At 40.6% G+C, this 144,179-nt stretch overlaps 2 protein-coding genes across 6 annotated transcripts in view; one reads left to right on the top strand and one right to left on the bottom strand.

The window, feature by feature from the left end:
* EML5 (EMAP like 5) overlaps window positions 1–19,924 on the bottom strand; it is a 170,979-nt gene extending 151,055 nt beyond the window's left edge. Inside the window, exon 1 of the mRNA XM_080807497.1 lies at window positions 19,596–19,924. Coding sequence (XP_080663623.1) covers window positions 19,596–19,792 — 197 coding nt within the window. The 5' untranslated portion in view covers window positions 19,793–19,924. The remainder of the gene's footprint in view (window positions 1–19,595) is intronic.
* Window positions 19,925–48,317: 28,393 nt separating this feature from the next.
* Window positions 48,318–106,314, top strand: TTC8 (tetratricopeptide repeat domain 8). Of its 5 annotated transcripts, XM_080809170.1 has the most exons (14): window positions 48,318–48,441; window positions 67,495–67,615; window positions 68,701–68,764; window positions 68,872–69,031; window positions 69,247–69,336; window positions 72,578–72,622; window positions 80,957–81,042; window positions 85,222–85,309; window positions 87,878–87,988; window positions 97,302–97,441; window positions 98,779–98,953; window positions 99,252–99,374; window positions 103,403–103,486; window positions 105,699–106,314. In XM_080809170.1, the coding sequence occupies exons 1-14, from the start codon at window positions 48,328–48,330 to the stop codon at window positions 105,813–105,815; spliced, it is 1,518 nt and encodes a 505-aa protein (XP_080665296.1). In that variant the 5' UTR covers window positions 48,318–48,327; the 3' UTR covers window positions 105,816–106,314. The 5 variants fall into 5 exon arrangements, with proteins under 5 accessions (XP_080665296.1, XP_080665299.1, XP_080665300.1 ...); XM_080809173.1 differs by lacking the exons at window positions 48,318–48,441; window positions 67,495–67,615; window positions 68,701–68,764; ... (1 more) ...; window positions 69,247–69,336; window positions 72,578–72,622 and adding exons at window positions 72,844–74,025; window positions 75,097–75,206; XM_080809174.1 differs by lacking the exons at window positions 48,318–48,441; window positions 67,495–67,615; window positions 68,701–68,764; ... (1 more) ...; window positions 69,247–69,336; window positions 72,578–72,622 and adding exons at window positions 72,844–74,025; window positions 75,094–75,206.
* Window positions 106,315–144,179: the final 37,865 nt, after the last annotated feature.

The following is a 144,179-nucleotide window of genomic DNA, read 5'->3' as shown; positions in this document are numbered from 1 at the left end:
CAGTTAAGTTCGGGGTACATGTTCCAATTCTCCCTCTGTGATTCCAATGTTAGAATTTTTAAAGCCTTTGTAGTAGTACCGTATGTACACACCACAGAGGCCAATCTGAAATCTGGATGATTATAATTTAGTTCTCAAAGCCTTTGGGATGCTGTTTTAAACCACATGCAGTGTAAGAGTGAGTCTGGGACATCAACTATAACTCTTTAAGATCCCCTTCTTGAACTCCCTGCTCTCTATAAACTCCTCTACTCTCCATCTCCCAGGGGCTCTTCTTCATTGAACTATGACTATAAGTCCAGAGTGTGAGCCTCTGTACATTGTCACGCACTTCCTGCAACTGGGTCTGACTCCAGGCAAAAAGCATTTGGCCTATGTTTTAATTAATCTGTTATCATATTCCTGCATTGTAAGAGTTATTGATATATTCTGGATACAATTCTTCTCTCAAATACATCTTTTGTAAATGTGTTTCCCAGTTTTTGGACTGTCTTTTCATTTTCTTAGTGGTATTTTTTAAAGAGCAAAAGATTTTAATTTTTTAAAAAAATTTTATTTTGGATGAATTTGATTTATTAAAGAAGTTGCAAAAATAGTACAAACAGTTCTCTTACATCCCTCGTCTCACTGTCCTAATATAAACATCTTACCTAACCTTGGTAGGATGACCAGAATGAGAAAATTAACATTAGTACTATACCACCCTCTAAACAACTTATTCATAAAAATTCACGTTTTCTCACTAAGGTTTTTTTCCAATTTCAAGATCCTATCTAGGATCCCAGGCTGCATTTAGTTGCTATTCCTCGTTAGCAACTTCAGTCTCTGTAACAGTTCAATTTTCCTTGTCTTTCATGATGGTCATTTTTTTTTTTTTAAGATTTTATTTATTTATTTGACAGACAGATCACAAGTAGGCAGAGAGGCAGGCAGAGAGAGAAGGGAGGAAGCAGGCTCCCTGCTGAGCAGAGAGCCCAATGCGGGGCTCGATCCCAGGACACTGGGATCATGACCTGAGCCGAAGGCAGTGGCTTTAACCCACTGAGCCACCCAGGCGCCCCTCATGATGGTCACTTTTGAAAAATACTAATCAATTATTTTGTAAACTACCCCCAGTTTGGACTTGTAACATGTTTTCCCACGATTGGAGTGAAATTATGCATTTTTGGCAATTATACCACAAAATTTTTATTTGTTCTTCTTAGTGCATCATATGAAGGAGTTCATCAATTAAGGAGGTCAATATGTATTATTATTGATGATATTTACCTCAATTCCTTGGATAAGTTGGTGTTTGCAGGGTTTCTTCACTACAAAGTCACTACAAAGTTTTTCTTTGCAGTCAATATGTATTTTAGGAGAGATGCTTTGAGCTTATGCAAATTCTGTTTCTCCTCAAGCTTTCATTAATTTTAGCATCTATTACCAGACCTTGCCTGAAACAGTTGCTACTGTACGATTCGACTTACGTCGTCCTCTTCTTTCACTCTTTTTTTCTACATTTATTAATTGGAATTCTACCATAAGGAAGAAATATCTTTTTAATTTTTTAAAAGATTTTATCTGAGAGAGAGAACAAGCAAGGGAAGGGGAAGAGTTGAGGAGAAATAGAAGAAATAGACTCAACGCTGAGCACAGAGGCCGACAAGGGGCTCGAACCCTTGACCCCAGGATCATGACCTGAGCCAAAGGCAGACACCTAACCAAGTGAGCCACCCAGGCACCCCCATCTTTTTAAGTTTTTTTTTTTTTGAGTATACTTGACACATAATGTTACATTAGTTTCAAGTGTACAACATAGTTTTTCAACTTCTCTATGTTATGCTTTCAAGTATAGCTACCATTTGTCACCATACAACACTACTACAGTATCATTAACTATATGTCCTATGCTGTGTCTTTTATTCCCGTGACTTAGTCGATAACTGGAAACCTCCATCCCTCCTTCCCCCTCACCCATTTTGTCCATCCCTCTACCTCTTTTCCCTCTGCAAACATCAGTTTGTTTTTGTATTTTTAGGTTTGATTCTGTTTTTTGTTTGTTCATTTGTTTTTTAGATTCCACATATAAATGAAGTCATACGGTATTTGTTTTATTTTGCCCCCTCGGTCAACTTGGTCCATCCAAGTTGTTGCAAATGGCAAGATCCTTTCTTGCGGATGTGTGATATTCCATTTTGTGTATGTGAGTGTGTGTGTGCGTGCGCGCAAATATACCACATCTTCCCTATTCATTCATCTATCAATGGACACTTAGGTTGCTTCTATACTGGCTATTGTAAATAATGTTGCAATAAATATAGGGTTTCATATATCTTTTAGAATTAGTGTTTTTGTTTTCTTTGCTAGGAATTAATAATATGGTATTTCTATTTTTAATTTTTTGAGGAACTTCTATATTGTTTCCACAGTGGCTGTACATTTCCACCAACAGTGTACAAGTGTTCCTTTTTCTCCACATCCTCACCATTTGTTATTTCTTATCTTTTTTATTTTAGCCATAGGAAGAACTATCTTTTCCCTCTTATTTAGTTAATCTATTGTTTTTATCAGTTGAATTCAAAGATATTTTAATTCAAAGGTCAATAATAAACTTTTCCTGTAAAGTGACAGTAAATATTTTGGGTTTTGCATGCCATACAGCCTCTATTACACCTACTCAATTCTGCTGTTAAGTCAAATCAGCCACTGACAATATGTAAACCATGCATTCTACTTGGGAGTAGTATCACTTTCACCGGGTTTTGAAAAAACTGGTCCTTGTGTGAAGCTCTTACTATTTTTATGAATAAAGCATAGATACATATAAGGTACATAAACTGATACACAGTATATCTGTGGTAATAGAATTCTGTGGTGAGTTGGGGCAATTAAGAAAAAGAAAATTCCTAAAAGGGCTTCTTAGAGAAACTATTAAAAAAAGATTACAAAAACAGTGGCACACCTAGGTAGCTCTGTTGGTTAGGTGTCCGACTCTTGATTTTGGCTCAGGGTGTGATCTCAGGGTTGTGGGATCAAGCCCAAATCAGGCTCCATACTCAGTGGGGAGTTTGCCTAAGATTCTCCCTCCCTCTTCCTCTGCCCCTTCCTGCTTGCTCTCTTTCTCTCTCTAATAAATCAATCTTTAAAAAAAAAGTTGTGGAAATATATAGTCATGTTAGTTTTCCATTAAAATTTTATTTTTAAAAATAGGTGGCAGGCCATAATTGGCCCACAGTCTGGTTTTTGACAATTCCTGTTTTATTCTATGGGTTAAAATTCAAAAAGTATCATTATTTATTTTATAGCTCAAATTGTTCCATTTTTGACCTTCAGGAGATCCTTCAGGTTGGCTCCCTTATTTTTTCAACAAGCCACCATCTCTTTTGCATTTGTCTACTTTTTTTTAAGATTTTATTTGTTTATTTGACAGAGAGAGAGATCACGAGTAGACAGAGAGGCAGGCAGAAAGAGGGAGAAGCAGGCTCCCCGCTGAGCAGAGAGTTCGATGCAGGTCTCGAGCCCAGGACCCTGAGATCGTGACCTGAGCCGAAGGCAGAGGCTTAACCCACTGAGCCACCCAGGCACCCCTGCATTTGTCTACTTTGAGGCACCACAATATATTCAAGGCTCATCTAGCATTTTTCCTGCTCCATCCTATAATTAGCTACTTCTCTAGGAAGCCCTAGTTCCTTTTATTAGAGAATAGTATTTAGAGAACAAGATTGGAGCAATCAATGTGGTCACTGTTACAGAGTATTATTCCTTCTAGGCTATAGACAGAACTCGGAAATAAATTATATATATTATATGTATATATATATAATATGTATATTATATATAATTTATTACTATTTATTTATTACTAATTATATACTAAATTTAGTATAATTTATTACTCAGAAATAAATTATATATATTATATGTATATATAATTATATATAATATGTATTATATAATTATATATAACATGTATATATTATATAATAATATAAATTATATATATTATATGTATATATATAATATGTATATAATATATATAATTTATTTCCGAGTTCTGTCTATAATTATATAATTTATTTATATTTATTTAATTTATTTATTATACACACACACACTAATCCAGGTATATACATATATCTATATTCTGTATCTATGTGTGTATACATCTAAAAACCATGAATTCATATTGATACCTGTGATTCCAATCCAAAACCACAAGTTTTATTGAGAATTTCTCCCTTTATGTATAACTTCTTCCTCAAAGAGTGAGAAATTAGTTTTCCATAAACTAAAGTCTATTTACTTACTTAAGTGTAATACATCCAAAGTTGTTTCAGAATCACTAGCCCTGTGAGAAACAATTTTACTAACTAGATTATACTGTTATCTATAGTTCTTTTTGTCTTTACCCTTACAGTATTCAGTCAAGATACTGTTTTCACAGTTCTTTTAGGTTAAGTTGCTCCCTGCAAAGCTCAGTGGTAGAGAGGAAAGAGTTTGCAAAACTGTAAGTAGAGTTTCTCTTTCTCTTTTTTACTTACAGTTATTTTACAGTCTTGGTATTCTCTATTTATGTAATGGTAAGGCTATAGCTTTGCATAGAAATTTCATACTTGTGAAATGATTATGCATTGTTTGGGGAAGAAATTTTGGAAGGCTACTTACTATACATCCACCACTACCTTTGGTTACCTGGAAGTTTGAAAAGTTTTAATTTTATTCCAATTCAATTTATAATTTTCTTTTTCATAAGTCATCCATTTTATGCCCTATTGCCTATACTTTTTGGTAAAAATTTTATAGTGTTATCTTTGATGTTTAAGACATATGACCCAATGAGTTAAATTTTGCATATGGTAAGATATAATTGAGTTCATTCCTCCCTGCCTCAAGGATATTAGGTTATTTTTAACATCATTTCTTGAAAAGCCTTTTCAAGATTCATATAGAAGTCTTTTCAAGATTCATCTTTTCGGGGTGCCTGGGTGGCTCAGTGGGTTAAGCCTCTGCCTTCGGCTCGGGTCATGATCCCGGGGTCCTGGGATCGAGCCCCACATCGGGCTCTCTGCTCAGCAGGGAGCCTGCTTCCTCCTCTCTCTCTCTGCCTGCCTCTCCACCTACTTGTGATCTCTATCAAATAAATAAATAAAATCTTAAAAAAAAAAATTCATCTTTTCAAGATTCATCTAGAAGTATCATCAAAAATACTGATATAGGTGAATGAGGAGAATCGCTGGAGCAGGCAAAAAAGGGCAAGATCTCACGCACACGTTGGAGGATTAATATGAGATAGGAGCTGGATGTATTGCTGAAATCTGAAAGTTCTGATGCCTCCAATATTCTTTTTTTAAGTGACATGTAGATTTATTCTGGATTATCTACCATAGTCACAACTCCTATTTCTACCAACTAACACTTCCATAAGTAGTTAAACCTTAGGCTAATATTTAAAAATGGTGCATCCTTAATTCACCATTTATATACAGACTTCCTAGTAATCAAATTCATCAGCATTACTAAGCAACTAACTAAAATTTCCCTTCTTCACAAAGATTTATTGCCTGGAGTATAGCATTAAGGAATAAAGACTCTGTAAATGACAAAATGCTCAAATTCTATTTCTATTCATGACTGTAGGCACTTTCATCTCAGACCAAATAATACAGGAACTGATAGAAGTTTCACCTGCCTTCTTTGTTACTAGAAGCCTATATCGAGATAAAGCCACCCCAATGAGTAAGTCTATTTACCAGGGCCAGCTGGGCTTAGAGCTGAGCTGGGCACAGGAGGTAAGCAGATGAAAACACATGACTCTACTGTGCAAATGTTCTTTGACCCAAGCTGCACAAAGGCCAACAAATAGTGTAAACTCATAGCAAGTTCTCCAACTTCAATATCTTCTGGTTAATGTTTCCCCTCTAGTTCATCACAGTCAGGATTGGAACCCAGGCTGTCTGACTCCCAATTTGGTGTTCCTTCTCTTTTAGGATATCCTTGTCATGGCTCTGAAAAGGGTTATTGGAAATATATAGTTGCATGTTTCCATGGTGGAAACATCTGAATGCAAGAGCTGTAACTAATTAGGCCTTGTAACTTATTTTGCTGCTACATTACACCCTGGGCATCTGGATTCTGAGTCCAGGATGGTTCCAGTTTTCTTAATGAGAAAGAAAGCATGAGTATTTTTCTAGTTGTTCTTGGAGTCAATATTACAGTTAAGCTGTATTCCACATATTAACTAGTATATTGCTCAACAAAAGTGGAACTCAACAACACTTACAGATGAGAGAGCTCAGAAATAGACCCCCATAAATATAGTCAACTGATATTTAACAAAGGAGGAAAAGCAATACAAAGATCGTCTCCCTCTTCAACAGTGCTAGAACCAGACAACAACATGCAAAAAGTGAATCTAAACACAGACCTTAGCATCCTTCACAAAATTTAACTCAAAATGGATAATAGACCTAAAGATAAAACATAAAACTATAAAATTCCTAAAAGATAACACAGAAAAATATCTAGGTATGGTGGTGCCTTTTTAGGTACAACACCAAATACATGATACATTAAAGAAATAACTGATAAACCGACTTCATTAAAAAATTTCTGCTCTGTGAAAGACAAGATCAAGAACATTTGAAGACAAGCCATAGTATGGGAGAAAACATTTGCAAAAGACACATCTGATAAAGAACTGTTATCCAAAACATACAAAGCCCTCTTAAATCTCAACAATAAGAAAACAACCCAATTACAAATTAGGCCAAAGACCTTAACAGACCCCCTCATCAAAGAAGATATACAGATGGCAAATAAGCATATGAAAAGATTCTTCACATCATATGACATCAGGGAAATGCAAATCACAACAAGATACCACTACATGCCTATTATTAGAACTACATGCCTATTAGAACATGCCTATTAAAATTCAGAACACTGACAATGCCAAATGCTGATGCGGATGAGCAAGAGACTTTCATACATTGCTCGTGGGAATGCAAAATGGTACAGCCGTTTTAGAAGACAGTTTGGTGGTTTCTTACAAAACTAAACATACTGTTACCATACAATCCAGCAATTGTGTTCCTTTATACCCAAAGGAGTTAAAAACTTCTATCTACCCAAAACCTGCACATAGATGTTTACAGGAGCCTTATTCATTATTGCCAAAACTTGGAAGCAACCAAGATGTCCTTCAGTAGGTGAAGGGATAAATGAACTTGGTACATCCAGACAAGGGAATATTATTTAGCATTAAAAGGAAATGAGCTATCAAGCCGAGAAAACACAGGTGGAACCTTAAATGCATATTACTAAGTGAAAGAAGTCCATATGAAAAGATTACATACTGTATTATTCCAACTATATGACCTTCTGGAAAAGGCAAAACTATAGAGACAGTAGGAACATCAACTGGTTGGAATGGGGGAGCTAGGGACTATACAGGTAGAGCATAGAGGATTTTTAGGTCAGCGAAAATACTGTATAATGATAGACATATGTCACTGCACATTTGTCCAAACCCAAAGAATGTTTAACACCACGAGTGAACCCTAATGTAAACTGTGGATTTTGAGCAATTATGATGTGTTAATGCAGGTTCATCCTTTGTAAAAAGTATACTATTCTGGTGAATGATATTGATAATGGGGAAGCTATGCATGTGTGAGGCAAGAGGTATATGGGAAATCTGTACCTTCCTCTCAGTTTTGGTGTATAAGCCTAAAATTGCTCTTTGAAAAAAAAAAAAAAAGGCTTTAAGGGAGGGGATCCTGGCTGGGTCAGTCAGTAGAGCATGTGACTCTTGATCTCAGGGTCATGAGTTTAAGCCCCACATTGAGCACAGAGCTTACTTAAAAAAAAAAAAAAGACTTAAAAGGAAATCTCTAAAACACAGTAGTATTATTTCCAGATTGCAAGACCACAGGTAAATATTTTTCTACAACTTTCAATTTTCTATAATTGTATTTGATAGTATATTATTGCTAATTTAAAAAATTTAACAACTACCCTTTGAGGGGGAGGTCCATGAAGCCTCTCACATTCCATATGATGTCAACTTCAGACTCTATGTAGTCTCTTTATGGTTGCAAAAATTGCCCTTTGCAAGTGCATGTCATCTGAATCTAACATCCAGGTTACAGGTAACATTCCTTATCATGCTAGTAGAGCCACCTTCTGTAGAGTTTTATGTGTTAAATACATTGTCCACAGATTAACTAATGATTAGAAAGGTCACACTGCAACTACATAATGGATGACCAGTCTGTGGGCTCTATGGCCTTTCATTTTCCATTCCTGGTTGGGAATTATGCCCCGCTCCCTGATCAACCATCTATAAAGGTAGGGATTCTGAGGTGGGTAGACTTGGTTATATCATCACCCTGTGGCTAATTTAAATAATACCATGAGCAAAATCATACCAAGTTAAAACTGCAAATTCTTTAGAATAGCTGCTTGTGGTGACTGTAATTACGTTGCATAGACTAAAATGAGTAACATAATGAGAGCTTTTCACACCAGCAGCAGTAGTGTCTAGTACTGTATCTCCTGACCAAGAAAGTCAGTCCTCCCATAGTGACAAAAAGAGATTCCAATGGATTGGGGGCAAAGAATAGATGTCTTCTACCTTGGGAGGTGAAGTAGATACATGATTCACAGGAAGAGTGGCAGGATTTCCTTGACAAGGTGATTGTCCCTCTCAGTTCATCTAACTGTTTTGGGGACTGACTGGGCTATGTTCACTTCTCTTGCCATCAATTTATTTCTGGGTCTCTAACTTCAATTAAGTGCTCCCTGTTATGCCACATCCCATGCTTCTAGCATCCATGACAAAGACTTCTCACTTTCTTGGGCTCCATCAAGAGGCTGACACCGTCCATAACATGGCAATGATACTCCAGAATTCTCACTTCACATCCAATCTGTCTCTCTGTTTTATCCCTATACTCCCCAGCTTCTTACTAAAGTAAAGTCAGGTATTCTCCCCTCAATTGTGAAGAACAAGGTAGTTTTTTTAGTAAAAACTGAGTTAACACCACCTACAATCACAACCTCATTTGCCAATCCAGCATTATAAGCTGCCCATCCCAGAAGAAAAAAAAAAAAAAACTAAGAATTTTGTGGTGTTATGAATTGAGCCTGACTACAGACTCCAAAAAAGCTAGATCCAGGATGCAAGGTCCATCTTTGGTCCCATGCTTATTCCCTCATGCTAGCAATCAACCAACACCAAGGAGTTAGTTTCCCCCCCCAATGCTTTCTACTTTTAGATACACATGCCAGTATAAGATATATAAGCACTATATTTCACGTGACCATTTAGAATCCAATCCTCCTTTAAATTACATTGGCCAACAGAAGGTAATACTTTAGGTAGGAAATCCAGGTACTATTAAGGCCTTTGTACTAGTTCTTGGTGTCTTTGACCAATATGGTGATGCCATGTGCCACTTAGAATGGATACTACTGTAGCCTAAGCAGCGTGTTTACGCTGATTAGATGTAACTCCTTGCCAGTGCTATGCTGTCTCTGAATACTGATCCATATTGAGACACAAATTCTCCAGCAAGGAGAATTTGCTGGCCTTTAGGACTGAAGTCCATCTGCCTGCTGTTAGTGGTGGTTTATGCTTGGGTAGTGGGCGCTTTATGCTTGGGTAGTGGCAACATGTAGTCTGAAGCCCTACAAAACACATCATTCTCTGACTGGACATGAACCTAGCATCCTATTTGAACTGTCTATGGAAGTACATCCACTTTAGAATTTCATAGGGTGGAGAGGATCTGTCCTTTTGATATACTTATGTTCCTTATCAAACACTAACATATTTGGTCTGAGTGCAGACTCTGGCTCCAAAATGGAATTTATTAATGGACAACCGGGATCTCCATGGTCCAAATTACTCAGACAAACCCACTGCAACCATTTGAGTCTGTTGAAATCATCACCCAGAGCACCGAGTTACACCTCACTTGATACCATCCAGGACGCACATTAATTTTGCACATTAAGTGAACTGTCCAGGTGCCCAGTGAGTGAGCACTTTTCTGGACTGATGATGCATGATATCTATTAGTGTTTTAAGTCCCTGGTGATACTGAGCAAATCCATCAACAGAAAACTATACTGAGGACATACTGAGGATTGCTTTTTTTTTTTTGGTAATAAATCTCCAAACATGGAGATTTATGCTATCTAGCATGGGGGGACCTTAGGCAAGAGGTCTGAAGTTTTTAAAGGGATTTCAATACTTAGAAAATTATCCACATCATTATATAATGCATAAGAGTAAGTGAATAAATTTGACCAGGCTCTGAATTTTTTTCAGGTTGACTTCCTAGCCCACCAGCTAAACATGGATTACTACCATATTTACAGCAGTGGTTTTCAATCTTGGATGCCTTAGAACCATCTAGGAGGCTTAAAATTTTAAAACAGAAGTAAACAACAACAAAGAAACTATACTCAAGACCTACCCTAAACAAATTAAATCAGAATTTTCAGGGATGAGATTCAGCCATTAGTGGTTTTATTATGTTTGCTTTGTTTTTATCTGCTAAGTGATTCTAATATATAGCCAGGGTTGAGAATCAGGAATCTAGAGCAGTGGTTTTCAAACGGTAGACTATATCAATATTACCTGAAAGTGAATAAAAGGGATTGCTGGGTCTTACCTGTATCTACAGTTCCTGATTAGTTCTGGGGGGAAGCCTAAGAATTAGTAGTTCTAACAGTTTCCAGATGATACTATGCTGCCGGTTCAAAGACCACACTTTGAAAAAACCACTGATCTAGAGCATGTTTTTCAAATAATGTTTACAAATTATCTGAGAATATTAAAATATAGTCTCATTCAGTAGGTCTGCAGTGGAGTTAGAGATCTGTTTTTTGTTGTTGTTTTTAAGATTTGAGAGAGAGCACTCACTCGCGCACATGCGCACTCATGTGCACAAGTGTGTAGGAGAGAGGGGCCAGAAGAGAGAAGGAGACTCCCCGCTGAGCGTGGAGCCCCAACACAGGGTTCAATTCCACGACTCCGAGATTATAACCTGAGCCAAAGTCAAGAGTTGGACACTTAACTGACTGAGCCACTCAGGCACCTTGAGATCTGCATTTCTAAAGAGCTCCCAGGTGATACCGAACCTCCTCTGAGGCCCATATCTTTGAGTAGCAGGGAGCTAGGGCTAACAGTCATGTGCCTTCTAGCACACAAATTAGAAGCTGCTGGAAACATCCTGAAGAAGGCCAGTTTTGTATACTAATAATGAAGCGACTAATTTTGACTTCCTGCTCATCCCTGTTCCAGCAATCACCTGGACATACACAGTCTCCTGGAAAGTCTTGTGATTAGAATGTAATTATTGTAAAATAGCTAACATCTCCACTAAGGTGCTGCATTCCTCACATCTTACTTGATATAGCTAATCACTTCTTTCTCTTGAAATACTCCCTTCATTTGACTTCCATGACCCCACACCCTCTTGGTTTTTCTCCTGCCTCTCTGGTCACATTTTTTTCATCAGTTCTTTTTCAAGTTATACATTTAAATGTTGGAGTGCCACAGGAATCCATTTTTTTTAGATCTTCTCTCCATCTATACTTAATCCCTCAGTGATCTCATCCAGGTTCACGGCTTTATTAAATATTATCTACATACCAATAACACGTAAATTTATAGCAGCCTAGACTGCTCCCCTGAATCACAGACACATATGTTCAACAGCCTAATTCACAACTCCATTTGACTGTCTATTAGTATCTCATATTTAACACTTCTAAAACAGAGTTCATGGTCTTTTCTCCCAAAACATAAAATTTTCCCTTCCCACAGTCTTTCCCAGTTCAGTAATTAGCAATTCCATGCTTTCAGTTGTTTCAACCAAAAACGTGATTATCATTGACTATCACAAGTTATATCTGATCCATAAGCAAATCATGTTGTTTCTATCTTTGAAATATAGCTGACCTTTTCTTACTACCTGCACTGTTAGCATTCTGGCACAAGTCACCCATATCTCTTCACTAGATTATTCCAGCAGTCTTTTTCCATCTTGCCCCTCTCCCTGTCTGTTCTGAACCTTGGAGTCAGAGTGATCTTGATAAACCATTAAGTCAAATTATGTCATTAACTTGATTAAAGTGTTCCAGTAACTTCCAATCTCAAATGGGAAGACTAAAATAAAATCCTCTCAGCCCAGGAAGTCCTATGCAATCTGCCCCACAACCATTGCTTCAGCAGACCTCATTTCTTACTAATATCACTCAAATTCACTGCACTCCAACCACACTAACTTTCTGACTTTGCCTCACACATGAGCATTCCACTTCAGGGCTTTTGCACATGATAGTTCCTTTGTTTGAAATGTCCTTCCTTTAAAATACCCACACAGCAACACATTTCCTTATCTCCAAGTCTCTACTCAAGTGCTATACTTTACAGTGAGGCCCTCTTGACTACCCTATCTAAACTCTTTCCAATAGTTTCTAGTCTCTACCTCACTTTCCTTTTTTTTTTTAAAGCCCTTATACATAATATATACAGTTGGCCCTTGATCCACTTATATGGAGATTTTTTTTTCAGTGAGTATATTACAAGACTGTAAGTGTATTTTCTCTTCCTTAGGATTTTTTTTAAATACACTTTTTTAAGATTTTATCTATTTACCTGAGAGAGAGATAGAAGTGGGGGCCCAATCCCAGGACCCTGAGATCATGACCTGAGCCAAAGGCAGACACTTAACTGACTGATCCACCCAGGCACCCCTTCCTTAGGATTTTAAAAATCTTTTCTCTTACCTTACTTTATTGTAATTATATAGTATAAAATACATACCACATACAAAATATGTATTAATCAACTGTTTATGGTATTGCTAAGACTTCTGTTCAATAGCAGGCTATTAGTTAATTTTTGAGGAAGTCAAGTTATATGCAGTTTTTTTAAAAAATATTTTTATTTATTTATTTGAGAGGTAGAGAGAGACAATGAAAGAGAGAGTATGAGAGTAGAGAGGTCAGCGGGAGAAGCAGACTTCCTACTGAGCAGGGAGCCTGTTGTGGGACTCGATCCCAGGACCCTGGGATCATGACCTGAGCCGAAGGCAGTCGCTTAACCAACTGAGCTACCCAGGCGCCCCCTATACTCAGGTTTTCAACTGCATGGGGCAGTCAGTGCCCCTAAGTCCTGCACTATTCAAACACATTATAATTATATATAATACCATCTAATATATATACTATATACTATACATACTATACATATGTATATAACATATGGATATAGTACATATATAGTATTTACCATATATATATTGTATATAATATATATATACCAGATAATATATTTCTTGTTTATTCTATATCTTCCCCCAGTAGACATAAATTCCAAGAGGGTAAAGAATTTCATCTGTTTGGTTCACTGCTGTATCTCTAATGCTAAGATTAGTCCCTGAAAAATAATAGGTACTCAATAAATACTTGCTGAAAGAATAAGAAATACCCATTTCTATGCTAAGATGTGTCCCAAATGCCACCGAAGAAAGTGTCTGAAGAAAGTGAGAGTGACAGACTGTGGCAAGTAAATAAAAGATAAAAACAGAGTTGATCAACGGATGTGGCAATGTGGAGATCATTGGTGACCTTGATAAGAGCTGCTATGGTAAAACAGAAAGACTGAAGGGACAGAAACAGAAAGGACTGAATGGAAGAAAAAGAACTGAAGGGGCATCTGGGTGGCCCAGTCAGGTGATCATCTGCCTCCTGGTTTCAGCTCAGGTCGTGATCTTGGCATCGTGAGACTGAACCCCGCATTGGGCTCTACATTCAGCGTGGAGTCTGCTTGAGATTCTCTCTCCCTATCCCTCCATCCCTCCCACTCACACTCTCTATAAAATGGATAAATCCTTAAAAACAAAACAAAACTGAAGATAGTGAGTACAAATAACTCTTCCAAATATTCTCTCTTAACATGAGACCACTGCATATGATGCTATACCTTCCCAGGATGCTATACCTTCATTCATTTCTTTTGATGACATGTCCTCCAGTTTTCCTTAAAGACCCAGTTAAAGTACTATATTCACTAAGAAACATCGTTGTGAACTGTTATGTCCCTTGCACATACCAGATTACAGGTATACCAGCGCTATCCCTAGTATACACAGTATCCTAAGTAATTCTTCACTGGACTGATTGTATCTTTATACTCATAATATTTTCAGGCAGGACCCTTACACAAAGTTAATGCTCAATAAATACAGGTATCTCCCATTTTGGGTTTTTTTTTTGAAAGTTCATTACGCCACCCTGCTTTACTAAAGACCTACTTTAGAACCTGTTTTCACTAACTGAAAGGAATCTTAAAAGGAACTTATCTTTCACCGAAAAAAGGTAAAAAACAGAAATAGCATTTCTTTTACTTCAAGCTGTCACAGAGCATATACCCCAAGCAGGGAGAGTGGCCCCCCAAAGCTCCTTGCTTGGAACTACATTCAGCATCCCAGCATCAAGCCGTCATATTTTTGAAGTGTGTCTGTGACCATGTGTGCTTTATATTTCAATTTAATTTGTGCATCCATTAGCAATATGTAACTAAGGTATCAGAAAAGCTAAGAGAAGTTATTTTTTGGGTCTAGGAATGTACAAAGTATTTTCCATATGATTAATGGTAATTGTTTCTTTGCTTTACACCATTTTGGCTTAAAAAAGTTTCACAAGAACATGCTACTCTCAACAAGGAAACCTGTATTTCCTTGAGGTGTGAAAAGGCCTTGAACAGTAAGTTCTTAATGGTTCTAAGAACTTATTATTCTACATTTTCCTTCATTTATATCTAAAATATATTTCATTAGTTCCCTGCATATTCAATGAGACATTATAAAACAATAGTAGTTATTATAATGGAAATCTAAAAACCTGACATTTCCCTTAATAAAGATATATTTAGGGGCTCCTGGGTGGCTCAATGGGTTAAGTCTCTGCCTTCGCCTCGGGTCGTGATCTCAGGGTGCTGAGATCAAGCCCTGCATTGGGCTCTCTGCTCGGTGGGGAGCCTGCCTCCCCCTCGCTCTCTGCCTGCCTCTCTGCCTACTTGTGATGTCTCACTCTCTGTCAAATAAATAAATAAATTTTTTTTTAAAAAAGATACATTTAATTTACACTTATGACAACTTGAACTATTATTCCAGATAATTCCTACCTCTCCCTGAAAACATCTTTTAATTTTATCCCTTAAACTATGCAGTATTTATAAAACAAATAATAAATGTTTTGATATCCAAACACAAAAGATGAAATCTTACAGAATACAATCATTATATAGTTTGTGAAAGTTAAGCTCACCAAATTCTAGTAACTTAAACATAGGGACATTTTACTAAATCTGTATATATGCTAATATTTTTGGAAGTACTGCTTCTAGATATTACACAGTGCTTAAGAAAATTATGGTATTAGGTTTCAAGGGAGGTTTACATCCATTTCTCAAACTGCTTATGTAAAGAATTCTACGCATGCATGTTTTGGAATACAGATTGACAGTGAGCTTCCCAAACAGAATCATCTAGAGCAATTGAAAAAAAAAAAAAAGATTTCTGGACTTCAATTCTAGAGGATTCTGACTTAGTGCACCTGAGAAAAAGTCTAAAAAATTGGCAAGAAGCTCTTTAAATGATTCTGATGATCGGCCAGTTATGGGAAACACTGGCCATATAACTGAAAACATAAGTAGGCAACAAGTAGATCTGCAGTAATTCCTTCCAGACTTTAAAAAGTTGCACCTTGAACCCATACAAACACAAAAAAATATTGACCGACCAATATTGACCGACCATAAAATCAACATTCTGAATTGCTTTTCCAACTATAATTTGACTCATATAACTCAATTCCTATACCATAAATAGAGCTGTTGAAAACCACTTTTACTAGATTGCAGTGAAGCTTCATCTTTTTTTTTTTGTTTTCTTTCCTGTTTTTTTTTTTTTTTTTAACCCCCCTCTGAATCCATCAGAGTTCCCAACTCAGCCATGGCTGGGGAGGAAAAGCCACAAGGTCAGGCTTCTCCTCACTCACCAGGTTCTCTCTGGTCAGATGATCAGTTTTCTTTCTTAAGAACACTACCTACCACAATTGAAGAAAAAAGCTACTATAATTCCATTTTGTCTAAGAAAAAAAGTCCCATCCAGAAGAATGATTATCATCATTCTAACCTGCAACCATTTAATATGGTATGCTTCCCAAAGTATCTCAGAGGCATTATATAATTTAGGCTCATCACTAACTTGTGAGATACCTTCACCATGTTTAGAAAAAAAAGGAGGGGTGGGCACCTGAGTGGCTCAGTTGTTTAGGATAAGCATCTGCCTCTTGATTTCAGGGTCCTGGGATGGAGTGCCCCTCGGGTTCTGTGTTCAGCAGGGAGTCTGCTTGTCCCTCTGTCTCTGTGCCCCCAACACGTGCGAGTGCTCTCTCTCAAATAAATAAAATCTTAAAACAACAACAACAACTTAAACTCTATACCTAGAAAATACAGAAACAATGGGCACAGGCAGTTGAATATGGAGGTTCACTTGCATAAGAAAACCAGAGTCAGGTACCAAAATGTACCAAGCTAACTATAGCTTGACCACCATCAGTGGTCCTCACGAGTGATAAATGATTTGAAAATGGCCAATCATATTCACCACTTCAAGAATGAGCTTGACAAAAAAGTGTTGGGACATAACAAGGAAAATAAATTTTAGGGGTGCCTGGGTGGCTCAGCTGGTCAAGTGTCTGACTCTTGATCTCAGCTCAGGTCCTGATCTCAGGGTTTTGAGTTCAAGCCCACCACTGGCCTCCACACTGGGCATGGAGCCTACTTTTTAAAAAGAAAAATAAAAAGTTAAGTTATTGCACCCTTTGGGAAGACAACTGAGAAAAGTTTCAAAATACAGACCAAGCTATAGATGGCATCTTGTACTAAAACCAGTAGTCTAGACTTTCATAATTTATAATTTAAACCTGTAATAAACACTTAAAAGCTGGAGAATTTTATCAGTAACTTGAGACACAGAAAAAAAAAGAAAGAAAAACTGACCCTAAAATTCCTCTATTATTTCTGACAGTAGAATGAATTTCTACATGATTCTGTAGTACTGAAATAAATAAAACTAAAGGATAAATTACTAGAGAAGTATATGTAGATAGATGGCAAAAATAAGACAACCACAAGCAACACAAAATGGTAAGACAAGTCAGGTGGCACCACTATTGTCCATACGAGATGCAGTAAGATGACAGAACTGGTAAGCAAATGACAGTCTTTAGATTCAATATAGCACCTATATTTTCAAAACCTAAGGCCAACAATCTGCTCATTCTGGAATAATCTTAGCCCCAGACTAAGTCATATTTGACCAATAAATTCTACGTAAGTTTCAACAAAATATGGAAACAAAACATGATAAAAATAGGATTGACTTTTTATTACTAAAGCTAACATTACAATAACATTGTTTTCCAGCATGTATTACAGTAACATTGTTTTCCAGCATGTATCACATTTATGAGTATTACATTTTTTGTTGTGACATAATTGAAAAGTTACTGGAGTAGTTTCTATACTTACATTTCAAACACTAAATTGACAAAAATTGAAAGGTTTAAAAATTTAATCAGTTTCACAAACAAGAATGATCTGTGTCATTATTGTTTGAAATAAAATTTCCAGAGCTCTTTCACTGATTTTTAAGTTACAATCTCAGCACTGTATCCAATACATGCCACTAATTTCAAGATGCTAAATGATACAGATTTCACTACCCCAATGCAATGTTTTGAGAAATCTTTTTGTTATCGATTACTTTAAGGATGAACTTTTGCATAAAATCATAACCATGTATCCAATTATGGCAAAAATTAGTTTGTCATTTTGAGATATATGTTTGGGCTGCACAACTCTATATACCAAAAAAGACAAAAGCATTACCTTCCTTAGTTTACTAAAATAACATAGCTTTAATTGCTTCTGGAAGAATAAACAAAACATATTTTATCCCATCAAATACATCATATTTGATACATAAAACCTCAGTACTACACTGCTCTCCACTACCAAGGAATAAAACACAATAGAAGTGCACCATGAGAAGACTTCGAAATCGTTCACACATACCCCGCCTACTGAATTCAACCTAACAGCTAGTATCTGGAAGAGGGCTTCAGTCACCGTGGCTTCAACTAAGTAATACTACTCTCCCCTGTACTGTGGGAGACCTAACAAAAGGAAAAGGAGAGAAGAACTGTAAATGACTCGGGAAAAAGACAAAGAATTGGGGTAAATTCTACTCTTGGGGTGAATGAATGGGTGAATGAATAAAAACCAACCAACAAAAACACCATAATCTCAGTTTTTGCTCTCCTTATCTTTACTCATTTTGCTCTACCTTTAGGTTTCCTTCTCCCTTTTAAAGACCAGAGTTCTATAGAGATCCCACAAACTAGAACTATGTTATTTACAGAATGTAAATACCAGAGCATCTTGCCTACAAGATAGCAAATGAAGATACTGGACTTGAAATGCCCAATTTAAATCCTGTGGAACATAAATAAAGAAGACTGAGCAACCAAGTCAAATCATGGTATCTCTGTTAAAAACCCAGAAGCAGCACACAAACACGTTCTCAAAATGTTTTTAAATATATTCTCCTGTCAAGGACAAAAATGTTGTGCTTGAAACATAATCAATGACCTAGAATCATTTCTGCAGCTTTTAACTTTATTTGTCAAAAAAGTTCCACTGAGACACTGATTGGAAATTAAATTTCGAATATACCGCTCACTAAAATGTAAACAAGCACTGACACCAATTTTAAGATAATGCCCAAAGACTAATTAAAATGGGGGGGGGGTGTTAAATAAAAAGCACAAAACTGAACTTATTAGGAGTGCTTTAAGGAAAAACAAAAACAAGAGAATTAGAAATCAGAGGTAATCACTTTCAGCTGCTTCTTCAGATTAAACCCTCCACACCAAAGTGCCCTCAGGTGTGCAAATTGTTCATTTCCAATGAATCACCTGAAGGCTGCCGGGGTTTCTTTTCTGTCTGCTGATAACAGTAGGCAGTGAAATCTGAACTCATTATTATGGCCACGAGGTGAGTGCCCTCCAGGCTGCCACCTGCGCGCGCTTCCCAAGACCTAGTATTTTAGAGCCTACAGCTCGCGGTGTTTTTGTCAGTTTCCTATTAGGTAAAGGATTTCCACCTTGGTACTTTAAGAACTCGTTTAATAAGAAATCTCCGGCGGGATTTAAAGGAATAAACTGCTACCAAAATAACCTTTTTGCAGTTTTCATAAATTTGAAGGAGGAAGTGGGCACAAAGCCATAAAACCGAACGCCCAGGTGTCACCGCACCGACCCGACGGAGAGACTCTAGAACACGGAGACGGGGAAAGGCGTTTGTCGGGTGTCACCAGGGTGGATCCGGGACAAGACACTGGCGGGTTTCTGCCTGGGGCGATGCTCCCCGCAGGAGCGGGTCACGGCAGGCACCCAGAAGGACGCGCAAGTGCCAACTCCGCGAGCGGTTCGCGGGGCTGACGGCCGCCCCCGCCCCCCCGTACCTGATGATGTCGTCGCTGTGGCCCCGGTAGAACTTCTGTCGATGCTCCCGCGGGCTGTACACCACGCCGACGCCCGCCACGAAGTACACGATCTCCTTGGCCGCCGTGTAGTAGAGGTTGTTGCGGCACTGGTGGCCCCGGTAGCCGTACACCCACTCGAGCCGCAGGTGGCAGTTCGGGGCGCTCCGGGCCGCCATGTCGGGGCGCCCACCCCGCCGCTCCAGCTCGGGCCCGCGGCGGCGACAGGCGGCCGCGGCCCGGCGAAGAAAGCCCTCCCGCTGGCGGCCGGGACTTCCCGCCTGCCGCGTCCTCTAAGCCGCGCCGGGCAGGTGCATGTCGCCTCTTCTGGCCGCCGCCGCCGCCTCAGCCCACGGGCGGGAGGAGAACCCTCGCCTCGCGGAACATGCTGAGGGCCGCGGACGCCGCCGGCCGTCAAGTGAGATGCCGCGCGCCCTGCGTCCGCCTAGGCTCGTCTCCGCGGCCCGCAGCGCCCAGGCTTTGAGCCGAGCCGAGCGAGGTCCCGCCCCCCGCCTCCACTCCTCAGCCACCGCCCGCGCAGCCGACTCCCCGCCCGGGTCACCTGCGGCGTTCGCGTCCGGCCGCGGCCTCGTCCCAGTCCCTCAAGCCCCGCGCGCTCGCGCCGCGCGTCCCCGGACCGAAAAAAGCGGCGGCGCGGCCTCGCGTGGCCCCGCCCCCAGCCGCCGTCGCCGCCCACGCCGCCCGCGCCCGTTTCGCCCCGCCCTTCTCAGCTGGAGACAGTGAGGGCATGCGGAGCGGCAGGCGACCACTGCTGCGCGGCTCTCCTCCAGCGACGGAGCCCTTACACACCCGCACCCTCCACCCCCGACCGCGGCCTTGGCGCTGAGTCCCCAGCTGCTCACAGGCGCTGAGCCCTCACTGAGACCCCAAGACGAGACCCCTGGCGGACCGTGGGCGACCCCCAGCTTCCTGCTGCTTGGAAACGGTGAAGCGCCTGTCTGTCTGGAAAGGCCTCTCTCCCGACCAGGACTACGTTTGCGCCTGGGAGAATCAACACTAGGATGCCAATCTCATTTTTTCCCTGATACTTCGTGTGTGTGTTTTTCTTGGTGCTTCATACTGCTCACTATACCAGCCATTGGGGTAAAGCCTGACTTTTTAAGTGTAGGTTTTCTTATTTGTGCAGGTGACCTTAAAACGGACAGGAGGATATAGATCATGCAACAACACCCTACGTCGGATTTCTTAATAAATAGCTATGGCACCTGAATTTATTTTTAATTAATATTTCAAATACCAATAAACTGTTGATATGTCTTGCATCGTAGTATTGGTGAAGTAAGATGGCTTGAGTATTGTGATCCTGGAGAATATCCCCGAAACAAAATTATTGGGAGCAGTGAATTCCTCACTACGCCAGTTCAGCTCCTTTTCAGTTTTCTAAGTGCCCCCTTTTCTCACAGGATTACGCAAAGATTTACCAGTACCTATAAAAATAATAAAAAATCCATATTTTTATTTTTTTTTATATAGGCTGCACGCCCAGCGTGGAGCCCAATGCGGGATCTCAAGACCTGTAAGGGCCTATTTAGCCAGAGCAGCTCCATGCGGTTAAACAGTGATTTTGTTGTTTATACAGTAAAACTTAAACTGTCCCTGCCCCCCCTTCCCCCCAGGGCACTTACTTAAAAACAAGCCCCGCAAACCAGTCCCAGGTAACAAAGCCCAAATACAAGGGTGGGTCAGGCCAGGTGGAGGTATCCAATCAGTGGGGGCGCATACTGTCTCCCAAGCTACCAAGGAGTATGGGCCCCGCCCTTTGGGCACCTTTTGGGCACCAATTCTGACCAAGGTGATAGGCTAGTTCAAATATCTACTATAGGGTAAACCGTAATTCAATTGATTCAATTGGTCACTTATGTGTGACCTAGCATGACTGTTAGCTTTCTCTGTGTGTTACAATCTCATTGGCCACCTGTGCGTGGCCAGGCCCAACCACAGGGCTTTTGCCCTTAAAATCTAGTCTGTAAGGCAGAGAGAGGTCGCCTCTTTGCAAGAGATGGCCCCGGCCAGTCAGTTTGATTCTTGATGCTTGGCGCGAAATAAAGCTTTGCCTGACCTTCGCTTTGTATCACTCTCGCTCCTTTAATTACGGACCCAACAGACCTGAGCTGAGCTAAGAAATGCTCAGCTGACTGAGCCACCTAGGGGCCCCTGAAATCCATATTTTTATTAAAGGTTTTAAGTGCATGATGATAGTCATAAGTTTTACAACAAATACTAACTCATGTCTAAAAAATCAGTTTTGGTTTCCCTGGAAAATACCAAAACTTGGAAATCTGACAAAAACTAGAATAAACTTGTATCCTCTTAAGAAATGTGTCTGCACAAAAGTGTTGTTTCCTATACGATATCTATACCTTGGAATGGATATTACCCAGTCTCTACATCCTCAAAGATGTAAATTACCTATTTGAATGGAGGGGATGTTTTTCCACCTTTTGATTGTGACTTCTAGTCTACAGGAATGGAAGGCCCATCTCAGAGCAAAGAAGTTACGTACATGTCATGAAGAGTAAACTCCGAAGGTGCAAGTAGATTTGGTGAACTTCACCAGTAAGTCTGGGAGTAAAAATCAAATTCACTGTACTTCCCAGTATGTGATCATCTAAACAGGGTAGTGAGGAACTATGATGCAGGAAAAACTTAGTGTAAGAAAAAAACAAAACAAAAACAAAAAAACTTAGTGTAAGGACTTCATGTAGTTTCTAAGCTTTCAGATGTCCTCAAGCTTATTATTTTTGCTATTCCCAGAGTGATTAAAACTTTTGTAATAAAAGGACCCTTGTCCTAATTTCCAGGAGCAGCCAAGAATTAGAAGGGGGTAGTGAGCAAGACTGGGGGAAACATGCCCCACTCCGCAGCTTTTCTTTGACTTGGGATAATAACAATCTCAGGAAAAAAGAGGAATTTGGACTGAGCACTCGCTGAAGAGAAAAGAGAACCCAGGCCTGAGAAGTGCTCTGAGGCCATAAAAAGGTCCTCCGGACAAAGGCACATATAATTTCTCTTTGACATCTATATATTTTTTTGTCTTTTTCTTAAGAATATGTTTGCTAGCTCACCCTAGTGAGTTCCCTGAAAACCCCTGGTAAGAAAAAGAAACACTTAATGATCATTTAAATTTAAGCAGTGAACTTAGAAAAGATGAAATATTTTATTGCGATGTATTTGTGGTACATTAATTGCTAGTTACATGTAATTTTTATGAGATGTAGGATGGTGAAAAATAATACACTTTTCTGTTTCAGATTTTTCAGTACAATGTCTTATGAATCACATGATACATATTTAAATACTCATATTAATAACAGATTTAAACAATTTATTTTTCCATTAGCATGTTTTCCGTTACAATTTTTAATGACCCAAGGGCGGAGTGTGAAGCAAAAACATGCTTAATTAAAGCATCCTCAACTGACAACTAAAGACCAAAAGAGACAGCTGAGACACAAAGGTGGCTAAAAAATGAAGTATTCATGAATGCTACCAGAGAAAAAAACAAGCCTGATTAGTTCTTTGGCCTACAATTTTATATAATCTGCTATTACTAATATCACATCAGAAAGTTTAATCAATCTTTTATCACTAGATGAGATTCTACCACCAGTAACCTTTGAAAATAGTGCAAATAAGGATGCAGGAGAAAGACCTCCAAAATTCTATATATCAGGAGTTAGAAATTTGTTGAGACATTCTGAATAAAAGCTCCAATACCCTTTGGCCATCTATATCATGAAACTCGAGTTCCCAGTATGGAGTTTTATATTCCAGACACCTGAAATATTTTTAAGATTCAAGTAAATAACTTTATTTGCTGACCACTGATTTTGGCTAACCTTGGGTCTGCAAAAGAAATATAAGGAACGTATATAAAATATAAAACCCCAAATTCATTAATTAATTCCAGCTAGCTAATTCAGTCAACTTATAAATTATAATGATATTTTAATAAACTGTCCATAAATATATTGTTGTAACTGTACCTTTAAACTAACCTGTCTATGCACAGAGCCTAACACAGTGCCTGGCACTACAGAACATGTTCCATATACACTTGTCAGCCACTAAATATAGAAGAGAATAGTTGTGTAGTCACAACAGGATTCCTTTTAGTTTTATCTTTTTTTTTTTTTTTAAAGAGAAAGAGTATGAGGGAGGGGGCAGAGGGATGAGGAGCAGAGGGGAAAGGGAGAGAGAACTTAAGCAGGCTCCATGCTCAGCACAGAGCCCCATCCTGGGCTCCATCCCACGATCCTGAAATCACCACCTGTGCGGAAGTCAAGAATCGGTTGCTCAAGTGACTGAGGCACCTGGTCACCCCCTCTTAGTTTTTTCTTGAATAGTTGAAACTTTCGAAAAATTGAACATTTTTCTCATCCCCCATACTGTATTAGTCAGGACTTCTTTGGTTGTATGTAATAGAAACCCACTCAAAATGGCTTAAGGTAAAAAGGGAATTTTAATGCCACATACGATTGAAACCCAGAACTGGCATCCTAGGGCTCAAGTAAGGTTTTCAGAACCATATCATCAATTCTCTTTTCCTTTGGGTTGACTCCATTGGCAGACAAGAAAACTAGCTGCCACTATTTCCAATTCTACATCATAGTCTCTTAGCAAATGATTATGGAAAGAGTTTTCTGTTTTGTTTTGTTTTGTTTTCCTCAGCAGTTCCATTGGAAACTCCTAGACTTCAGTCTCATTGGCTCTGATTGATTGAGTTTAGATATGAACCCACTCTTGGATCCATAGGATAGTGCCTGGTGACTAAAACCCAGGAAGGGAGAGTGAGAGAAGGGTGATGCTGTCAAGGAAAACTTAAGTGGTGTGACCAGAACAAGAAGGAATGGAAGCCAGCAGTGGTTACCCAGTGACTTTGATGCTGTCGTACTACTCAACCTCCTTTTTACAACTTTTTACAACCTCCCTTTACACAACTAAATACACATGCAGTCTAAGCTTTTGAAAAGTAATACGTGTTTGCTAAATAAATGCAGTACTTTAAAAAAATTTTTTTAAGTTAATTTATTTATTTGTCAGAGAGAGGGAGAGAGAGCATAAGCAGGGGAAGGAGCAGGCAGAGAGAGAAGAAGGCTCCCTGCTGAGAAAGGAGCCTGTTGTGGGATTCGATCCCAGGACCCTGGGATCATGACCTGAGCTGAAGGTAGACACTTAACTGACTGAGCCACACAGGCATCTCTAAATGCAGCTTTAAGACAAAACTTCTTGGGGTGCCTGGGTGGCTCAGTCGTTAAGCGTCTGCCTTCCACTTGGATCATGGTCCCGGGGTCCTGGGGTCCTGGGATCAAGCCCTGCATCGGTCTCCTTGCTCAGTGGGGAGTCTGCTTCTCCCTCTCCCACTCTCCCTGCTTGTGTTCTCTACTGTGTGTCAAATAAATAAATAAAATCTTAAAAAAAAAAAAAGACAAAACTTCTTCTAACCAGATTGCCACTCAAATAACCTCCTCTGAAAAAAAATTCTAAAGCTAGCCCCAGATGCCAGGCAGAACAAAGCAACAGATGCTGTCCATCACTAACCAAATTTTCAAGTACTTGTTAGATTTTACCTAAAGCCTCTAAAAACTGGTATATGATTTAAGTAAAAGAAGTCTCAAACCAAGTTGTCTTCTACACCTCTACACATCTTGCCATTTCTTTTTTCCACATTAACAACATCAGTATTCCTCCATGTAGGCAGGTTGGGAAGCTAGGCAGTTGTCTTTGGTTCTTTGGTGTTTCCCACTTTCCATATCCAATTAACAACTCCATTTGATTCTATTTTAGAAATTTTCCTAAACTCCATCCCCATCTCTACATCTCACACTTTCTCCATTGCCATAGCTCAGCTCAAATTATAATGATCTATTCGCTAGATTCTGCAGCCCGAGTTATCTATAAAAAATCATGCATCTGATTAGCCACTCCCGTTTCAAGAAATTTTTCTAGAAGCAGTTTAGGCATCTCAAGCCTTGAAATGTTCTTATCTGAATAGCCAGGGGGATGTTGAAAAAGAAAACCAAAGCCGGGGGCATCACAATGCCTGACTTCAAGCTATTTACAAAGCTGTGATCATCAAGGCGCAGGGTACTGGCACAAAAACAGACATCCTAGAGGAGAATGCAGGCAGTAACCTCTTTGACCTCAGCTGCAGCAACTTCTTGAAAGACATGTCTCTAAAGGCAAGGGAAACAAAAACAAAAATGAACCACTGGGACTTCATCAAGATAAAACTTCTGCACGGCAAAGGATACAGTCAATAAAACTAAAAGGCAACCTACAGAATGGGAAAAGATATTTGCAGATGACATAACAGATAAAGGGCTAGTATCCAAGACCTATAAAGAACTTCTCAAACTCAACACCCAAAAAACAAACAATCCAGTCAAGAAATGGGCAGAAGACATGAAAAGACACTTCTCCGAAGACATACAAATGGCCAACAGACACATGAAAATATGTTCCACATCACTAGCCATCAGGGAAATACAAATCAAAACCACAATGAGATATCACCTTATACCAATTAGAATGGCAAAAATTAACAGGACAGGAAAAAACAAATGTTGGCAAAGATGTGGAGAAAGGGAACCCTCTTACACTGATGGTGGGAATGCAAGCTGGCAAACAGTATGGAGGTCTCTCAGAAAGTTAAAAATAGAACTACCCTATGACCCAGCAATGGCTCTACTGGGGTAGTTATCCCAAAGATACAGATGTAGTGAAAAGAAGGGGCACATGTCCCTCAATGACACAGCAGCAATGCCCATGATAGCCAAACTGTGGAAGGACCGAGATGTCCTTCAACAGATGAATGGATAGAGAAGATGTGGTTCATGTGTACAATGGAATATTACTCAGCCATCAGAAAGGATGAATACCTACCATTTGCTTCAGCATGGATGGAACTGGAGGGTATTATGCTAAGTGAAGTAAGCCAATCAGAGAAAGACAATTATCATAGGGTTTCACTCATATGTGGAATATAAGAAATAGTGCAGAGGACCATAGGGGAAGGAAGGTAAAACTGAATGGGAAAATATCAGATAGGCAAACAAACCATGAGAGAGTCTGGACTCTGGGAAACAAACTGAGGGGTACAAAAGGGAGAGGGTCGGGGGATGGGGTAACTGGGTGATGGACATTAAGGAGGGCATGTGATCTGATGAGCTCTAGGTGTTATATGCAACTAATGAATCATCGAACACTACATCAAAAACCAATGATGTACTGTACTGTATGTTGGCTAACTGAATTAAAAAAAGTGTTCTTTTCCTTTGACTCACTAATTTCTTAGCTAGTTACCTGTCATAGTGAAATAATAAAAAATACAGATCAAGACACATGTGCCAAAATATTTACTATGGCATAATTTAGAACAATAAAATTAAGGAACCCTAACTATCCAACCATAGAGGAAACTTTAAGTAAACAAATTCAGCCCATATGAAAAATATTATAAAACCATGAAAATTAAGTTTCCAAGTAAATTTTGGCAACATTGGAAATTTCCCATAATAAGATATATTTTTTTTTTAAATCAGGATTTTAAAAATGTAGAAGAAAAAGAAAGGAGGGAGGACTTATTTGTCCAGCTGTTTCCTCTCCCACTGGTTATTAAGGTTTACCTCTTGGGGAGTTGGAGTTAATGCCCACACTTCCAGGTTACATCATTCAGCTTCTTCTGTGATCTCTGGGCCATGGGCTCCCTGAGCCCCAATTCCCACAGAGTAACGCAAAGAGGACCAGACGGTAATTATGCAGGCAGTGAGTTTCATTAAGGAAAGGAATTTCAACCAAGGTCAGAGAACCTAAGTCTTTTATAATGGGCAGTAAGCCTCTTTGACTCTTGCCCACAAGCGAGGCATCATCTTTATTTATCTTTATTCTACTGGATAATAAATAAACCTGCTTTTTGTTCCAGAGGGAGACACTATCTTTGTCTTCCAAGGTTGTTCAAACATCCTTGAGGAGATAGTCTGGAACAAAGGCAATCCGTGCCACTGCAAACAAGATGTGCAGAAACACAGGAGACCCGTGGAACCATCTCTCCTAACACAGATTCAACCTTCACCAGCCAAGTGCTTACTTCCTGAATGCAAATGCTACCAAACTGTAATCAACAGGTAAAATATATTTCTGCAGCAACCGAGAACACTGACTCAAGCAAGAAGTGCAACATATTATTGTCAAAGACGAAGCTAGACACTTTTTCTGAGGACAGATTTTATTCAGTAATACTATTGTGCTAGGGAGAGGGTCCAGTGGTCATTGAACTCAACTTCCCTGAAACAAAAGAGCAGAGATTTTTTTAAAGCCTGGGTGTGCTAAGGAAAAGGCAGGGTGTTAAGAGCCATTAGTCCACGTGACTAGGACACCCAGATTTGTTAATTGAAGCTTATCTGGAGGAGAAATAAACTTCTATATGACAGGAGGCAGTGGTGCACGTGAAAGCAAGGCAGACACCAAAGTTAGGCCCTTATCCTCCATTTAGCATTTATCACAACGAATTTTAGGAAATTGTTTATTTCTGCAGATGCAGGGACTGAGGGTGAGAGTTATCTCCCCTAAGGTTTGCATTTCAAAGAGACTGCTCTCCTGTCCTTTAGGCAGTAGTTCCCCGTGGTAGCTTTACATCTCAAAGGGCAGAAAACAGATTTATAATTGAAAGCTTTCTAAAGTAACTGCCCTAAGAGGGAGTTCACAGCCCTCTCACCAGGCTGGAACAACGGTAAATTCTGCTGGTAGCACCAAGCTTTCTCAGGCAGGCATTTTTAGGGACCTGAGATAATTCTAGGATCATGGCCGTAAGCTCCTGAAGTTATGCTAGAGTTTGTCAAGTGTCTTAGCACAGAGGATTAGATGGAGTTGTTACATGTCAAGAATGCTACGGTCCTCAGCACAGAGTTGCAGAACTAGCTACCAGTAGGAAGTAAGAAACATATCTTCACATTAGTCTCATGAAAAAAATGAGACAATTTTGCTCAATGAATTTTGAATAGAACACCTTCGAGGCCAGAAGATGCTTGCACAAATACTGAAAGATGTTATTATCCACTGTAGTAGTGATTACTCTATAATTATTGTTGACTTGTTTCAAGCTGCTTCATGTTTAAAATGCCTTCAAATAGATCACCAAAGCTTCTACTAATCGAAAGCATGCCACAGAAAGAAAAAGGTTAAGAACCACCACCATAATCATTCCTAAACATAAACTGAGCGCCCACGTGTGAATCACTGAGGTCGGTAGTATGGAGGAGTAATTAAGGAAAAGGAACCTGCGGTCTGTGCTTTGAAAAACTTATGTTTGAAAGGAGAAAACAAGATAAGGACATAAATACCTTTAAAAACAAGTGAAAATATATATAAAGTGAATTAAATATAAATATATATGCACATTTTAATGAAACTAAAGGCCATATCTTAAAAATTACAAAATAGAGAGTAAACATGCTCTTATCAAGAGGCTTTTTTGAATTCTCTTGATCATTAACACCTACTATATATATTGTTTAAAATTTTATTTATTTATTCAACAGAGAGAGAGACAGGGATCGAGGGAACACAGCAAGGGGAATGGGAGAGGGAGAAGCAGGCTTCCCTCGGAGCAGGGAGCCTGACGTGGGGCTTGATTCCAGGACCCTGGGATCATGACCTGAGCTGAAGGCAGACGCCCAATGGCTGAGCCACCCAGGTACCCCCACTTACTATATATTTTTTTAAAATAAGGTAGGAAAGATAAGAGACAAACATAGATTAACTATAGGTCGTGCAAAAAAAATAAACAGGTACAAAGTATTCATGAAAAGGTAAGTCTTAAGCTGATTTTGATGTAGGAGGATATTTCCTGGAGAGGCAACCACAGTCTAGTTGTAGATAGTGCAGTTCCAGAAAAAGGAGATATGATAACTGGAGCTAAAAGAAGATAACCCAGGGTGTATAAAAGACAAGACAGTAGTAAAATACTATATACATTTCAAAGTCACAGACTTTACTATACTAGGAAAGTATTTCTTTTTAAATATTTTATTTATTTATTTAGTTGACGGAGAGAGATCACAAGTACGCAGAGAGGCAGGCAGAGAGAGAGGAGGAAGCAGGCCTCCCGCTGAGCAGAGAGCCTGATTCAGGGCTCAATGCGGCGCTGAATCCCAGGACCCTGGGATCATGACCTGAGCGGAAGGCGGAGGCTTAACGCACTGAGCCACCCAGGCACCCCCTAGGAAAGTATTTTAATCAACAAATAAAACACTATCTCTAACCAAATCTTTACATTTTGTTATTTTTATTTTGTTCTAGGTACCCTATGAGCATGCCACAAATATCTGATCTACATATTTTGTAGCCTTTTAAAACTAAATATACTTGTAACAAACATTTCTGAATACAGATTTGCTCATTATTTTGCAGTATAATGCCATGTATTTAAATGTGACTAAGTTGGGGCTCCTACGTGGCTCAGTGGGTTAAAACCTCTGCCTTCAGCTCAGGTCATGATCCCAGGGTCCTGGGATTGAGCCCCACATCAGGCTCTCTGCCCGGCAGGGAGCCTGCTTCCTCCTCTCTCTCTGCCTGCCTCTCTGCCTACTGGGGATCTCTGTCTGTCAAATAAATAAATAAAATCTTAAAAAAAAATAAATGTGACTAAGTTAATTTAAAATTTTTTTGAGTTACAACTTATACCCATCTAATACAGTATAGCAAGGTCATTTGCCAATGCCCATTCTATAACCAAATGCAAAATACTGACATATCACTGAATAGTTCAAATGTTATTTACTCTCTTTGTGGTCCCTTCTGGTACAGTCTGGTTTATCTTCAAGAACTTAAAGGCTTTAATATGTAAAATACAAACATTGTAGGATCTCAACTATACATTGCTTAAATACCATTTTTTGTGAATCAAATTACGATTACTCTCCCTACCACCACCAACACTAGAAATTCTCCAGCGGCTTCCCACTGCTTAAAATAAAGGCTACAACCTTAACCAGGCCCAGAACCCCAGTATGGCCTGGCTCCTGCCTCACCACCTTCATTTCACACCTTCTTCCCACTTACTCGGCTTACTCCGGGCTCCTGCCACCCTGGTCTTTCGGTTTTCTTTTGTTTCCTAGAACGTGCCCTATTCCCCTGCCATGGGGACTGTCAGCTGACTGGCTGGTATACTCTGTCGCCATTTTCGAGTCAATCCTTCCTGAAGAGGCTACTCTCCTTCTCATACACCCTCATAACACCGGGTGTCTCTTTCTTAATACTTATCAAAGTTGTAATTTTATATCTCCTTGTATAATTCATTTATGTCGGTCTCCCCAGCAGCTACAAGCTCCTTGACGGCTTTCCTGAGAAAGAAATCAGAGCAAGGGCAGAGCAGGAAAATGGAGAATGGCCCCCTTCATGGTGCAGGCACACAGGTCTGCTTGGTTGTGGCTCTCTTGTTGGGGACAGGCAGAGAACTCTGCCCACTTACAGGGACGGTAGGATTCAGAAAAAGATCCAGTGCTGATAGGGGAGAGGTAGTTCAAAATCCACCAGTTCTTAGGGAGGGGCAGGAAATCCTCTTGGGCCCAGGAATACCATCTAAATACCAACACAAAGCAGAGGTGTGATACTCCTGGGCTGGGAACAGAGAACTCCCCCAGAAAGACCACACAGACATACAAGGTAGCATTTGACTGTCAGAAGGCAGGAGTGGGGAAAAATGCCTAAGTGCCCAGGCCCAGACTCACAGACTTGTCTAAGCCTCAGAGGCTGGACAAAAGGACCAAGAACATCTTTCCATTCCCACCACAAGCTTAAGCGTAACAAGGCTCAGTGGCCTACTGGGGCAAGGGCATGAACACAGAGGGAGAGAGAGAGACCCTGCTTGTTCTCTGACAGTCCTGAGAGATCTAGGAGTGAAGTGGGAGCAAATTAACACGGATACAGTACTGTTATTGGATCTACAAACCGTATTCAAATGTTGCCGTAGTCTAGTTAATATCCTTTATAGGAAACATTTTAAAATTTCAAGATCTGATCCAGGATTCCATTCACATGTTGTATTTTAATTTCCATGTCTCTTTTCACCTGGAAAAGTTTCTGAGTCTCTCTTTATCTTCCATCATTTTGACATTTTGAAGAATGCAGATTATTTTGTAGAATGTTCTTCTGTTGGGCTTGTCTGATGTTTTTTCCTCACTACTAGATTCTTGCTTTACGTTGTTGGCAGGGATACAAAAAGCAATGTTGTATCTGTCTCAGTACATCAGACCCAGAGGCAGATGATATTTATTTGTTCCATTATTGGTTATGTTAACTTTGGCCACTCAGTTAAGTTGGTGTCTACCAGGTTTCTCCACTACAAAGTTATAATTAATTAATTACTATCTTGTGGGGAATTAATCAGAAAATTCTAATATAAAATCTTGATTCATAAGCATTAAAAAATAAATTGATAATTAATATTTGCAGTTTGGCTCCTATAATCTTTCAAGGTATGCTGTTCATGAGAGGTGTTTGAAAGATAATAAAAAGATTACAAACTGCAGAATACTGAATAGAAATATCGCTATTTTGACCTCTGATTGATAAAAATACATGTGACAGTATCTTATCTGTTCATGATGTTCATTAAAGTCTGTAGAGAATTTTCTATGAATGCTTAGAATAAAAACCTCATTCTTAAGAGTAATTGGTTTTGTTCAAAGGATAGTCAACTAGTTTATTATGCACTGAAAAAAAATTTTAAAGGTCACAATAAAGATTTTGAACATTGGCACATCTTTTTTTTTTAAGATTTATTCATTTATTTTACATAAGGAGAGAGCAGGGGGAGGGGCAGAAGCAGAGAGAGAATCCTCAAGCAGACTTCACACTGGACACAGAGCCCAATGTGGGGCTCAATCTCATGACCCCAAGATTATTATTATTTAAAGATTTTATTTATTTATTTAACAGAGAAAGAGCACAAGCAGAAGGAGCTGCAGAGGGAGAGGGAGAAACAGGCTCTTCACTAAGCAGGGAGCACAATGCAGAGCTTGATCCCAGGACCCTGGGATACCGATTTGAGCTGAAGGCAGCCACTTAACCGACTGATCCACCCAGGTGCCCCTCATGACCCCAAGATTATGACCTGTGCTGAAATCAAGAGTTGGATGCTTAACCAACTGAGCCACTCAGGTGCCCCTGAACATTGGAATATCTTAAAACATATTCTTTCCTGCAAATTAACTTTTGTTGTTGAAATTTTTTATCCTTTTCTATTAATTTTTAAATACCAGCTAATACACAGTCCCATAAATAAAAATATAATTATGGGAAGCAAACATTATGAATATTTTATAATTTATGTTGATCTACATTCTAGCAGGGCTGACACAATGACAGGATTCTTGGAAGACTTCAAGAGAAATAGGTCCATTTAAAGCATTATTCAAAGAAGTATTTCCTCTTTCCTCCTGAGCAAAAGTGGGGAAAAATTTTAAATTTAAAACTTCAACAAATTTGAAAAATAAGTTAGAGCCTTATCCTAAAAGTAGAGAAACAAGCAGAGACTAGACAGAAGGGGGAAAGCTCTTAACAATTTTGAAATTAGATTCTAAAATTTATCCGTAAGAAAAGCAGTGTTAACATCATAACACAGCTGCAGAAAGTAAGTAGTCAATTAAGAAGGCACATATGTAATATGTTCATTTCACAAAAGAGTTGTGGAATAGGGTGCCTAGGTGGCTCAGTGGTTGAACGTGTGCCTTCAGCTCAGATCATGATCCTAGGGTCCTGGAATTGAGTCCCACATAGGGCTTCCTGCTCAGCGAGAGTCTGCTTCTCCCCCTCCTTCTCTCTCTGTGTGCACTCTCTCTCTCAAATAAATAAATAAATCTTTAAAAAGAAAAGAAAAGAGTCATGGAATAATCCCCCCAAAAGCTATTAGTTGGCTAATTATTAATCCTTCTCAAATAGGAATTAAATGAAAAAAGGGTTTGATTAAAATAATTAAATAATGCAATGGCATTAATTGATTTCTTTGTTAGTAAGTGAACTTGAATTGGATTCCAATGAACTGACAGATCAAAAAGAAGACCAGTATCCCCAAAGGTATTATGTATTACTTATTATTACATTGTTGTGGTTGTTGTTATCAGATGTGAAGAGTAAAGATTGTTTTAAACAATGTCACACTCAACGGTAATACATCTGCATGAAAATCTATGCCACAGAATGAAAGTCCAGATCGGTTACACATGATCATGGGATGGGCCTTCTGGAATAACAATAATGAAATAAAAAATGGGATGGGTTAAGTATGGATTTCAGAAATTGTGTAGACAAACTATAAAGGAGGTTGAAACAACATGATCATAGTGTCTTACTGTATGTAACAGGAACATAAAACTAGTTTTATGTTATGTTTATGTTTCATATAAATAAGAATTAGGTGTTTTCCTTTTGTGTCAGTGGTTTAATGTACAGTTGATAAAGTGATGGAAAGATATGCGTTAGCTTTGGACCTTTCCAAATGTTGAATGTTGTAATGCTCCATTGTCTTGAAATTCCAATAACAAAAAACCCTGTATTTTCATTTTGCACTGGGGAAATTATGTAACTAGTTTTTGTGGTCAGGAATGATCACTCTAATAATATTTGAGGCGGAACATGAAGGAAGAGAGGAAGCAATTCACATGGGCATCTGGGAAAAGAGCAAGAGGAAAGAGTAAGCACAAATAACTTGATATGGGACCGTGTTTGCTCTATTCAAGGAATAGTATAGAAGCCCATGTAACTCGGGTATAATAAGCCAATGTAAGATCAAATCTTATCTAATGAGGTGGGTGAAGGGGCCTTATGAACTAGCGTTAAGAACTTTGGGGGCGCCTGAGTGGCTCAGTGGGTTAAGCCTCTGCCTTTGGCTCAGGTCTTGATCCTGGGGTTCTGGGATCGAGTCCCGGATCCCAGGGTCCTGGGATCGAGCCCCGGATCGGGCTCTCTGCTCCGCAGGGAGCCTGCTTCCCCCTCCCTCTCTGCCTGCCTCTCTGCCTACTTGTGATCTCTCTCTCTCTCTCAAATAAACAAATAAAATCTTAAAAAAAAAAAAAAAGAACTTTGACTTTTAAATCTGAGTGAGATGGCCAACACTGGAGGGGTTTTGAGGGAAGAAGTGACATGATCTGAGGTAGGATATTTTGAAAGAATAATTTTGATTGCTGTGTTAAGTAGTGTCAATGAAGGGACAAAGACTAATGCAGCAAAGCTCTCAGGAGCCAAAAGCAGTGATTGATACAAGAGACAAGGATAGTTGGGGGGTGCCTGGGTGGCTCAGTGGGTTAAAGCCTCTGCCTTCAGCTCAGGTTGTGATCTCAGGGTCCTGGGATCGAGCCCTGCAGTGGGCTCTTGTGATTTCTCTCTGTCAAATAAATAAATAAAATCTTTAAAAAAAAAGAGAGAGAGAGATAAGGAGAGTTGGGGCAAAGTGGTTTGGTAGAGGTGGATTCTGGATCTATTTTTAAGGTAGAACCAACACAGGATTTGTTAATGAATTTGGATGGGTATGTTTGAGAAAGAGAAGATAAGCACATATGTAAGTCTTTTGGGCTAAGCAACTGGAAGGAGGGATGTATGGTTTTCCGAGATTGGAGTGACTTCAGAAAGAACAGATTGGACAGTGTAGGGAAGAAATACCATGTTTATTATGTGTTAAATCATCACATATGTGTAGCCATTTTTAGCTTTTCTATTCTATTCCATCAATCTACTTTGTGAACCTATCCTAGTACCACCTTGTTTTGATTATATAGCTTCAATGTTCATTTTTGATATCTTGTAGGGCAAGACTGTCCTTATTACTATTCTTTCTCAGATTTTTTGGGGGGCTATTCTTGCTGATGAATGGCAGATTTAACTATTCTAGTTACCAAAAATACACTGAATTTATAGGTTAATTTGAAGAGAAATTTCCAAGCACCTCGGTAGCTTACAACAACCAGCACTTCTTTCCCATTCACACTTTGTAGGCAATTGTAGGTCAGCTTCTGTGATGTGGTTTAGCTGTACTTTGCTTTATACCTCTTCTCATTCTAGGTCTCAGGCTGAAGGAGCAGAGGGAAAAGAGCAAAGCCAACCACAGAAAGGCTCTAAAAGATTTAGAACATGTAGCGTAATTTTTCTGCTCATAACCCATTGGTCACAGCAAGTTACATGGCCAGGTTCAACGTCAGTGGGGGCCAACTCAATGTCAAGTCACATGGCAACAATGGGTGAGACTAAACATCCTTCTTGCAGGGGAGGAGTGAATGAATAATCAGGAATAATGATATAGTCTGCCACAATAACCCGAAGGAAAAGGAGTCATGTAACGGAATTCAACAGCCTATAAATGCTTAGAACTTTAGAAGTTCCAGAATGGGGATGCCTCCGTGGGTTAAGTGTCTGCCTTCAGCTCAGGTTATGATCCCAGAGTCGGGCTCCATGGGGAGTCTGCTTCTCTCTCCCACTGCCTCCCACTCCTGCTTGTGCTCTCTCTCTCTGTCTCTCAAATGAATAAATAAAATCTTAAAAAAGAAAAAGAACTTCAGGGTGAAGTGGACAATTTCTCGAGATATTGAGGAAGGGAAGGGGGAATGCTAGTAAGTGTAAATATGACACTTTCAAAAGAAGACAAAATATGTTCCACGATGCAGCTCTAGACATTCTCATCTTCCCAGGGGCCAGTGAGGGTTCAAGGATGGGTGTCAGGATGTAAGTGAGAGTAGGCAGTCTCCTGGGCAGATGACTCTTCTGGACTCCTTCCTCATTATTTCTCCGCTAAAATTAATTTTGTCTAGTAATGAATACCATGAAGGTAACGCTCTGTTATTGACCCTAATAGCAAAGAGAGGGCTGAGGCCAGAGATTATGAAACGAATGGGATAAAGATGCAGAGGTTCACGAGACGACTGTTTTCTATTTGGTTTTATGAGAAGTATAGATATCATGTTCAATTAAATAACCCGTATCACCAAGTGTTAATTTTTATCAAAATGCTAATAATATTTAGAACTTTAAACTCAAATAGTGACCTCCAACTTGTTTTATGTAGCATAGTATTATTGGAAAGAAAGCGATTCATTCTACAAATATTTTTTGAGGACGTATTATGTGCCAAGTGTTATTCTAGGCATCAGGGATACAGCAAAGTGTCAACTCTTGGTGCTTGTGTTCCGGGGAAGAGAGAGTAGGGGCAGACATAGATGATACCATACAGGTGCATTCTTATGAAATATGTGGTGGTAGGTACTATGACAAAAAAAGTGGCAGGGAAATGAGATGGGCTGGTTTGTAGGGAGGACCTCGTTAATGAAGTGACATTTCAGTGGGGATCTTAATGAAGTGACAGAGTGGCTATGTGGGGTAAGAATGTGTCTGTCAGTAAGGAATAAGAGCAAAATCGCCCTGCTAAGCCCAGTCAAAGACCAGCAAGGGGGCCAAGGTCGCGTGAGTGGAGTAAGCACGTCGGTAAGAGGATGAGATTCGGTCAGGGAAGTAGCCAAGAGCCATAGGACTTTAAAGTCTTACTACAGAGTCTGGATGGTGGTGTTAGAGCATTTCTGGAACTTAACTTCTTTTTTTTTAAAGATTTTATCTGTTTATTTGACACAGCGAGAGAGGGAACACAAGCAGGGGGAGTGGGAGAGGGAGAAGCAGGCTTCCTGCTGAGCAGGGAGCCCAATGCGGGGTCTCGATCCCAGGACCCTGGGATCATGACCTGAGCCGAAGGCAGATACTTAACAACTGAGCCACCCAGGTGCCCCTCTATTTTTAATTTTTTGAGGAACCTTCATACTGTTTTCCACAGTGGCTGTAGCAATTTTCTGTACTCTGATTTTATATTTTAAATATTTATACTAGGGTTCTCTATGTGTAAATGTCAAATGATAAGTAGATTTTGCCTTGATCCTTGTCATTTTTTTCAGTGAAAAGAATCTAAGTCTATTTTTCTTTAAAAAAAAAAAAAAGATTTTAGGGGCACCTGGGTGGCTCAGTGGGTTAAGCCTCTGCCTTCGGCTCAGGTCATGATCCCAGGGTCTTGGGATCGAGCCCCACATTGGGCTCTCTGCTCAGCAGGAAGCCTGCTTCCCCCACCTCTCTCTCTGCCTGCCTCTCTACCTACTTGCGATCTCTGTCAAATAAATAAATTAAATCTTTAAAAAAAATAAAAAAATAAAAAAAGATTTTAAAGAATCTGGATGACCGCTTACAAATGAATAGAAATAAGGTACTATTTCATATCATGTCTGACTGCACAAGGATAAGACGGAGTTGGAAGTGGTTGTCTGTCATGTAAATAGAATTTACACCAACAGAGTTCTAAGCCTCCTTCAATTGTTGAGAATTAATTCATTTTTCAGTCTTCAGAATCTGATTTTCAGAGTACAAGGTGCTTGATGGGAAAAGCAATTGAATGTAATCAGCCTCTCTTTATGTGCTCGGTTTAAAATTGTTTGGGCTGTCGTATGTGATATGAATCAAAGGGGCTTGATAAATATTTCTAAGAACACCTAGATGGCTCACCTGAGTGGATGCATAAAGTTCAGACTGAAACAAGCAAATTTAGAATAAAAGGGAATGTTTAATAATTGTCTTGTCACTTCTTAAAGACCCTTGACAAAATAACAGGTTAATAGATTCATTCAAGAGCCACAAGAAGAAAACAGATCCTGGCAGATGGTCAGTAATTTGAGGTTAATGTAGTGCAACTCAGGTGCAGAAATTGAGAAGCATTTTCTTTATTTTCAAGGAAGTCACTGGTTTTATAGGGCTTTTTTGATTTGTGGTTTACCATAGTAGTAACAGAGTATTAAGAGAATATTTCCCAGTAGGAAAAGAATGGTTCAAGTATTTGAAATGCCAGTAATATTGGATTGTGACTACCTTTATAGCATAAAATAGCTCTTCTATGAATAAAGGCTCATTGAAAAAATGTGTGAAGACTGTGAAAAAAAGATTTGTAAATAGAGCTACAGAAATTAAAACTGTGCTATGCTTTCTAAAATATTGACCTTCCTGTCAGTGACCCTCAACAGACAACCCAGAAACAGTATTTCTTCTATTCTAGAATTTAGCATATAATGAAGGTAGCATTCCAAGGCACTGGTTCAGAGTGTGCAATAAGTTACAGAATAAGAACTTTCCAAATAACAAAATTTCCTACAAAGACAATTATCTGCCACTGGAAAACAACAATACTTTGGCTCTGCCTTTCCAATAGCCAAACTTCTTAACTTTGTTCACTGCATTAACTATACTTTCCTGAACAATATTAAGTTATAGTAGTGCTAGCCACGTCTTATTCCAGATTTTACTGGGAATGTTTCTAAGGGTGTATCATTGAGTTGAGTATTATGATGTTGGCTATGGTTTAGGATAGGTATATTAGTAGTTTACCAATAGTTGTAATCTCTTCTTCCATCCATGACTGGAGAGAGCTCTAATAATCATTATACCCATAGCTTAGAAAGTGCCTGGCACAGGTAGGCATTCAATAAATGCTTGGTGAATAACAAATAGTCAAGAGGATTGTATCAGAAGCTATTTGAAGAGTCAAAGATATTACCTGGGGGAGGGGGCAGCTAATTCGAGATCTTAAGAAAAATTCATCTAGCAAGACTGGAATTATACATATAGAAAAGTATTAGAAAAAATATCCACTGCTTAAAATAAATGAACTTTTCGATAACTTGTACCATATATATATGTAATTACATATACATACATACATACATACATACATATATATCTTAAAATATATAAAGATCTTTAAATTGATCATTTTAGAAAATAAAGAGTGAAAATCAGTTTGATAGACTTCTAACCCTTTCAGGATTATCCCTTTTTAATTCTCTTTGAAAAGAATCTTCAGGGGCACCTGGGTGGCTCAGTGGGTTAAAGCCTCTGCCTTCAGCTCAGGTCATGATCTCAGGGTCCTGGGATTGAGTCCCACATCAGGCTCTCTGCTCAGCAGGGAGCCTGCTTCCCCTTCCTCTCTCTCTCTCTGCCTGCCTCTCTGCCTACTTGTGATCTCTATCTGTCAAACAAATAAATAAAATCTTAAAAAAAGAGAAAAGAATCTTCAAATTGATTTAGGTAGACTATATCTATGTAGACTGATCTTCAAAGGCTTTGGCATTTTAATGAAAACAAGTTGTATAGCACTAAGTTTTGACATGGTTAAAATCAGGTCCCTAAGTATTTAAATAGATGTTGAAATGCATATTCAAACATTAAAATATTTATTTCAAAATATAACTGTCAATTTTTAATTTAGTGGAAAAGTATAGTATTCACCGAACTTCACTCAACGGAAGTCTGTGAAATGTCTATTGCCATCCGGGCACCATGTGCTAGGTTTTTGGGAGGGTATGAATAACTACTAATATACCTATCCTAAACCATAGACTAAAGTCTACTAGGGAGATATTGAAATGTAGCACAAACGGATTTTATATAAGAGGGGGTATTGAGAGTATCCCACAGACAGGTCTTTGGAGAATTAGTAGAGTTTTAAGTAGAGTTGAACTCTGGCTTGGAACTATGCCAAACAGACAAAAGGCAGAAGGGAAGGAGATAAAACACTGCAGCTATGGGACATCACATGCAAAAGCACGTAATGCTGAAAGTACATGAAGCATAGAGGGAATAGGAGAAATTCAGTGGCTGGAGCATTTTGTACACTTGAAAAAATACAAGTTGCAGATTTAGCAGAGGGTGTGGGGTCTTGACTAACATGAGTTCAAATCTTGGTTCTGCCACAGACTAGCAGAATGACCCAGCAAACAACTAAGTCTCTGTCTGTTCTTTCTTTGTAGAATGGGGACAATAACGGTACCAAGCTTGCAGGGTTAGAGGGGAGAGTTGCATGTATAGAACCTAATATTGTGTCCAACCCACCCAGAGTAAGAGCTCAATAAGTGGTACCATTGTTATACTGGTAAATAGATAATCTTGTTAGTGGACTCCTACCTTTTTTTTTTTTTTTTAAGATTTTATTTACTTATTTGAGAGAGAGGGAGAGAGAGAGCCTTAGTGGGCAGGGGTGGGGGGCAGAGGGAAAGGGAGAAGCAGACTACCCTCTGAGCAGGGAGCTTGATGTGGGGCTCGATCCCAGAATCCTGGGATCATGAACTGTGCGGAAGGCAGAAGCTTAACTGACTGAGCCACCCAAGCACCCCAGTGATTCCTACTTTAATATTGAGTAGCAAATGCTACTTATATATTGCTGAGAATTGTTCACTCTATGGCTTTTTTTTAAAACTTAAAAAGTAGAATAAGTCCCATGCTTGTGCTAATAATGAACTCAGTTTTCAGTAGAATCCAGAACTATAAAAGCATCACTTCTCCCTGAGCAAAAAGAGTGTAAACATGTTACTTCAGCTCATATCCATTTTAGAAAAAAATTTCTACTGCAGAATTAGTGGTTTATCCAACTACCTGTAGTAGAACCCTATAGCTTAAAAAAATCTTATACTATCTAGTATATGGTGAACCACGATAAAGTACAAAACTTCTATTAATTCAAGCATACGCATGTGGCTTTGCAAGCATTTGAAAATCACTTGCATGAGTGAGTGTTCCTTGAAAAGAATAACCTAATATTCCTGTGTCTATTTCTTAGGTCTGATTCTTACCTCAGCCAATTGCACTCAGATTTCCTTGCCTTTTCTCTCTTGACTCCACTGAAATAACACTGACAAATATTGTAAACAGATGACTAATGGAAAAATCTGGTAATTATTATTATTATTTTTTTAGTTTCCATCATCTCTTGTCAGAATTTAACATGGTTGAACTGTTTCTTCTTTTTTGAAATTTTCTCTGTGCTTTGGTTTCATGATATTACACTCTGGTTTTCTCCAATCTGGTTTCTTACATGCCTGATCAATTCTTCTTGGTATGTTTTATCTTTACTTTTTCATTATTGGTTTCCTTTTTTTTTTTTCCTTTTCTTTTTATTAGTTTCAGAGGTAAAATTTAGGGATTCATCAGTTGCATATAACACCCAGTGCTCATTACATCCAGTGCCCTCCTTTATGTCCATCACCCAATTATCCCTTCTTCTCACCACCTCCCCTCCAGCAACCCTCAGTTTGTTTCCTAGAGTTCAGCATCTCTTACGGTTTGCCTCCTTCTCAATTTTCATCTTATTTTATTTTTCCTTCCCTTCCCCTATGTTATTCTGTTTTGTTTCTTTAAATTCAACATATGGGTGAAATCATATGGTATTTGTCTTTTTTGAACAGACTAATTTCCTTTAGCATAATACCCTCTAGTTCCATCCACGTCATTGCAAATGGCAAAATTTCATTCTTTTTGATGGCTGAGTAATATTCCATTGTACATATACAACACATCTTCTTTATCCATCCATCTGTTGATGGACATCTGCGTTACCTGTCTCTTAATGTTGGTGATCTGTAGCGTTCTGTCTTTGGTTCTTTTCTTTCTCATTCCATTAATTCTCCATGGGGGATAATCTCATCCTCTCCATCACCTTCAATGAGCAGATATATAATTATATGAGTCTCAAATTTTATCTCCATCCCTGAGCTCTTTCCATGGCCTCTTATACGCATCTATTTCCAGTTACTGACAGAATATCTCCATCTGGCTGTCCCAGAGACAATAAAGTCAATATCCCCCAGTCTAAATTCAATCTCTCTTTTTTTTTCCTCAACCCATTCCTCTTCCTTCACTCTGATCTTGATGACTCTATCCATTCACAACCTGGAAACCTGGGAGATGGACTAGCTTTCTCTCTTTTCTTAGCCATATGCCCTTCACCTATCCCATGAGTGTCCAAGTCCTACTGATTTTATTTCTTCAAAAAATTTTTTTGCCTCTTCTGTCTATGCTTATTATTTCTAGCATTTTGTACCTTAACTATTGCAGTAGTATCTTAAGTAATCTTTCTGCCTTTCCTATAAGTCTGTCAAGTTGTTTTTATTCTCTGCTAAAATTTCCCTGGTGGCTTTTTACTGAATGTGCAAACTATTACATTATGTTCCATACTCCTGAGGATCTGGCTTCAGCCCACCTTTTCTTCTTCCTTCTTTCCACACCTTCTTTCCTGATCACATGATTTCATGCTGTTGTGAGGCTTTTCCTTAGCTGCTGACTGCAGAGCCCTTTACCAACTACAGAGAAGAGATAAAGTTGCCCAGCCCTGAGTCTTCACTTGTACTCTTGTCCCCTCATAGGTTTATCATGGCTCCCATTTCCTTTTATTGTACTTATTTGTTCCCATTGCATTCCCATACAATATGGAATCAAGAAAATTTTTTGTATAAATTTCTTTTTTAATTTTTAGATTTTTTTTTTTTTTGAGAGAGAGCAAACAAGAGTGAGAGAGAGCACGAGCAGTGGAGAGGGGCAGAGGGTGGGGGAGAAGTAGGTTCCCTGATGAACAGGGAGCCCAACTAGGGACTCCATCCCAGAACCCCGGAATCATGACCCAAGCCGAAGGCTGATGCTTAACCAGCTGAGCCACCCAGGCACACCCCCCCCCCAATAAATTTTAGTAGGTATTTATTATGCACTTTCTTGAGGAACTGGGGGAAAAAACCACCCTCAATTTCTTCAGTATTGTCTCAAAGTGCTCTTTCTCTAGCATGTAATAAATGTACCTGACTGAAAATTGAGGCAATCCTTGGTTGCATATGTTGTTGGTTTCCATCCCAATGTGTTTCTGTGATCTTTGAAAATACAATGTAATTATGCCTTACCTAAATTAAATTGGCTTGATCTCTATAACCATCCTGTAAGATGGTCACTACGTCATCATCATCACTGTTGTAGTCATCATCGCCATCCCCAATTTATATGTAGTGGAGAAATGGCATGGTGGCCTCTAAGTACACAAACTGGTAGGCGATCCCACAAGTCCTGGTACTGAAAGGTTCATAGACCAAATTATAATGCTCAAATCATCTAGTTTGTTGAACCAACTTAAAATCTACAGTGAGAAGCAAAGGGAAAGGGAATTGGGTAGGTTAAGAATTTAACACAAATAGGAGGAAGGACCACATTGCGTATGGGTTGCTCAAGGTTCCTATGTCCTGACTCTCTTTGCACCACTTTCCCTTACCGCAGGCGGTGTGATTATGAGAAGCAGAGTTAAGGGCAGGCAAGAAAGTTCAAAGATGGAAGAAGGTTTGTGGTGCCAATATATGCTTGCTCTATTGGAGAGATGAGGAATCTATTAAAATATGCATGGCTACAGCTATAGGTCTGTGATAATCTGGTGAGCAACAGTACATATTTTATTTTATTTTTAAAATACTTTATTTATTTGACAGAGAGAGAGATCACAAGTAGGCAGAGAGGCAGGCAGGGGGGGAGGGGAAGCAGGCTCCCCGCTGAGCAGAGAGCCCAATGCAGGGCTCGATTCCAGGACCCTGAGATTATGACCTGAGCCAAAGGAAGAGGCCCAACCCACTGAGCCACCCAGGTACCCCAACAGTATGTATTTTAAGCAGAGTGCAAGTGTGCTAGAATGGGTGATACCAATGGGTGGCCAGTTTGAGTTGATAAAGCTGATCCATGCTTTAAGCATATTTAAGGTTTATTTTGCTTTCCATCTCTTTCTATCCACAAGTAACACTTTCATTTTTTTCATCCTTTCAATGTGTTTAACACATAAATGTCTATGTTTAACATGTCCTATAGGTCTATAATATACTTACTATCTATAGTTAACATTTCTTATGAGTTTCATCCATCCTGTTTGTTTTTCTTGTCCTTTAAAGCAGAATCAAAAATTCTAAAAGAATGCAGTGAACACACATCATATTATGGATGAAGCACATATCTGGGGCATAGGACCATTACACCACTTGCCCAAGATCCCCACATTTAGTGCATGGGAGAGTCAGAAGTGCAAATATAGGAAATCTAGCTCCAGAACCCACTTCTTAACCTCTACCCTATATTGATTCCTAATTTGCCCGAGAAAACACAGCTAGCAAGTCTGACCTCAAATCCACTGCTCTTTCCACTAACCACTCTTTATTCTAAGTACCCTTGGGGCTGGACACCTCTTTTGTTCATCTCTGTGTTCTTTTCACCAAGCATAGGGGCCTATACAAACACTTGTTGATGAAGAGAAGATTTCATTTTTAACTTTGCTTTTCTTTTGGTTTAAGTTTAAATGGCCTGAATGATACCAGTTTAAGATTTAAGAAAATTTAACCTTTGGCTTTTAACATTACATTATCTTTGGCATTTGACTTTAAACTGAATTAACCAAAAGAGGTATCTAGTTGCTGGAGAGCAAAAGATAAGGATCCAGGAACTGAGATCTAGCTCTGATTGTGAAACTGACTCTTTCAAAGGGATTAAGTTGTTTCTCCGTGCTTCATTTTCCTCAGTAGGAAAATGGCTCTAGTAATTCCTATCTACCCTTTTCACTAGGAACTGTTATATTTACTATTCTTCCTGTCACTAGCACGCCATTTAAAAAATGGTTTCTGCATTATGGATTAGAAATTATAAAAAATGTAATAAAGTCTATCTATACATTCATGTAATCAATTAATGTATTTACATGATTAAAGCATAACAAATGTTTACAACCTTTTAAAGTCACAGTTTATGCTACATTTGGACATGCTTCACATCCTGCAATTTGCTAAGTAATATACAATTTTTCTCATCCATTTGACTTTTCTAAAAGAAAAAAAATAACAACCTTCTGGAAGAAGCTAAGATGAATTCTTGTGGCCCTAAAATATTTTTAATGCCTCTTTTTAAATTCCATACTTATTTATATACTTAGGTATTTATTTATTTCTTTTTACCACTTACAAAAACCTTATTCTGTATAGGAAGTTGGCAGTACTCTCAATATACACAAGACCAGGGTGCCTGGGTGGCTCAGTTGGTTAAGCGGCTGCCTTCGGCTAGGGTCATGATCCCAGGGTCCTCAGATCGAGCCCAGCATTGGGCTCCCTGCTCAGCAGGGACTCTCCTCTTCCCTCTCCCTCTGCCTGCTGCTCTGCCTACTTGTATTCTCTGTCAAATAAATAAATAAAATCTTTTAAAAAAATAAAAAAAAATATGCAAGACCATGTAGATCTCAACATGGAGTTCAACTCTGCCTGTTTATTAAAATTGGCCAGAAAACTTAAAAAAAAAATACTGATGCTTTAGCTCTATATCAAACTATTTGTTTATTTATTTACTATCAAACCATTTTTTAAAATTTTTGTTTATTTATTCGACAGACTGAGATCACAAGTAGGCAGAGAGGCAGGCAGAGAGAGAGGAAGGGAAACAGGCTCCCTGCTGAGCAGAAAGCCCCATGGGGGGTTCAATGCGGGGCATGATGTGGGGCACGATGCAGGGCATGATGCGGGGCTCGATCCCAGGACCCTGAGATCAGGACCTGAGCCAAAGGCAGAGGCTTTAACCCACTGAACCACCCAGGTGCCCCTACTATCAAACCATTTAATTTAGAATCTCTAAGGATGGGATTTGGGTATCTGTTTTTAAAAGGTTTCCAGACATGCTACAAAATACTTGACCAGTACTCTTCAGAATTGTCAAGGTCATCATAAATAAGGTCTGAGAAACTGCCACAGGACCAGAGAAGGGAAGGGAGACATAGTAACTAATGTAATAAGGTATCCAAAGTGGGATCCCGGAATGGGAAAAAGGATATCAGGGAAAACCTACTGAAATCAGAATAAACTGTGGAATTAATAGCAATGTGCCAATATTGGTTCCTTTGTGGTGATTTATGTACCGCAGCAATATAAAATGTTAAAAATGTTAACAATAGGGGAAATTTAAAGTAAAAAATTTCATTTAAAAATCTGTCTAGGGGGGGCGCCTGGGTGGCTCAGTGGGTTGAGCCTCTGCCTTCGGCTCAGGTCATGATCTCGGGGTCCTGGGATCGAGCCCTGCATCGGGCTCTCTGCTCGGCGGGGAGCCTGCTTCCCCCTCTCTCTCTGCCTGCCTCTCTGCCTACTTGTGACCTCTCTCTGCCAAATAAATAAAATCCTTTAAAAAAAAAAATCTGTCTAGGGGGACCCTATTTGGCTCAGTCAGTTGAGTGGCTGTCCTCGGTTGGGGTCATGATCCCAGAGTCCCAGAATCAAGCCCCACATCAGGCTCCTTGCTCAGTGGGGGAGTCTGTTTCTCTTTCTACTCCTTATCCTGCTCTTGTCCTCTCTCTCCTTTCTTTCTCAAATAAATAAAACATCTTAAAAAAAATCTGTCTAATAAGGATCTGGAGTTGAGAATTACTTATATACCATCTGCTTACATTTTATCAGAAAACAAAAAGTCCCTTTGAAATACTGAGCCCAATTGCAATTGGCAGCATATGTGGTCCTAAAGCCCGACTCCCAGAAATGGTAGGCTGCTTAGGACAGCATACATTTCTAGAGGCACTTTGAGGGAAACAAAAATAGAGTAATTACAATAACCATAACTATTTGCTTCTAAGATGCAAAAATTCGAGAAAGACTGCTTAGTAAAGGAGAAAAAAAAAACTACTCTTATTAACCCATTTCTCAGGTTAGAAAGGTAGTTTTGATATCTGTGAAAGATAGAAATATCTGGATTATATATAATGTCTACACTATGGTACTTTAGCAGTTTGAGAGAACTGTGAGTGATTAATCTTTGCTAAGGAGATTTAGAGTTCTTCATTATCAAGTTAATTTTTTCTCTCTTGCTTCTCCTAGTCCTCCATAATGAAGTCTACCTGGATTTAATCCGGTCACACTTCTTTTTTCATAACCATTAAAGATATTTGTCATCTGTGTAAATCTCTAGAGGAAAGTCAGAACTGTGCCTAAAGAAATCATTCTGCACAAGTAAGCATTTGACAAACAGTAATTGCTTGGAGACGGCATTTCAAAAAGCTCCCTTTTTTTGTGTGTTGCGTTATTTCGTTTGTAAAAATGTCACCAATTTATAATCCAGAATCCGTACGCATTGTTGAATGAACTGTATTAACAGTCTGTAGTCACCCAGATTACAGTCCAGCTTCCTAACTTCATGCGACTTCAGGCAAATAATTTCTCTTCTCTGAGCCGACTTCAGTTTCTCTTATGTAAAATGTGTCATTTGGACTAAGCCGTATCCAATGCCCCTTTTTATCTGAACACTGAGTTGTTGTTGAGGACTTGAAGAAACAAACTGGAGAATTTTAGGATGTCGGTCTTTGGGTTCCGGTGGACAGTATGGTATTGAAGAAATTGTTCTCATGGCTGTGTTTCTGGAGTCTGAAGGGTAAATGATAGGGGCAAGGATGCATGCGCGGGAAGAGCAGGACAGGGACCCGTATGAGGGTCAACTCCTGCGACTTCTCTCAGATTCGCAAAGTAAGCAGAGCGTTCGGCTGCTAGGCAACCGCTCCTCCTCTGCCACAGTGGAGGGCCCTAGTTGTAGGTGTCTAAGTCACTTACCTCTTCATTTATCCATGGCGCCCTCTTCTCGAAATTAATGAAATATGTATCCTTTAAAAGTACACCCTCTTTGCAACCAAGGTTTGACAAGCTTTGTAGCTGTGTTCTGCTCGAGCCGGGTTTTCATTTTCCTGATCTCAGGCGCGATGCGGGCACCCCTCCAGCAAGGCCCTTGCCGCCGCGTTGCCGGGCAGAGCGGGACGCCTCCCGCTCCCGACCCCGCCCACCTGGCCCGGGCCCTGGTCCTTCGTGGGCCGCCTTCCGCCGCCATGGGCTCGGAGATGGAGCCGCTGCTCCTCGCCTGGAGCTATTTTAGGCGCAGGAAATTCCAGCTCTGCGCAGATCTGTGCACGCAGATGCTGGAGAAGTCCCCTTACGACCAGGTACCAGCCGGATCCCGTTAGCCCTGTGGATCCCAGCGAGAGGCAGAGGGCCCTGGGGGGTCCCCCGGCCGCTGGGTGGGGGCTCCGGGGAGGAAGGCCCAGGGCGAACTTGACTGTGTGGTCAGCATAGGCATCTGGAACCCCTTAGGACCCGTCTGGCTCGTCCTTGTTGGCGGCGTCCCCGAGTCCCCGCGCGACTCTCGAGTGCCGTGCCATGGCCGCCCCTCCTCAAACTTCAGCAGCCCCTTTCCTTTATGGGTCCCTTAGAGAAACACTTTAAAAATCCCGAGTTTTACTTTGGTGCACAACTTTGATAAGTCATTTATACTTGCATATGGATGGGCTCTGAAGTTCGCTGCGTGTGTATTATTAATTTACAAGACAGTGATGTATAAACAAAATCTGTAACTTCTCACCTCTTGTTGAAATAGCTGCTTTTTTCTTTTTTTCTTTTTTTTGGGACCAAACGTTGTGATCTCTCCACTTCATCTTAAGATTGTTTTCCAAGAGTGAAGGAGGCTTTGATTCTGGGATATGAGTGCATTTTGAGGATAAATACAAGTTAGAGAAATGCGAATCTAGGAGGGGAAGATGGGGTGGGGGGAAGTCCCCTTAAAAGAAGGAATGATGACATTGGTTTTAAGAGAACTTAAGTAAACTATTACTGTACTGCAGTAATAAGATGAAGTAAGATATTAAAGAGGGAAAATGGTCATATACCCCGGTGCAGGTAGTTCCTGGAAGAGGCAAAAAAGGAGAAAAAAGAAGAGCAGAGCTGTGGCAGTTTGTCAGTGCTTCTGGTAAAAGCTGGTTTTCCAGCTTTTCCTCTAGTGGTGTTGCCCTGGAGATGTTAGAAAAAAGGGGAGGTTGAGGGGAGTTACATAAGTGCAGGCATATGTGTGAACACTGTTACTAGGCTCTGCCTTAGTTCCCAGCAAGTGGCTGGAGGATAACCTGTTGAGGTGAATGTTTTGACTTTTAGATAGATAGAAGAATCCTAGAACAATCTGTGCTAGTGGGAATACAAAGCTAGATTCTTTTGTGTTTGTTCATGTTAGTTAATAGGATTGCGTTTCCATGGAGAAGCATTTTTTTTTTTTAAGATTTATTTATTTCAGAGAGAGAAAGAACATCTGGCGGGGAGGGGAAGGGTGAGCAGAGAATCCTCAAGCTGACTTCCTGATGAGTGTGGAGCCTGCTGTCTGGCTGGGTCCCTGGGACCCTGACCATGACCCCAGCCAAAATCAAAAGCCAGTCACTTAACCAGCTGAGCCACCCTGCTGTCCCAGGAAGCATTTTTCTTTCTTTTTTTTTTTTTAGGAAGCATTTTTCTAAGTGTATTTCTTGCCACAGTAGTCCTACAGATGCTGCTCAAAAAAAAAAAAAAAAGATTCCACAATCGAGTATGTCTGGGAATGTTACAAAATCATGACCCCTTTACATCTGTACAGCAAAAGTTTGTTAAAACTCTATGTGATATACCAGACATTGTTCTTGGCACAATGGTTTGCAAGTACTTTACATGCTGTTTCTGTTTTTCCATCAGTTTAGGGCAGCTTCCATTCTGTGTTCCACAGAGCAATTGTCCCAAGAACTGTCCAGTGAAAGGAAGTTTCCTCAGTCAATGCATTTGGAAACTGTACATTGCCTACTTAGAGATTCAAGATTCATACTAAAGGCCCTGGGTCCTGAAGAAAAGGAACTTAATTTTGCCCAATTTTGATTAATAAAATAATTCTGAAACTTATTTTTAGAAGTGGGCAAGGCTCAGATATCTTCATTGTTATCATACTAGGGAGACATGGGAAACACTGTTAAAGACAAAGCAGCACTGTTTTTATTAATGGTTACCTCCTATAATCTTGGGGGACCTGGGTGGCTCAGTCCGTTAAGCATCTGCCTTCGTCTCAGGTCATGATCCCAGGGTCCTGGGATTGAGTCCCGCATCAGACTCCTGCTGAGCAAGGAGTCTGCTTCTCCCTCTCCCTCTGCCACTCCCCCCGCTTGTGCTCTCTCTCCCTCTTTTTCTGTCTGTCAAATAAATTTTTAAAAACTTTAAATAAAAAGATCCTATAATCTTAGTAACATAATCATGGTGCATTCACTACAGTACTGTGCCTGTGAATTCAGACTTAGTTTGTGCTTGGCACTGTGATCAGAATTTCATGTGCGTTCAATTAAATTACCTTTTGTTGAATGCTTATTACTTACCAGGCATAAGTTGTGTCAATTATATGTATTTCTGTGCTTGGAATAACATTGCAAAGTAGGTTACAAAAATAATAGCTAATGTTTATTATTTACTCTGTGTCAGGCTTGGTTCTGAGGATTTTATAATTCATCTCATTTAATCCTCAGCCATTTTAGGAAGTTGGTACTATTTCCACCATTTTATAGATTGACTACACTGGGGCACAAGGTGAAGTAATTTGTCCAAAATTACTAAGCTTGTAAACCCACTGTCTTTATACTATGCTGCCTCTTTGGCCCTTATGTAGCTAAAATTTTTCAAAATGGTGTGTTTCTCAACATTTCCCAGTACATTTTCCCATCTACTGTGCCTTTTTCCAGATTTTAGCTAAATGGTAAAGAATTTTGACATATTTATGTATTTGGATTAAAGGCTCTGGAAAGTCCTGAAGTAAGGAAACTAACAAAATTTGATTAAGACAGTATTCTGAAACTTACGTGATCTCTGGCGCCTTTTGGGGGATGGGGCAGAGGGACAGATAGCTCCTGTATCATCTTGGAGAGAGATCATTTTGGAAAGTGCAGGGCAAAGTAGTAGTATTTTCATTAATGGTTTAGATGGGGCTGTAGAGATCTTCTTGCTCCATTTTATCTAGGAAGAGTAAGATAAGCAGATTAAGGACTTTGACTACAACTCCTGAATTAGCAGCTAAATAAGGTAAGGGCTTGGGTCTTTTTATTTAGTTTCTTGTACAGCTCTCATTAGGCCTTGTGGACCCTCTTGGTGGATTAAAGACTTGTTACAAAGTGTATTTGGTAGAACTGTGATTTTTGATAATGATAATGAAGAAAAAGACATAGGTTTATTTAGGGAAATATTGCTGTTGGCATTGGTTAACCATTGACATGGTTAAGATCATTAGGGTACTAAGTCTTGTTAGGTCTTGGCCTATTCTATTGGCCTATTTGTTGTGGATTTGAAAGAATAGTCTATAATGTGATATAGTTAATGTCTAATACCACAGACATTAAAAAAATGTTACTGCTTTGTTAGTATTTTCTTGTTTTGAGCAGGGGTTGATATGTTCAGCTCCTATAAATATCAGAGTAGGCCTAGGAGAATCAGTACCAGATCTAGAAGAAATTGATGATATTCCTTTCCTTTGTAATCCTTTTTATTTGTCTTGCTGAGGTAGTTTAGTTAAGTAAGAACTATATATATTGCCAGAACAATGCACTATTTCATCAGGAATGGAAGTTTACCTTACCAGACTGGGCTTTTGATAGCTGGATAGGGCTGTTGAAAAGTTTATAGGGTTCACTCATGTTAGTTATTTTTTGGCTCAACCTTTGAACACTGTGCTTTTCCACTGTATGCTTTTCTTTTTTAAGTAATTATTTTTAATTTTTTAATTTGAGTATAGTTGACATGTAATGTTACATTAGTTTCAGGTGTACAACATAGTGATTCAACTTTTCTATATTATGCTGTGCTCACCCCAGGTGTAGCTACCATCTGTCACCATACCATGCTATTACAATATCAGTGACTATATTCCCTATGCTGTACCTTTTATTCCCATGACCTATTCATTTCATAACTAGAAGCCTCTATCTCGCACTCCCTGTCACCCATTTTGCCTACTCCCTGCACTCCTCCCCTCTAGCAACCATCAGTTTGTTCTCTATATTTGAATCTGTTTCTGCTTTTTGTCTGTTTTGTTTTGAATGAAATCATACAGTATTTGTGTTTTTCTGCCTGATTCATTTCACTTAGCATAATACCCTCTAGGGTCCATTCAGGTTGTTACAAATGGCTTGCATTTTTTTTTCCATTTTTATTCTTTTTTAAGAATTTTAAAATTAAATTTTTTAAATTAAATTTAAATTTTTAAAATATTTTTAAAGATTTTATTTATTTGACAGAGATCACAAGTAGGCAGAGAGGCATTTTTATTCTTTTTAAAGAATTTTAAAATTAAATTTTTTAAATTAAATTTAAATTTTTTTTATTTTTTAAAAGATTTTATTTATTTGACAGACAGAGATCCCAAGTAGGCAGAGAGGCGGGCAGAGAGAGAGGGAAGCAGGCTCACCATTGAGCAGAGAGCCTGATGCGGGGCTCGATTCCAGGACCCTGGGATCATGACCTGAGCTGAAGGCAGAGGCTTTAACCCACTGAGCCACCCAGGTGCCTCTTATTCTTTTTTTTTTTTTTTTTAATTTTTTTTAAAGATTTTATTTATTTATTTGACAGACAAAGATCACAAGTAGGCAGAGAGGCAGGCAGAGAGAGAGAGAGGAAGAAGCAGGCTCCCCGCTGAGCAGAGAGCCCAACATGGGCCTCGATCCCAGGAACCTGGGATCATGACCTGAGCCAAAGGCAGAGGCTTTAACCCACTGAGCCACCCAGGCGCCCCGCCTCTTATTCTTTTTTTATGACTGTGTAATATTCCATGGTACACACATACTGCATCTTCTTTATCTGTGGTTGGGGATATGGCTGCTTCTATATCATGGCTATTGTGAATAATGCTGCAAGAAACACAGGGGTGCATATATCTTTTCAAATTAGTGTTTTTGTTTTCTTTGGGTAAAGATCCAGGAGTGGAATTACTGGATCGTATAGTATTTCTATTTTTAATTTTTTGAGGAACCTCTATGCTGTTTCCACAGTGGCTGCATCAACTTATATTCCCACCAGCATGCTTGAGAGTTCCTTTACTGTATGCTTTTCTTAGCACAGATTTGTGTATTTTGTGCCCATTTGTTACTTCATTTTGGAAATATTTCCTGGTATGGTGTCCCCCAGTATGTAGAAATCTTGCCATTTTCTTATTTTTATTTTATTATTTATTTTTTAAATTAACATATAATGTATTATTAGCCCCAGGGGTACAGGTCTGTGAATCGCCAGGTTTACACACTTCACAGCACTCACCATAGCACATACCTTCCCCAATGTCCATAACCCCACCACCCTCTCCCTACCCCCCTCCCCATAGCAATGCTCTGTTTGCTTTGTGAGATTAAGAGTCTCTTATGGTTTGTCTCCCTCCTGATCCCATCTTGTTTCATTTATTCCTTTTCTACCCCCCAAACTCCCCATGTTGCCTCTCAACTTCCTCATATCAGGGAGATCATATGATAATTGACTTTCTCTGATTGACTTAAGCTTTGCTCAGCATAATACCCTCTAGTTCCATCCACGTCGTTGCAAATGGCAAGAGTTCATTTCTTTTGATGGCTGCATAGTATTCCATTGTATATATATACCACATCTTCTTTATCCATTCATCTGTTGATGGACATCCAGGTTCTTTCCACAGTTTGGCTATTTTGGACATTGCTGCTATAAACATTCAGTTGCATGTGCTCCTTCGGATCACTACATTTGTATCTTTAGGGTAAATACCCAGTAGTGCGATTGCTGGGTTGTAGGGTAGCTCTATTTTCAACCTTTTGAGGAATCTCCATATTGTTTTCCAGAGTAGTTGCACCAGCTTGCATTCCCACCAGCAGTGAAGGAGGGTTCCCCTTTCTCTGCATCCTTGCCAGCATCTGTCATTTCCTGACTTGTTGATTTTAGCCATTCTGACTGGTGTGATGTGGTATCTCATTGTGGTTTTGATTTGTATTTCCCTGATGCCAGGTGATGTGGAGCACTTTTTCATGTGTCTCTTGGCCATCTGGATTTCTTCTTTGCAGAAATGTCTGTTCATGTCCTCTGCCCATTTCTTGATTGGATTATTTGTTCTTTGGGTGTTGAGTTTGATAAGTTCTTTATAGATTTTGGATACTAGCCCTTTATCTGATATGTCGTTTGCAAATATCCTCTCCCATTCTGTCTGTTGTCTTTTGGTTTTATTAACTGTTTCCTTTGCTGTGCAAAAGCTTTTGATCGTGATGAAGTCCCAATAGTTCATTTTTGCCCTTGCTTCCCTTGCCTTTGGCGATGTTTCTAGGAAGAAGTTGCTGCGGCTGAGGTTGAAGATGTTGCTACCTGTGTTCTCCTGTAGGATTTTGATGGATCCCTTTCTCATATTGAGGTCCTTCATCCATTTGGAGTCTATTTTTGTGTGTGGTGTAAGGAAATGGTCCAGTTTCATTTTTCTGCATGTGGCCGTCCAATTTTTCCAACACCATTTGTTGAAGAGACTGTCTTTTTTCCACTGGACATTCTTTCCTGCTTTGTCGAAGATTAGTTGACCATAGAGTTGAGGGTCTGTTTCTGGGCTTTCTATTCTGTTCCATTGATCTGAGTGTCTGTTTTTGTGCCAGTACCATACGGTCTTGATGATGACAGCTTTGTAATAGAGCTTGAAGTCCGGAATTGTGATGCCACCAACTTTGGCTTTCTTTTTCAACATTCCTCTGGCTATTCGAGGTCTTTTCTGGTTCCATATAAATTTTAGGATTTATTCCATTTCTTTGAAAAAAAAATGGATGGGATTTTGATAGGGATTGCATTAAATGTGTAGATTGCTTTAGGTAGCATAGACATTTTCACAATATTTGTTTTTCCAATCCATGAGCATGGAACATTTTTCCATTTCTTTGTGTTTTCCTCAATTTCTTTCATGAGTACTTTATAGTTTTCTGAGTATAGATTCTTTGCCTCTTTGGTTAGGTTTATTCCTAGGTATCTTACGGCTTTGGGTGCAATTGTAAATGGGATTGACTCCATAATTTCTCTTTCTTCTGTCTTGGTGGTGGTGTATAGAAATGCAGCTGATTTCTGTGCATTGACTTTATATCCTGACACTTTACTGAATTCCTGTACAAGTTCTAGCAGATTTGGAGTGGAGTCTTTTGGGTTTATCATATCATCTGCAAAGAGTGAGAATTTGACTTCTTCTTTGCCAATTTGGCTGCCTTTAATTTCTTTTTGTTGTATGATTGCTGAGGCTAGGACTTCTAGTACTATGTTGAATAGCAGTGGTGATAATGGGCATCCCTGCTGTGTTCCTGACCTTAGTGGAAAAGCTCTCAGTTTTTCTCCATTGAGAATGGTATTCGCTGTGGGTTTTTCATAGCCTTTTTGTTATTTAATAAAAACATTTAAAAATATTTATGTTGGAGTGATGATACAAATAATGAAGAGCTTTAGGAAGCTTAAGAAGTTTCCTTTGATTAAGAACTTGAAAACTCTCCTTCCTTTCCTTACAACATGAATCCAGGATGGCATATCTGTATGGGTATGGCACAGAGTCTGCTACACAGAGGTTCTCATTATGTATCTGCTGAATGAGTGTATTGATTGTATTCATGTTTGCGCGCGAGCGTGTGTGTGTGTGTGTGTTTTAAAGACTGTATTGTAAAGGAATCTCACACCCAATGCGGGACTCGAACCTACAAGACCAAGAGTTGCATGCTCTTCTGACTGAGCCTGCCAGGCACTCCTGTGTATTTTAATGGCATTATCCATGTGTACCACCTTCCCTTCTGTTTACAAAGATCATCTTAGTTGCCTGAGGACCTTTGTGTCCTTCCACCCCCATAGGTTCCTAAACATATATTTACCTTTTCAAATAAATGTAATTGCATTATGGACATTCTTAACTCATTTCTTGATTTTTTTTTTTTTTGTTTTTATTATTCCCACCACAAAATAGAAATGGCAATTATGTGATGTGGTAGGGGTGCTACTGTGTTCCACATGACAGCTGTGATAGAGGTGCTAACTATCATCATAATGGCAATCATCCTACAATATATAAACGTAGCAAGTGAACACGTTGTATACCTTGTTATTTTTTATTATAATTTTTAAAGATTTTATTGATTTATTTGAGAGAGAGAGAGCATGGGCACAGTGGGGGTGGAGAGGGCAGAGGGAAAAGGAGAAGCAGACTCCCCAGTGAGCAGGGAGCCTGATGTGGGGCTTGATCCCAGGACCCAGAGATCATGACCTGAGCCAAAGGCAGGCACCCAACCAATTGAGCCACCCAGGCGCTCCCACCTTATTGTTTTTTAATCAGTTAAGAAAATTCTTCCTGGATTCCTCCAAGAGAGTGTTTTTGATAGTAGTTATCATCACTGGCATTTCTAATGATGCTCTTATTGTTTCAATGGAGGAAGTTAAATGATAGCAAGACCACCAATCTATGAAAAGCTAACAGAAATGTGATCACAGCAGAAGCAGATGGTCCTCAGCTCCGCAGTTAGCTGATTTATCTTCACATGTTCGTTTAGCCTCATGGGCTTTTTTTTTTTTTGAGGCTTCTACATTTTAGAGTGTTTTTCCCCCCACAGCTCTTTGAATTACCATTCCTGGGCCACCAAACCGATTTTAGTACAAATGAATGATTTTGAAGCAGTGTCTGGACACATGGAAGAGCAAGGAAGTTAAAATATTTTTTCTGTGTGCCAAATGGATTCAGTTTTGCTCTCCCCCCCACCCCCTCCTAAGACAAAAATAGCTTTTGTTTGGGATGTTATTTTTCACTTTTGGTTTGCTTATTTTTGTCCCAGGTGAGGAGAACCTCTCTAAAGTGATTTGTTATTTGTTCATCTTTCTTTAAGCTGGTCCAGGGAGCGTCTCAAAAATCCCATTTTGGTCCCAATACGTTAGCCTTTTAGGATAAGCCCACTGCGGAGATTATTCCTTTTATTCCTCCTTTAAGAGATACAATTTTGGTACTATTAATAAAAAATATTTAAGTTGTGCCTTGTACTTTCCATTAGGACATCTGGATTTTATTTAATTTTGATTCTTGCCAAAGTCAGGGTAGTTAGCCTGGTCAGGGAGGTATAGCGTGGAATAGCATGTTTCCTTAGAGTAATACATTTTTATTTGGACACAGAAGGACTGAAGGATAGGTTGACTGTAAGAACATGGTATTTGGTAATGGGGCGAGGTTCTTGAAGAAGATGGATTGTGAACTGTTTTTCCCGGGTACGGAATAGTGCGAAATAAGGAGGCAGGGTCTGTAAGCATGAGTTTAAGGTTCTGATCTCTTGGGAATAAAGAAAGAAAGATAATTGGTTAATTTATGATAGCTTCCCTGCTTGATAAAATACAGTAAGAACAAGAAATTCATAGAGAGGTACTATCTTTGTTCAAAGTGTTCTTTCAATCATGATTGAACAAGTAGTTGTAAGTTGTAAGATACAAAAGGGAGAAATACAAAATAGTCTTCCTTCCACACAGCAATGTGACCCAGAGGGAATGCTTGCTGTTACAGCTCATGTCTATCATCCCGATTAGTTGCTTAATCTGATTACTGTTCTTTGTGTTCCATATGTCAGATGCATGGCTTTAAAACCAGCCCCCATTTTTTTTTTAGCTCCATTATAATTAAACAGTTCATAAAACATGCAGATTTTTCAGGCAGTGAGGTTTTTAAAAGACAGTATGCTTTTATTATAGGGTAGATTTCTGATAGATTTTCAAATTATTAAAATCAGTGATTCTGGGAGTGGGAGTGTTGGCTTTGAATGGGAATTCACATTCTCCTCCCCAATCTCTACTTATAATGAGAGATGTTACAGAGAGGGGATTATTATTGTAAATGATTTGGAGATAGAGAAAAGGCTGAAAGCCACTGGCTTAGAGGAAAGACATGGAACCAGGGGTCCCCAGTGAGCTACATCTTAGTAGTTGATTGAGACAATGATCTGGTGCTCCAGGCAAAACAAAACAAAACAAAGCCATCTTTCTGTATGATTATCTAATTTATTTCCTCTTTGGGGCCGTGGAGACTCAGCTAAACTTAATCTTTTGATTCTTATACTCTGTGGAGCAGTTCATTTTATGAATTTGTATTCCCGCTGAATTATAGATTTACATGCCTACTTGGCTGCTTGGTCCCTAGATCTCCCCAAACCTTCTGACATCCATCCATTTCTCTGTTCTCTTACTTTTTTTTTTTTTTTTTCCTTCTTGTTACTGCTACCTTCTGAATAATGTCTCAGTAGTTTCAGAACAGAGCTGGGTCAGACTCATTAGCCAGAGTAAGTATTGGTGGCAATTAAGAAGTCACATTCAGAATTAGCTAGAGGTTTGATTCCCTGAAGTAATAGCAACACCCTAAGAGAGAAAGACTTACCCTGGGGAGGAAGGAAGGAAGCAAACTGATGTGAATTGAAGTTGATGCTAATGAGTATTTGCTGGTTCTAGGCAGTGTCACTGCTCCCTGTCCTCTCACTCACTTTGAAGGAGAGTCAAAGGGAAGTCTTAATTTGATGTGCCACAACTGGGAGTTAGTTCTGCGTTCTGAAAAGGGAAGTACTAGCGAGTTTGGTGCCTTTCTATTTATTATAGAATTGTTTATGTGACTGATACTTCTTATTGAAAGTGATAGCACCTTACATTTCATTAACTGTGATAGCATATGTGAAAAGACTCTGAAAATTATGAAATATTCTTAAAAATGCAAGCTTTTCTTTTTAACCCCCCATAAACCCTATTGCTCCAATTCAAGAGGAGGACTAGGTTACAGAGGTTGTATGATTAGTTCAAGGTCATGCAGCTAAGTGACTCCCTGAGGATCAAGCCCAGCTCTTCTGACTCTAGGGCTAGGCCTGGTGATTCTTCTTCTTCTTCTTTTTTTTTAAGAGAGGGAGAGAGGGAGAAAGAGAAAGAGAGAGAAAGTTGGTGGGGGAGAGGGAGAGGGAGAATATTTTTGTTTCTTTTTTTTCTTTTTTTAAAAATTGTGTTATGTTAGTCACCATACAGTACATCATTAGTTTTTTATGTATTGTTCCATGATTCATTGTTTGTGTATAACACACAGTGCTCCATTCAACCCATGCCCTCCTTAATACCCACCACGAGGCTCATCCATCCCCCACCCTCCTCCCTTCTATAACCCTTGGTTTATTTCCCTGGAGTCCATTGTGAGAGGGAGAATCTTAAGCAGGCCCTAGCAGGCACTAGCATGGAGCCGTTCAAGGGGAGCCTGACTCAGGGGTTGATCTCACAACCCTTAGATCATGACCTGAGCCGAAATCAAGAGTTAGATACTTAGAAAAATAAAAAAAAGAGTTGGACACTTAACTGACTGAGCCACCCAGGCTCCCCTAGCCTCAACTGTGTTGATGCCCATGGAAATAATCTGCTAGACCAAATGAACCTGACTTGTGGTTCCCTATTTGGATGGATTAATTTAAATAACAGCCTCTAATTGAGAGACCCACAGATGAAAGTCCCAGTGATTAAAAAAAAATTTTTTTTTGCCCTATCTCTAAATTAAAAAATCCTGACTCTTCCTTCTTAGTCTTGCTACTCCTGATGGATCTCCAGTCCAGACCAGCCATACCCAGCCTTGGTCTCCCTCACCATATAGTAGCCGGCTTTCATGCCTTGCTATGCTCTCACATACTCAGCAAAGTTCAGGCTCTTGAGCCAGAGTGTCTGGGTTCAAATACTGCCTATACACTGCCTATATACAGATGAGGGTTTTCTCATCTGTAAAATGGAGATGATAATATGCCTCAAAGGGTTGTTGTGAGGGTTAAGTTCATTAAAATATGGTAAGTGATCACAAATGTTAGCTGCTATTGTCTCTAGATAGCTAGAGAGATTTCCATGCAGGATTCATGCAGTTTCCATGCAGGATCAATATCATTGATATTTTTCTGAAAGGATTGTTGGTAACCTGGAACGCATCTGTGAGGAAAGTGTTCAGTGAAATTGATGACAAAGTGATGTTGAATATAGTTCATAGATCCCTGGTACTCAGTAATTTCCAGAATAATCTCCTTCCCTTTTCTCTGACTCCCTTCTTATCTCCCATGTATTCTGTTTTCCCCCTCTCCCTCTAAGTCATATCTAACTGGCCCCTAACTTGAATATAGCATTTGATACATTTTACTGCAAGGTATATAACTCTGCATGCCTTCCTCATAGAATGTTTTCAGCACCTGGCCAGGGGACCAGCTATGTCAGGGACATGCTGTGGGACTAAAGTGTTCTCTGCCTCACTCCTGGTTCTGTCTTTCTCCTTCTCCCATCTAAGCAACCTCACCTATCTGTCCACCTTCCCATCCTCTAGGCCTCTCATTGTCTTCTCTGACCCTCTCATTGCTTGTCATTTCCCCACATGCTTTACCTGTGTGGTAAGTCACAGATGTGTTCCTGTGGAGCAGAAGAACCCCAGGGAGCACAAAGACCTTTATCAGTGAACAGAACACCGAGGCTGAGCTGGTGGTTTGAATTTGGGCCACTGGAAGCATCTTCTTGCTCTTGGCAGAATAACAGGCATCCAGCTTTTACTTAACGATTAGAGGCTTCTAGCTCTTTTACCTGTTTTGTTTTCCTTTCCAAGTATTATCTGCAGTCACCTCCGGTTAACATTTTCTCCCCTTTCTATATGGACTTATCTTGTATTCTCCTACACTTTATGCTTCAATCCTGCCTTATTATGTCCAACTCATTTTTTAATCTCCAAGATGCGCTGGCAAGGAGGAGCTCTGGCTTCCTTGGCTGACCTTGAGCAAATTGTATGACCTCTCTGAACTGGTTTCCTGATCTGTCAAATGGATAATAACATTGACCTGCCTCCCTCCGGTGGTTGTTATGAGACTTAAATGAGAGATATGTGTCATACAGACATGTTCACAAATAAACAGAAGAAAGAATAGACAGGGTTATGTCTTGTCATCTCATTGCCTGTATCAGTATGGTTAAGTATGGACTGTGAGTTCTAAGCAATCTGTACTCTTCCAGATCTTCCTTATACACGCTGGAATTGAAAACCTCCAGTTGCCATGTATTCTTAGTTGCTGTTTTGTGTTTGGTTCAGCTGCTTTCCAAATATTCTCTAAATCCCACCCTCTGAGGCCTTCACTTTTCTAGCCTAGCTTAACCTGTTCCTCTCATGTTCCTACTGCGTGTCATGCTGCAGAAATTGCTTATCTTTGTATGGTGACCAGATGGCTTACACATTGCTTGTGCACATAATATATTCTTAAAAAAATATTTAGGGTATTCTTTTGGGTTTTAGAGCTATAGAAAGCAAGGCAAGGAAGGATCTTTTTTTTTCTTTCTCTGTTTTGTTTCTTAGTAGCTTCCCTAATAAAAAATGCTGCCAACTGAGTGTTCAGTGCAGGTTGCTAACTGTAGATAAATAAATGTAGATGTTCTGTTAAATACATTTGTTACAACTCTGACTTTTTCCCAGAGGATTTCTATTTAGTTTGAACAGAAAAAGCCCTGAGTTTATTAACACCTGACACTAATATATGTGACATAGTCTATTTATAAACATTTCTCAGAGTACATTACATTGAGAATTAATTCTTTATCTTCAGGCACTAATCCCATTATTTATATGTGGAGCAGAAGGGCTTATAGTATGTGGATTTTCTTCCTTCTCCCCAAGTGATTAAAGTCTGAATGTTTTAACCACCATGAACTTATTTTTGAGTATAAAGAAATGTTCCCTTGGTATAGTTGTAAAATTATTGTAATTTCTGAGATTTTGTGTCTTCATTAAATAAGTAGTTAAGATAACTTCTCTGTGCTTTAAATGAGGTTAGAGTAATTAGAATTTCCTACTTGGAGAAAATTCAGCACTTGTCAGTGTATATTAGTTTTACACTAATACCAATATTAGTATTAATATATCCAAAACTCTTGAAAACAGTTGTGGGGAAAGATTAAAGTTAATATTTGAATTTTTATTGAATGAGTTTGAGTTCACCTACGCATACCTAATTAGTCACTAAGACTTTTTATTTTAGAAACCGTATTTCTTAAAAATGTTTACTACCTTCTTAATGCTTTCCAGGAACCAGATCCTGAATTGCCAGTGCCTCAGGTAAAGGTTTAGTTTAGCAACCTTTAGTTTAGAGAATACTATAATTTCAATTGCTTACTTGGTCCTATAGATTAGAAAACTCGCTGCATATCTATTAGTGCTGTTACAAAATTAGCCATCTCTACCACACGTTCTGTACCTTTTTATGTAAAGTATTATATTTCCAACATTTTTAGATGAGTAGTCTTATGGTCTTCTTCTTCTTCTTTTTTTTTTTTTTAGTAGTCTTATGGTCTTAAGACTTGGAGTTTAAATAGAAATGACCAATATTGACCAGAGGATGAGAAAATTAGAGAAGGAGACAAGGGGAATCAGGAGCTTAGAAAGTGAGCGAGTCAAGAAGTCAGCAGAACCCCAGGTGTCCAAAAAGACCGTGATGGATAGGACAGTGTCTTGAGTAAAGATTAGGCTAACTCTGCTTGGGAAGGGCTTGGTTTTAGAGAGCGGTGCCTGCCACCATGAGGAAGAAAGGAAGGAATACTACTGGCCAGATAGCCATGTCTACCAAATCATTGCGGGATAGGTGGCCAGAGAGACCTGCTAAGTGGATGAGACCCGGTGAATGAGTCTGGAGGGAATCCAAGGAGAGGAGGTGAAGCTTTTAACTTCGAGGGTTTCCAGTAGGTCTGGGAATAGGGTGAAGAGACGAAAGTGCTACAAATCAGATAGCTTCAGTATTTCCAGGTGTTTGCCCCACCACATGACAAGAGAATTGCAACAGTGGTTTTTAGGTAAATAAACAGTTTGGAACCTCATATGTGGTTCATGTGAGTAATCATGTAAACTTGTAGAAGAAAGCAAGATACAAAGTACTCTGATAGAGGTCTGTGTGGCATTAAACAAGCACGTAAATGGGTTAAAAGGTAGTACTCTGTTCTTGAAAAGAATTTAAACATTGTCTGCAGTGTTCATAATCATTACCAAATTGATAGATGGTACAGAACTGTTTTTTGCATAATATATGCACAATTCATTTGAGAAGGACCTAAATTATAAATAGAGTAAGTAATGTGCTTTTTGTTTTCAGTAATTTTGGAAGATTTTGTTAAAATTAAATTAAAACACCAATAATTTGCCCTGTATGGTTTTAAAACTGTAAATGGCATTTGAAAGCTTCCAGCCAGCGCAGGAACTTGATGAAGGATCTGTATTTAGTACTGCTTTTCTGCTCTGTTACTGTAGACTGAATTATCCACTGGATAGTGATCTAAAAGAATAAAAACGGAACAAGTCTGACAGGATTCTTTTGAGCTCATTATTCATGCATTTTGCCTTCTTCCTTTGCACATTTTTACAACTTCAAAATAAATGAGGCTTCACAGTAACAATTCAATATTTTGTGCCTCAGTTTTTCATTTTTATAGAGTAGGCAGAGTGTCAAATGTTACTGATTCTTATGATGGCTAATCAGGTTAGACACACTGTTCTTTGGTGGCCTTATTCTAATAATAACCTAACAAAATTGTTTCTTTTATGTCAAACTAGTGGCGTCAAATTCTGTATTAAAAGGAACAGGACAATTTAAACATGTTTTGCTCATTCACTAGAGTTTTCACCTTGTTTATTTTCATAACTAAAACTGGATCAACCTCACAGAAGATAGTGCAAGCAAAGCATTACTTCCCTGATGTTATTGCCTCAAGAGTAATGTCCTGTAGACTGCCTCAGTAGGCGAATGAGATGGGATTATGTTTCACAGACAAAGAAGGACATAACTGACATGATGATTACTTGCTTAGATTGGGAGAATCTGTGCTTTTCCCTTGAGAAAAGTTCCGACACTTCTATGATTTTTGTTGATTTCACAGTACTTCCAATGGATGGGTATTCAAGTATATTTACTACATGACCCTGTCATTTAGTAACAATTTAAACATTATTTGATAATACCAATTTATGTTTTTATTCAGATCCAAGGGGCAGTTTGGGATCATCCATTATGCTTTGTTATGCAGTTTACTTTAATCACTGATTAGTTTTGAACTTTTTTTTTTGTTTGTTTTAATTTAAACAGAGGATTTTAGGGCTGTAAAACATACTTGGCTTGTTTCCAAAATAAAATTTTTAATTTTTTTTTAAAGCCAAAGCCCCATCTGCTGTTTTCATCAAAATCCCAAGAATTGTTCACATTGCCAAGAGCAGTTCTTTGAATACAGTCTGATGTTTAATCAAGCAGTGGTATGTGATTTTTCAAGGTCATTTTTGTTAGGACAGAAGGAACATCAGGAAGATTAATATCTCAAATACTGATGAAATTTAAAATTAAGTAATGGTTAAATAGATTTTATTATAGATCTTTAAATATACAAGATTCCCATCATTATTTCTACTTCTGAAGAATTAGGTTCCAGAAACTGAAATAAATATAGATCTCTTTACCTTTTTTAAAAAGTGAGTTCTTGTGGAATCACATTTTTAAAAAGATGTGAAGCATTTATTCATTTGGTGGGGAGGGAACAGTGGATTTACTTTCTTTTGTTTTGCTTAGCCTAATATTAAAAACAGTTGCACCTTCTTAATATTTAATAGTAGGTAGATGGATGTCAGGAAGCATGATGGAGTAGACTGTAACAGTAGGTACATGCAAATTGTTAAAAAGATATGTGCAGGGATAATTAATGCCCAATATACAAATGATACTATAATAATTAGAACATGGCTTTTAGAAGGTCGATTTGACTGGGACTCCCAAGTCATAGTTTTGAAGCTTCATGAGCTCCTCCTCATCAGGATGAGAGTCCATATACCTCACTGTGGCATCCAGGGTCTGTCATCAGCCTTTTGCCTTTTTCTGCAGTTTCTTCTCTCACTGCTGCCTCAGCCGAACCCGATTCAACCATATACCAATTGATTTGGATTTGCTAAACTTGTCATGAGCCTTCAAGCTAGCCTGTCCTGGTCCCGTTGCTTTGCCTATCACATGCTTTCCAGTCTTTGCCACTAGCAAACTCCTTTCTCATACCCTTCCTCCACCCTCCGGGCAGCTGGGTGCCACTCTCTGCCTTCCCACAGTATGCTCCCGACTTTCATTATTGCATTTTTCCAACAACACTGAAATTCGTGTGAGCTGGGAGAGCTGTGGTTTACTCATTTCTGTTCCCAGGACCTGGCACGTAGGTAGCAGGTGCTCCCTAGTAATATGGGAGTGAACCGGCGGAGCCCACATCTTGCTTTACTGTTTCAAAGAAAATGCTGCAGTCCTTCCTGTCCACCAGACTGCTGAACAAGCAATGCCCTCTTGAGAAATGAAAGCCATTAGATGCTTGCAGGGCAGTATGAGCCATGGGGACTCAAGATAAATCAGGATTACTTATTTCCATCTTTGAAGTTAAATTAAACCATTAGTTCAAGCAAGGGATGACTTCCCTGACCATACTTGTATAGATCTGCCAACCTTCCTTGATCTTTGAGGATTGAAAACCTCCAATTGTTTCCACACTTTAGTGGCTCCCACAGTTAGATGCAGTTCCAATTGGAATTGATTTTTTTTTTTTTTTTACAAATTCTTTGATTCTGTGTTCTGCTCATTCAGTTGTGTTAAATCCACATAGTTGAAACATTTTATTGTAAGTTATCTGATGAGAATCCAATAAACCTTACCCAGGAAAGTATAAGCCTAAAAAGCTAATCATCTAACCAAATATAATTTCATTTTAGGAACCTAAGTATGCAATGAAGGCAGCCTTCTTTATTCCCATTAAAGTGAAAGCATAAATATTTTCTTCTTTCCTTAAAAATTTTTGTCTGCTATATGCATTCCAATTATTTTAGCCCACAAAAGGATCTCTGCTTTTTAATTCCTATAAAACTATTTTCTATACCACAAACCTGTCGCCTATCATGCACTGCTTTGCCTTGACACTTAATTCAGATAGCTGATGTGTTCAGGGAAATTAAGATCCAAGTTTTAATCTTCTCGTGTTTCCTTTTCAGAACCTAGCCCAATGCCACGTTAACTAGGAGGTGTTCAGTAGATATGGACTGAGTGCGTGAGTGAATGCATCTTGGGTTCTTGATGTGAGGACTTTTTGGACCTCTGGAGCTCTCATCTGTTCCTCTCTCAGTCCCTTTGCCTTCCTTCAGCCTGCTTCACAGCCTGATGTGTGAACCCTCCTCACACCATCCCCCAAGTTCCCATGCTGCTGCTTCCTCTGTACTATTAGAGTCAATTCTGTGCTTCTGCTCAAGAGTTGCCTTCTTCCCAGCTCCTCCACTGGACAAGCTTTATTGCTCTTTGCTTCTATTCTCTAGTGGAGCAGAAAGGTAAACATTTCTGATAAAGCCATTTTAAATGTTTAAGAAGATATTTAACTGTGCAGACCTTGACATCTAATTTCTCAAGGTAGAGCAAAGCTGATATTTTCCAGATTCCTTAATTGCCTTTTCTATCCACTGCGCCCCCCCCCCCCCTTTCTAGCAGGTTTTCTACTGGCTAGATCCCAAAGCAACCAAGATTGTGTTGATTAGTTATTGGGAACTGGGAGAAATTGATCTTAGTTCAAGTCAACATTTTTGGAATACCAATGTGTGCAAAAACCATAGGTGTTACGGAAAATTCAGAACTGAACAAGGTAAAAAGGACTGTGTTCTGGGGAAGGGAGGGCTAACCTATGCCCAATAATTACAGTTTCTCGAGTATGGTAAGTACATATAATAGGAGTATAAAGAGAATGCTCTGTGAGAAAGACAAGAGGGAAGTAGGTTTAGAGCTAAACCATCAAGAAGGTCTTCATGATGGACTCTGTTCCTGAAGGAGGACGGCAGAAAGAGCGCTGTGGTCGTAGCTTTATTAATTTGTTTTCAAATTACTATTCTAGTACAATTTTCTCTAAAGATCTTCTTTTACTTATAAAAAGTCATGTTAGAAGACTACCAGGTAATTACAACACTTTTATTTACTAGGTAATTGATCTAATGGGTGTTTCTTGATTAGTAATGACCTTGCCTTCTTTTATTAGTTTCTTGACATAGCCATTTAAATTAATATAATGCACTAAGTGGTAAACAGGCCCAGTGGAAACTTAGACAATAATAAAGCTTCTGTAGGCAGTACTTCTAATTCTACTTAATATATGCTTTATTTTATCCACGCTTATAGGCAGCTTGGATTTTAAAGGCACGAGCACTAACTGAAATGGTATACATAGATGAAATTGATGTAAATCAGGAAGGAATTGCAGAAATGATGCTGGATGAAAATGCTATTGCTCAAGTTCCACGTAAGTATTGGTTTTTCCCTTAAGTAAATGAAATGCCATTAGGAGGAATAATAATACTCTTTGTATATAAAAGAAACATATGACATTATATACATGAAAAAACATTCTATTTTGTAAATGGTCTCTAACTTGCCATAGAGTACAAAGACTTTCCTTCCCCAATTCAATTATATTATCTTAAACTTAAGATATGAGATTGATGTATAAAACCATTTTTCAATAAAAGCTATACTATGCATTTAAAAAGTTTTATATTTAAAAGGCATTCTAAAAAAAAAAAATAAAAGGCATTCTAGCTGAACTGCTTATCTAACCTATCAGAAGATTGTTTATCTCAGAGTGAAAACACCGGAAGCACCCAAACAGCAGAAGTGTTCTAAAAGGATTATTTAAAAAAATGATCACTGTAATAATTGAAGGTGGTTTGCTCTCATGCATGATGTGAAGTGATGGGGTGATACGCTGGCCTGTGAATGCCTCTTGGTGTTGTCACAAAAGCCCGGTCCCCAGCTTGCAGATGTACTGGCACAAATGGTATTGAGTGATTGCCATGACATGTGGTGGTCTTGCTGGAATTTGATAGTTATAACAGTTATCAGCCATTTATATGTTTAAAAGATAATAACTTTTAAAGCTTCAAATGAAAATTGAGAAAAAAAATACATATGGTTCATGTTAAAAGTGAACTTTTTTCCCCCATCGTTTTGCTCTTTTGGAGCTAAAATGTCTAAATTCTTGATTTTGTATCAGAAATAAACTATGAGTATCTTTGGAGCTTGCTAGCCTTAGTTTGAACCCCAGCTCTACTAACGGGTTGACCTCTTTGCTTAACCCTCTAAGCCTTTGCTGAATGGGTGAATATTACTTGCCTTTCAGACTTAGTGTGAGGATTACATGTGATAACATAAAATAACATGATAGATATTCAGTAAATATCAGTCTCAAACACATTTTTCCCTAAAATACATTTCCTGTTATTAATGTCCTTTTCACTAGACCAGCGCATTCCTGAAAATTACATTAGCTGACAGTTTTTACAGATTAGTAACTCATATATTAATTGAATTTGCCATCTCATCTCATAGGCCCTGGCACATCTTTGAAACTCCCTGGAACTAATCAGACGGGAGGGCCTAGTCCAGCTATCAGGTATGCACTTCTCTTTCATACCCTCTATCCTTAAATAGTGACCAGACTGTAGGAGAATCTTCCTTTATTGACCTTCTTTGTATTTTCACAACATACACTTTCCACAGGCCAATCACTCAAGCTGGAAGACCCATCACAGGTTTCCTTAGACCTGGCACACAGAGCGGAAGACCTGGCACTATGGAGCAGGCCATCAGAACTCCCAGAACTGCCTACACAGCTCGCCCCATCACCAGCTCATCTGGAAGATTTGTCAGGCTGGGAACGGTAAATTCTGACAGCTTTACCACAGTTTTCTATTACGAAAGTAACTTTATAGTATATTATTTTGTGCTCTTGTTATTGTGGAAGGTTATATGGAAGGTTTTTCACAGGTGATTCTTTTTTTTACTTATATTGCCTTTGTAATTTTTATGCTCATTAAACTCAATTTATGTTTCAAGAGAAAGTTTCAGATCTTGTTCTGTCATTTTCCCCCATAGGCTTCCATGCTTACAAGTCCTGATGGACCTTTTATAAACTTATCTAGACTGAATTTAACAAAATATGCCCAGAAACCTAAATTGGCAAAGGTATGTACTTAAAATGATTGTATGTTATGAAGTAACCTTTAGATATATTATCATAACAACATTGTAGGATATAGAAAAAAAATGGTGAAGGAAAGGCAATGTCTTGATTGAAATGGAAATGTTTAATTACTGAACTATGTAAAGCTTCTCTTAGTCTTTTGAATTAAGAAAAGTCCATCAGAAATAAAGTCTATATACCATCATTATAGGAAATTCTTTTTCCTCTGATAAACAACAGCAATTTTTAAAAAAAATTTAAATTCTAGTTAGTTAACATACAGTGTAATATTGGTTTCTGGAATAGAATTCTGTGATTCATCACTTACATACAACAAACACCCAGTGCTCATCTCAACAAATGCTCTCCTTAATCCCTATCACCCGTCTAGCCCATCCCCCATCCACCTCCCTCCATCGACCCTCAGTTTGTTCTGTACTGTTAAGGGTCTCTTATGGTTTGTTTCCCTCTCTGCTTTTCTTTTTCTTTCCCCCTTCCCATATGTTCATCTTTTTTTTAAATTCCACACATGAGTGAGATCATATGGTATTTGTCTTTCTCTGACTTGATTTGTTTCACTTAGCATAACACTCTCTAGCTCTATCCACATCATTGCAAATGGCAAGATTTCATTCTTTTTTGATGGCTGAGTAATATTTCTTTGTGTGTGTGTGTGTGTGTGTGTGTGTGTACACACACCACATCCTCTTTATCCATTCATCAGCCATTGGACATTGGGGCTTTCTCCATAGTTTGGCTATTGTTGAAAAAGGAACAGCAATTTATAGCAAAGAAAGCAGATATGCAGAATCATCTTTGTGGAAGGAAGCTTAGAAGGTCATCCGTGTCTGTGTGTGTTTTCTTTTTCATCTTGGACTCTTCTCAGAAAAATGATTTGCTATCCATGTAGAATTTTAGGACTGTCAAAAGGAAGATAAAAAAATATGTACTTCTAATTTGTAATTAGGCAGGCATCTCTATGTCACTGTCTGGCCTGAGTGATCCTTATGGAGAATTATGTTAATAATTCTATCTATTCAAAGAGTAGTTGCTTGGGGCACCTAGGGTATTCAGTCAGTTGAACGTCCAACTCTTCCTTTAGATTCAGGTCCATGATCTCAGGGTTGGGACATGGAGCCCTGTATCTGGCTCTGTGCTCAGCAGGAAGTCTGCTTGAAGATTTTCTCCCTCTTATCCTCCCCACAACTCCCATGTGCACACGTGCTCTCTCCCTCTCTCAAATAAATAAATAAATCTTAAAAAATAGATTAGATGCTCCTTTAAATTAAAGAGAAAGAGTGAAAGTAAGTATGTGTATGCATGGTAAGAGAGAGTGAGAAAGAAAGAGAGAAGGAGCCTGAGAGGTCCATGATCTTTTCAGTCTAAAGATAAACTTGGAGTTGTTTGGAATAGTTCAGAGACATGAGCACTTAGCTGGTGCTGAAACTGGCCTAAGCTTAGCCCAGGTTTGTAGCTGTAATTTTTGTGAATTCTGTGCATTAGCGCTGAGTTCATTCTGAATCTTAGTTCTAATGGTGTTTAACATATTTACTAAATATCAAACACTGGGGAATACAATGTTTGTTAGCCATACAGAGTTGAAATTAAAATCAGAAAAAGAAATGTCAGTTGATAGGGAATTATCCTATAATAACACTGATGACATTTTTCTTAATTTCTTATTTGAAAGCAATCTGGTTAACTACACTTAGCAGAATTGCGAAGTTATACTTCTTTCCCTTTGTGAGAATGGAGTATTAACAGGAACTCATATGGAATATCTAGTTCTCCTGCCCTTTTAGGCCATTTACTTGAGGTGGCTGGATGGCTAGTTGGTACCATTGCTGTTTTCTTTTTCAAATTTATTTATTTGAGAGAAGAAGAGAGAGACAGAGGTGGGGGGATGGTGATGCAGAGAAGAGTGAGAGAGGGAAACTTAAGTAGACTCTGCACTCAGTGTGGAGCCTGATGTGAGGCTCGATCCCATGATCCTGAGATCATGACCTGAGCTGAAACCAAGAGTCAGTCACTTAACTGTCATCTGGCCCTACCCCCCCCAACAGCGCCCCCTATTGGTGTTTTCTGTCCAGGGAGTGCAGTCCCATGAAGGCATCTCTGGTAAACTCATGCTTCCAGAACAGACCTGGTCTGTGTTAATAGACTTAAACTGAACTAGATTTTGTGCTTTTTTAGTGTGTTCTAGAAATAATGCCCAGTAAGCGTGTCTGGGTGGCTCAGTCTGTTAAGCATCTGCCTTCGGCTCAGGTCATGATCCCAAGGTCCTGGGATTGAGCCCTACATCGGGCTCTCTGCTCCTCAGGGAGCCTCCTTCTCCCTCTCCCTCTGCCTTTCTCTCTCTCTGTCTCTCATGAATAAATAAATAAAATCTTTAAAAAAAAAGAAAAAGAAAAAGAAAAGAATGCCAAGTTTTCCTATCTTTGGTTTCCAATCCACCTTTCCTCATCAGACCTCACTTCTAATGAGTTTCATTTCACAGCAATGGTAGCACCAACCACACTTCTAACTTTTCTTTTTTATAACAGAACAAATGGAGGGTTAGGTATCGTTTTTAAAAGAAGGGCCTGGTCCTGACTTCTTTTTTCTTTCTTTGGTTGCCTCTTAAGTTTTCTCTGGTAATAACATTGATACACTAGCCTCTTTGCAAGTATACAGTAATGGCTTTATGGACAAATGTGATACCATCAAGGGGTAATTCCGTAAATGCTTACTTATCCAGATGAGCTGAGGGAAGTAGCACAGTAATGGGTCTTACAGTCATCATCTACACAGCCTGTTTTACACTCAAGCTCTACTTTGTTTCAAAAGGAACTTCCAGATTTCCCCCATGTCTAAAGTGTCATTATCAATGTCATAATCACTCTACTACATAGGTAGAGTGTGTAATAGAATGGGCTGAATCTGTTTGGGGCACTTCCAAAGTTGGTCTTTTCATTTGTCTCTTTCTAGTAAAATAGTATGTGTAATACGAAAAACACTGTTTAGTTATTTGAGTTTTCCAGTTTGTATTCTATAAAAACAGGAATCAGGTATAAATCGCTATATTTTAAAATGGTGATTGTAATAATGGATAGACCCTTTACTTGTAAAGGTACTTTTAGAGTACCTTGTTATTTTGGTTCAACCGAGCTGCTGTCAAAATGGTCTTTAAGTCTTGATATAACAATACAGTGCTTTTGTTAAAATAAAATCTAATGTATTTTTGGCATTTTTTTTTCTTCATAGGCTTTGTTTGAGTATATCTTTCATCATGAAAATGATGTTAAGACCGTAAGTTTTGAATTCATGCTGTTTTCTCTTGTAATTTTTTCTGACATTGGGGATTTTGATTCTGAAATGTTCTATTTTTTACCTTATAAACAGATGGAATTATTAAAAATTGGAGCATTACTGATACTTTCAAATCCACTATCAGTTACAACAGGAAAATTTATTATAAATATAGAATTGGTAAGAACTGTGCCTGGTCCAAGAGAGTATGTCGATATCCACTGAAGAGCAAGATACAGATAACTGAGAATGTTGCATAGTGTGTTTATGCTACAGTATCTTTTTCATGCTAATAGTTAGCACTGTTGATCCATTTTTTCCTGTAGTCCATATAGGCTATTATTATAGGTCATATAAGTGTTTCTTATTTCTTTGTAATACACCCCTTCCCCCCCAACATTTTATGATAGAAAAATTCAAACATGCACAAGTAGAGAAAATAATATGAGCGAGTATCACCCATCACCGAGCTTCAGTAATATTCAATTACCTTGGTAGCTTCTTAGCAGAATTTTGTTTTATACTTATGACTTTATTTATTTCACTCTTACATGCTAATATGCAAATGACCAGTTACCTCACAAATTTTGTCAAATTAAACATAGTTAATTCTGCAGTGTCTAATGATAGTGTTTTCCCTCATTTTATTTTTAGTTTAGGGAAAAAGCTTTATAACCATATGTTAAATATTCAGGAACATAAAAATGTTTTCCTCAGTTGTGTTTTCTGTGTGTCAACCACTCTGCTATGTACTAGGAAAACTAATAAAAATATTTGTTTTCTTGACTCTATAAGCTGTGCAATCTAGCTGAGAAAAGAAAATTGGCATAATGAAACAATTAAAGAGGTAATTGCCAAGCTGTGAAATTGTCACCAGGTTGCAAAGGGAAAAAAAAATCAGAGGGGTGATATCAAGAGCCAAAAAATCAGTCAGATTTTTTGGGAGAAGGAAGGAAAATAAATGTGAAGAAAGAGTAAAAACATGAACAGGGTATAGAGTGAGAAATAAATAGGCCATCTACTAAGAAATGGGAGCATCAAAGAGACATTTTAAAGAAAGAAGTGACAGAACATGATGATAAATTAGATGTGGAGGACAGAGGAAAGACACACATCAAATCTGCCTCCTAAAGATGTTATGAGAAGAAGGACTGTTTTAGTAACAGAAATGGGATAATTAGGGAAGGAAGTCAATTTCTACGGAAGCTGCGTAATTCACTTGAAGGCGTTTTGAGTTTGAGATCGTGACAAGCTGTCCAAGTGGAGATACCACTGGTACTGTTGGCGAGAGCCTGCACCCCACACACACAACGTGGAAGTTGTCTGTCGTGAGGTGCTAGTGTGTGTGGCCATGTACGGAAGAAGAGAAACCAAGGCTGGAGCAGATGTCACACACGTTTCCTGTAAGTCGGTACATGCCATTTTCACTTAATACAAAGCTGGGTAGAGGCTTCCAGTGAGACATGTAATATCATGTAGTTAAACTGCCCCTATAAAGAAACATCCGAATAAGGGAGTCAGTCTCTACATAGCAGAAAGCTGTGTCTTGGACTTTTTGAGGATTAATTCAGTGATTAAAGAGACATATATGCTTTCATCTAAAACTGTCTGGGCCACGACAATGTGCCAGCCACTGTTCTAAGCCCTGAGATCACAGAGTGAAGCAGGCAGACAAAATCTCTGCTCTTTTGGAGATTATATCCTGGTTGTGCAAGGAATAGAGACAACTAGCAAATTTAGAAACACATCACATGTCCTGGGATAATAAGTACTGTGAGAGCAACAGAGCCCGAAAGCAGCGAGGGGATTGGACAGTGCTGCGGGGGGAAGATGCTGTTTTGGGGGTGGAGGGTAGAAGGTGGTCAGTGATACCTACTCTGAAAAGACGCTTAAACAGAGATCTAATGGAGGGGCACAGACCCTACAGTCCCGTGTAGGAAGAATCTGTAAGTCAGAGAGAACTTTAACTGCAAAGGCCCTGAGTGGAAGCATGCTTGGATTGTTCAAGAAACAGTAAGGAGACCAGGGTGGCTGGGGAGGGGAGGAGTTGCAGACTTCCCTTTACTGTCTGTGAGGGGAGGAGTTGCAGACGATGGGTTCAGAATGTAGACGGATTGTACACTGTTTGTAGATCATGGTGATGGTGTCTTTATCAATAGATTCATCTTGAGGCTGTCACTCTACATCTTGGCATTGATATGATGGTGTTGAGGAATAGCGACCACATTGAAATAAAATAGGGTTTATTCTCTGCACTAACAACTTATATTCGATATTCTAAAGATTCTAAGGATTCTAAGGACTCTGTAGAGTCTAACAGACTTTGACCTTTACATATTATCTGAGTACTTTAGAATGTTTTCACCGTTCTTCATATTTACTGGTTGAAAAAAAAATCTGAACGTCTTAAAATTTTAAAATTTGAAAACCTTAAACAAATAGAGCAGTGACTTTCAAATTTTTTCTTGAAGCAGCATGAAATCTCCTCCTGCTGTGTAAAACAGACGCAAGCAGGGCTGCTTGAATTCAAGCAGAAGTAGCCGACCAAGAACACACCCACCCGGCCTCCTCCTCACTCCACCACGTGAGCTCCAGCCCCTCAAAGCCTAGGGCTCTTAAGTATTTCCTAAATCCTACTGTTTCTGCACCACCTGGTGATTTTAACATAATGGATTTCTGGATCCGTGCTAGACCCTCTGAATCAGAATCCCTACGGGTATGTCTGGTAAATTTGTTGTTGATAAAAGCTCCACAGGCAATGCGAATTTTCAGCCAGGGTTGGGAACTACTGCTGAAGAATAGGGTTTGAAAGGCATTGATTAATAGAAAGCTGGAATGCTAGATCTCCTAATACAGGAAAATAGACCTGGGAGCATGAACAGAACTTGAAGGCCAAAGCTCCATATAACAGACAAATAGGAGGGAGTGTGTCTTCTGACTCAATGGAGAAAGTCCACAAATTAAGAGAAAAGGCACAGCAAAAATTATTGTCAGATCTCAATAGTAAGGGAGTATTACAAAATTCTGTTTGAGAGCTAAAGTTTCCACCTACACATTTTTTATTTTTATTCTTAGGAACTCTTTAATACTCCAAAAACAGGCAACATTGAGTGCAATTTTTTTCACTCTTTTTGAATCAGAGCCTTATACTTCAGTAAACAACACTGTTGAGAAAATTTGTTTAAAGACTTCTTGTAGACATTTGATGACTGAAGAATTTTTTAAAAAATTAAACCAGGGGCGCCTGGGTGGCTCAGTGGGTTAAAGCCTCTGCTTTCGGCTCAGGTCATGGTCCCAGGGTCCTGGGATTGAGCCCCACATCGAGCCCCGCATCAAGCCCTGCATCGTCTCTCTGCTCTGCGAGGAGCCTGCTTCCTCCTCTCTCTCTCTGCCTGCCTCTCTGCCTACTTGTGATTTCTGTCTGTCAAATAAATAAATAAAATCTTAAAAAAAATTAAGCCAGTAAGCAATAGAATAGTTCACAGATTTGGTTGGATTTATGAAGCAATCACAAAGGATAAAGACTTAACTGATTCATTTATATCTCTGCACAGTGAACAGAAACAAAACAAAATGAAACATAGAAGGACAACAGAGGGGTGAAATATGTACATGAGCATGATTTTAAAATGTTAGTGTTTGTAAATAGGAAAAAGCTCATCTGACTTTGTTAGGAAATGTTTTATGGAAATGGAAATGATCCAGTAACAGAAAATTTACATTAGAGAAAGTGCCAGTAAACAAGCACATTAGAGATGTACTTTCTAACACAAAAATGTAAGTTAAAGGAATTTTGGACTTATAATTTTATGTTTATGAAAATTGGGAAAAATGCTGGGAGAGAGAAGAGTAATTTTTATACTGATACTTTATAGATAATATTTTAAATGGTATAATATTTTGGAAAAGAGTATGATAATATGAAACAGATAGCTGTAAACATACTTAATTTGTTTCTGTAATTTCCCTTCTCAAGAAATTTCACAAAGAAGTGCTGTAGTTACAAAGATGTTCATTGTCACATTGGTCGTAGTAGCAAAGCAACCTGGACGATAAACTATATGTTCAATGATAGAAGATGAGCTTAGTAAATTATAACATACTTCGTGCTGGGTCTTTATGCAGCCATTAAAAGTTATAATCATAAAAATTGGGCAGAAACAGAAAAGTGTTTATAATGTTAAGCCAACGACTATACACTTTAACACATACATTAAAAAGAATTATCACTCTAAACATATATATTTATAACATATACTAGAAGGTATTACCAAAAATTGGAAATAAAAGCATTACAGGGTTGATATTGTATGAATTCTACAAATATTTATTAATGCCTACATGGTGCCAATAGCTTACATTACAATAGTAAATAAAAATCTACAGCTGGGGGTGCCTGGGTGGCTCAGTGGGTTAAAGTCTCTGCCTTCGGCTCAGGTCATGATCTCAGGGTCCTGGGATCGAGCCCCGCATCAGGCTCTCTGCTCGGCGGGGAGCCTGCTTCCCCCTCTCTCTCTGCCTGCCTCTGCCTACTTGTGATCTCTGTCTGACTTGTGATCTCTGTCTGTGAAATAAATAAATAAAATCTTTAAAAAAAAAAATCTACAGCTGATGGTACTAATGGAAATTTATCTAATTTCACTAGAATTTTATCCAGTTTTTTCCAAAATTTTTAATAATATTATAGTGACATTTCATTTGTAAGTTTAGCTACAACTTAGGGGCAGTAATAAATTAAAATGCTTGTAATTGCATGCTGCTTGTTATTTTCATCTGCTTACTCTCAATACACGTATTTTATGGAACATGAAACTAAGCAATTTTTTTTTTACTTAGTAAAAAGCACAAATTGTTCGTTCCTCTGTTTTCCTTTTATTCATCAATTTATCAATTGAATTATTGCTTGATTGGGTTATTCTTCAAACAAGGAACTATTGAATGCCTGCATACTGGTGCTGTGATGCATGTGAGCGGTATCGAGTAGGACAGATGCCCTGTATCTGTTTTTTTACTCTGTTATGGGCTCATCACATTATAGTTCTGTTATGGATCAGCTTGTTCCATTAAGATGTCACTTTAGATTTTTACCACTAATGTTATTTTTTCAATGGGGGAAGGATTTAGGAAATGAGCAGAAAGCAAGCATTTGTGCATTTTTATACCTTTTTTTTTCCCAAACTATGTTTTACACTATAGCTGGAAAGAGAGGAGAGAAATTGGTTTTTTAATACCCTTAAGAAATCAGAGGTACTTTTATATTAGTTACTCTGGGTGGCCTCCAAATTTCTTTCTCAATAAACTATTTCACACAGATACAGAGAATATAATATAGACAAATAGGGAGGATACTGTGAAGTTGTACTTAAATGTTAAGAAAGAATGAAATTGATCTTCCATGGAAAACTATCCTCCTGTCTTTCCGTTCTTAATGCTTTTTCCATTTGTGTGGGCAGTACTGACAAAACTAAGTGCCATGTGGGTTGATGATTCTGTATTTCTCTATAGACAAATCTGGAGGATAGTGTACGTAACTACAGAGAATGTTATGAAGTGATAGGCGATAAGTAAAGTTGATTTATGGAAAACTCTGTTTCTGCCTTTGAGTCCTTACTAACCCTCTTCCCTCCTCGCTTGTGCCTTTTGGGGTGATATTGGCACTACTGGCAAAATTAAAGTGGCACGTGGGCTGATTCTGGAATCTTTATTTCCATATGCTCTTTAATTTCATCATCCTAAAGTTGTTGCAACTCAAACAATAGCTAAAGGATGGCTGGTTTTTAAAAAAAATATTAGTGGTTGGAGCACTGTTCACTCAGAAATACACTGGGACACTTGGTTGGGCATATTCACAAACATCATGTAGTCTAGATCTGCCAAGTCCCCTCTCCTTACGGACTTTTATAAACTTACGGCTTTTATAGGACATTCTAGACCTTCATTAATATCTAGATATCAGATTGATTAAATTATTCAAAGATTTTTAAATATTATGTAGTCATTTGTTTTTAAAAATTGGGAAAGGCTAAAGAAATATAGATCTGTCATTGCTTTAACATTTTAAAATGTTGGGGCGCCTGGGTGGCTCAGTGGGTTAAGCCGCTGCCTTCGGCTCGGGTCATGATCTCAGGGTCCTGGGATCGAGTCCCATATCGGGCTCTCTGCTCAGCAGGAAGCCTGCTTCCCTCCCTCTCTCTCTTTGCCTGCCTCTCTGCTTACTTGTGATCTCTCTCTGTCAAATAAATAAAATAAATCTTTAAAAAAAAAAAAAAAAAAAAAAAAGAACATTTTAAAATGTTAATAGCTTTTCATTATGAATCTTATTACTATGACAGTTTATTTGACTTTTATTTTCAATAAAAGTCAGAAATAAGGAATAGAATTAATTCAATCAATATATCATTCCCGAGTGCCTTTTAATGCTATGGTGAGTGCTGTGAAGTGTGTAAGCCTGACAATTCACAGACCTGTACCCCTGGGGCAAATAATACATTATATGTTAATAAAAAATAGAAAAAAATAGCATAGAAACATATCAGAACAACAGAGACATGTAAGAAGGAGTACCTTTCCTCAGGGAGCTTAAGGCCCATTTGAAATGGTCACAAATAGTTTTGTCTAGTGAATCCTCAGTGTATATATGATGAATGATCACTAAAATATATATATTTTTTTACAATTTTTATTCTATATCAACAGTTCATGTTAATTTCCTTAATCGGTTCAGCACAAACATGAGACATCTAACATAGGAAGACTTGTCTTAGAACCATCAGCAAACTCAGCAGCCTGTAGTAAGTGCTAAACCTAACCTTGGGAAATTGGAATATGTGACAAATTTAGAGTGACATATTTTTCTGAAAAACTAGAAGGTCTGTTATATTAAACATGAGAGTGAATATGATCTATCTGCTGGAAGAGTTCTTTGTAAAGATTAAGTTAAAATTAATATGTTCAGATATTTACAATGGAGTCCTCAATTGAGCTGACCAAAAATACGGTTTTTGAGTATTTTCAGAGATAATGCTAATGAAAGTTACACTTTTTCCCCGCATTTTTTGGCTTCCACTTTTATTTCTGGCTTGGGGAAAAAGGAAAATAAGCATATGAAAGTTGTGTGGCTTGTTTTAAATTCCCATAGCTTTCCAATAGAGGTGTTGATTTTTTCAGGTCCATTAGAACCTCAGTGTGGTGATATCATCCCTTTATAAAGAGCTTGCATATTTAAAGTCTCCCCTGGAGCAAGAAAAGATGGGGAAACACAAAGAAAAGTTATTAATTCTGCAGTAGGAACTCATCTGGCTTACATTTCAGGAAAGAGTTCATATTAAGACATGGACAGTAATATGGGATATATTCTGAGCTATAGAACTGAAATCTGAGAGTTACTTTAACTGTTGGCTAGCACGGTAATACTAACACTGGCTAAAGAATAAGAGCTTTCCAACCTTGAGAGAACAAATAATAAATATAATAAAACATGAGAATTCTCTTTTAACTAATAACCTGAGTTTTAATTCACCAGATCTTCATCTGAGCTTCAAATTTGTGTAAAGATAGACTTGCTTTCCTTTTTGTCCAAAAGGTTTCCACTTCTTCTGTATAAAATCCTAAGTCCCTTTTAGTCATCTCATGTCTGATCTTGAATAAACACTAGAAGGAACAAACTAGAAGACATGAGAGGGAAAGGGATAAACACATGTAAAATAAGAAAGCAGCTCAGAAGATCTGTTTCAGTCTGCAGCAAAGGTGAGTCTGACCCTCAGCATCACTAGATGTGAGCTGGGGTCAGAATGATAGAACGGTTGTCATGGAAGATGACGGATATCCAAGTGCCCTTGCCCCTTTGGCGCTTCATGATGCTGTTTTCCAGACCTCCTCCTCTCTGCTTAGTTGCTCTTTCTCTATTTCTCTACATCTGTCTTCAAGTGGGGCCTGCAGTTGGACCTGGCTGACATACCGAAGGCTCGGCTGCCGCTGAGTTTAGAGGCGCTTTGACCCATTGGATGGTAGATAAAGGGTGGGGAGAGCATACAACTTAGGGGATTTTTTAATAGCCTTTTTGTGCTCTGTATATTAAAACTGTATTCTAATATATTGTACATCTGCTTTTCTTTGATCAGTTTTTACTATTCATCTGCTGCCAGCCCTCCAGTCTGGAACTGATTATTTAGGGAAAATTGGTGGAGCCATCTGGAAACATGAGCAACTTGAGTTTCTGTCTGATTTCTAATGCATGTTTTGATTGATGCTAATTATATGGTTTATTTCATTATTTATTGTTTCTGTTCATTGTTCAAAAAGAAAGTCCTAATCCAAAATGAATTGTTTTCAAAGGCTTTGGACTTGGCTGCCCTTTCCACAGAGCACTCTCAGTACAAGGACTGGTGGTGGAAAGTGCAGATTGGAAAATGTTACTACAGGTAAAATTTTGATTATTTGTGAAGGGCTTAGACAGGTGGCACATTTTAGAGTCTCAACTCTGATCCTTATTTTTTTGTGGGTTGATTTCCTCAGGAAGAAATGAGAACTATGTCTTTGACTTAGGTGTGAAAGCATTTAAGCATGGTAGCACTAAGAACTTATACCTTTGGAATAACAAAATGGTAGTGCTGGGCAGAGGAAACTCTGAGACCATCAGATCCAACACCCCTTTTCAGGTGAGGAAGCTGAGGCCAGAGAAAGCCTGTGATTTGCATCAGGAACTCCTTAGTAAAAGACTAGTTAGTAACAGACCTGTTAGAACTGTCTGGTGATTCCCATTCCTCTTCTCTTGCTCACAAATCTTTTTATGTTCCTTGATGCCTCACATCTGTAAAGTGCTTCACAGTTTAGAGCTTGCTTGTCCACATGTCACATTATCTCACTTAAATCTCACAGCAGCTGGAGATTATTGCTATTATCATTAGCTCTTTGTCCAGATGAGAAGAATTGAGCTTCAGAAAGATAAAGTGACTTGTCCAAATTCACACAGCCTGTAATTCTTGTAGAACAAGAATTTGAGCTCAGCTTTCTGACTCCAGTTCTCTTATTACTTGTATAATTCCAGTGTTTAGGATCTGAATATTCTTACATTAATTCAGTTAATGTTTAAACACACTTTTTTGGGGGAGGGGGAGAGTGTGCACACAAATGGGGGTGGGGCAGAGGGTGAGACTCTTCAAGCAAACTTCCTGCTGAGCATGGAGCCCCACACAGGGCTTGATCGCATGATGCTGAGATCATGACCTGAGCTGAAATCAAAAGTCAGACGCCTAACTGAGTCACCCAGGTGCCCCTACACACATTTTTAAGCAAATTAATTGAAAGGTCAGAAAAGTTGTAATTAATTTTATGAATATTATACAGCAGCTAGTAAATGAGAACTAAAACTTGTTGCCTGGTATTGGAGCATTTGAAATGGGCAATTACTGTATTTTACAAATATAAATACATTGTTTGGTATTCAAAACAAGGTAGACCAGTTACTGTGAGCATCCTTTAGTACTTACGAACTTTACTTACCAAACACCGTGAGGAAAAGGAAATATATAAATGAAATAAAAAGGATGCTTATTCTTTTTTGGTTGAAATTAAGACTACTTTCCACTTAGATAATTTACATAAAACTTAAGTGTTTTTTCTGCTACTAGACTGAAGAAGTATTTTCTACTAAAAGGTAATTTTATAGCATTATACCATTAAATTTTTATGAATGTAATTTCTGAAAGCAAGCTTGAAATCTTGAGCTTCTAAACAAAACCTTAAGAAATCTTTAATAATTAAAGAAAAGCACAATTTGGATTCCTTCTGCCATCTGTACAAGATGGCATTTAAATGAGTTTACCTTGCCATATTAATCCCAGTTCTCCTCTGTCCCTTAACAGCCTCTCATCTTTAGTATGTGCTCAGCACTCCTGACTCACTAAGATATTTAACGAGCCAGGCACAGGGGTTACAAATATTTATTAGATAGCCCTTCCTTCAAAGGATTTACTGTCCAGTGGGGGAGAGAGGACAGTAAACAGTGATAAGCATGGCCCCCACTGTGATAGCAAGCCCAGGAAGCTCAGAGAAAGAGCTCCTAACTTGGGCTGGAGAGGTCAAGGATGGATTACCAGAGGATGGAGCCCCAGTTGACTTTAGTCGCTTTGTTCCTGACCGGTAAATTCTGCCGGATGGTCTACAGTAGCTCCCCTACCACTGGATTCCCACTCCAGTGCCTAAATTCTGATTTTTAGTTTGTTTGAATTGTGCCATTAGCTTCTTACCTTGGTTTTCTGCCCCCATTTTCTTGCTCCCCCAATCCTTCTTATATACTACCGTCAGCATAACTTGTGGAAAAAACAGCTCTTGTTGGATTCTTTGGCTAATCTCCATGAGCTCTAGGATGAAGTCTGCATTTTAAGTTTAGCATGTCTGATCTGGTCCTGGTCCATGCTTGCCCCCTCACTCCCTTCTCCCGTTACTTATCGTGTCCTCCTTTCCAGTTAAACCAAACAACTCATTCCTCTTCCATGCTGTGCACTCTGCTGTGTGCCTGTGCTGATATTTTGCTTCCATCTAAGGTGTCCCCCCACCCCACCCCTCCCCACCCTGTCCAGCTCTCAAAATCGTGCCTGTCACTTCCTCCCTGAAACTATCTTGGCTCAATCCTCCTCTGTGCTCTCAACATACCTTTTTTTTTCTCTTATTGGCCATAATATGATTCCGTTTATTTGTGAACATGTTTTGTTCCATTCTTATTTGTGCCTTTAGTGCATGGTTTTAATCTTCATTTTTGCATCATGAAATGTGCATACAGTTGGTGCTTGACAATATTTACTGAATTAAATTGGAGAGCAAAGGTTGGCAGTTGGTGGGTTTATCTTGGGACTTTGACTCTCTGCTATTGACCTGTATTCATGAACTTGACTGATATTTTCCTTATTCCTAGACTTTATACATTGCCCACTTAATTTCCTTTGCAGAAAAACCCATGTGGTTATTCCTTTTTGTTAGTATGAGAAGAAGTTATCTCTTGAGGCTGCAGTAATTAAACAAATGCATATGACCCATCCTTCCTTTCTTTGGTTCCCAGCGTAGCTAAATGGCTTTGATTGCTTTTTTTTTTTTATTTATCTTTCCATCACTATTGTTTAAAAAAAATCTTTGTTTTCATATTCTTGTTTTATATATGTATCTTACAGGATTATATTATAATCTTTTTTTTTTTTAAGATTTTATATATTTATTTGACAGAGAGAGGCACAGCGAGAGAGGGAACACCAGCAGGGTGAGTGGGAGAGGGAGAAGCAGGCTTCTTGTTGAGCAGGGAGCCTGATAATGGGCTCGATCCCAGGACCCTGGGATCATGACCCAAGCTGAAGGCAGATGCTTTAACAACTGAGCCACCGAGGGGCCCCTATAATCCCTTTTAAATCATTTTTGGGAAGAGACGGCATATTAGATAGAAATGTACGTACTCTCCTGGATAATTAAGTGTGGCTGAACTTTAGCCACATGCTTAAGATTTGAATGCTCAGTTGAAGCTTTCTATAGAACTATGCTGTATTTCAGAACTTGAGAGCTCTTTGGTAACATTTTGTGAATATTCCTGGTAAAAGTTGTGGGAACCTTGAAGAGGTGGGGCTTCTGCCATCTCACACATTCTAACTTTAGGGCAGTTTTGGGGGGTCCCTTTTAACCTCCTCAATCCCATATCTTCCAACAGCTGTTTGGGTGTAGCCATACCAGTGCTCAACTTAGACAACCTGGGTAGAAGGTCAGAGCTCTTCTGTCAAGGCTCTGAATGAAAGCAGCTCAATGGAACATCCCATGAAACAATTATTCACAGAATGAAAGCATCATAAAGTGCCTAAGCAGTTCTTGGCTGACTAGGGAGGAGTCGTTAGGAGAAAGCCCAACAGATCTAGAGCAGGCTCAAGTGTGCTTTAATGATTGAGCTTTAATGCTCTAATGACTGATTCAGTAGTAATAAAATGTTCCTTGGGCAGAAAAATGGGGCTGATATCAGGACTAACTATTATCGTTAGACAAGGAACAAATCTCACATTTGTAGACTAGGACAATCTGTATCAGATATGAAGATAAAAAAGGAAAAGAAAATGTTTCTAGAATCATTAAACGGTGTAACTGTATCACTCAAGAAGCAATTACTACTTACATCAAAACAGTTTAAAAGGGGCTTTAAAAATGGGCTTTTGTCTCAGAGTAGACCATGTTTTCAAAGAAACGCCATCCTTAAGTTCTTCTAATAAAATGGAGACCCAGCGCATTTACTCGGGTCACTTGCTGTCCAGCTGACTATGAGCTCTTTGGGTGGTAAAATGATGCGCTTTGGCTGCAGGCAGCTGTTAGTCCTGCTGTGTCCAGGCCGTGGACAGACTTGTTACGCACCACTGGAGGGTTATGTGGACAGTGAATGTGGGAAATGGGCACCTTTGTGCTCAACTATCTACATATAAGGCTGATAATAATTTGTGTGTGTTACATTACCTTTTTCGGTACACGCTTACTCTTAGAAATGTGATTTGTCTCTATTTATATCCTGTGTGTGTGAATAAGTGCTGTAGCATTTATTTTTAAGTTGAATGTCTCATTTTTAAAATGGCTGTTCTTAGGTTAGGAATGTATCGTGAAGCAGAAAAACAGTTTAAATCAGCCCTGAAGCAGCAGGAAATGGTAGATACATTTCTCTACTTGGCAAAAGTAAGTAAGTATTCTTAACTGGAGTGAAATCTGTCTTCTCAAAATAAATGTTCAAATTCTGGCCAATGTATACGGAGAGTTGCCAGTTTCTTCAGGAATTGTTGGCAAGTTAATGTGCTCAGAATTATTTTTCTTTATAGCAAGTGGAAAAGTGAGAACATATGGAGGGTAACTGTCTCAGGAGAAATTGATTGCCATGAAAAATAAGAAAACCCCTTTGAAAGATTGCCCATTAGAGCAGAAGAAACTGCCACAGGCTTATTCCCACCCCTGTGGGTAACGGGCCCCCGAGAGGTCTTCTTTTTACAGCATGCCTGTCTCCCACCGCAGCAGACTGCAGAGAACCAGAATTGTTTTCATGGAGGTCCTAGGCTTCTTGGCTCCTCCATAATGACAAAGACAGTACCTCGCCTTGATTGAACACCTGTTCAGGAGGAGGTATTCTGTCCAGTCTGTCCCACCCACAGGTGAATTTAAGCTTCATAGTCACCCCCGCAACGTAGGTTTTAACATTTCCTTTGTATTCTCATGACCCTGGATACTTAAAGAGGCGAAACAGGATTTTCAGGGTCACCTGGCTGTTCAGAACCAACACTCCCAATGCCCCCTATGGCCCCCTCACAGCCACCCCCCAGAATTTTCGGTCCTAGGAAAAAGTGACTTCTGGGCCCTCGCCAGGGCTATTTGAAACATTTGATGAAGTGGTGGTTAGGACATCATCTTGCTGTATCTTGAAGAATTTTTTTTTTATTTTTTATCTATTTATTTATTAAAGATTTTATTTATTTATTTGACAGAGATCACAAGTAGGCAGAGAGGCAGGCAGAGAGAGGAGGGAAGCAGGCTCCCTGCTGAGCAGAGTCCCATGCAGAGCTCCATCCCAGGACCCTGAGATCATGACCTGAGCTGAAGGCAGAGGCTTAACCCACTGAGCCACTCAGGCGCCCCTACAAATTTTTTTTTTTTATTAAAAAGTATGTGAAAGGAGGTTGAAAAGAAGAGCTATCAAAGGAAGTGCCACTACTTCCTAAGTATGGTTTTAAGAATTTGCATACTAAAAAGAAACAGAATGAAGGTACACTCTGTAAACTTACGGTGCTAAATAATTTTGTTTACTATAGTTTTCAGAGATGTTTGAAACTAAGTCCACCTTCTGTACATTATATATGAAACCTAAAATTCTTAAAGAAGTTTCTAAGCATCACGGTGACTTTGAAACTTTTCAGATACCTTGAAATTAAAACTCAGGTCACGCTCTTTAACTCATCTTTTTAACTGATAATCACTTGCCAGGTGGTTAAAAAATGTGCTTTTTAACTCTTGTTGAATACATGGTTTGACATATTTTTCCATGAATTGATTTGCTTAAATCTATTACTGCCTATGTGACTGTATAAAAGTAAAATTTACTTCTTTTCTTTAATATATGAAAAATAATTGCTATGAAATAGAGATCAGTCTGATTTAGGAACAATATTATTTCTGAAAATACTAGATTGTTAATTTTTTTAAAAATGTTTTATATTACTTGATATATTATTTGTTGTATTTAAAAAAGCAGTTCAATAGTGTATAAAGTAAAAGTTGAAATATTTTCATCCATACCTCTCCCTTTAATCTCATACTTTAGCACTAAACACTACAATCAGTTTTTCTGTGGTTCCATCTGGGCCGCCTTCAAAACACAGTCTATTTGGAAAGAAATAGAGGATCCGAGATCATGAAGAAAAAATGCCTTACTCTTATGTTTCCATGCCTGAAACTGTAATTCCCTGTTTTTTTTTAAAGATTTTATTTTTATTTATTTGACAGACAGATCACAAGTAGGCAGAGAGGCAGGCAGAGAGAGAGGAGGAAGCAGGCTCCCCGCTGAGCAGAGAGCCCATGCGTGGCTCGATCCCAGGACCCTGGGATCATGACCTGAGCCGAAGGCAGAGGCTTTAACCCACTGAGCCACCCAGGCACCCCTGTAATTCCCTATTTTAGAAATTCCTACAGAATATAGGATTTATTTGTGCTAATGTCCTAATTGCTAATTAAGTGGAAGCCATTAAGGGCTACCTTTCTCAGCTCCCTGACCCCATTCCTCACAAATCTGTTCCTCCTCTATTTCCGAGCGCCCTTGTCCAAAACCACCTTCTCCACAGGCTTTCCACTGCTGCTCTTTCTCACATCTTCTTGCTCCTTGGTCCTCCCCTCTTTCTCCTGTGTCTCCAACTTCCATCTCATAATTGGTTCCTTTGTACCCACTTATAGACATACTCCCGTCTGTTCTATCCTAAAAAAAATTTTCCCTCGTCCCTCTCTTATTGAGTTACTGCTTGGTCTCTGAGGTAATAGCAAGTCTGTCATGAGTGTTTATTGAAGGAATAAATGAATGGATGTTTCCTATATGATGTGAAGATAAAACTATAACATCACTATTGAAAAATAATCCGTGTTTCTGAAAAGATTTTACTTGTAATATCTAGGAGACAATCTGTTAATGAGCAATAATTATAAACTTGTCATAACAAATACTGTTATTTTAAGAACCAGTACTTTTATTGAAATATGTCTTGGTTTTAGGTTTATGTCTCATTGGATCAACCAGTGACGGCTTTAAATCTTTTCAAACAAGGCTTAGATAAGTTTCCAGGAGAAGTAACCTTACTTTGTGGAATTGCCAGGATCTATGAGGTAAGGTTTATATTATTCAAAAAGTTGATGTGAAATTGAGGTTATATGATACTTAAGTTAAGCTCATAGGCCCTTGGGATCCTAGGAAGGAGAACAGTTTGTAAAATTATGATTACTGACCTGTGTTTTACTAACAGAGTAAGAGGTTTTAGTGTATGCATTTCGTCAAACTGTTTTTATTATGATGTATTTCAAACATACAGAAGAGTAAGGCGTGTGGTATGAGATAGGGATTTCAGTGAGTTTCCCACTATAGACAGCTGTTTGTCCAGCATATCTATTTGATCCTTCTCCCAAGGTCTGTAATGTCAAATATCAACTTTTTTCCATATATGGTCAATATGATTTGGGGGCTTTCTGTTCTTTTGGTCTGTTTGTCTATCCTTGTACCATATTATACTGTCTTAATTATTGCAGCCTCACATCCTAGTTGGTATGGTTCTTCATCTTTATCAGGAATGTTTTATCTATTTTGGACTTATTCTTACAAATTTTAGAATCATGTCACATTCCACGGAAAGCCCCATTGAGATACCTTCCCACTGCCCAATTACTATAGCTTTACAGTAAGTAATTCTTGATCTCAAGTTGGACAAATTCTACCTCCTGCCCTCCGTCACAGCTGGTTATTTTTGGCCCTTTGCTCTTCCATATTGATTTTAGGATTGACTTATCATGAACCATTAAAAATCAAAACAATGCCTACAAGCATAGTGATTGGAATTGCATTGAATATATGACTGATGGGGGTGAGTGGCTGCCCTTCTTCACACTCTCCATCATGGTAAAATTCTCCATTTATTTAGGTCTTCTGTTCTTCATTGAACGTTTTGTAATTATCTCCATGAAGATGTTATATTGGGGATTCCCCAGTCTGCCCTGAGTTTCAGTGATTTATTAGAAGGACTCAGGACTCAGCATTCAGTGGTACTCACGACTAAGATTTATACCAAAAGCCTATAAAGCAAACTCAATAAAGGGAAAAGGCATGTGGGTCAAAGTTCAGAGGAAATCAGGCATACAAGCTTCTAGAAGTTGTCCCTTAGTGGAATCACACAGGACACACTTTATTCTTCCAACAAGTTGTGACAACATGTGTGAAGAACTGTCTGTAAGGAAAACTCATGAGAGACTTGGTACTCAAGGGGACTTCTGGGCGTTGGTCACATGGGCACCTTCTGCCTACCATGTACCAAAATACCAGACTTCCAGACATAAAGCAGGTGTTCCTATACCATATCAGGTTTATGCACCATACTCTTTGTACAACAAGTTTTCGTGTATGAGCCCCTCTTGTCATTTGAGGGAAGTTTTATATCAATATAGAGAACCCACCAAGTTCTCATATGCCCAGGGAGCAACCTTATAAGCAGGCCTTTCTAAGAACAGTAGTTTCAGGCCTGTTACACTCTTTCCTGCAGAGATCCATCCCTAGGTATAACAATGGATGGAATCCTTTTTTTCTATTGTATGCTCTATTTGACTATTTCTGGTAACTAGGAATACATTAATTATTTTTAAAGTTCATTTGATACTAGAAAACAGGCCTAATACTGGCATGCCTGGGTGGCTCAGTCGGTTAAGCATCTGCCTTCAGCTCAGGTCATGATCCTGGGATCCTGGGATGAGTCCCACATTGGGCTCCCTGCTTAGTGGGAAGTCTGCTTGTCCTTCTCCTTCTGCCCCTCTCCCCTGCTCCTGTTCTCTCTCTTTCAAATAAATACATTTTAAAAATCTTTTAAAAAATAGGCCCAATACCCTTTTAACATTTTAATACGTTATCCAAAAATTTTCTTAGCTTTTCTAAGTCAATAAAAGTCATCATCTGCAAACACAGCTTCATCTCTTCATCTCAATTATTTTGCCACTTAATAAATAAAATGTTATTGCTTAGGACTTCCCATACAATACTGACAAGCATCTCTGTTCTCTCTTACATTCCTTCAAATTCTAGGTACAATGTTGTAAAATTATTTTGTTAGGTAAAGAGCGGAAGATATTAATAGTTGCTATAACTGGATAATAGTATATGAATGACTTTTATTTTTCATACTTTTGGTATTTTCCAGATTTTCTCTCATGAGCATGTATTACTTTTAAAATGAAAAGCAAATTTTATTTTTAAATTGTCTGGAAATACTGTTTCCCCTTTTGAAATATAATTCTGATAAACACAGAAGGAAAAGGCTGTGATCATTCAATAAAAATAAAATGCTATATTTGTATCTCTGTATCTGTCCTTGTGTGACCCTAAATTGAGCACGAACAAAATTTTGATCAAGAAGCTTAAGAAATATAATTGTGGTGTTCATACAGAGCGGTGACTGCCTCAATATGATCAGAGTTCTCTGACCTTTAAGCTCCGCCTTCTGCCCATTTCAGTCCTTCTGCCCTTCTTTTCAGGCAGGAAGTACTGGCAGAAAGAGCTAGAAATCTAGGGAATCTTTGATGGTTGCTAGTTGGAAGAATTCCTGCCAACCCTCTGTTACATAGTCACCATTGCTCTGGCTGGGACAGGGAGCAGACCCTTGACCAGCTCCCTTCATCCTTCCTGCGCTCAGGATCTGACCAGGCCTTGAAGGTTGTAAGTCTACAGGGAAGCTTTGGGGAGAAAAGTAGAATTAGAATTGACTCTCAAAGTGGAGAAGAAAGCATTCAAGTTGTGGGGACGATATATCATCCACAGAAAGCATGATCAAGGACTAAACGCAAATTTAAAGTAGTGAGAACTGAACCTAACAGTTAATTTCCCTTGTGCCAAAGTTTACCATATAAAGACAGATTTCCAGTGTATTCTTTTTCTGTGACAATGATTTTGGAGTTAATTAGTAAAGTTAGCATTGCAGCCTACCCTACATATGCCTTTGGGGGTTTTGTATGTACATCAGACTTTTCCCTGGAGGGATCCTCTTCCTTTATGTTCTTTTTTATTTACCACATTCATTTTGATCTTGTATCTTTTCAGTGTTTTCCTATTTTAAAACGAACATGTTGTACTGCCTAGTGTTCATTCACTTATTGTTTAAAATGATTTATTCTTGCTAAATTTATTTGGTTGTGGTTTTAATTGTTCTTGAGGAATTCTGTTTATCCATTCAAAAGGCAGGTCTCTGGACTATCCTTTGTTGAAGATATTTGAAATTGGAAATGTTACCCTAGGAGATATTATTCTAGTGTCCTTGAAGTTTTCTGTGTGTAAAAATAACTTTAGGAGTGGTTGAAAAGGGCAACCTATCCTCCGCCTACTGAATCAGATGTCTTGGAAGGCAGGACTCAGGCAATTATTTGTATGTTTGAGCTCACTAGGTGTTCCTGATGTATAACAGAGTTTGAGAACCACTGCATCATTCACCTCAAGTTATTTGCCATTTTACTTTAAATAACTTAAATCAAGTTATAGTATTTTGTGAATTTGTTCCAAAATAACCACTATCAACATCACTTAAATGATACTATGGTTATTTATATACTTGATATATATTTATATATTTGAAAATATTTTTTAAATCTTTTATATATTTGAAAATATTTTTTAAATCTACATTGACAAAATTTATTCTAGAGTTAGTATAAATTAAACAATTCTAATGCAGGAATAGATTAAAGGAGCAAAATAGAGTCTATGTGTGTTCATACACATGACAATTTACAATGTTGTAAAGACTGCCTATTAAAACCTATTAAAACCAATCGGATTATTGGATTATTTAAAAAAAAAAGAGCTGGAGAAATAATGATTTCTTATACTAAAAGCATCTATTACTGCCAGATGACTCAAAGATTTAAAACCATAAAAGTTCCAGAAAAAAAGACACAGATGAATTATTTGTATAAACTTGGAATGGGAAGACCTTTCTAATTGTCAAGCTTTACAGATATTTTTTATGCACTTTTAAACTTTATTTTTGTTATAAGAATGTGTGTGATTGTTATATGTCCAAGTATAACCATGTTTGCTTTAATGGCTTATGAGTTTCATGACATTTTGGAAAAATATTTATACTGATTTCATAAAACCGTTCACCTATGTTAAAAAATAAATAAATAAATAAATAAAATAAGTGTGATAGAAAGTCGAAAGCCATAACAGAAAAGATTGAATTTGAGAAGATAAAAGTTAAATTTTCTATAGAGTTAGATAAGTTTTTTATAAAGTTAAGTTTTCTATAAAAAGAAATAGGGGCACCTGGGTGGCTCAGTCTGTTAAGCGGCTGCCTTCAGCTCAGGTCACAATCCCAGGACTCTGGGATGGAGCCCCTCATTGGGCTCCCTGCTGGGCAGGAAGCCTGCTTCTCCCTCTCCCACTCCCCCTGTTTGCGTTTCCTCTCTCACTGTGTCTTTTTCTCTCAAATAAACAAATAAAATCTTTAAAAAAAATAGAAATAAAACCAAAACAAATAAACAGTATAAAAATATCCAACGGGGAAAATATTTGCCATACCTGAGACAGACAAAAGACTACTTTTAATTTCCTCAATCTATACATTGCTTAAAAGTTGCTGAATTTCAGGTGGTTTCCAGATTGGTGGGAGAATTACACATGCGCATGGACACACACGCACAAATGTGGATGCACACAAACTTACAAGTTCTCATTTAGCCAAAATTGTAAACACTTACGGAAACGAGGTGTTTCCTTAGAGCAGTTGTGGGTCAAAATTGTGGGATGGCTTTTGCGTAGGCCCTTGTTTTCCTCCTGGCCTGCATCACGGCTGCTGATCCTCTTCATGCAAGTAAAATCACCCTAGAGATGAGACAGCAGCCAATTCCAGCTACATTGTGGCTACACCAAAATGCCTTTCATACTGGGGCTCAGTAAGACCCATCTGGAAGAACTTAAACCATCCATACTTTTCCTCTGAAGGAAATGTTTATAAACACCAGGACTTCCTGGATTTTGAACTTAAGTCCCATCAGCAGACTCGTTTAATCTAAAAGGAGAAAGCAGAGTCAGTGCCCAGAGATCTCTGAGCCGCATGTCTGCCCCTAGCTCTCCTGTATCCAGGAGGACAGTTTCCCATCCAAGCCCCCATTACACAAGCCACTAGTAAAAGGACAAAAGATAAGATAGGAAAATGGGCAAATGACATGAATCGGCAGTTTACAGAAAAGGAAATATAAAGAGGTGGTATATTAAATGCCTAACCTCAGTCATAATTGAAGAAATAAAAACTAAAATAATGAGATGCCTTTTTTGACTTAATCACGTTGACAGAGATGGAGAAGTTCCATGACATGCAGGGTTGTCAAGGTTGTGAGGAACACACCCCATGTATAAACACTGCTGCTGGGAGTGTATGTTGGTACAACCCATTTGGAGGCTGTTTGCGATTACTGATGAGATTTCCTAGCATGCATACTGTGGCCCAGCAATTTCACTTGTAGAATTTTCCTTAAGGATATTTTCATACAAGTTCAGAAAGATATGTATGAAAGGACGATTTTATAGTATTTTTATAGCAAAAAAAAAGAAAAAGAAAAAAGAAACAAATGCTTCATCAAAAAGGGGGTGGTTAAATAAACTGTGGTCTATATAGATGGAAAACTTCAGAAATATAAAAGTAATGGGGTAGAACCCTTTGTGCTGATATGGAAAGAGTCAAGACACCGAGTGAAAACAATGAGCCGTGTATCAGAATGTACAGAATGAAAAAAAGAAAGAAAAAAAAGTGTAGAATGATTATGTTATTATGGTTAAAACTTGCATACATCTACACTTATGTAAACAAAATTTCTTGAAAAATGCCCAAACTAGAGGCACCTGGGTGGCTCAGTCAGTTAAGCGCCTGCTGTCGGCTCAGGTCACGATCCCAGGGTCTGGGATTGAGCCCCACATCGAGCTCCTTAGGGAGCCTGCTTCTCCCTCTGTCTGCTGCTCCCCTGCTTGTGCTTGTTCTCTATCAAATAAATAAAATCTTTAAAAATATATAATAGAAAAGTACTCAAACTATTCACAGAACCTCAGACTGGATTTGGAGAGGGGACTATTACTTTTCATTTTATAACCTTTTGCAGTGTTTAAATTTATTTAGCATAAGCACACATTTTACAACAACACATTTAAAAAACTACATGTGAGGTTGCCAAAAACATAAATTAGTTTCAGTCCAAAATTCCTCAAGATGACATAAATTATATGCCTATCAATCAAGTATATAAACATTCCAAGGTAATTTTATACAACTGAAAGCCTTGAAACAATTATCCATTCAGGCTGGAGTCTTTTTGCATTAGGCTGAATCGTGTCCCTCTCAACTTAATATGTTGGAGCGCTAACCCCCAGTGTGATGGTATTTAGAGAGAAGGCCTTTTGAGACCCTTGTGGGGCCCTCATGGTGGGATTAATGCCCTTAATAGAAGAGACACCAGAGTGTGCTAGTGCTTGCTCTGCCATCTGAGGACACAGTGAGAAGGTGGCCCTTTGTAAGCCAGTAAGAGAGTCCTCCCTAGATCCTCACCATGCTGGCATCTTGGTCTTGGACTTACAGCCTCCAAAATTTGGGGGAAATAAAGCTCTGTTGTTTAAGCCACCTAGTCTATGGTATTTTGGTGTACCAGCTGGAGCAGACTAATACACCAACTTTGACAACAGTAGCACTGAAGCCTTGCACGGTGGGATGTTGTTGCCCTGGAAACCAGAAAAGTCATGTTCCTTGGAACCCAGGCTTCTCAAGGCCATTAGGCTCAGTTAGTCGCTGCCTAGGTATGGAGATTATTCTTTGGAAGGACAGTATATTAGTCTGCTCAGGTTGCTGTAACAAAATACCATAAACTGGGAGGCTTAAAGGACATATATTTATTTCTCATAATTCTGGAGGCTGGGAAGTCTAAGATCAAGATGCTGGCTAGTTCCTTTCCTAGTGAGGGTCCTTTCCATAGTCTGTAGATAGACACCTCTGTGTACCCTCACATGGTAGAGAGAGAGATCATCTCTCTGGTATCTCTCTCTCTCTCTTTTAAGATTTTTATTTTTTTGAGACAGACAGATGGAGAGAGAGAGCAGGGGGAGGGGCAGAGGGAGAAGCAGCCTCCCTGTTCAGCGGGAACTCGATCCCAGGACCCTGGGATCATAACCTGAGTGGAAGGCAGACACTTAACCAACTGAACTGCCAAGGTGCCCTTGGTGTCTCTTCTTTAAGGGCACTAAGCCCTTTCATGAGGGCTTCATCCTGATGACCTAGTTACCTCCCAAAGACTCCACTTCTAAGTACTATCATGTTGGAGATTATGGCTTCAGTATGAATTTGGGAGGGACACAAACATTCAGTCTATAGGAAGGAGGGACTATAGGGGAGAGAGTTAAGGTGCTCATCTATTTTTTCCTTTTAAGTTTTACAAGGGTTTTTTTTTTTTTTTTTCCACCAAAAAGTAGAAAATACACTTCTGGTGAAATTCTTTATTATTCATGCTTTTCAATAGATTCTTACATTCTTAAATTATTAAAGACTATTTGGAATAGTTGCATGTAAAAGCAGTATAAAATTCCGGAGAGAATGAACTCCCAATTAATGAATGTATCAACAGCCTTGTGTTTTGAAAAAAAAAATTACTTATTTTTCAGCTATAAACAATGAATGAAAAAGCCTCTTCTCTTAAGGAACTAAATCCTGGAAGACCTTTGAATAAGAATTTCAAATAGAAAGTATGTGAACAAAAAAAAAAAAAAAAAAAAAAAAAAAGAAAGTATGTGAACAAATATACATACAGAATGAATTTGGATCAACTCATGAATGTTTTATGGAACTAATATCAACCCCCTTCACTCCAAGCTGAGAAACAACTGCAAGACAGAAATAAGATTCAGAAAAACAGAAGATAAACCACTAACTTATCACTGATAAAAGCCAAATTGGAGCAAGTGACTTTAGCTCTGTGACCAAAAGGACTTAATAGAGTTCTGCCCCTGAGTTAGACAGCCTGATCCACCCAGATCACAGACATGACCGTATGACCTGCAGACCTTCTCCGCCCAGAGAGCCTGCTGCACATGGCAAGGCAGAGCAGCTGGGCACGTCGCAGCAAGGTTGGCTTCCAAAGAGATGCAGAAGGGGCTGAAACGAGCATGCTGAGATTGCCTTGTGGAATAAGAGAGGAAGAATGGGAAGAAAGGCCCCAAATATTTTAATACCAGCATTTCTCAAAGTGTGGTCCAGGGATTCCCTGGGGTCCCTGAGACCCTTTCAGAGGGTCCACAAGGTCAAAAAGGTTTTCATATTACTAATATGGATGAGATTGGGGATAATATTAATGACTAATTTTTTGATATTGAACAAAATGCATTTATCTCTGTACTGTCCCCTCAGTTGTGCTATGAACCTAAAACTGCTCTAAAAATAATAATAATAATAATAATAATAATAATAATAAAGTCCTGAAATTAAAAAACCATAGTGAAGTCCATGGAGGTTAAAAAAAAAGTTCTGTGTGATAAGAAAGTATTCTGTGGTTCTTCTTACAAACAGTGGAGTGTCTTAGATTTGATAAAATGTTATGAAAATCTAATGAGAAGTAGGAGTTCTCATATGATAAGACCAAGTGAGAGTCCCATAGTATGTGTCATATAAACTGAGAGGCAGAAGAGTTATGTGAAGTGAAGGCATTAGAGATATCTCCATGAGGACTGTGGAGCCTGCACTGGCCTTGAAGGTGAACTTGAGAGCTAGGACATTAATAACACTGAATGCATTGACTTACGATTACTGAGGGGGGACTCCGGCTCTGCCTGCTACCATTCTTCCCCACTTCGATGTATCCTGTGTGGAGCCATTATTCTTCAAAAATGTAAATACAGCCATGTCAACTCCTCTGCTCTATCCTTCCCTCCTTCTCCCTCCTTGCCTTTTTTTTTTTTTTTCCCCAAGATCTTATTCATTTGAGAGTGAAAGAGCAAGAGAGCTAGCCCAAGCTGGGGGTGGGGGGCAGGGGCAGAGGGAGAGGGAGAAGCAGACTCCCCGCTGAGCAGGGAGCCTGACGCATGTTCCATCACAGGGCCCAGATCACGACCTGAGCCGAAGTCAGAGGCTTAACTGACTGAGCCACGCAGGTGCCTGTCTCCTTGCTTTTCTTCCTATCAGTTATACTTGTCTGACATTATATCGCCCATCTGTTCATTCGTTTGTCTTCCTTGCTAGCTGTACCCTCCTTGAGGATAGCTAGCTTTGTCTTTTTGTTCATATTGTGTCCTCAGGGCCTAGAACACAGTCTGGCACAGGATAGGCTCTTAATATTTGTTGAATGAATGAACATAAATCAGCCAGAAGAAAAGTAATTTCTTGGCACTGAAGTATTGCTCTTCTGTCTCGATGGAGAATAGGAAATGAACAATATTTCATCAGCAGCAGAATACTACAAAGAAGTTCTGAAACAGGACAATACTCATGTGGAAGCCATTGCCTGCATTGGAAGCAACCACTTTTATTCCGATCAACCAGAAATAGCTCTGCGGTTTTACAGGTGTGCTTTACAGTCTCTTTGTAGAAATTTCCTGTGAAATATCAGTACAGCAGCAATAAAGACGGAGTGGACATGCAGACAGATAATATATAGGCCGTATCTCTAGGAGACTAACCATTCAAGCACCCAGAGGTTTTATGAGCATTCAGGTGACATGTAAGAATTTGAAAACGCATTGGTATTTGGCATCTTGTGGACATGTACCTGGATAAGTGAGTTTTTAACGCCATGTCATCGGATGAGTTAGCTATTTTGTTGTCAACGAACAACTTTTCAATAGTTCCCGGAAACACTTCTCCCCATCACGGCTTCCCTTAATACCACCACACAGCATATAAAGACCCTGAAGCTGAAATAGTGACGAAATTTGCAAAGAGCATTGGGTACCAGGTCCTGAGCCCTGACAAGGACCTGAAACAGGTTCCCCTGTTTGGTGAAGTATTGTCAACTCCTGTCCAGATAAGTTTTCCAAGGCTAAAAAAGTTCTGATCTCTGGTTCTCTTTTGAGCGCATTCTTATTTCATCCTACAGATGGCTTCTGAGATTAATTTTTCAAATTTTGATTTCCTCTTCTGCCCTTAGGTAATATACAAGGAAATAACTGGCCGCTGACAAGAGTTCTTTCCAAATACATGTCAGCAGCATAAACTATGAAAAAATGAATGCTGTTTTAGGCATAGGCAGCTGCCTCTACTCTCCCATCCCAAAAATGGGTCATGGGTTCCTCAGAGCTGCTGAGGTGGATTTTCATTTGCTTATGTAAACGATCTCGTCCTTGGGGATTATGATGAGTAGAAACAAATGGGTTTTTTGAGCTCCAGCATGAGAGCTCAGCGGATAAGGTAAGGATCGCACTGGCGGTCTTGTCGTCCTTGGTGGAAGCTCACTGGAAAGTCAGTAGACACAGCATATCTATACCGCAGATAACCAAAACCAAGCTTCAGATTAGCTGAAAGCTTGAAGGTAAATCCTAAACACAGCCCTCAAATTAGAAGGTCCTAGGGGTTTACTGACTGACACCAAACCTCTATGAAGCACAATGTTGTGGGTTTTACTCTATGCGACTCTTGTGTCTTGGGTCTTTAACAGTTTTTTGGGGGGGAAAGAACGTATGTGAGTTGATTCTGACCTTGCCTCTGATACACTGCCCATGACTAGGACCTTTAAAAAAGACATGCTTTTGTATTTGCTTTGACATTTTTTTCATTTCCTATAATACTTTGTATTCATCAGGGATGTTAAAAGTTATAAAACATTTCTAACTTTATTTAAAAAATAGGTCTTAATATTTATCGAGTTGGTCTGACACCAAAATATGTGTGCTCTTTTTCGTAAAGGCGACTCCTGCAGATGGGTGTTTATAACTGCCAGCTTTTTAACAATCTGGGGCTCTGCTGCTTCTATGCCCAGCAGTATGATATGACTCTGACCTCGTTTGAGCGTGCCCTTGCTCTGGCTGAAAACGAAGAAGAGGCAGCTGATGTCTGGTACAACCTGGGCCACGTAGCTGTGGTAGGCTGTTTCTCTGATGTAATTTCTGGTATAGAAAAGGCAGCCGTAAGTTAGTTTGAAGAAATGTTCAGGTAGCGTAAATCCAGATTTGGTTACGGTCTTCTGTAGCAACTGGGCGATTTCTGAGAGTCACCCTAGAACTCATTTCCTCAGGTTGGATCCTCGTACGTACAATTCACACTTGATTATGATCGGTACTTGTTGCTTGGTAGCAGAAAAGACACAAGGAAAGAAGGGAGGAGATGGTGGGTGGAAACGTATGGAGCTGTGTGTGCGAAAACCTGCTTTTCTGTTCAAGGGCATAGGAGACATGAACTTGGCCCATCAGTGCTTCCGGCTCGCTCTGGTCAACAACAACAACCACGCCGAGGCCTATAACAACCTGGCCGTGCTGGAGATGCGGAAGGGCCACGTTGAGCAGGTCAGTGAGCTACTGTGGTTCCGTGGACGATCTGCTTTCTTCAAAGAAGAGCTCTCAGGTGTAGCTGTCTTTATATGCTTCAGTTCATTTATTTTTAAAGATTTATTTGAGAGAGAGGGGTCATGAATGGGAGGGAGCAAAGGTAGAGACAGAGAATCCCAAGCAGAGTCCCCGCTGAGTGCAGAGCCTGGGCTCGATCCCAGGACCCTGAGATCAGGACCTGACCTGAAATCAACAGTCGGTCGCTTAACCCACTGAACCACCCAGGCACCCCTACATGCTGTAGTCAAAAAATGAGCTCTAGAGACTGACTGACTGGATTTGAATCCCGGCTCTGTCACATATTAGTGATGTGACTTTGGACAAGTTACTTAACCTTTCTATTTTCTCCTAACCTTTAGTTTTATCAGGACAAATCTGTACCTCCCTAGTTCTCCCTGGCCTTAGTGAACGGTTCATGGTTCCCAGTCCCCCGTCCACCAGCAGGGTGGTCCAGCCAAAAGCCTAGGAGCCACCCTTGAAACCTCTCTGTCCTAGTTGCCTCTCGCTGCCACCCCAGGCTCATGGCATTCGGCAGGCTCCGCCAAGTTTTACCTCCAAGCCCCATCCCAGACCTGGCTACTTTTCCCCGCCTCTGCCACCCTTCTCCAGACTGCCCTCCTCTTTTGCCTGGACTCTACGACAACAGTCTCCTTGCTGGTCTTTTTTGTCTCTACTTATGAGCAAGTAGTTGTACCCTAGACCACGCCCTCCTCGCAACAGTGAAGGGATTTAAAAAAATACAAAACAAAAAAACAAGAATGCTTTTATCACTACTTTGCTCAGCATCCTCCAGTCTTTCCTTTTCACTTGGCATGAAATGTGGATTCAGATCTTGGCCTACAGGGTCCCACATAATCTGGCCTCTGGGTCTCCCTCCGACCACATCTTTCATCACTTCTCCCTTCACACTGACTTTTGGACACATCAGCTGCCTCCCGGCTCTGCAGATACGCTGTGCCTGTTCTTTGTTAACAGCCTTTGGGATGTTCTTTCAGATCCTGCCGTGACTTTTCTTTTCGTCAGTCGGGTCTTAGCTTAATCACCACCTCCTAAGAAAGGTCATCTCGGATGTCAGTTTAAAGGAGCCCTCAGGCACTATCACATCTCCTCCTATTTTTTTCCCTCACAATACTTATTTTATCAGATATGTTCATATTTATATGTAGAATGGAGCATGGCCGCCATGTGAAAATAGGGACCTTCTTTGTCTTCCAACTGCTGTATTTTTAGCATCAAAACAGTGCCTGGCCTACTGGGTATCTACCCTAAAGATACAAATGTAGTGATCTGAAGGGGCAGGTGCACCCGAATGTTTATAGCAGCAATGTCCACAATAGCCAAACTGTGGAAAGAACCTAGATGTCCCTCAACAGATGAATGGATAAAGAACATGTGGTATATATATACAATGGAATACTATGCAGCCATCAAAAGAAATGGAATCTTGCCATTTGCAATGACGTGGATGGAATTAGAGGGTATTATGCTGAGCGAAATAAGTCAATCAGAGAAAGACAATTATCATATGATCTCCCTGATATGAGGAAGTTGAGAGGCAACATGGGGGGTTTGGGGAGTAGGGAAGGAATAAATGAAACAAGATGGGATCGAGAGGGAGAAAAGAAAAGAAAAGTCACGGCAGGATCTGAAAGAACATCCCAAAGGCTGTTAACAAAGAACAGGCACAGCGTACCTGCAGAGCCGGGACTCTTAAGAGACTCTTAATCTCACAGAACAAACTGAGGGTTGCCGGGGGTAGGGGGTGGGGATAGGGTGGCTGGGTGATGGACACTGGGGAGAGTATGTGATATGGCGAGTGCTGTGAAGTGTGTAAGCCTGATGATTCACAGACCTGTATCCCTGGGGCTAATAATACATTATATGTTAATAAAAACAAAACAAAACAGTGCCTGGCATGTGATGGGTAGTGAGTGTGTAGTTTTGAAGCGAATGGACAGCATAGACAGTGAGGTAACAGCAGTACCTGAAGGTCTTCTGGGAGGATGAGCAGATCATGCACGGAAAGCACTGGGCATGGTAGCCTCGTACTGAGCACACACAGATGCTTAATACATTATATTATGTAAAAAGTTTAAAATGCTAAATATCCTCCTACAATATTAATGACAATCAAGGAGAGATAAGTAATACATACCAGACTTTAAAGATGAAGAAACAGGGACTCAAGGAAGGTAAGTAACTTTACCTGCAGACATAGTGTTAACCTCCCAGCTAGTCTCCTAAGCACCGTGATGAACTTGTAACACAACAAGGAAAGAAGCATCCTTGGATGTTGCCTTTGTTTCACAAATTCCCGCAAATAAGATGGGTTAGTATTTTAGAGACAAAAACTAACTACAGGGCCTCTTGAGCAATTCAGAATTAGGGGTGCTGACCCTCTATGTAGTGGAAAATCCAAGTATTACTTTTGAACCCCCCAAAACTTAACTACTAAGAGCCCACTGTTGACTAGAAGCCTTACCAAGAATGTACACAGTCAATTAAGATACATTTTATGTCATACGTACGTACACTGTATTCTACAATAAAGTAAGCTAGAGAAAATAAGACGTGATTAAGAAAATCATAACGAAGATAAAGTACATTTACAGTACTATATTTATTGAAAAAATCCACACCTAAGTGGACCCATGCAGTTCAAACCTGTGCTGTTCAAGGATCGACTGCACTCTAAAATGGGAACTTACATGGCGAGTGCTGTGAAGTGTGTAAGCCGGACGATTCACAGACCTGTACCCCTGGGGCAAATAATACATTATATGTTCATAAAAATAATTAATTAAAAACAAACAAACAAAAATAAATAAAGTAAAATGGGAACTTGTTCTGTGGTGGAACAAGTGCTTTGGGGAATTTTCTCTGTTCCCATGTTGGTGATTTTGTTTCCTACTTAATTACACTTGCTCTACTATGAACTGATTTGAAAGGCTTTGGTAAAAGTTTTCATGCTACTAACCTTTTTTTTTATTATTAAAATTATACCTTGATTAAAACAAAAATAGCTAATCGTAAAAAAAATCAATATCTACCATCCCATATGTTATTTCCCATTAAACAAAAAAAAAAAGCTATGTCCACAGGTCATGGATGGAGGTTTTGGGTTTAGTTACAAACTGGAGGGGTGCTCAGCAACTTGGAATAGTGAGTTTGTGGTCCTAACTATCCTTTGAGCCTATAGGGGATGCAAATTTTGTTTTTTGAGTACTTGAATGAACAAAAAGTTTGTCATTTTCAGTTGCAGTCACTTGTTATTTTGAGGTCAGCACTGTTATAAACGCTCATCACTGTCTTCCAGCACTGAACTGGGGGCTTGAAAATTTACTATGGTTTTTTTTTTATTGTTGTTATTATAGCATTAGAGAACAGGTAATTAGAAGGCTAAGAAATCAATCAGCAATAAAAGCTAGGTTAATAAGGCTTTTTTTTAAGCATTGAGAGGATTATATTTTGACTTGTCATATTGAAATATAAACTTCATTAAGAACTGTAGTTCTCGACTTTAAATCTACTCTTAATGTGCTTCATATTTTGAAGCAGTTTTATCATTAATTTTGGCAAGATGTAAGTATTAATTGTATTTCAGTAAGTCATATTTCACAAGGAATGTCACCTGTATTTCTCACAGGATCACATTTATGAAGGTCTTTTTTTTTTTTTTAATATTTTATTTATTTATTTGACAGAGACACAGAGAGAGAGGGAACACAAGCAGGGGGAGTGGGAGAGGGAGAAGCAGGCTTCGGGCTGAGCAGGGAGCCCAATGTGGGGCTGGATTCCAGGACCCTGATATCATGACCTGAGCTGAAGGCAGACGCTTAACAACTGAGCTACCCAGGCGCCCCTATTAAGGTCCTATATCGGGTAAAGGATTCTTTTACCAAAAACAAAACAAAACAAATCACAAATATAGTGCTGATAGATGCTCATGTACTTTTGGTCCCCCCCCCCTTTTCTTTTTAATACAGGCAAGAGCACTGTTACAAACCGCGTCATCCTTGGGACCCCATATGTATGAGCCACATTTTAATTTTGCAGTGGTCTCTGACAAGGTATTCTCTTTATCGACTCATCATCCAGTCTTTTTCTTTTTCTTCCTTGGGTTTTACAAAAAAGTACAGATAAATAAGGAAATTATAATGATGTTTTGAAAGAAATGATTTTTTAAATATTATATGCACCTTTCACTTCAAGGGACAGTTTAATAAACTTTAAAGCAATTTATCACTGGATATGGACTAAACTTACTATTATAGATTGCTTTATAGATTGTTATCAATTGCAGAATTATTTTATTTTTATTTTTATTTTTATTTTTTTTTTATTTTTTTTTTTTTTAAAGATTTTTTATTTATTTAACAGACAGATCACAAGTAGGCAGAGAGGCAGGCAGAGAGAGAAGGGAGGAAGCAGGCTCCCTGCCGAGCAGAGAGCCCGATACGGGGCTCCATCCCAGGACCTTGGGATCATGACCTGAGCCGAAGGCAGCGGCTTTAACCCACTGAGCCACCCAGGCGCCCCAGAATTATTTTATTTTTAAAATAAGACATTTAGGCCTGAAAAATATACTCATTAAGTAACTTCTGGTTGAGGAAGGATTTAGTCATTGGGTTTTATAGCAAAGAAATCTTGTATTTTATTGTAGACCATGTTGCCATCAAGGCTCTGGCATAATTACTATAAAATTAGGGATATGAGTGAAAGCTATCTTAGCTATGAACAATGTGGGAAAAATACAACTGTTAATACTATGTTACAAGTCAGTTAATATGCAAGAGCTAAAAGGAATCACGCCATTTTCAATAAGAACAACAATAAAAGGTATCTAATAACTAATTTTTACTGAGAAATCTTCCTTTAACATGGAAAGTAAGTTTGAAGGGTAAGGGAGTGGCTAAAAGTGTTTGCTGATGTAAAGACACTCCGAAGACATTATGAAAAGGTCATTTTTCAAAGCACAAACACGAAGCCATCCTCACTTTCATTTCTGCTTTGGAACCAAGCAGTCCTTTCTAAGTTGTCATTTTTGAGGGCTTGTCAAGTGCCAGCCACTGTTCCTGGGACTCTACACACCCTCTCTGATTCTCCCAACAAGCTGTCATGTAGGTTGGCCTTCCTGACTCGTTTTTTCATACAACTGATGTTTCATTTATTGAGCCTCTGCTATGTGCCTGGCACTGTTGTCAGCATAAAGGATGTCAGCTGTGAATAAAACAAAACCTCTACCTCATGCAGCTTACATTCTAACAGAACCCAAGGCTGGTCGAGCTTCAAAGGCTCCCCTAGAGTCACATGGCCGTGGCGGGGTCAGAATTTATACCCAGCACCCAACAATCCCCATGTGTTTTCCACTGCCCTGCATGGCCATTTACTTAAACCACAAAGACTTGATAACTCTTTTTCACTTTATCACATTTTAATAATATATAACTCAAATGAGATATTTCTTTAAGCAAAATGCTGTATTTTCAATAAAATAAAATGGTATGTTAAAAAGAAATGCTATGAGTTAAAACACAAATTTATGTTTTTAATATGTTCTACGTGTTTCAAAACAAACAAAAAAACCCTGCCAGAATTGAATTATCTAGGTTTTGTGTGTGCGCACATACTAAAAAGCTCTCGCTTTTTATAAACGTATGCATGAATCCAGATCTATTCAGATGGATCCAGATACTGTGTGCTTTTCTCTGGGACTGGACTTTAACACCAGCTTTATTGAAAATCAGATACCCTTAATAAACTTCTAAAGACAGATATCTTCTCCCACATTACTCGGCTAGCTCCGTTTAAAATCTCCCTGAGCATGTTATTTTATCTTATGTACAATCGTTTTTGCTTGAATTTTCTGTCTAAAAGATAATGCCCTAACCACAGTAACTTTATGGCACATTACAAATCGTTGTCCAAGGGCTTTTGGAAACTATACAGAGCTGGCTGTTGTAGAATGCAAATGTTATCTTATTTTTATAATACTACCTGTGACAGGAAAAGAAAACAAGGTTTATGAATTTGTAACTGGACAGCTGTAGTGGAGCAGAAATTATTTGTGTAATTGGCTATTTTATTTCTCTCCTGTTTTTCAAGATTGAATTGTAATCTAGGTGAAAGAATTCTAAAATCAAAGTGGCATAATCCAAGCAATTTACCCTTAAATCCTTTAATTTTCTACAGTGTAAGGTAGTACTTTTTTTTTTTTTTTTAACTTTCTTACTCATTTTTTCCTGGTCTCATCCTGTGGTCTTATTCTGGTATTTCTTACAGATTGGAGATCTGCAGAGAAGCTATGTTGCTGCTCAGAAGTCAGAAGCAGCATTTCCAGATCATGTGGATACCCAACACTTAATTAAACAGCTAAAGCAGCATTTTGCTATGCTGTGACTGTCCCTCAGACCAAGTATATTCTTGGGCATAGGATATATATGAGGGGGCATTACACAACGGAAAAAGTAGTATGTTTTTATATATCTATCTATCTATCTATATATATATATATATATATGCTATACAGACTTGTGCTTAATACTAGTGAAGAGGACATAAGGGAGTTTACATAAGAATTCATAAGCAAATTTTATAATAACAACTTGTATAGTATTATAAAAGATAGGATTTAATGTTTGTAAATAGATCGTGAAGACTTCTCCCATATTCTGTGGTAGATGTTTATAAAAATGTTTACAAAACATTTTCATGAATTTCCTCGAATTTTTACAAATGCATATTTTTAATGTTAAGCTGGCCGTTAGCTAACATGTAGCTTCAGAGGTCTGAAGTCACCATAAAGATCACACTTCCTTGGGTAGAAATGTGTATATTCATCCCAGTTAGAGACTTTATTTAGAACTTAAAAATTGTATTTAAAACTATTTCTCAAAGGCTTTACAAGACACTACACATTTTCTTATATACTATGCTTTAAAATAAATCAGTATTTAATATACCAATATTCTGACATTCTTCATGAGTTTTTATTTTAGACATCTCAGCTAAAAGAAGTTTTTCAGAAGTCCTGTGACCTTAGAAATCAAGTCGTTATTTTAATGTTACTTGATGTACCACCAATTTTGTATTTCCCTGAGAAGCTATTTATGGACTATCATATTATCAATATAAGACTATCGGTATTAGAAACAGAGTCACAAGCCCAGAGCTCCACCTGCGGTCAGCCCGGAGGTTAGGCCAGATCCCAGGACCCTGCACTGCAAAATCCTGGAAAGACTCTTGAACTCGTCTCCTCCCATATTCAGTGGAATTCTCATCCATGCATTCACACAAGGAAATGTGTCAAAGGGACAAAGCCACTCAGTCAGATTTAGGACTGTGGGACCCCTCACTGTTATTTTTTCAGTTTTTAATGTCATGAAAACTATTTTACAGATAGTTGTTTCTGTTCAGATTAGCTGAAAAAGCTGGGAGTTCGAGGAATGAGGGCAGGGATTTCAGAGGATGTGTGTCGAAGGTCTTTGCGGCACAGATGACCAAAGCCAGGCCTGGGGTCGCCCTGCGGGGCGGTGGTGCGGTCACAACTAGAACCAAAGACTTTGTTCCTGTGCTGTCCCTTTTCCTGCTTCTCCAGGATATGCTAGTGCTTAGCTTTTTAGCTCATGAGAATTTCCTCAAGTGCCATCCAATGTCCTAATACTGTATTCAATATTTAGGTTGAAATTTTGTCACGTGAATCACTTAAGCTAAAATAAGCGCTAACAGCAGCTTGCATTTATGGAGGATGTTGTATGTGCCCAGTACGGTTCTAAGCGCTTGATGGGGATTATTCCTTTGATTCCCCTGCAGTCCTAGAAGGTGCTGTTACTCCTGTCTTACTTGGCAGAAAAATGAGGCACAGAGAAGTCAAGGAACTTGCTCAGGGTTATGAAGCGTGGAAGTGGCAGAGCTGGGATTCAAATGCAGATAATGTGGGCCCCCTGAGGACGTGCTCTTAGCCCTCCTGAGAGATCACCTCAGGGTTTCTCCTGTAAATAAAGCTACCCCCACTTCAAATGAATGTTCTACGCATTAATAAGATTGGATAGTATGGGAATATTAACACAGTAAAAAATAAATGAGTCAGTATTCCTAAGGTAACATGGAGCTATTTTTGTCTGGAGTTTATGTTAATTCAATGTGAACAGCAATGCAAAGAATGAGTCAGGACGGCTCCGGGCGTAACGATGGCTGAAAAGAACAGCATGCAGCCGGGGCGATATACATCGTTGTAATAGTTATTTCTGGACCTCGTCTCTGGCTTTGGTGCCAACATTTTCGTAGAAGGAAGGTTACCAGTTGTCTTCTGCCCTGGCTTAAAAAGTTCGAGTTACAAATTGCTCCACCAAAATTAACATCATTGAGCTTCCCACTGATGAAAAGAAGACCTGGCAAGACCCCAGCCAACACAGTAACTGCTGGGGTTGGAAGGTCTTCCTTTCCAAATAGGTCACGTCCGAACCAGTCCTCTACGGTTCTCATTGCTCTGTTACATTTCCGAATGACATGCCCCAGCGTCAGAGCCCCCAACATCATTTATGGCCTAGAGATAAGAAAATTCATAAAGAGAGCACATCACTACACTTTTAATGTGGTTTCCACCACTAACTCTTCCTTAACATGAGGGATTCCTATCAAGAGCTTTCAACTGGGGTTGAGTTTAAGCATTCTGAAAAACACAAAGATTTCCGAAATATTGTTGGAGGACCCAACACTGGAAAAGAATGAACCCAGAAATGGAGTTGAGTTAAAAAGCCATTACTGGATAGTTTTAAGTTCTAGGGGACAGATAAATGGGAATGGTCTGCGAATATGTTCCAGACTCCCAAAATGGTTATCGAGGCTCAGATATTAGGGGAAAAATTTGATTCAGCAATTTGAAAACTACGGCAGTTCTACATCTTTCCACACAGACGGCATTCATCCTATTTTTGGCTGACAAAAAACTTAACATTTCTGAGAGATGCTGTGATTTTATGTCCTTGATATTAAAGCCAAATTCTTGAGATGAAAGAACAATACTATTTTCTGCACTGTGACCCTTCCCCATCCCCGAATCCTGACTCGTCAGGAGTAATTTCTTAGTGGAGTGTAAAGAACAAAGCTCTTGGAGAAAACCACCACTTTATCTCAGGGAAGAAAAGGCCAAACTTAGATACATTTTAGGAAGACAGGTTTTTTTTTTATTTAGATAAAGCAGACCCTTCCCCAGTATTTGAAACACAAGTTTCTGTGGGCTCCAAGATTCCACACCTGCCGATGCCTTGCACCTCACAGGTCGCTCTGCTGGAACAGCTTCAGTTTCCTTCTTTACAGGATTGTTTCTTTTTCTAAAATCGCGGTCCCTTTAAAGCTTCTCCCTTTCAAGTACTACCCTATCTCCTTTGTCATAACATCTTGAAAGAGCAGGTGATGTTTGTTGCGTACTTCATTTCACTTGTTCCTTGGCCCTTTTCAGTCTGGCTTCAACTCCAATCGCTGCTGGAACTCCTCCCATCGAGGTTGTTAATAACTCCCATTTAGCAAGTCCAAAATATTTTTTTGTTTTAACATAACAGTTTTTGATATTCTTTATATACCACAGAATTCTCTCTTTTAAAGTGTACCATTTGGGATGCCTGGGTGGCTCAGTCAGTTGAGCGTCTACCTTCAGCTCAACTCATAATCCCAGCATCATGGGATCGAGTCCTGCATCGGGCTCCTTGCTCAGCGGGGAGTCTCCTTCTCCCTCTGCCTGCTGCTCCCCCCGCTTGTGCTCTCTTTCTCTCTCTCTCTCTGACAAAGAAATGAATAAGATCTTAAATAAAGTGTACCATTTGATAGTTTTTAATATATTTACAGTTGGGCAACCATAATTATAATCAATTTTAAAAGACCTGTATGCTGAAACTATAAGAAAACTACAAGACATTCACGAAAGACACTGAAGATGTAAATAAGTAGAAAGATATTTTGTGCTCATGAATTGGAATATTGTTAAAATACCCATGCTATCCAAACAATCTAAAAATTCAATGCAATCCCTATCAAATTTCCAATGACATTTTTTCACAGAAATTAAAAAAAAAACAATCTTAAGATTTGGAACTACAAAAGAGCCTGAGAAGTTAAATCAATATTGAGAAAGAATAACAAAACTGTAGGTGTAATGTATCCTGAGTTCAAACTATATTACAAAGCTGTCATCAAAACAGTACGGTGTTGGCATAAAAATGGGTACACAGATCAATGGAAAGCAATAAGAAAAAGGGGGAAAGGACAGTCTCAAATAAATGGTGCTGGGAAAACTTAACAGCCGCATCCATGAATGAAACTGGAACACTATTGTACCCCATGCACAAAAATCAAGTCAGAGCAGAGCACCTGAATATAATATCTGAAACCACAAAACTTCAAGGAAAAAAAAAACGTAGTTAGTAAGCTCTTTGACATTGGTTTTGGCAATTTTTTGCTCCTGACACCAAAAGCATAGGCAACTGAAGAAAAACCAGTGGGACTACATCAAACTAAAAAGCTTCGGCAAGCAAAGAAAATGATCCACAAAATGAAAAAGCAACCTACATAACAGCAAAACATATTTGCAAATTATATATCTAATATGGGGTTAATATTCAAAATACATAAAGAACTCATACAACCCAATAGCAAAAAAAAAATTGATAAAAAATGAGCGGAGAACCTAAAGAGACTTTTTTTTTTTTTTTTTTAAGATTTATTTATTTATTTGACAGAGAGAGATCACAGTAGACAGAGGCAGGCAGAGAGAGAGAGAGAGAGGGAAGCAGGCTCCCTGCTGAGCAGCGAGCCCGATGCGGGACTTGATCCCAGGACCCTGAGATCATGACCTGAGCCAAAGGCAGCGGCTTAACCCACTGAGCCACCCAGGTGCCCCCCTAAAGAGACATTTTTACATGGAAGATAAACAGACGGCCAACAGGTACACGAAAAGGTACTCAACATCACTATCGTCAGGGCAATGCAAATCAAAACCACAATAAGAGATTATCCCATACATGTTAGAATGGCTATTATTATAGGACGAGAAATAACAAGTGTCAGCGAGGATGAGGAGAGAAGGGAACTCTCGTGCACTGTTGGTGAGAATGTAAATTGGTGCAGCCACTATGGAAAATAGTATGGAGGGTTCTCAGAAAATTAAAAATAGAACTGTCATATGATCCAGACATTCCATTTCTGGGTATTTATCTGAGGGAAGCAAAAATACTACCTTGTGGAGTGCCTGGGTGGCTCAGTGGGTTAAAACCTCTGCCTTCAGCTCAGGTCATGATCCCAGGGTCCTGGGATCGAGCCCCGCATCAGGCTCTCTCCTCAGCAGGGAGCCTGTTTCCCCTCTTCTCTCTCTGGTTGCTTGTGATCTCTGCCAAATAAATAAATAAAATCTTAAAAAAAAAAATACTACCTTGAAAAGTTCTCTTGTACCCTCATGCTCATTGCAGCATTATTTGCAATAGCCAAGACATGGAAGGAACCTAACTGTCCACTGTAGTAATGCTGTGTTGTATATTTGAAAGTTACTAAAAAGAATAGATCTTAAAAGTCTTCACCACTGAAAAAATATTCTTACTATGTGAGGTGATAGATGTTAACTCCTTATTGTGGTGATCATTTTGTCATATGAACATATATCGAATCAACGTGTTGTATGTCTGAAACTAATGTGTTCTGTATCAGTTAAACTTCAATTAAAAAATTTTAAAAACGTAATGGAAGTTTTAATGTTTTGTATTATGAAGTGATGACGTTTCGCATTTTAAAAGTCTATCCTCCCAGATCAGACATGTGGAAATTTTTTCCTATCGGAAGTGCTTATTCTCACTAGTTTTATATCTTACCGGAGCTACCTCCCGTATTGTATTTTGACTTTTTTCTTTTCTGTGGAAAACAGGTGTAGATAAAAACCAGGTGCAAGTAAGAATTTTGGATGGCATCAGTGGAGTAACTACAGGAAAAGTTAGAGAAGCACATTTTCTGCCCAAGAAAAGACTTTCAAAGTTATGTGTTGGCCGAGTTACTAATTTCCAAAAATTTCAAGAACTACGTATAGCACGTAATGGCAAATGGATTTTTGTTATAAACTGAACTCTCTCAGTTCTTTGCAGTGTCCTGGGGTCAGGTTCAAATCTACCTGGAATTCCACACTTTTCCCACCTTCCCTTTATGCCACCAAACATAACTACTAGTTCTCAGCATATTGAGAATAACTGCATGAAAGCTTAGGATCCCTTCAGAACCAGCTCCCTCAGGAAGTGCACCCTGATTGGGCGGCATAAACGTCCCCTACCTCTGAAGTCCCACAGCAGCGTGCCTGTACCATGCAGGTGACAAAGGAAGACGAAAAAGAGGGGAAAGGGAGCAAAGAAGAGACGGCGCAAACTGAAAACGAACAGGATGGTCGGTTTAAACTTAACCGTATCCATAATTGTATTAAATGTAAATGGCCTGTCTTAGCGCGGGCTGCCGTAATAAGCCCACCACAGATGTGGTGGCTTAAACAACAGAAATTTATTTTCTTACAGTTCTGGAGCCTGGGAAGTCCACGACCAAGGTGTCAGCCAATTCCGTTCCTGGTGAGAGCTCTCTTCCTGACTTGTAGATGGCTGCCTTCCTGCCGTGCCCTCGTGTAACAGAGAAAAAGAGAGTTCTGCTGTGTTTGTCTCATTTTGTAAGGGCACCAGCTGTACTGAATTAAGGTCTCAACCTTATGAGCTCATTTTACCTTCATGACCTCTTTAAGGCTCTATCTCTGAATGTAGTCCTATCAGGGGTTAGGGCTTCACGGATGAATTTGGGAGGGCACAATTCAGTCCATAGTCTGGTCTAAATGAAATGTGGTTATCCCCAGTTAAAAGGCAGAGATTTTCAGACTGGCCAAAAAAAAAAAAAAAAAAAAAAGAAAGAAAGAAAGAAAGAAAGACCCATATACAAACTACCTACAAAAAAACACACATTAAATGTAAAGCCATGAATCGGTTACAAGTAAAGAAAGGCTATACCATGCTATATGAATGTCAGGTGAAGAAGGTTTCTGAGCAGCCAGAGGACAGAGAGGCTAGGGAGGGGCCTTCCAGGCAATGCTAATGGGTGAACACATTTGGGGGTCACTAGAATATGAATTTGTCGGGATGGAGCTGGGCAGTAGCAGCAGGAGCAGGCTAGTCATGACAGCAAAATTTGAAGGCCTAGGAAGAATTGGATCAGAAGGTTTCCAGTCCACAGTTAAGGAGTTCAAGCTTTACCTGAGTTCAGGTTGAAGAGGAGGCAGGTGTTTTGTAAGAATTGATGTAGAGGGGGCACCTGGGTGGCTCAGTGGGTTAACCCTCTGCCTTCGGCTCAGGTCATGATCTTGGGGTCCTGGGATCGAGCCCCACATCGGGCTCTCTGCTCAGCAGGAGGTCTGCTTCCCCCCCCCACCTGCCTCTCTGCCTGTTTGTGTTCTCTGTCTGTCAAATAAATAAAAATTAAAAAAAAAAGAATTTATGTAGAGGCAATGTTTAGGATCAGCTGGAGAATATAAAGTTGGATATAAACTTTAAGTTTTCTGGGGAGAGTGTGAAAATGAATACCCTTATACTAGATAATAAATAAAAATCTCTCAGCTGCATAGTACGTGCAACCAATCAGATAGTTTATGCCACACTTCTTCGTGGATTCACTCTTTTGTCCTCCCATTCGCATTCAAAAGCATAAAAATTGCCTAGATGGCTCCAACTCGTGAGTAGCACACTGAATATCACAGATGGTGCTTCATTAATCATGGTTTGCAACAAGTAGTGTTCTTAACAAGATTGCTATCTTTTTACAAATGCAGGGCTTCTAGTTATGTGATATTTTTGTATTTCATGAGACAGGAATTTGGGGGAAATAAAAACAGTAATACTTACCCCAGGCTACAGTTTTTTTCCATTATAGTATTTGTTACAACATTAGAATTAGTGTCTAGGGGGAAGTGGTGGTTACTCTGATGTATTCTAAAGTTTGAGAACCAATTTGCTAGGTGTTTTTTTTTTTTTTTAAAGATTTATTTATTTATTTATTTGAGAGACAGAGAGAGAGTATGGGGAGGGAGAGGTGGAGGGAGAGGCAGAATCCCAAGCAGGCTCCCTACTAAGTGCAGAGCCCGACATGGGATTGGATGCTGGACTCCATCTCATGACTCTGAGATCATGACCTCAACGGAAATCAAGTGTCAGACACTTAACTGACTAAGCCACCAAGGTGGCCTGCTAGGTGGTTTCTAAGAGCACCTTTACCTTTAAATTCCTCAAAAGACGAACTATCGAAGTTTCCTCAAGAAGAGATAGATAATCTAAATAGCCTTATATCTATTAAAGAATCTACCTATTACTACAACTCAAATGAGAGATGTCCAGGAAATCTCCAGTGGGAGATGTTCCAGCTTCCCTTGGAGAGAGGACTTCAAATTGAAAGATTCAGACTACCTTTCAAGACCCTCATGATATACTTGTGAACAGAGGTGGGGAGAGAGAACACCATAATGACAGGTCATTACTATGGATTAGGTGCCCATTGCTTGTAATCTTTACAACTCTACAAATTAACTGACATGATTCCCATTTTCCTGGTGATAACCTCAGAAGGATTACCTACCATTCCCAAGGTCATCTGGATAGTAAAATGCAGAGCTGGAAGGAGGGGCACCTGGAGGGCTCAGTCGGTTGAGCAGCTGACTTCTGATTTTGGCTCAGGTCGTGATGTCAGGGTCCTGGGATTGAGCCCAAAATAAGGCTCCATGCTCAGCGGGGTGTCTGCTTGAGTTTCTCTCTCTCCCTTCTCTCTGCCCCCCCACCCCCTTGCATGCACTCTCTCTCTCTCTCAAATAAATAAATAAATAAACCTTTAAAAAAAAGATTGATTTTTTTTTTGAAAAAGAGCTGGGAATCTCAGCCTCTTGGTGTGCTATCTCCTTTAAGCCAGTTAAGAACAGATGAACTGGCAAAAGTAGAAGACAAGGAAAGAGCTCCCCATGAATACGATAAACGTCAAGATGAGATGGAACAGGGGCGCCTAGGTGGCTCAGTGGGTTAAATCCTCTGCCTTCGGCTCAGGTCATGATCCCAGGGTCCTGGGATCGAGCCCCATATCTGGTTCTCTGCTCAGCAGGGAGCCTGCTTCCCCCCTCTCTCTCTGCCTGCTTCTCTGCCTACTCGTGATCTCTGTCTGTCAAATAAATAAATAAAATTTAAAAAAAAAAAAAGATGAGATGGAACAAATGGTTCACACACATGAGAGCTCTCCCGTGTCCTATTTCCATGAGTTATATAGGTCACAAAGTGCTTGTATGATCTTCTCTGACACTGTCAGCTGCCCTGTGGGCCTGGCCGTCCAGCAATTCGGATCCCCATCTTACAGATGAGAAACAGAAAGTTCAGAGACATAAAATGGTCCCCCCACAGCTACCCAGCTGGTGAGAGACCAAAGGAGGATATAATGCTTGATTCCCCACTAGACCAGTACGTTTCCACCTTCCCAACCAGGCAGCCCTCTAATAACGTAGACACCCCCTGGAAGGCAAAGCTGAATGTGTTCAAATTCCCAGGCTAGGGAGTCCTGTGACTGGACATGGTCACCTCAAACAGCGCTGAGCACATCTTAGTTACATTACAGTGAATAGGCATGGACGAGGTTCATTCATTCGAAAGGCAGCGGGAGGAAGTCACAAATGACTCTGACAGAAACAGGAGGCAGTACACCCCCTCCATGCTGACCTGCCAGTTCTTACAGGGGACTTAGTCTGGTTTTATAGCCCCCGACAGGACGTCAATCGGGAAAAAAAAAAAAAATTCTCGGGAACTTCCACTAAAAACAACACAAGTTCTCACGACTTGCCCTGTGTTCTTGATTTCCCAGGACAAGGCTCCTTAGTTTCATGTCCTTGAAGCTTTTTAGCCAGCAGCTTTTCCAGGTGCATGGTGACATTCACTAACAGGGGCCAGCGAGGTGGCAGAGCTGAGAAAGTCACCCCAAGAGGTCCCCAGCGAGCATGACATTTGAGGCTGGAGCCTTCTGGTTTGTTCTCCTTAAAAGAGCCACGTGGAGCTTGCAACTAACCCCAAAGCATATCTGTATTTGTTTTAATATAAAAATAACATATCCCTCACATTTTCACACAAAGCAGCTATTCCAGGGCGAAGGTCTATAATTTAGCCTGTGGTTTCCCCAGCAGTACCCACACTATCCTTCTATTTTCTCAGCTCGAGGTGGAAGAATTAAGTGGGTGGAGTTTGCCCTGTTTAGTGCCTCCCTCCTCTCCCCCTCCCACCCTGGCTCAGCCCGCCTCCTTTCTTGCTGCTCAGGTCTTGGGGTTCTGCCCTGCCCTGCCCTGCCCTGCCCATCGGCACCTCCTGTTCTAAACCTTTGTATCCCTTCCCCAATATTTGCCAGTTCTGTCTTCTTCCCTCAAGAGCATGCCAAAATCGCCCTCGAATGTTGGCAGCTTTATGCGTTTCTCCCTCCTGAGTAGAATACTTGTAATTTCATATGAGATCTCAGGCATCATGGCAGAATGATATGGGAGACATTTGAGGGCGGGAGGAGGCCCACGGCAGCCCTAAGCTCACATCATGAAAGCAGCCACCTTGGCAGGGGCACTGCTCTAGCAGATCCCCAGACTGGGAGGGGGGCTGGTGACATTAGCCCAGCCAAGAGCCAAAAAGCTTTAGTTTCTATCTTTTCAAACAGCTTTTCTGGGCTTTCACCGTGCTATTGCTTGAAGCTCTACTCGGTGCACTTAAATTTGCAAATGAGACGCAGGGATAGGACAACGATGACAGCAGGATTCAAAAAAAGGTTGATCTAAGCCCTTGACGGTCTCCAGGTTCCCAGGAGACCAGAAAACGGTGGCTCTACTCAGTTTATCCTTCAGGTAAACCATTGCTCATTGAGATTTGAATCTGTTTCTAGTACATCCTGTTAAAAAAAATCTCAGGGCCGACTCTCCCATGAATAAAAGTGTTAATTACATTTTCAAAGCTGTAAACTCAACGCAATGTGTTTGGAAGGGGGTGGGAGGATGAATAAGTGTTTCGAGACACTTTCTGGGCTGACTTTGCTCACACATCCATTTCTGCCCACACGGTGCCACACAGATTACACCTTTGAGGTTCGGCAGGGTATTTTCTTGGTGTATCTGTGTGTATGTGTGTGTGTAGGTGTATTTACGATGGAGGGGATCATATGCTTTTTTTTAAAATTGCAAGTCACTCTGAAGATCCTAGAAGTTGCTATGTAGATACCATTTGGGAATCAAAGTCTTCTGTTTGCTTTTTTAAAAAATGATTTCATTTATTTATTTGAGAGAGCATGTGTGCACATGAATGGGGGGGGCAGAGGCACAAGCAGACTCCCTGCTGGGCAAGGATTCCCAGGACCCTGAGGTTATGACCTAAACCGAAGTGAGATGCTTAACTGACTGAGCCACCCAGGCGCCCCATTCTATTTGCCTTAAAGTCAGAAACAATCTTTATAGCCTCATATTAGTTGCATCAATCCTACTGCATGGAATAAACATATTTTTATGGTGCCAGTGGAGTCCATGATGTCTCTTGGAAGTATCTGCTCCTTACCAGCAGACGTGGTTTAAACATGTCCCTGTTCCCACCCCCCTGCCACAGCCAGTGGGAGTGAGGAGCAAATCCCTCGGCCAGGCAGCACTCGTCTGGTTCTCTCACATGCTGCTTGTGCCAGAACGGAAAGGCAGCAAGGATTTGAGGTGGCCCTGGAGGAGAGTCAGAGAACATTCCTTTTCTTTCCTTTTTAAAGATTTTATCCATTCATTTTGCGGACAGAGAGAAAATGCAGGAGCAGGGGGGAGGCGCAGAGGGAGAAGGAGAGGCAGACGCCCGCCGAGCAGGTAGCCCAACGTGGGGCTCGATCCCAGGACCCCAAGATTACGACCTGATCCCAAACCAAGAGTTGGATCCTCAACCGACTGCACCACCCAGGTGCCTCAGTAGTTAATATTAAAAGGCATCCACAACTTAAGCCTCTATTTAATATTTCCAACCTTTTCCTGTGTAACTCAAACCCCTCCAGTCTGACATGGTAACATCTAGCTCAGTGCTCTGCTCCTGACCCCATGTGTACTCCAACTTCTCCTTCCTTATCCTCTGTTCCGCTTCCCATAATGGTCCAAGCCTTTGTTGACCTACAATGTCATGGCACAAAATCCAGAGCCATGCTGTCTTATTTTAAAATATACTTTTATTTGGGGGAATCCCACATTGCAGGAAGAAGTCCCAAGTCAGGATATCGGCAAGGCCCTGATGACTCTGAGAGCTTCTTCCTTGGCGGCCAGCAATCCTTGGCTTGTCGCTGCATCCCTCTGGACTTCACCTTTACTGTCACATGGGCTCCTTCCCTGTGTGTCTGTATGTGTCCTCTCTCGCGCTTACAAGGACATCAGTTATTGGATTTAAAGTCCATTTTAATATGACCTCATCTTAACTAAATTACATCTGCAAAGACCCTATTTCCACATAAGCCACATTCTGAAGTCCTGGGGCGACATGAGTATTTGGAAGATGTTAGTCAACCCACTACAGGGGATCCTGTGTGCAGGGTTTAATGGTCTCATTCTCTGTATGAAGTCTGTCCTTTCCCATCACCTTCAGTGGGGCCGGCCCCCTCTGAAAGAGGATGTTCAGGAAATCTTGAGAACCACAGTCTTGGTAGCTTGTGCAGGTAGAATGCTGCTCCGGGCACAGTGGGTCAGGATGGGGACGTGCTCTCATGAAAGAGAGACTCAAGTTCCCTTCTGCAGATTGGAAAAGCATGGGCTGCACACCCTGCAGGGCCTGGAAAAATGAACCTTCTCCTCCCCTCCTTTTTTGTGCCCTTGATAAAGGGCTCTGACTCAGAGGAAAAATACACAGGCAGCCAGGGGCCATGTTTACACTGAAGTCCACATGGGAGTAACAGACGCCTGCTGGGAGGACTCAGGGCTCTTATGTGTGTGGCAGAATCTGTGTGAATAGTGGCCCACGCCTTTGTCTGTGGTGGACACGTGGGCTCCGAGTTCTGGGCCAGGAATGGCTGGCTTGTGAAGGGACATTAGCAGGGGCGAGGAAAGGTCTGTCTTGGGAAGAATATTAATTTATTTATTTAGAGAGAGTGTGCATGTGCGTGTGTACAGGGGATGGAAGGGGCAGAAGGAGAGGGAGATAGAGAAGCTCAAGCAGACTCCTGCAGAGCTCGGGGCCCCAGGCAGGGCTGGATCTCACGACCCAGAGATTATGACCTGAGCTGAAATCAAGAGTTGGATGTTTGGGGTGCCTGGGTGGCTCAATGGATTAAAGCCTCTGCCTTCGGCTCAGGTCATGATCTCAGGGTCCTGGGATCAAGCCCTGCATTGGGATTTCTGCTCAGCAGGAAGCCTGCTTCCTCCTCTCTCTCTGCCTGCTTCTCTGCCTACTTGTGATGTCTGTCTGTCAAATAACAACAACAACAAAAAAAGAGTTGGATGTTTAACCACCGACCGAGCCACCCAGGTGCCCCTGTCTTGGGAAGAATATGTAGATGGCAGCTATTTATTTATAAATAAACCGTTCCTGAAGACCCACTACGTACCAGGCACTGTATTATATTGTGTCTCTTCTTCAGTGTAACTCAAAGACTATGTATAGGCAGGTTTCCTATGGTTAAATCCTCCAAATGTGCGGAAAAGCGCATGTGAAGATGACATAGCTTTGCTTCCAGCTGTGTTAAACCAAAGCACAGGGTGTTGATATAAAAGAACCAGGCATTGGGCTCAGAGTTAAATGGGAAATGTCAGAGTTTGTATGAGGCTCAAAGAGCTGGATGAAATCAACATAAAGTATGGAGCAGATGACGCTGAAATCTACTCACCTAAGATGATCCCTTAGCCAGGGTCATTTGAGGTGCTGTGGAAAAGTCTAGAAAAAAGAAACAGTGAACTTCATCATACATTCAGGAAAATGTGTTGCTTTTTGGGTTTATGTAAACAGAATTCCTAAAGGAAAAAGTTGACCCATATTCCACTACCACAGCTTTGCTCATACCCTGTAACAATGTGCTTTTTGCTAGATAATTTCTTTTCTTCCTTTCTTTTTTTTCTTTTCATCCCTTTCCTTTTCTCCTCCCTTCTTTCCTTCTTTCTCTGCTTCCATTTACAGTTGCCTCAAATATTTTTAAGAAGATTTTGTGTATTTATTTATTTATTTAACAGAGAGAGGGAACGCATGGGGAGGAGCAGATAGGGGAGGGAGAGGGACAAGCAGACCCCACACTGATTGTGGAGCCTGACTTGGGACTGGATCCCACGACCCTGAAATCATGACCAGAGCCAAAACCAAGTCAGACACCCAACCCACTGAACCATCCAGGTGCTCCTGGATAATTTCTCTTATCTCAAAAGTGTGCATTTTGAGACAGGATCTGGAAGCTTGTAGAGACCCAGGGATTTCTTTCTCTTTATGGGCGCCTAATCCATGTAATCATCCATTCAGACATGTTTCTGGAGCGACGACCAGGGGCCAGGCACGAGATGCTCGTGGAGTCATAGCATTTCACAGCCAGAAGAGCTTACACAAAGTGTGTCGTCCCTCCCCTTTATGTCTCAGATGAGGACTTTGCTCGTAGTGTTGAAAGGCCTGCCTCAAAACCATCACCGCCAGGGGACCAGGTCTTCTGAGCGGTGTTGAATTTTTTTTTTTTTAAAGATTTTATTTATTTATTTGAGAGAAAGAAAGAATGTGAGCATGAGGTGGAGGGGCAGAGGGAGAGGGAGAAGCAGGGTCCCTGAGCAAGGAGCCCGATATAAGACTCAATCCCAGTACCGCAGGATCATGACCTGAGCCAAAGGCAGTCCCTTAACCGACTGAGCCACCTGTATGCCTCCATGTTAAATACTTTTTGTGCAAGGCCATTGTTATGGACTGAATGCTTGTGCTTGCCCCAAAATTCATATGTGAAAGCTCTAACCACCCAATATAATGGTATTTGGATGTGGGGCATTTAGGAGGTGACTAGGTTAAATGAAGTCATGAGGATAGAACCCCCATAATGGGATTAGTGCTCTTATAGGATGAGCAAGAGACAATAACACACTAACACACTCTCTCAACACAGTGAGAAGGCATGCTTCTCTGCCAGGAGGAGGGCCCTCGCCATGAATGGAATTTGCCAGCACCCTAATTTTGGACTTCCTAACCTCAAGAACTATAGGAAATAAATACCTGTTCTTTAAGCCACCTAGTGTACATATTTTGTTAGAGCAGCAGAACTAATCTTGCCTTATTATCCCCTACTTGTGTGTGTATGTGTGTGTGTGTGTGTGTGCATGCGCGCTAAAGTCCTGGTTATCAGCTTGTTTTTCTGTTATTTCAAACAACTCCCTCCATCTGACCCCATTCTCTAAAGCAAAACAAAACAAACAAGAAAGCTAGCAGAGTTTGAAATGTACTTGTAGAAGTCAAATCCAAATACTGAAAAATGGAGAAGCAACAAAGTCTAAATGACAAAAATACTTGAATTCAAGTGGACCTATGATCACCCCAAATCATCCCAGAACCATGCAAGGATCCAGGTGGTGCTGAGAATTTTGCCCAGGGGTGACAATAAAAATCTGTGAGTGTAAATAATAGGAATGGAGACTCTCTTAGGGTTTTTCCAACCTAAAATTCTATGATCCAATTTTTTCTTTCCTTCGTAAAACAGGTAATTTTGTCTCTATGATATAACTGACCCACAGGTTGCTCTTTTTCAAGGGATAGTAACCAATAGGTTTAATTAAATTCCAGCAATTAATTCAATTCCATCCACTACTCTGCAGCCCAATATAACCATATATGTAATGATTTTATGTCTTTCACACCAAGATACACATGTATGTAGGTACCATTAAGGTAAAGTAACAAAAGTTTCCATAAAACCTATATGACTTCTTATTACAGCAGCTCTGGAGACATGAAGATAGAAAATCCATTTCTTTTTTGCAATCACAACATCAAGCTAGGAGACTGGGCTTTCTTTTCAAATGAGCATGGGAATCCTTTCTCCCAAATCATTATTAAAAGTTTTTTTGCAGAAGTAATGTCTATTTTAATATGAGCCAGTCTGGAATCAAATTTTCTTTGTCTGACTGTGCCTATGTTTGATATTCAGGCTGTAGTAATTTTGTATTAGGTTCTTACTCATAAGCAATCCAGATTTCCCCCGTGTAAGAGGAGATCTATGTCTTAATACAGGTAAGAAAATTGAGGATATGTAACTAGCTCAAGAGCACCTAATTAAGTAGCATACCCTACTGCAGCTATGTGTTCCTATCCCAACGTCAGCTGAAACTCACCGGCATGTTAACCAAACCTGTACTCATACAGCCTAACTTTACTCACGGGGGAAGATTCTGGGTGGGCGGTGTTTCTTCCAGTGTGGTGTGAAGCCCAATCTAAATGAGAATTGCCACGGGAAGGGTGTGCTTTTTAAAAACCACCTGAGACTCGTGACTCTGGGAAACACACTGAGGGTTGCCGAAAGGGAGGTGGGCAGGGAGATGGGATAATGCAGTGACAGGTATTAAGGAGGGCACGTGTTGTGATGAGCACTGAGTATTACATGCACCTAATGAATCACTGAATATTATATCAAACACTAAAGATGTCCTGTATGTTGGCTAATTGAATTTAAATTAAAAAAATTTTAAAAACCCTACAATTCCTAGGCCCTATATCAATCTCCACTAAGTCAGATCCTGGGGAGGGTCCCAGGCATAAACATTGTAGGTATGCTCTGTGGTTGATGCTGAGGCTTATTAAGGTGTTAGAAGTGTTTTTAGAAGAGACATTGATTCGTAGCAGAGTGATCACCATAGCAACCTAAGAACCCATCACCTGAACTGTATTCCACATGATTTCATGTTTATTGTCTTCCACTTTAAATGACAGATCAAAGAGAAATAAAATCCACAAGAATCTGGACAAGTCATCATTTATTCATTAACACGACGCCACGTCCAGAAACAGCCTGACATGACAACTTTCCTACCCAGACAACAGAATGACAGGGTCGTGGATCCCCTTCAACAGACCAGAGATGTACTTGCTCTGTTGTGGCCTCTTTGGGGACACATCGTCATTCTGCCAGCCTTCCAACCTGCGACATGGCAGGGTGAGCCCCGAGGGAGCTGCCGTGTGCTCATTCTATCCCAATCCCTCACCTCATCAAGTGCAAGGATCCATGAATCAGACCACGAGTCAGAGATGGAAAGAAAAAGGCATTCAGAATAATTTTAGAAGAGAAGGGACAGGCCACTCTTAGACCTCCAGTACTAAAACACAAGAAAGGATGAGAAAGAGAGTGAGAAGATGAATTTTTCATCTTCCATTTTTCTGAGTTTAGGTGCAACAATTCACTCCTGATAAAGCTCAGGTGATGGGCCTTTCGTTGCCATGGCAATTACTCGGCTGTGTGGAGCCACCTAACGCTTCTCTAATTTCCCTGCAGAAGTGCACCCAAGGTCAGCAGAGGAAACAGTGCCTGTCCCAGACTGGGGACAAAGTTGGATTCTGCCTGCCACGTGACCAAAATGTCTTTGAAATCCATTCCATTCCTTGGTATATTAGTAATCATTTTGACATGACATAAAACCAGGCAGATTGGAGCTTTGGAATGCAGGAAACAGAATTTTATTTTTACATAACTCAAATTTCTATCTTTATCCCAATGGGGTGGCGGGAAAATCCAATCCGTCTTTAGGGATCACTGCACTTTCTCGGGGTTATGTGAAGGTGTGGGAGGGGGGCGGTGTGGGGAGGGGACATCTGGACACACAGGCTGCCGCTGAGACCTCTCTCCTTCCTGTCCACTCCTTGGGGCTGTCCTCAGTCCCGCACCTCTCTCGGCTGCTCCACTCCCTCCTGGGTATGTGCCTCTCAGAGAGGCTGTTTTTCATCCCCTCTGCACAAATGCAACACTGGGCATTCCCCGTCAGTGGTCTTGAGGTTTTCCCTGGGACTCTGTCCGTGAGGCAAAGCATGGGGTTTGCTCTCTAGAACTCACTAAACTCAGGTTTCATCCGTTTCCTTCAATCCGCTCAGCCATTATTCTAGTATGTGGGTACGGAAGACTCCTTTCCAGTTTCTCCCACGCATTTTGTCTGCACCCTCTTCTTTCTCCTGTCCGTGGGCTTGGGGTTTTAGAAACTCAGGAAACTATTTTCTGTCCAGCTGTACTTTCCCCTTGAGACATTAAGTCAATAAATGTTTATTGAGCATCTACTAAATGCTAAGTACCGATCTAAGCTATGGAGACATAGGAGTGGGAAAAATACATGAAAAAGCTTGTGATTATGAGGTGTATGTTCTAGCAGGGGAGACAGACACCTGTCAATAAATGTGGCAACAAAGGAGAAGGGTGAAAGGGAAGCAGCAAGTTGCAATTTTAAATAGAGAGGACGGGGCAGGTCTTGTGGAGCTGACATTTGAACACAGACTTCAGGAAGGCTGAGGCAGTCAGCTAAGTGGGTATCCTAGGGAAGAGTGTTCCAGGCAGAGGGAACAGCTCGAGTGAGGGCCATAAGACAGGAACATGCCTGGTGTTGTTCAAGGACAACAAGCAGACCATGGGTGAGGGGAAGAGCAGCACAGGCTGAGGTCAAAGTTACGTGTGTGTGAGTACGTGCATGTATGTGCGTGTGTGAGTGTGTGGAGGGGGATGGTGACAGATTATAGGGTCTTAGAAGCCACGGCAGGGGCTTTTCTGCATGGGGTGGGGCATCTGCTGAGTTCTGCTTAGGAACATAAGGAGGACTTTGGTTTTAAAAGGATCACTCTGGCTGCCGTGATGAGAACAGACCCTGAAGAGGGAAAGTAAGGAGACAGAAAGCCGCCACAGAGACCCAGGGGTGAGGTGGTGCTGGAGGAGATGAGAAGTGGTTGGATGCTGGGGTTACAATCCTCCTCCACCTCCATCAGATTTTTTGTCATGGTCTCTAAGTTTCTTCTTTTCCTCCACTGCTAGGAAGTCGACACAAAGCGGTGTTTTATAGGTCACATATGGTCGGTTTTCCAGCAGTTTTGCTTCCTGACAAGCAGAATGCCCTTCCGGGATAACACAAGGCAGTCCTTTGTCCCACAGCACTTCTGGTAACATGAGTCATTTTCAAAAATGCTATCTAGAAACTTGATTTGCAGATGACCTCACCATATGAATCCTATGATCTAAATTTCATTAACTCCAGGAGGACGTGTCCTATTACATGCTGTATCAATTAAGCACTTCTTTAAAAAAAAAATAGTTGGACTTCCATGTTCTGTAGCAATTTGTCTCTCTTATCTGCTATGTTACAGCCCAGCTATTACCTCGGAGGGCCTCCTGTGACATTTGAATGAAATCTCATCTATTTGCTGCGTATATATCGGTATCTGTCCTATGCATGACTTTGAGATTGTTGCTCTGGTTTAAACTACAGGAATATTGGGGGTCATGGAGCAGAGGGGGCTGGCATCCTACTTTTATTTCAGCTGCTTTTTGGTAACATTCATTCTGAATGTAGCAATTTCTGCTTGGGAGCCAGTTAAAATGTGGTCGCGGGCACCTGGGTGGCTCAGTTGGTTGAGCGTCTGACTCTTGATCCCGGCTCAGATCGTGATCTCAGGGTTCTGAGATCGAGACCTGTGTGGGGCTCTGTGCTGAGCAGAAAGTCTGCTTGAGATTCTCTCTCTCCCTCTCCCTCTGCCCTCCCCCCACCAACACCCTGCACTTTCTTTCTGTCTCTTAAAAAAAAAAAGTAGTTGCAATAACTGTATAGTCAGAAGAAAGTTTATCTGTCTGTTTTCACTACTTCAAAATCCTCAAAAACAATCAAATACCTTGGTTTCATTCATGTGTTTTTGTTCTGGGTCTCCTTTCCTAAGTCTCTGCAGACTTAGGAAAGTCTGCACATTAGGGGCCGAGCCAGCCTGGGTTCCTGGCTGTGAACAACAGAAACTCGAATGCAGTGTGAGTCACAAGGATGGGAGATGCAGCCCAGAAATGATGAGATGGCAGGAGAACAAACCTCGACGGACAGGCAGGGGTCGTGGGAGGAAAGGGACGGTCAAGGTCACTGCGATGCATGGGATGTTCGTGTTCCCTCCAAATTCCTAGGCTGACTGCCAATGTGATGGTATGAGGATGTGGGGTATGGAGGGTAATTAGTTCATGAGAACGGGGCCCTCACGAATTGGGTTAGCACCCTTATAAGAGATCCCCTCGAGCTCTGTAGCTCTCTCCCCGCCCTGTGAGGATACAGCCAGAATGAAAGCAGTCTGCGGTAAACAAGAGGGCTCTCATCAGAACCCGACCACTACCCTGGCCCCCCACGGCCAATCTATCCTCAAGTCCTACTGATTCCTTAAAATGTCTCTTGGTTCCTTATGGTCATTGCTAATTATACCATCTTTGTTGACACCCTAGTGACACAGTGCCTGAGATTCCTAAAACTCCTAAGTATTCTCCTGGACTCTGATTCCTCCCTGCCCCAGTGCAACCACGCCATCCCATAGGGCGTCTGCCAAACCCAGAGGACAACCTGGCTTTCATTAAAAGTCTTTAGCCTGCTGTCGAGTACCTCTCCTTCCGTCACCTCCATCCCTGCGGCTTCCATCTGCACTCGTCATGCTCCTGTCTCAGCAGGTTTTCACCTGTGGTTAGAACCTTCCCATCGCCCCTCCATCCCTGCCGGAATGAGCTTCCCTCTGGGGCACAGAATCCCCTTCCCTGTGTCTGCCTACGGTTGGCTTCTTCCACCCAGTCCAAAGCTATTTTATCCCCTCAGTGCCGATTACATACGCTCTTCTGTTGTCTCAGACTAGAACTCCTGCCCATGTTGTTGTTCTTTACAAACTCTCATTTATCTTTTTTTAACATTTTTTATTAACATATAATGTCTCATTTATCTTTAAAGCTTCAACTTGTTCACTTAGTCCGTAAGTACTGAGTACCTAGTTTATGTCACACACTTCGCACACTCTCCTGGGTGTGGCGAGCTGGCCAGACAGGATTTCTGCTCACGGATCTTGTGTTTCAGAAGGAAACACATTTATTTGAAAACAAATAAATGAGGCAACTGATTTTAACGGTAAGATTACTTAAAGAAATAAAACAAGATGTGCTGGAGAGCAGAGGATGGGATGGCCTTCTACCCTCGTGTTTAGAGAAGGCTCTTCTGGAGAAGGTGCCATTTTATCTGAGAACTGAATGAGAGAAGGAACTAGCATGCAAAGTTCAGGGGAGAGGATCACTCCAGGCTGGAGCACTAGCTAAGGCCCTGAGGCAGGAAAACTTGCTACACTGAAGGAACAGAGAGAAGGCGAGGGGGCTGAAATACAGTGAATGAAGAAGAGAATAGCAGAGATTGAGCCCAGAGAATTGGTAAGGGCCAGATCATACAAGGTCTTATAATGCATGGAAGGAGTCTGGATTTTTTGCTTTCTCCAATAAAACTTCCCTGACCTTCTTTCACTAATTTAAGCACCATTTTTGATCCTAAGTGACTCTATTACTGAAACACCTAGCTGGCCACCCAGCATTCTCATCACAGCTTTCTTTGTGGATCTCTGGTTGTTGTTTCATGTATTCTTTGAAAATGAAGCAAACTGTGGCAAAATGGCACTAGGTTAAGGGAAAATATAAATGAAAATTGAAAAGACAGTGAGGATATGCATAGGAAACATGTCAAAAGAGGAATCTCAGTGAACACATTATCCATATTTGCAAATTTGGGGACTCCGTAGTCTCCAGAGACTCTCCTCTTAAATGTTTAAAGGTCTACTCTGCCACGATTTACCAACCTTGGTTATATCTAGTGGTCTCTTTTTTCAACTAAGTTGTAAAATCCTTCACAGGTAGGTTCTGTGTCTGAAACTGCTACACACATAAACCTCCACACAGCACCAAACAAACTTCTGATTTCACTGTAGATGCTTGCCAAGTCTCTGAACAACTCTGCTTTGGAAATCTTTGCTTACACCGACAGAGGGATGGTGTAAAGATAACGTATAGTAAATGATGGTGGGAGTTTATGACCATCCAGCATTTGGGGAAGAATGGCCCTAATATAAATCCCTCCCCCACTAGCCAAGGTAGAAGCCATCCTTCCTTTTCCAAGTGCCCTTGCAGCCAGGGTGCAGAAAGGTGACCTTGACTTCTCCAATCCGATGTGCTTATGTGACATTTTAATTTGGGAGAAAGCAATGGGAGGAAACAGCTGTTTCCCAGAATCCAATTTTCAGATGACAGGGCAACAAAGGAATCCAGCTTTCAAAAAGCCGGAGGGAGGAGGAGGGAGAGGTCTGGCATCGAGAACCTGAAGTAAGAGGTGGCAGCCATACTGAGTACCTGTGTCTAGGGCTAGGGACCATGTCCTTGCCTGAGCTGCCCTGCAGCCCGGCTCACAGGTTCATCGGCTCGGAGCCTGACTCTCGCCCTCCAGGAACTTCTGTACGCAACCTCATCTCCTTTAATAAATTCCGTTTCTGTGTGAACCGCTGGTATGCCTCCTATTTTTCTCAGCTAAGAACTCTGGTTGCAGGCAGGGCAAAGATAGCAGGGAGACTTTCGATTAAGTGTCAAGGTTGAAAACGAATCAGGAATTAAAAACAAAACCTCCGCAAGTTATCATTTAAGCCAGTGGGGGCACGGTAGCTGATTTATAAAAATTCAATTTGCTCACTGTCTCTTAGGGAGTAAAACTATTGAAATCGTATTGCCTTAAAATGGAAGGCGGGTATGTGGCAACTGAAACTCGTAAAGACATTTTGACTGTAGAGCACCCCAGAGGGACGGATGCACAGACAGAAAGAGGCCACTTTCTCACTTACATGTCCACTGGCTCACTGCTTGATAGTATTATATCCTTTTCCAACCTGAGCTGTTTCTCTTCACCTGCAGACCCCGAGCATGTGGGTGTTTCTCTATTGAGTTCCTGGCAACTGAAAGGGAGGTTTTGAACTCCTGGGCAGAACTGGTATTCTCATATTGTAAACAGTTCATTGTTCCCCTCCCCCCACCCCCGGACTGTTTTCGTAGCCTGCTCTTCATTTTTAATGTAATCACAGTACTAGGTATGATTAGTTCTGCTGGTTGGGTTCTAGGGATAAAAGCCAGCATCAGTCCTGGGCCAAACCCTGAACTAGAATCGATCCTTATTTAAGTCTGTCAATAACCTTATAAAGGAGGTGTCATTTCTCCTACTTTCCAGATGGGAAAGGGAGATTTGGGAAGCTGGTGTTTCTTGCCCAAGTACTTGGGTTGTAGAATCAATAGAGTGGTAGGTGACCATCGTCGTAGTCTGTTGAGGCTGCTAGAATAAATGAGCAAAGTCGAGGTGGTTTAAACAACAGAAATCTCTCTCACATTTCGGGAGGCTGGAAGTCTGAGACCAGGATGCCTGCCCAGTCGGGTTCTGATGAGGCTCTTGGAGTGGGTTGCAGACTGCTGACTTAGCATGTCCTACACAGTGCATAGTAACTGGGAGAACTGTCTGGGGTCTCTTTATAAGGGCGCTCACCCTGTTCAAGAGGGCTCCACCCATGTGATCTCATCGCCAGCCCAAGACTCTACCTCCAAATACCGTCACATTGGGGGTTAGGATTTCTACATGTGAACTTTGGGGGAACACACACATTCAGTCTGTAGTAATTACCACGAGCATTTAAAAAAATAAATAGAATAAATAGAACATCAGAGTATATTGTGCTTCTCAAGGGTCTTGTTTCATGCAACCCTATTCTTAGGTTTTGTTTGTTTGTTTGTTTGTTTAAAGCACGAAGATGTAAGTACTGGGTAGTGATGTAAAATATATTTATCTCGAGTTGTAGCAAAGACTGTTTGAAAGCTAATGATTGTACTCTAAAGTCTTCATGTTACAGGGGAAAGAATGGAGGCCTGGAAGGATGAACTATATTGGCCAAAATTATTCAGTTGTTGAGAAGAAAAGATGGACCCAGCAATGAGGCTCCTGCTAGCCCGTTTTTCTATTCCCCATATGAAAATTGTCACTATAATCCCTGTCTTTTCAACCTCACAGAATTGTTACAGAATTTAAATAAGATAATTCAGGAGATCTTTTTTTTTTAACCACAAACCATGAAACAAATATAAGGTACAATTTGTATCAGTCAGATTTATCAGTTGAAGACAGACCCAGCTCTACGTCTTCAAGCAGAGAGAAATTTAAGTAGGATTTAGGTTACAGAGTTACTGGAAGGGCTGGGGGAACAGAGAGCAGGGAAGGATGATGGTATGTAGAGCTCAGAAAATGCAGAAACATGCTGCCGGCCCAGGAGGGGCCCATGGGCTCTGCACTTGCTGGGTGACAGCCTACAGAGGCAGAAGAAGAATAGTTTCTGCTTTCTTCCTCCCTTCTAACCTTGGTCCATGCTTCTTGTCTGGAGCACCTAACAGAATTGTTCTGCTTGTTGGGGGAGAGGATACCAAGCCAGGAATGTGGTTATGGACCACAGAGGATGCTCAGCATAATATTTAAGCCAAATTTTCACATTCTGCACTAGAACCTCTTCATAAAAACAAACAGTATTTCTCTGGCTCTACCCCCTCCACAGTTAACGGGGGCTTCAGCTTTCACTAAGATACCTCTGCTATTCCTGTGGGTCTTCTGGGGTGTCTCCAGGTGCTGGTGAACACACCACTCCTGGGTACTATGTGTCGCTGACCCGGTCTTCTCTGGAGACCCAATTCGTGGTACCTGCAGCTGGTGAATTTCATGGTACCTGCTGCTTGGTGAATTTCATGGTACCTGCTGCTGGTGAATTTCGTGGTACCTGCTGCTGGTGAATTTCCACGCTGCTGCAGTTGTGGGTCTCCCACCCATTCTGCTACTAAAAGGCTGGCACCTGCTAAAGCTCAGGTGCTACCACATGTGGTTGCACCCACCACCTGGGTGCCACTGCCACCATCTACAGGAGGCGTTAATGTCACCATGATCTGCCCGCTGAAAACAACAGCATCAGCTACTAAGACTGCCTGACCCATGGCTCTGCCCCCACTAGGCTCTGCTCCTGCCATCTGCTAAGTCTTCACATTATCCTGGGGCCAGCTCACCGCCCAGCCTTGTTGCTTGTGGCTGCTTCCAGCAGCGTGCTCTGCGGATGTTACTGAAGCCACCTTGTAGCCATTCCACACTCCACTGCTTTGTTCGGCAGATGGTAGTTCTGGTTGCCCCAAATGTATTGTTCCATGTGATTCTGCTACCATATGTCACAGTTTTTGTTTGAAAAAGTGATCTTTGGGTATTCTTTGTTTTTAGGATCGTTGCTCATTTTCCTCTGAGAACAGGACCATGAGATCCTGGGCTCAGAACGACACACCCACTCCTGTGGTCAACAAATACTTGTTATGACCTGGCACTGCCAGCCCCATGCCAGGCTCTGGAGGTAAAGCAGGGAACAGAACAAAGTTCCGGCTCTTGGGAGCTTATAGGCAGGTTGGAGGTTGCCGACAAAGGCAGACCATAAACAATTTTATAACATATCAGGATGTAATGAATGTCATGTATCCCAGTGGGAAATTGAGAGAGTGAGAGAGAGAGAGATTTTAGCAGTGGTTAGGGAAACCTCCATGATAAGGTGACATTTGAGCTCTACTTTTGCTAGGATGTAAATTTTTGTATTCCTCTCCACCCCCCAGCAATACACATTGAAACCTAATTCTTAATCCCAAATACGATGGTGTTAGGAGTTGGGACTTCTGGGAGGTGATTAGGTCATAAGAGTGGAGACCTCAGGGGCACCTGGGTGGCTCAGTGGGTTAAAGCCTCTGCCTTCGGCTCAGGTCATGGTCTCAGGGTCCTGGGATCAAGCCCCGCGCCGGGCTCTCTGCTCAGCGGGGAGCCTGCTTCCTCCTCTCTCTCTGCCTGCTTCTCTGCCTACTTGGGATCTCTGCCTGTCAAATAAATAAATAAATAAAATCTTAAAAAAAAAAAAAAAGAGTGGAGACCTCATAAGTAGGACTGATGTCTTTGTAAGAGAGACCCCAGAAAGATGATCTCTGTCTCAGCCATAGGAGGACACATCGAGAAAGCAGCTGTCAGCAAATGAGGAAGGGGCTCTCTTCAGACGCTGAATCTGTGGTATCTTGATCTTGGACTTCCCAGCCTCTAGAACTATGAGAAATAAATGTTTGTTGTGTAAGCCACTTGGTCTGTGGGAGTTTTGTGATAGCAGCGAAAGCCAACTGAGATAGCTCTCTATCTATTGGCTCCTGCCATTTATGCTGTTTCTGTCCACATCCAGTCCTCTCAAGGACGCTCCAGCAGTCAATCCTCAGGGACACTAGGGGCACAATATCCTCTCTGGTTAAAGAGAATATTAGACAACCACAACAATCACAACTCCAATGGCTAATATATTTTAAGCATCTCTTACGTGCCAGACCTAGACACTGTTCTAAGTGCTTCGCATATATAATCTAATTTAATGCTTATTTCCGTTCTATGAAGAAAGTACCACTGTTATTTCCACTTCATGATAGGAAAATGGAAACCTAGAAAGAGGGAGTTCCTGACTCAAAGTCAATTCCTGACTCAAAGTCTAACACAGACAGTCTGGCTCCAGAGCCTATGATTCTGAGGGTTTTCCTGTATGACATGAAGGTAGACAGAATGAGCCATGGGAATATCCAGGTGATGGAGGTTCAGATAAAGAGAACAGTAAAACCCCTGGGAGATAAGCCTTGGCATTCTGGAGAAACTGGATGCCAGAGTGGCTAGAGTGGAGTGACAGAGATGTTCTGGGCTGAGTTGTGATTCCCCCCCAAATCCATGTTGAAGCCCTAACCCCCAGTACCTCAGAATGTAACTGTATTTGGAGATAAGGTCTTTAAAGAGGTAGTTAAGTTAAAATGAGATTTATAGTGTGGACCCTGATCCAATATGACTGCTGTCTTTGTAAGAAGAGGACATTTGGACACAGGTGTGCAGATGCACAGAGACAACAGGTGAAGATACAGGGAGAAGCCGCCATATGCAAGCCAAGGAGAGAGGCCTCGGAAGAAACCAACCCTGCTGGCGCCTTGATGCCGGAATGGGAACCTTCACAACTGTGAGAAGATAAATGTCTGTTGTTTTAGCTGCTCAGTCTGTGGTATTTTGTTAAAGCAACACAAGCTGACTGAGGCAGGAGGGGGAGAGTGGAATGAGATGAGGACAGGGAGGCCCAGTGCAGACCTCTGAAGGCGCTGGTGGCCATGGTGAAGACCTTAGATTCTATCGGAGAGAGGCAGGAAGTGATCTGGGGGTTCTGAGAAGAGGAACGACACAATCTAATCTGAGTTAAAGTCTCATCCTGGCTGTCAGAGGCCAAAGGGTGAGTCACAGGATGGATGGCAATGATCGGGGTGAGGGATGGTGGGGGCTGGGATCAGGGCAGTAGCCGTGGAGCGAGGGAGGGGTGAGCAGATGCTGGATATATTTTTGGAAGTGGAGCTGCCAGGGATTTGTTGGCAGATCAGATGTAGAGAGTGAGAGAAAGGAATGACAGACGCCTCTGTGGTTTTTGGTCTCAGCAGTTGAGACGTGTGATGGAGGGGAGACATCGAGAGTGAACTGCTGGTCATCTAAACGGAGACGCTGAGGTGGCAGTTGGATGCAAGAGTTGGGGTTCGGGCTGGAACATGTGCGGGTCCTTAGTGGATAGATGGGACTTAAAGCCATCAGACTGAGATTTCCTAGAGATCTAAGAAATCCATGTAGAGAGAGATGAGAAGATGTCCAGTGACTGTAGCCTCCAGACCCTGGGGATGGGAAAGCCATGGGGTTGCAGCAGAAGAGGCTGAGGAGTCGCCGGTGTAAGAAGGAAAGAAGAGAGCGAGTGGTGGAGCCTCTCAAAGTGTGTCTCAGCGGGGAAGGTGTCTGGCGGGGTAACGAGTCTACTGATGAAGTAAGAGGAAAGCTGAAATTGACCATTGAATTGAGAACGCTCTCACCGGAGGGTAGCGATGAAAATCTGACCTGAGGGGTTTCATGAAAGACTGGAAGGAGAGGAAGGAGAGCCAGTGGGAGTTAATAACATTTTCAAGGTCTATTTCTATAAAAGGGAGAAAGAAAGGGGCCCTATTGGGATTAGAGATAGGTGGTCAGGGGAGGTTTTCGTTTCTATATGTCTTGTTTTGCTTTGCTTGTGTTTCATGTTTGTGTACTAATGAGAATGGTCCCGTGGAGAGGGGGATCTTGGTGAGACAGGAAAGAGAGGGGCCACTGCAAGAGGGGAGAGGGGTAGTGCTCCAGGGAAGGGTTTAGCTTTAGATGAAGTGTAGAGAGTTCTATCCATAGTAAGTGGAGGGAAGACAGAGAGCAAGGGCCTAGACACTGCCCCCTGGACAGGTGTGTTGATGGGAGCATGTGACTTTTGCCTCTCACTGCTCCTGTTGTACCAGGGAAATCTTTATTTCCCACGTTAGGATCTTCAGCTGAGAGTAAGGAGAAGAGAGGATATACTGCAGGTTTGAGGAAAGAGAACAAAGTGTGATTATTCAGGTGTATGCAAGACGGGACTGCCAACTGGCAGTGAGAGCCCCCTTGGGGACAGATGAGGGCTTGAACCTGAGAACAGACAGCATGGGTTCTCTCCTGCCACATTCACAAGATTGGGTGCAGGTGCAGAGCAGGTAGAGGGGTGAGCTTTTGTGAGGAAAGAGAAAGAGAATGGCAGAGGCAAGGCAGTGACGTTGAAGGGCTGTTGGATTTCAGCCTGGAAGGAGTGGCGCAACAATGGGCATGTCACCAGGGAGGGACTGGGAAAGGAGGTAGGACCAATGGGTTGGGGGTGCCAGTGGGCTTGAAGTGAGGGAATAACCACATTTAAGTCATCTTCCCTCCATTACAGGGGTCAAGGTATTGGGCTAACCTTATGATCCAGGTTTTTGTTGTTGCTGTTCATAGGATGAGTTATTTTTTCCTGGAGACTGAGACCCCTCATACCAACAGGATTCCGACACTCCCTCCCATCCTAACACATGGGGTGCATCTGGGCTATCTGCTCCGTATTTTGAACTCGGTATATCCAACTTGGAATTGTGGTTGACATGCTGTGTCTGGATCTATCTCTAAGTGGGCCACTTATAAAGACGTGTTTCCCCCCCCCTCCCGTAGCCCCAAATACCTCCTTACAAGGTAGGTGATTCACCTGAGTTGGCTGTCTTATTTAATCAAGCTATTAAAAACTAAACTGCAGTGTGAAAAAGTACAGGCTCAATTTAGGTGCCAACTCATTGAAAAATTGGCCCTTACAGGCTATAATTAGGAGAGCAAGAGCCCACAATTGATCCACGTGGAATAAAGGAGCGGAGAGGGAGCTGAAGGCCCCGGGGACAGGGAAGGGTCGTCTGGGCATGCTACCCTCGCAGAGAGGCTTCTTTCCCTTCTCTCCTCATCGTCTAGGCCAGTGACCGCCCTGACCCCCCAGGAGCTGCCTCCATCTTTGTACCCATCTGCTGAAGCCTGAGGGTGCGGTTGGGTGGGTGGGCAGAAATCTAACATCCAGTGCTGGTGTGAGTGCCATGAGCCTGGGCCCCTGCGGAAACCACAGGAGAAATCACTGGGGAGCCTCCCTTACTCTCTGTTCCTCTCCCCTTCCAGGACTTTGATCCAAAGCAAAAGAGGCTTCACTGAATGTCAGGGTCAACCTTCAGAGGCAAGAGACATAGGAGGTGCAAAAAGAGCAGGGGTGGAGGTAGGAGGTTTGTAGGCGACCCTGCCCACTGCAGTCCTGTGGAGCTGGCTCTAGCCGTCGTTCCTGTAGTTCCCGTTTCGTAGTTCCCCACCCAGGAAGGAGAAAGCTGGAGCTTAAGAGAAGCTTGCCCTGGGGCTGCCTTCCTTGGAGCTCCTTTCAAGTCCCCCACGTGATTTTCACACCATTGTTCTGAACTCCCCACCAAGTTCTCGGTGATCCCTCACTGTCCTGGTGGTTACAGCCCACTCAGGATGGCTGTGAGATGCAAAAGGCATGCCCACTTGTCCTTCATCCCCTCTGCACATCTTCAGTTCTTAATAGTCACAGAGGAAAATGAATTCAGCTGGTTTGATCACCAAATTGAAAGAAGCACACCTATAAGAAGCAAGCGTCAGGACAGCCTGCCAATAAGTGGGGTGTACATGAGTGTGGGGTGTTGGTTCATGTCTCGTTGTCTCTCTGATATTTCTCCTACGCCGGGGACCACTCTGTCGTAAGCCATGGAATGGTGTCTTTGAATTGCCGAAAAGTGGCCGCTCCTCCTATGTGTTGGCAGGGAAGGTCCCCTTGGAGAAATGAAGCAAGTGGCCCAGGTCAGACCTCAGTAGAAAACGGGGAGGAAGAAACATTCTGAGGCTGCAAAAGGAGAGCCCTGCAAATAAATTCGGAATTACACTGAGTACCATGTCCTCTCTCCACAGTTCCTATACCCAATGGTATGCTAGTAAATGTTGGACAGTTGGCTCTCTGGGGGGGTGGAGGGGAGGATTTATAATCTGTGTCGATTTCTGTGTATAAGTCCTCCCACCATGGCCACTTACAGACTTTCCCCTGTGAGCTCACTGGATGCAAGGTTGGGCAGAGATGTGTGCTGTTGGCTCCCAAGAGTCCCTGGAAACTGGCTCAAGCCCCCAGTGTTTTACTGTCAACAATGTGAGGGCAGGCGGACTTCATTGCTGGCCCTAATTAAAGCTGTGGTAGGATCCAGAGAAGTAAGTGGTATAGGGATGTCAGCCTGGAGAAGGAGTTGGGCAATAATATGATTCTGAACCCAATTCCAAGGGTTTCCTCACACCACGGAGGAAAGCTCCAGACACCAGCTGGGTGTCCTGAATTGAACTCAATTCCGACACTACCTATTTATCTATCAATCTATCCAGAGATACCATCCGATTCCCTAGATTAAGAGCTTAGTCTCAAAGACTGTCCCCTGCCCCAACTGCAGATGTCAGTTGCAAGTCTTGGTTGTCACCTGTATTTCTGACCAAATGACTGTAAACCAGCAGTTTCAACAATCCCCTCCTTGGGTTTGATTAATTTGCTAGAGCAGTTCCCAGAGCTCAGGAAATCCAGTTACCCACTAGATTACTGGTTTATTATAAGATGATAGAACTCAGGAGCAGCCAAAAGGATGACATACATGGGGCGAGGCATGGGGAAGGGCACAGAGTTCCCATGAATGGTGCCCAGCACACACTGAGTGTTGCTGAGTGGCTCTCTAACATCTCTACAGTGTTCTAACCCAGCACAGCCCAACAGAATGCTCTGTAATGATGGAAATATTCTAGATACGTGCTGTCTGAAAATGGTAGCCACTAGCCACAGGCGGTTACTGAACACTTGAAATATGGCTTGGAATTAACAAAGTAGATTATAAGTTTTATTTAATTTTAATAATTTAAATCTAAATGGCCCCACATGACCACCGGCTACCATAAAGGATGGTACAGCAAACAGCTTGCAGCTCAAGTTACCTATGATCTATGGACCAGGAGCCCTGGCATTAGTGTCTACAAAGCACAGGAACACGGAATGCAATAAAACAGGGCATGCTGGTACCTGGGAGCTTGCAAGGCATTCAGAATCTCAGGATCTACCTCTGACAGAATCAGAATCTGTATTCCATTCCCATGTGTTTGTATACACATCAACGCCGGAGAAGCTCTGCTCTAAAAAATGGTAGCACCTTCACGAACTTTATTTCACTTGATCCTCATTACAAAATCCGCATTGTTGTGGTGACGCTTCCCATTTTAGACATGAGGTCATAAAACCTCTGGAAGGTGATGTGATTTGCTCAAAATCACTAAAGGGGAAGGAGAGACAGAATCTCCAAGCCCAGCATTGCTTCTGCTATCACACATAGTAGAAACAGTCCAGTCTCTGGCAATTTCGTCATCATTGTTTCAAAGATTTTATTTATTTATATTATGTGGGGGTGGGGAGGAGCAGAGGGAGGGGCAGAGGGAAAGAACCTCAAGCAGATTCCTGGCAGAGCACGGAGCCTGCAGTGGGGCTCAACCCCAAGACCCTGAGATCACGATCTGAGCTGAAACCCAGAGTTGGACACTTCACTGACTGAGCCACCTGGGCACCCCGATTCCAGTACTGCTTTAAATGGAAGACGATCTCAGCACTTTGCTACTGGAAACATGAGCTACATATGTGATAGTGGGGATGGATTGTGGAATGGGATAGAACTGGAGGGGGAGGCAGGGAATTAGCCATGAGTGCCAGTCTCTTCCACAAGTACACTGAGTGAGGAGGAATGAAGACGTGGGTGCAGGTAATGTCAGGCTGGCTTTCCACCAGAAAAGGAGGTCATTCTGCTGCCTGGGCTTTATCTAGATGCATCAGTCAAGCTGCAGGTCTGGTTTTTTTTGTTTGTTTGCTTGTTAGTTCATCATGTGAAAGGGTTGTAGAGATTTTCAACAATTTGGAGATTAAATATTGATTTGGCTTCGTTAAGAATTTTCTCTGGGAGGGGCACCTGGGTGGCTCGGTGGGCTGGGGCCTCTGCCTTCGGCTCGGGTCGTGATCCCCGGGGTCCTGGGATCGAGCCCTGCGTCGGGCTCTCTGCTCAGCGGGGAGCCTGCTTACCTCTCTCTGCCTGCCTCTCTGCCAACTTGTGATCTCTCTCTCTGTCAAATAAATAAATAAAATCTTAAAAAAAAAAGAGAGAGAATTTTCTCTGGGAAGTCCCAGGAATGAAGGGTGAGAGTGCTCCCTCCAGAATGGCTGAAGGCGAGGTCAAATGACAGAGAAGAATGAACAGTGGTTTCAAATATGAACCCCATGCCTGGCTGGCTGAGTCCGTAGAATATGCAACTCTTGATCTCAGAGTCATGAGTTCAAGCCCCACGTTTGGTGTAGAGATTATAAGCAAGTAAACTTAAAAAGACCCCTGGAAACCCCAAATATGGACCCCAAATCAAAAGGTCACAAGCTCTAAATTATAAGACTTTTTTTTTTTTTTTTTGCTGTCTAGCAGGCTTTGATGGAAGCATCTCTCTGAAGGAAACTCCAGGTTCATATTAAATAATACATAAATGTATTTAACGCTGATAAGTGAGTCTCCCAAGCAAAATAATGAATTCTGCAATATGTATGTGTTGGCGAGTCACTGACTTTTCATTGTGGTCCCTTTCTTTTTCAGAGGAACACATTCCCTGATCAGCCTCACACTATTTCACCAACCCTGTCTTTATAGAACTCACACCCTTCAGTGAAGAGCCAGGTTACAAATAATACCAGCTAAAGCTAGGTGTATGTAGTGCTGGTTTGCAAACCAGTAGTGAGAGAGCAAGCAAGAGAATAAGTAAACAAAGAGGAAAAAAGGAAAATAATAAGATTCAGTTCTCATCCAAGCCCTGAAATGACAGGCATCACTTCCCTGTGACCTACCTACCCCGTGACCTGCTTGCTCCTGATCTCTTCCCCTTGCATGGAGAATGACAGCCGAGCTCAGAGCCCTGTGGTCACTATGGATTCATCTCTGCAGGCACTCTTGACTCATTTCTCTTGCACTTTTCACATGTAATTGATCATCAAGTCTGGTCAGCTCTCACTTTTAAATAACTCTATTATGTCATTTCTATTCATAGGGTCATAGTGCAGGTCTTTACCATTTTACCTGAAATTCTTCTCCTAACTACCCCTCCCATCTCCACCTTTAATCTCATCCCTTAACAATCCACCATTTTTGCAAAAACAGAAAGCTAAGTACCAAGGATAATTAAACAATCATCTATATTTCCATCATCCATAATGGTCATATTGTATTAAGTCATTTATAAAATGATCTAACAGTTTAGATCACACCCCCTTTATTCACTAACTCCTGTTTGCTTTCCCCTTCTTGCTCCTCCGGAGGCAATTACCATCATCAGTCTGGTATGTGTGGCAGATTGAATTACTTTTGTCACAATAATTTGTTGCCTCCTCATCCTGTTGTCCTCCCCAGAGGCAGAGCATAAACCCACCATAGTCCCAGCACAGCCTGGTCAAGCTGATCAGAGCCATGGCCAGCCTATAGCTCTCATATGATGTGAATAAAAAGAAGTTATTTGTTATTATAAGCCAGTAAGATACTGAGGTTGTTTGTTACCCAGCAGAAGCTAACTAATTCAAAATATTTATGCATGTGAAGGTTTACAAAATGAACAAAATGTTTCTATTGTGTTTGTTTTGTGTATTTTGATACACATACATGTGTTCCTTTTGTATCTCTTGATATACATATATATGTATCTGCAAGCAGTATATGGTTCTGCTTGGTATGTGTTCCATGTTTATACAAATTGTTACATTCTCTGTATATTTTTCTACATCTTTTTTTTTTTTTTTTAAAGTGAGGGAGGCAGAAGGGACTGGGAGAGGGAGAGAGAATCTCCCGCAGATTCCCCACTGAGTGTGGAGCCCCACACTGGGCTCAGTCCCATGACGCTGAGATCATGACCTGAGCCTAACTCAAAAGTCGGACGCTTAACAGACTGAGCCACCCAGACGCCCCTGTATTTTTCTACATCTTGATTTTTACATTTAAGATTTGTTTTGGGTGTCTCTCCATGTGTGTGTGTATGGATCTAGATCACTCCCTTCAACAGCTGTCAGAGAAATCTTTCCAAATCACAAATTGGGTTCTGTCAGTTCTCTGCTATGAAGGGTGACAGCTGAAGGCAGTCACCAGCAACACTCCCAGCCTCGGGGTAGCAAGCCTTTCCCAAAAGGGGATCTGGGTGATATGTCACAGCCACCACCACAATCCATCCTTCGTGCAGCTGGATCCACTCTTCATGTGCCTTCTGGATGCAGGTCCTTCCAGGGTCCAGGGGCCTCTTTCCACGGAGAATCTCAGAAAAGGAAGGTTTGTAAGATGAGCTAGAGTCCCTGCTTGGCACCTGCTCTTAGAACCACAGCAAATACCCATCCTGTCTCTCCTCTACCAGCCATCCTCACACTCCCAGCCAACACCTCTGCTCATCTCAAGGGCTTACATGGCGCTGTGCCCCAGATTTGCAACCCTGAGGGGTCTGAGCTCCTGGTCACCATGCCCTTCTCCGCTGGGCTTGCCACCCTCATGCGCTCAATGTCAAAATGGTGCATGTAGCAAGAGGCGCTCAAGCAGATCGCCTGGGTGCCAGACATACTCCTCCTTGCCCCCATCGCATGGTGGCAACCCAGGTAGGTTTTGCACAGAAAAAATCGAGTAAAACCCAGGAAACTCATACTAAACCATCTCCTAACTGCATTCTCTGGTAACTGTCCATTGATTTGACTTCCTCTCCATTGTTCAAACTAGCCTTATTTTAAAATTCTGATAATTGTATGTAGGTGTGTATAAAAGCATATATGTATGTGTATGTCTATATATCAGAGGCTTTAGAAAAGTATAACGGACACCATAAAAATCACTCAGGACACCACCATCCAGAGGGAAATACTATAACCCTTTTGCTGTCTTCCTTTGCAATCTCTTTCTCTACATACTTAATTTTTCTACAATGAAAAACTACACATAAAAATTGATCTTCTGGGGTGCCTGGATGGCCCAGTGGGTTAAGCCTCTGCCTTCACCTCAGGTCATGATCTCAGGGTCCTGGGATCAAGCCCCACATCGGGCTCTCTGCTCAGCGGGGAGCCCGCTTCCCCCTCTCGCTCTCTGCCTACTTGTGATCTCTCTCTCTCTGTCAAATAAATAATTAAAATCTTAAAAAAAAATTGATCTCCTGCCTCTTCAAAAATGTGACAGTATGTTGTGAATACTTCTCAACCCCTCTATCTTGATACTGTATTCAGATGTATACACCCCTGGTTGTGGTTACTCCCAAACAGCATTCCTTAAAACAATCTTTGTGATAAGAACTGATTGACTTTAGGGGCACCTGGGTGGCTCAGTCGGTTAAGCATCTGCTTTCAGCTTGGTTCATGATCTCAGGGTCCTGAGATCAAGTCCCACATCAGGCTCCCTGCTCGGTGGGGAGTCTGATTCTCTCTCTCCCTTTCCCTCTATGCTCTCTCTCTCTTGCTCTCAGGTGAATAAATATTTTTTTTAAAGAATTGATTGACTTTGAAGTACTACACAAAGTTATTTCTCTTTAGAAGGCAAAAAAGTAGCATATACAATACAGAGCATAATATAATACTAACTACCATAATAATAAGTGTATTATCTCATTTAACTCAGCAGCCACGTTATGAGTTCAGAGTATGTTATTACTGTTACTGTAGATGAGAAATGAAGTGTAGAGAGATTAAATCACTTGCCAGGGGCACCCAACTAGAACCCAGAACTGAAGTTCAAATCTAGATTTCCTGTCCTTAAATTCCACACTCATAGCTACTAAAGGAGGTTAAGATGAGTTTGCAGGGGGGACAAGAGCCAAGGGGACACAGCTCCCAGGGATGGAAAAGGTCCATGGCATCAAATGAAGACAGAGACATGCCCAAGAGCTGTCAGTTAGGAGTCGATTCTGAGGACTCTCTGAGGGCCCAGGAGCTCTGACTTGCAGGTTGGTGGAAGGGACATGGCTGCACCCAGCCCAGGAGTTGGGGACCGAGGTGGCAAGTGCATCAGTAGGAAGGCAGCCAGTGGCTGGGGTCGGTCAGAATGCCAGGTGTGAGGGAGCTGGTGGAGGAAGGTGGTTGGGTAGGAAGGAAGGTGGGAGTTAGAAGTCAGGCCATCAGAATGCCCTTTTCCTTCTTTCCTACCCACCACCCACTCTGGGTTACCCTGCCTCACTGTGACAAGGAGAAGGACCCTTGGCAGAAAAGAGGGGAGACAAACCAGCTGCACAAAACCGATGACACACATTTACCAGAAGACATGCACCAGAAGGTTCCTAGAAGCACCATTCAAATAGCTTCAAACCAGAAACTATTCAGTTATGTATCCAATGGGATGCATAAACAAATGGTAGTAAAGTCGCACAACGGAATACTATGCAGCAATGAGCGTGAACAAACTGCAACCACCACATGCACTAATGAAACAGGCAAATCTCACAAACACCACGGTCGGTGAAAACAGACCTGAAACCAGGCATTCTGTAGGATTCCATTCATGTAGGATATCAGAACGCTCACAGCCTTTCTAGGCCCTTGGAAGTAGGGTCATGCTTGGGGGCAGCGATGTGCAGAAGGGGTCATGACGGGGCTTCTAGGGGCTTTGTGATGTTCCTTTAAAAATATCTGAGTGCAGGTTGAAGTTGTGCGTGCTATTTTATCTAAAACTCCAACAAGGATCTGTTAGATTAAAAATAAGGAAAGAAGTAAGAGAAAGAAAAGAAATGGACAAGAGCAGTAATGATAACAGACAGAAAAACCTAAATCATTATGATGAAGACACCAAATGTCACTCCACTTCCATCTACGGGTAGAAAATTGCACTTTTCTGGCCATCTGTTTCTAATAGTTACCCCCAAAAAGTGTCCTAGCCCAGCGATCGTATGAGAATCAACAAGGGAGAAGTTTCATGTAGACGAATAATTTACACATGTTCCAACCCACTCTGGAAGGTTCAGACTCTGGGCTGCCAGGCACAGCTCCAAGTAGCTTTGAAGTCCTATTGCGTTATTTCTATGTAATGCAAATTGACAAGGTCTCTCAATTAGGCAACTAACTAGAAAAAGAGGTCTGAAAGCCAGCTTTATCAGCAGCCAGAAATCTGGTCTGAGAGACTGGTCTGTTTGTGGCCGGGGCATGGGTGGGGAGTACATTTTCCATGCAGGGAATCAGGATGAGAGCAACACGGAGGAGAAGATCAAATGGAGAAGCCAGAGAATAAACCTGGGGGTGGATGATCTTTCTGGGTTTTACTTCACAAATACTTGTAGAATGGTTTCTAGGTGCCAAGCACTAAGTACTCACTCTATAAACAGAGTCCTTGAATCCTTACAACAAACCTATGAGGGGGGTGCTATCACCATCACTCTTGTTTTAAAGGCCACACAGCTGCTCAGTGGCAGAACCAGAATCCAAATCCAGTTTCTTGGGAGTCCCATGTCCTTTTTCTCAACCCCGAGCTCTGCAGCTTCAACCACCAAGATGGCAGCATGACTCTGAGGACGAGGACCCTGGTTTTCCTTGCCGACTTCTCCACTGGTGGACTCTGGCAGTGAACCTGGCATCTGCCTGCATACTGTGATGAATGATTGCTAAGAAGACCGCCCCCCCAACTTCTGTCCCTGCCCACAACATATCTTTCACGTTGTACTACTGCTGATGGCTGAAATTCCGTCACTGGTATTTATTCTTTTGAGTTAGTGCTCTGTTGCCCCCAGGGTTCCCGATAAAAGTGCAGACAGCCCTGCAGAATGTCTGGGAATCACCATCTGAGTGTACAACTTCACCTAGTTTTCGGGAAGGGGTGAAAGAGAACCCTGAAGGCCCAGCAGGCTAAGAAGATACCCAGATGGGTGGCGAGGCCTCACTGTTCTGGCTCACGAAGTGGGTCAGTTGCTGGTTGGCGCACATTTCTTCATTCATCCACTCAGCTCCTGCTTTAGTCCTTAAATAGATGCAAGATCTCCTTCTAGGTATCATGTGGGACACAACGGCTTCACAACCCTCCTTATTCCTTCTGGGCTGTCTACTTAATTCACAAAACCCTTTCTCATGCAATCCTCCCGGGTACTTCTTTCTATTCCCAATTATCCCTGAAGAAAGTAAGGCTCATAAAATTTTTGCGAGCTTCCCAGGGTCACTTGGTTTCTGAATAGCAGCTCTGGTCGGGGAAGGAAAGGGGAAACCATTCAAC

This window comes from Martes martes, assembly GCF_963455335.1.
Source record: "Martes martes genome assembly, chromosome: 7".
Lineage (NCBI taxonomy): Eukaryota > Metazoa > Chordata > Mammalia > Carnivora > Mustelidae > Martes > Martes martes.
The sequence above is the reverse complement of the archived record's forward strand: the minus strand, read 5'-3'. Positions and strand labels throughout refer to the sequence as shown.

Excerpts from the sequence above, each read along its gene's own strand:
- TTC8 (XM_080809170.1), top strand. The coding sequence starts at position 48,328 with ATGGGCTCGGAGATGGAGCCGCTGCTCCTCGCCTGGAGCTATTTTAGG. Across the intron at positions 69,032-69,246 it reads GATTTGTCAGGCTGGGAACG|GCTTCCATGCTTACAAGTCC; the intron begins GTAAATTCTGAC and ends TTTCCCCCATAG. Across the intron at positions 69,337-72,577 it reads AGAAACCTAAATTGGCAAAG|GCTTTGTTTGAGTATATCTT; the intron begins GTATGTACTTAA and ends TTTTCTTCATAG.